At 34.9% G+C, this 119,789-nt stretch overlaps 3 protein-coding genes, 1 long non-coding RNA gene and 1 other non-coding gene across 7 annotated transcripts; 4 read left to right on the plus strand and 1 right to left on the minus strand.

The window, feature by feature from the left end:
• Positions 1-265: 265 nt before the first annotated feature.
• Positions 266-13,266, plus strand: LOC128185533 (protein PIF-like). Its single transcript, XM_052855109.1, has 10 exons — positions 266-284; positions 2,523-3,056; positions 3,178-3,279; positions 3,590-3,784; positions 7,755-7,931; positions 8,167-8,365; positions 8,697-10,419; positions 10,519-10,615; positions 12,073-12,152; positions 12,985-13,266. The coding sequence occupies exons 1-10, from the start codon at positions 266-268 to the stop codon at positions 13,153-13,155; spliced, it is 3,297 nt and encodes a 1,098-aa protein (XP_052711069.1). The 3' UTR covers positions 13,156-13,266.
• Positions 13,267-22,891: 9,625 nt separating this feature from the next.
• LOC128184265 (mucin-16-like) lies at positions 22,892-31,409 on the plus strand. Its single transcript, XM_052853694.1, has 6 exons — positions 22,892-23,146; positions 23,806-23,911; positions 24,250-24,386; positions 26,787-27,213; positions 27,569-27,649; positions 27,737-31,409. The coding sequence occupies exons 2-6, from the start codon at positions 23,815-23,817 to the stop codon at positions 29,824-29,826; spliced, it is 2,832 nt and encodes a 943-aa protein (XP_052709654.1). The 5' UTR covers positions 22,892-23,146; positions 23,806-23,814; the 3' UTR covers positions 29,827-31,409.
• Positions 31,410-42,833: 11,424 nt separating this feature from the next.
• On the minus strand, positions 42,834-42,906 carry Trnak-uuu (transfer RNA lysine (anticodon UUU)). The gene has a single exon. It is a non-coding gene; the product is annotated as a tRNA-Lys (tRNA).
• A 2,807-nt stretch (positions 42,907-45,713) lies between these two features.
• On the plus strand, positions 45,714-51,417 carry LOC128184267 (terminal nucleotidyltransferase 5C-like). The gene is made up of 2 exons (XM_052853697.1): positions 45,714-45,865; positions 46,452-51,417. The coding sequence occupies exon 2, from the start codon at positions 46,693-46,695 to the stop codon at positions 47,920-47,922; it is 1,230 nt and encodes a 409-aa protein (XP_052709657.1). The 5' UTR covers positions 45,714-45,865; positions 46,452-46,692; the 3' UTR covers positions 47,923-51,417.
• A 3,235-nt stretch (positions 51,418-54,652) lies between these two features.
• LOC128184271 (uncharacterized) lies at positions 54,653-116,857 on the plus strand. 3 transcript variants are annotated; one of them, XR_008243714.1, is made up of 5 exons: positions 54,653-55,445; positions 59,947-60,145; positions 71,060-71,477; positions 73,073-73,234; positions 105,371-105,816. It is a non-coding gene; the product is annotated as an uncharacterized LOC128184271 (long non-coding RNA). The 3 variants fall into 3 exon arrangements; XR_008243713.1 differs by lacking the exons at positions 71,060-71,477; positions 105,371-105,816 and adding an exon at positions 116,785-116,857; XR_008243712.1 differs by lacking the exon at positions 71,060-71,477.
• Positions 116,858-119,789: the final 2,932 nt, after the last annotated feature.

Genomic DNA, 119,789 nt, shown 5'->3' on the forward strand with positions numbered 1-119,789 from the left:
TCTTGTTATGAAAATTAGTGATTTTTATTGCAGTTAGATTGTTAAAGATAAGATAGTCGTCTTGTGAGAAGGTTGAGCTCCGAAAACCCGAGGCCGGACCGGAAACATACGTCACAGGTGAAACATACATCACAGGTGAGAGGACTCCTCTAAATCATCTTCAGGTAATGGTTGAATAGAACCTATATATGTAATAAATATAATGATTTGTTGTAATGATATATTAAATTATAAGAAAATAACATTGTTACGGATTTTTAAAACAATGTATAAATACAATGAAGGTAATTGTTATTTCATTTGTCTACAAGAGATGTTTTATTTCTAATGCCTATTTTCCCGATCCTTTATGGAAACTTTGTATCGGTTCGTTTTTAATGTTTTTCTGAATTGCACTCTATATCTGCATACTGTCTAATGGAAATGCATGCATTTAGATTTTGTAATAATTGTATCCTGATTATCAATTAAGCAAGGTGTTTGTGACTGGAATTTTAATTGAATTCCTTTAAAGGTTAACGAGTAGTTCAGAACTTTCCGAAACGCATGTCATACAATGTATATACGAAACGACAGAATTTGTGTATCCTATCCGTGTTTTTAGACTCCGTCTTTTCCATTGCAGTGATGAAGGGACATCTTAGGATCCTCTTGATTTGTATTGTGACTAGCTTTCTTGTAACGTCCTTTTTTTCTGATGTCACGGCAAATACAGGTAATGTAGACTCTAAAATTGAGATAATGAAGTTTAAAATTGAGATAATTAACTAACACCCGACTCAGTTAGTTACTTAGCATTATCACATCCCGCGTCTCTTTGATTGTTATAGCAGTTATAGCAACTTATTCCTTTCATACTTGTTGTTGAATTTTAGCATGCATAAGTCGGAGACGAACCCCAAATTGAAGTAAAATTATAACTTACTTCATATTGTAATAACATTTTTGCAGTTTTTGGTAATCTTTCATTGAATTATCACGCTTTACTTGATTTTGATCTCTTCCATTAATGATACATCGTTGAATGCCTGGTAAAATTAATTTGCTTTTGATGGTGCGTTCCTACTAGATATCATTTTTGGCCAAAGATCCATAACCCCCACCCAATCTTGCAGTTACATACAATTTGAATCATAATCATGATATTGTACAATTAATTAAAAGATAGATAAGCTATTTTTCTTCGTATGACCTTTACCTAAACTAAGTATGCATCGATTTTGCATCAAGCTGGGCGAGTCGCTGTTTACGTTCTAATGTTGTTGCTGAATGTGGACGACATTTTGAGGTAATATACTCAGACACTAGTCTTATCTTATTATATTAAGTGTCATATCTAAATTAAACTGACGGGGTTTGTGCATTTTGGAATACTTATTACTCATTTTAATCAAGCTGCTCATTTGATCTCTATGACTTTTAGCCCAATCTCAACAAATTTTGCATTGATGATGCATTTATGGACGATGCTCTTCGTTATGTGTTTATAAGATTAATAAAACTTGCATAAATAGTGACTCTGAGAATACAAATACCAGATTTGATTCATAAGCCGATGTCACCATATGTTTTCTGCATGTATAAGCGCATAAACCCTTTCGGATCTTCTTGATGGTCGACATAAACCAACTTGTTTGTAAGATTTATGAAAAGAGCCATAAAGAAACAAGAATGCACAATGTATGAACATTTTCTTAGCTATTTCCTTTGCTTTCTTCTTTGACAAGGAGGAGTGACAGGCGAAAATCTCATTGCATTCTTGATAAATAATGAAGTTAATCTGTTCTCACGTTTTCTACAAATTTATTCAAACAAGAGAACAAAAAAACTTGTAAGACCGATTTTTGATAAGATTGTTCTCGCTGTAATGACAGTTCGACAAATCTCAGGATATTATTAATGTTAATACAATAAACAAATGCAGTGTATTTGTATATAGAAACATAAAGGTCACCCAGGTAATATTAAGTTAAAACTTCTAGTACTTAGAATGATGCAAAATCATATACAATGAAGTATGATGATTTGTCTTTAAAAGAGGACCCTATTTTTTTAAATTTGAGAAGAAATATGCATGTTTTGAGTTTTTCTATTAATTTTTCAACATATTGTTATAGACACAAAATATCAAGGGCTTTAGAGTATTGTATTTTTTAAACATGTAGAAATAGTTTTCTAAAAGTATTATTCATTATATAATAGTATCTAAATGTAATAAGATAAAGTATTTTATGTTAGATATATTCCTGCTCGTCCACCTTTAAGATATACTAATCTATCAAACTTCATTCTATTAGCTTTCACTCATTGTACTTTTTTAATGAAAGAAAGATGTAAATTAATTCAATTTTCTTTTTGTTGTTTTTTTTAACAGTTAAACAAAGGTTGCAATCGTTTGTCAACGCCCATAGCCTTTCTTTCCGAATGAAATTCATTTTAATGTTTAATAAAGAAAAAACGAATAAAATTCATATTTTCGTTTTGTAAGATCAAAAATGATTGTTTATATGTTACCTCTACAGATTGTGACCTTGTCGATGTTGTTGTCATCCTTCCTGGGTCTAATGCCGTCACGGACTCTGAGTTCAACGACCTGAAAAGAACTGTGTTGCTCTTGATTCGTGGGATGGCGATATCTGAGTCTAAAACCAGGCTAGCGACAGTCAGCTATGGATCAGTGGTCGGCTCATCGTCGACCTATCTATTGGGAGACCGGATGATTTTGGGTAGTTCTGTGATGAGTATGACAAAGGTTGGCGGATCAAACGATGTCGGGAGGGGCATTGAGATGGGAAGATTACTACTAAACAACAATAAACGTTACGAAGTACCTAGAATTTCTGTTGTAATATATAAAAACGTGAGCATGCCAGCGATGATAGAGGCCCAACAACATGCAGATAAAATGGTCGATGACGGTATTAGAGTTATATCCATCGGGATCGGTTCAAGTGTACTAAGCCATTTAGCCTTGAGTCAAGAGTTGGCCTACAACTTCACTTCAACGAAGAAGTTGCTCAGTTCTTTCCGAGAAATTCCAAAGTATATTTGCAAAGGTACTTCCATGTTTTATGTTTACGTAACTTTGTTTGTTTGTAATAATTACTTTTTCAATAATTGAATCAACAATACAAGAGCACATTAAATTTTGTTTTTCACCAAGTGTTGTTTTTTTAGCCATCCAAACACCAAATCAGCAATCAGAGGTGGCATTATCTTCTACTACCATGTCGTCTATAGATGAAAAGCAAACTACCAAAGATTACAAAGAAATTCCTGGTAAGACAGTAGACAAGGATGCGCTCACATCCTACGAACCCTCGTCATATTGAAACATATATTTTGTCTTTAAGAAAATGAAGATTCAGCATCCTTGCATGTGGAGTGCATCAGAATCAAATTAAGATTTTCATGACGATACAAATCATGGCGTATGTTTAAATTCTCTAAGGATCATGATACCTAAAATAATAGTGTCATTTATCTGAAAGTTAAATAAACATACTATTTGAATTACATTTCCTTAACCATTTGTCATTCCCAAACATTAACGAATAAAAAGGTACTTACAATGGTGTTTTTTCTTTAGAAATATGTAAAAGAGCGAAGTGGGTGAATGGTGTTGGTTACGCTGCAGTAGAAGGGGACTTACGAGCGTTTGCAATGTGCTTCAAAGGGCTTCATAACGTGATGAAGGTGTCATACAAGGAGTGTCCTCAAGGTCAGCACTGGAGCAAAGAAGAAGTTACTTGTGTTCGGATTACTAGAGTAGAAACCCCCCAAGGTATGGACAACACGATGAGTATTAGCAAAAGATATAGAGTTTAAATACTTTGTGAAAAAGTTAAATTGTATGTTGATTAAAAAGCTAAAAAAAATTCTTGAAAATCATTTACTTTTACCAAATGTATAAACTTTGTCAGTCAATTTACATGTGCGAATCTAATGTGTTCGTGTGTTCAACATTAAGGAAGCATGATAATCAACAAATTATCCACCAAATCTACCTTTCAATACTATATTAATCAATAACTGAGCCATACTCTGTAATAAAAAAATCCAAATGTTCGAGCTTTTAAATTTGAATATTTTCCGATATCTTGATACAGTGGGTTTTGTCTCGAGAAGATATATAAAGTCTAAAATTAATCACACCTACATAGCCCTCATAAGTCTTTGTTTAGTCTTTGTTTAGTTTTTAATCCTCTACAATGGATAATACTTTACATTATTAAATTTCATACCATTTGTCAACTCTTCACTATTTTTATAAACTTAAACGCCTGAAGTTTTGATGGGTTTTTAGCTCACCTGAGCTAAAAGCTCAAGTAAGCTATTCTGATCACATTTTGTCCGTCGTCCGTCTGTCCGTCTGTAAACTTTTTACATTTTGAACTTCTTCTCTAAAACCGCTTATCCAATTTCAACCAAATTTGGCACAAAGCATCTTTATGGGAGGGCGAATATAAATTGCAGAAATAAAAGTCCGATCTGTTTTCAAAGCGGAGAAAACCTTGAAATTGTAGAAAAAGGGGGGTGCATTTTAAAAAATCTTCTTCTCAAGAACTACCGAGGCCAATTCAACGTAGTTTAGCATATATTATCCTTATGGGAAGGAAAATATAAATTGTAAAAATTAAGGGGTAATTCTGTTTCAAATCTGACTTATTACGAAAATAATAATAAAGGAAATGCGTGTTTCAATCAGTTTATCAGGTTCGGACTCGGCATCCGGTAAAATGGGTAGGCAAGACTTGGCCAGGGCAAAACAAAAGATTAGCAGTTATTAATCTGCCAATCTCATTAAAATTTCAGGATATTTGATGGACTAGTATATTTGTATTCGCTGTAAATATTGCTGCAAAATAATGCGTATTTGGAATTGACGATTGCCGATCTGCCCCGGCTTTTATTTTGCCACGGCCTGGGTTTGCATACCCATTTTACCTAGACTCGTATTCCATACTTCTAAAACGAGGTTCTTTGTTTAAAGCAGCCATGACATTATACGAAAAAGGGTCGATCTGATTATGATGAATTTGCTTGTTGTGCAACAGTTCGCGTAGGAAGGGAAATTCTGAAACATGCAAAATATATTGGTGCCGATTTTGTGAAGTAAATTGAGGCTAAATATTTCAATGCGTTGACAGTTTTCACACATGACGTTGGTGTTCGCTTGTTCTGATTTTCGTTTCATTTTCATTATTTATGCTTTGTAACCTGGAAACTATCGTCTGTATTTCGTGATTTTTACGTATTAAATCAAATAGAGACTTCGGTAAATCAAACAGTTAACTGTTTACCTGCGAAAATTAAGCAAAATCTGATGTAGGGGTAGGTGCCTACTGAAATACAATTCATTCTATCGGTAATTCGGCATTATCTTTTGCGTAATGATAGATTAATGCAATAGGTTTTGTTGAGATGCTCGGCATTTTCTCGAGTTTATTCAGTTTAAATAGAGTTTGATATCGCTGACGGAAATATGTAGGTATATACATGTATATATATGATTCATTTCGAAAAAATAAATTGTGTTCTTTATTTGTTATACATGTAGTGCATGTTTCTTGTGTTTAACTGTGTACAATTTTTATTTGCTAACCATATTTAAGTGTTAAGCTTCGAATTATAAGCAAGATAAAGAGATTTGCTCACAATTCTATGTTTGTACACAGATCTTAAAAACTAAAGATTAAAAAAGTAAAAAAAATTGTCAATATTTATTAAGAAAATTTTCAAAGTCTGTTCTTCCAGAAACCAACTTTAACAACTAATTGTATTGTAAACTTAACCTTTTTAGCTCACCTGAGGGTGGGGCCAAAATGGGGGGTCGAAGTTTAACGAAGGAATATATAGAGTAAATCTTTAAAAATCTTCTTCTCAGAAACTAATCAGCCAGGAAAGCTAAAACTTGTGTGAAAGCATCATTAGGTAATGTAGATTCAAAGTTTTGAAAATCATGACCCCCAGGGGTAGGGTGGGGCCACAATAGGGGATCAAAGTTTAATATAGGAATATATATAGAGTTAATCTTTAAAAATCTTTTTCTCAGAGACTAATCGGCCAGGAAAGCTGACACTTGTGTGGAAGCATTCTCAGGTAGTGTAAACTCAAAGTTGTGAAAATCATGACCCCCGGGGGTAGGGTGGGGCCACAATGGGGGATCGAAGTTTAACGAAGGAATATATAGAGTAAATCTTTAAAAATCTTCTTCTCAGAAACTAATCGGCCAGAAAAGCTGACACTTGTGTGGATGCATCCTCAGGTAGTGTAAACTCAAAGTTGTGAAAATCATGACCCCCGGGGGTAGGGTGGGGCCACAATGGGGGATCGAAGTTTAACGAAGGAATATATAGAGTAAATCTTTAAAAATCTTCTTCTCAGAAACTAATCAGCCAGGAAAGCTAAAACTTGTGTGAAAGCATCATTAGGTAATGTAGATTCAAAGTTTTGAAAATCATGACCCCCAGGGGTAGGGTGGGGCCACAATAGGGGATCAAAGTTCAATATAGGAATATATATAGAGTTAATCTTTAAAAATCTTTTTCTCAGAGACTAATCGGCCAGGAAAGCTGACACTTGTGTGGATGCATCCTCAGGTAGTGTAAATTCAAAATTGTGAAAATCATGACCCCCGGGGGCAGGGTAGGGCCACAATGGGGGGTCGAAGTTTAACATATGAATATATAAAGTTAATCTTTAAAATCTTCTTCTCAGAAACTAATCGGCCAGAAAAGCTGACACTTGTGTGGATGCATCCTCAGGTAGTGTAAACTCAAAGTTGTGAAAATCATGACCCCCGGGGGTAGGTTTGGGCCACAATGGGGGATCGAAGTTTAACGAAGGAATATAGAGTAAATCTTTAAAAATCTTCTTCTTATAAACTAATAAGCTGGCAAAGCTGAAACTTGTGTGGAAGCATCCTCAGGTAGTGTAGATTCAAAGTTGTTTTAAAGTCGTGAAAATAATAACCCCTGGGTGTAGGGTGGGGCCACAATGGGGGGTCGAAGTTTAACATATGATTATATAGAGTAAATCTTTAAAAATCTTCTTCTCAGAAACTAATCAGCCAGGAAAGCTGAAACTTGTGTGGAAGCATCCTCAGGTAGTGTAGATTAAAATTTGTGAAAATCATAACCCTGGGGGTAGGTTTGGGCCACAATGGGAGGTCGATGTTTTACATAGGAATAAACAGAGTAACTCTTTAAAAATCTTCTTCTCAGAAACTAATCAGTCAGGAAAGCTGAAACTTGTGTGGAAGCATCCTCAGGTAGTGTAGATTCAAAGTCGTGAAAATCATGATCCCCAGAGATAGGGTGGGGCCACAATGGGTTAACAAAGGAATATATAGGGTAAATCTTTAAAAATCTTCTCAGAAACTAATCAGCCAGATGATTCTTAATAATTGTTAAGACTTTGGCCCCAGGACAATTCTTTGGCCTCACGAGAAGGTTTAGAGGTTGATGTACGTTAATATCCCATATATAAACTATTGTTAAGGATCTTTTTGAGAACTGCAATACTCAACATATGATATGACTATAAAATCACCCTGTTAGAAAAGGGACTAATGATTATAAACATAAGAATATCCAGGGGAAAATGGATTTTATTTATACAGGATCTACATGTATTATTGTACATTGTCCAGATAGTTTGTATTATGACTCCATTATAAGCTGATTTTATCATACCTATTGTTCCTCGGGTGAGCGATGCGGCCCATGGGCCTCTTGTTTTATTTTGTATAGAGGTTACCTCTCTCTGTCAGCTGATGCCTGTATATGGTTCACCAAACAAATTTAAACAACGTACAGGGTTTGGCTCGTTGAAAGAGTTTGAGTGTCCGGCTGGAACAGTATTCAATAACGAAACGTGTGGATGTTCCACCTTTAACATCTCTGAATACATGGCAAAGCAGCAGCAAGGTGATCAACTCTTTTTATGTTAACGCAATACAGTGCCCAATTCGCTTATTTTATTCTGTGATGTGCTATATCCCTTAATGTTCCATTTTGTGATGCATTTTACAATTTATTGATAATTTGACAATGCATTTGAAATTACAAAATTTATAATTGATTAATTGTTACGCTGTTTCATTTTCTGATATCAGAAGAATCAGAAACGATTCTTTATTAACCATTGATTACATTATTACAGAGTCCAACACATGTACACCAGAGCTTTACTTGCCATTTTGTGGTGATTTAAACGATTTTTCCGGCAAAAATACATATATACAAGAAATTGGTCACGTTAGACTTCGAGAGGGAAAGGCATATTTTGACGGAAAGTCTTATCTTTTTATTCCAAGATTCACTGGGATAAAATACGGCGATACAGTTGTCATTAAACTTAAGTAAGATTAATTCTTTTTCAAAGCTACATGACATATGAATATGATAAACATCTCGAGTTTTTTAAAACATTTTATTCCTAATCAATGCATATTTCTATGTCTTTTGTATTTCCTCAACCAATTTCTTCAGGATCATATGAAAAAAGTAACACGAAAACTCACAAAGAAAACATTATGTGCAAGATAAATAAAATATTTTAAATTGTTTTAAATCTTTCTTCACTAATATGTAACATCGTTTAAAAAGTGTTCTGTAGCCTGCATGATAATATTGTAAAACTGCAAAGCAACTATGTAAATGAGATTTATGATAACAAACCTATACTTTCAGATATTTAGCTAAAGATGAGGAAAAATACGTAAATATTGAAGATAAATCGCCGTCGCTTACACAATTTTCCCTGATTTCAAATGGCATTTGCCATGGAAAGAGATGTGAGACTCCATCTTCAATATCCATAGGTGGCAAAAAAGGAGCAACGATATTTAATGTCGTTAGTGCTGGCGACACCTCTGCATCTTATTACATTGTATCAGAACACATTAGGCACAAAAGACAGGTTTCGGAAGATGGTGGTATGCAAGTGGAACTGGTTCAAATTCACCAGGAACCAATGGCTGCTAGCGCGATTTACCAAGAAAACAATTTGTCTTCAGATGAACCAATTGGTATAGAAGACAGTGAAGAAATTCGAGACGATGAACCACAGATATATGATATAGAAATTCCAGATCGTATTCCAGTTTCAAATTCTGGTGCAGAACAGCAATTTGAAGCTTTTCAATTTCAGCCAAGTCTTAAAAGCTTTGTGACTGATACAACCGATAATGATTATGATATAATTTTAGAACCTAACGATATAATCAATATTCAAATTCCCACAACAGCGGTCCCAAAACCTTTTACCGAAAAAAGTATCAAATTTGAGAGCAAAATACAGTTGGAAAATACAGAAACTGGCACCAAAAAGGACGAACTTGAGGAAACAGACGAAAGTAAAGTAACAGACAACGAGGATAATACAACCGAGAATTTCGACATCATATTTAATAGTTCAGACACTAACGATATAAGAGAATTGATTCATGAAATTAAAGGATCGATTCTGAAGGAAGAATCTGACTCGAATACAAGCAAGTATGTTGCAGTGGACGACAGTGACATGCAAGATATTCAAGAAAATGTCAACTATGATATACTTATCGGTAATTCTGAAGAAGGTATTGGTGAGTTATTGAGTAATATTTTAAAGGGAAATAATAAGCATAAAGATCAGGATTACATAAAAATAGGAAAATCTTTTTCTTCTGAAATGAACGTAGGTAACAGAGACAATAGCACGGACTCGGAGGAAATCGACACATCAGTTAATGACCTCAATAACAATCCTGAAGATCTTTTTTCAGATGAAATAACCTTTGAAAATGATGCAACCATTGAAACTGATCTCGGACTCGATCTCCCGAGCAAAGTAAGCACGAACAGATTGGAAGTCAGAGATTTTGACTTGATATTAAATGATACTTCATCTTTTAATCTCAAAATGATTGATGCAAGCGAGGAAGAAGAGGATGATGTAAACGAAAATAAAATAACGTCTTTAGAGGTGAATGAATATAATACCTCAACAGAAAACAATAACAATGTGACATCCTTGAAAGTAGATGAGTACGATAATTCAGAGGAGGAGAGATACAATGTAACGTCATTAGGGGTAGATGAATATGATACTTCAACAGAAAAAAGAGATAATGTAACAGCATTAGAGGTAGATGAAGATGATTCATCGACAGAAAAAAATAACGATGCGACATTATTGGACGTAGATGAATACGATGATTCAGAGGAGGAGAATGACAATATAACGTCATTAGTGGTAGATGAATACGATACATCAACAGAAACAACGGACAATGTCACATCCTTGGAAGTAGATGAATATGATACTTCAACGGAAATTAGAGACAGTGTGAAATTGTTAGAAAATGGCAATAATACTGAAACAGCAACTCCAAAAGACGACTCATCTATAAACTCAGAAACTGAGACTAAAGTATGTAACACAAAAATACAGCTTGAAAATTTAAACCGACTGTGTTAGATGTAACAGAAATGGAGAAATATGACACACATATCTACTTATTTGTTTTAGAAAAAAGGTATTTGGAGATCAGTGATTTTAAAAATCAAAGACGGCGTCATTCAAGCTTCAGTTGACGGAAGGAAAGAAGATGAAAGATATTTCTCAGGTTTTTTACTGCATATATCATTAAAACGACGCATCATATATGATATTTTGACAAACTCAAAAACCAACAAATCAATATGATTTCTCATATAACAATCTTTCTTTATAAAAATTTCTTTCTTGGTATTTTTCATTTTGAATTCCTGTTAGAGATATCGGCCAATCACAAGAATTTATAAAAATATTCTAATGATTAGGCTATCGTTTCGAAATACATTCCAAAACAAAGATGCAGTAAAGTCAAAACTTCTGGTATAATCGACGCGATTGTTCTATGTATATGTTCATACGTGTTATGCTTGTAACAAACACAGAACAGATGATTTAAATAGAAGTAACTTTTCAATTATATAAATACTGTATACAAGGAAATATCCCTGCTCTGTTTTATTTTCGCCACTTTCACCCTCGTTGTCAGCGGGCGAAATTAACACTTTGAATTGTCTCAAATTACCACATGGCTGGTTTTTTTATTTTTAGTAGGGATATAGTTTTGGCTTATTTTGGCGCTTTTTAAGTTCATCAAAATTAATATCACCAAATTCAAGTAATTATTTGTAGATTTTAAGGACAAGTTTGGAGTTTTTGGAGATTATTTTTTGGATACATTTCTAAAGTCCGTGATCATAATAAAAAGGGACATTTGTTACATGCATACAATGTAACAGATACAAATCTACATATACTCAAAACCAATAAAAAAAAAAAATAATGTAAATATATTAAAGCTTAACATTACTATAAATTAGAAGTTGATTTTTTAAACACCATACAATCTTTCCCTGTTCATGTGTGTAATTAGCCCCCGTGTCAGGGGTATTAGCTTGTGTTGTTTTAGGAAACATGTAATCCATTACCGACTCAGGTTCAGATAATTGTCTGATGAACGGTTTCTTCAGTAACAATGTTATAAAAAGTTGTTGTTAAAAAGGTTTACTTTTTTCATGCATATATTAGGTACTATTTAGTTATTTCTGTTCATAATATCGAAGTGTGTGAAACCAGGGTCGGACATAAAAGTTTATTACATTGTAATGGTGACAAAAAAGTTTATTACATTGTTATGGTGACATAGAAATTTTACTGAAGTACTTAAACTTCTTAGCTATAAAAAAAAATGACCGTAGATTTTTAATGAAGGATATACGATTCGCTTAAATTATATCCGCCAAAATTAATAGAATACCTTGGATGCCCAAATCCGTCAAATTTGTGTCCTGCCAAACAAACCGGCTATACGGTATATATCTTAAAACACAAGTGTGTCTAAGTAAAATAAAGACAGCGCAAACCTGTTTGCAAATGAAAAAGGAGGAACATTACACGGGGCAAAAATAACCATGTATACAGCCTAGTAACTTTGTTATTCCTAATACATCAAGGGGGTTTTCTGAATTTTAAAAAGAAAAAAATCTGCACTAATTTATCTTTGTTCCTTGCATCTTTGGTTATTTACAGGACAAATAAGGACTACACAAACGGGGTTTTACATAGGAACCGGAACTGGTGGTCAAAACTTCAAAGGTTATATAGACGAGGTACGTTCAATGGGTGGTTTATTAGATAATTATATTGTATCATTCGAATGTACATGACCGGTAAATATAAGTTTTTCGTAGCATTATGAAATAATAAAAACAAAACTGATATGAGAGAAATGACAATTTTTATTTCGCTTCTTAGCAAATAATTCTATCAGGATATATAGTATGTGAATCTGTAGCAAGAAGAAAATTTAAGAATGTAACAACACCAGAACAATTTTACACAAAAAAAGATTATGAATTTTTAAAAAATAATTTCTTACAAAATTATCACCATTTTTTTTTTTGCTTCACAATACACAAGAGTCAAACATGAAAATGCTACCGATATTGGCACTTAAATGACTACATGAAATTTCATTAAAACGTATATGACTTGCAATTTTTGCCAAAATGGTTTCAGTATTACATGAACAGATTAATTCAAGTTAATTTATTTATTCAATACATTCTAATAGGTCAACGCCATGAATGACTAAGGATTAGATTTACGAGAGTATAGCGGTTGCATCCCATAAATATTATTTGCGGTTAATTGTGTCAAACAAATAACTTTATGAATCTTTTTGCAATCGGACTATTTTTTTTACAATAAGCAGATTAACAATAAAGTTTATTCTTTTTAACCCAAAAACACTCCAGTCAGTGGGTTTTTTTTCTTGTATTAAGAGAAACATCTACCGTCAAAAATAACGAAATCTACGAAATTCTGATCATCTGGGTGAATAAGGTGGCCCGTTACAATGGCTTTCCGTCCATCGTCATTTGTTAATAATTGAACATTTTTTACCTTTTCTTGAAATCTATGTGACACTTATTTTTATAGGTGTATATCTACTTTTGTGATCCTGATGAAGAAACACTAGACGAAAAATACCGAAAGTTATTGAAGGAAAGGCGATTTCGTGAATTAACGGACAGGAAACAAAATTCAAGATATTCAGCTTGTGATTTTGTTAATCCTAGAGCACATGAATGGTTACAAACCAGAAAGTAACCTGTATAAGACTCTATTCTAATGACTGGAATATATTTTGTGAATATATTTTGTTGCTTTTAAATAAATCCAAATCCTCTGTTTTACAACAAAAATATACTGGTTTTCCCACATAACAACAAAGAATACATGATTGTCATGGGGTATCAAAGGAAGCATAATGAAAAAAAGTATTGATGAGACTGGTTGGTCAACAAAATATCTATCTGATAAGTTTAAATCGTTTTTACCTTATTCTACTGCTTACTCATTTAAAGGGGCATGGTCACGATTTTGGTCAAATTTTATTTTTCTGCTCTTATTATTTACAATACCTAAGGAACGCATTTCTAATGATCAAATGAAATTTGGGTGCCAGTCGATGAATTCTAAGCAAGATACAGGGCTCAGAATTCTTCGTCATGTAAACAAGGCTCCTTCTCTGTTTTTGTTTACATAGGTACATACCATTAAAACATCTTTTTCAAGCTGATTTGTCTATCTTCTTATTCATTGTAAGCATAAGTAAACAGTTCCTAACGATTAACACATTTATTTGAGGTCTTAGAGTGGAAATTTCACTTCAACATTCAAAATGTAAACAAACGCTTTGTTTACATTGCGAAGAATTGTAAGCTCTGTAACCCGCTTACAACTCAACAAATGACACTCAAATTTTGGTTGCCTATTGAAAATGCCATACTGAAGCAATGTAAACATTAAAAACGAAAAATAAATTTTGACCAAAATCGTGCCCATGCCCCTTTAACAAAGAAATAACATGAGAAAATTAAAACATTTTCCTTAGTTTATTGTAGTGCTTTTCTTTACAAGTGGCCTAGAATAGTCTAAATATTAACATGACCTTCTAGCAGGTTTTATCAAGGGTTACTTGCAAGAGCTTTGGGCCGCAAGTTATTTAGCTCACTATAAAGCCTCTTTTACTCACATTTATCGTATATCGTTGGATTTCAATGTATGGAATATGCAGTTTCCAATGTGGAATTTGCATATATGATCTGTAATAAAGTCACAAAAATTGACCTCTTCGAAATCGATTGATTTCAAAATATCACATAAAACCTATAAACGCTGTGGTGAGTGGCGTCACAGTGAGCGGCTTCGGCTTTTTTAACAAGCAAAAATGGGAAATGGAGTGTCTATGATTGAGCTCCTCTACAACTCTGTTGACAGTTCTGAGCAGTGTTTGCAATGTCAATGTGTTAACTATTTCATTTAAACACGTCAACAGGTGCGTGATGAAAGGAAACCCTTGCTACCAGAATAGAGTCCACATGTCAATCAGAACGTTTTCAATCGGAAAATGACAGACATATAAATCATATTAGCTTGTTTTAATTCTTAAGAAATAATTCAAAGAGCCATCAGATTTAATATCGCTAAACATTGATTAATTGGTTGTCTTTTCTTTCTTTATTATTTTCCTGAATGAACTAGATTTTAAATGGTGAACATTGAGTAGATTCGTCTAGATAATATCGTTATTTTTCTAATATCCGATTTTTTGGAAAATGTATTTTAGAAATCAATCAGATTGTATAAAGCAATTGAGACTAGAAACTACCAAGGATTCAAAAATAAAAAAAAATTATAAGAAAAATGGAGACAACCCATCCTTTCTTCGGGACAAAAAGAATACATTGCATTTACTAAATATAAAAACAAAACTTACAAAACATCCTAAGTTACAAAGTGAATCATTACAAATATTGGTAGTATCGTTCTTTGTCTATCTGGGTTTCATGGTTTATTCTGGAACGCGTAATAGATCACTTGAAGTGTCAAATGAATACCCAATAGAGTTAAGGATGACGTTTACTCAGAATGAAAAAAAAATCCACTGATGATAATGAAAAACCATCTATTGTGTGTTATAGAGCTTTGCTTGTATTGTTATTTTTCACTTTCAGAAAAGTAGGTCAATGACCTACTTTTTGAGTTATTGGCCATTGAATATTTATTGAAAATTTAAGAAAAATCCCATAAAATTTTACACTACGATTGAGATTTTCTTAATTATAAAAATATTACAAATAATTAAACACTTTAAAAAATAAGATACAGTTTACGAATGGTAGTGGCACTAAATAAGTACACAACATTAAGATTTCAGCATCAATTTCTAAAAATAATTCAATCCGAATTTCCTCTATCAGTTTTCAAATCCCTACCCATTTTTGATTCAATTTTACAAAAAATTGAATGATGATTATACAAAAACATTTTTGATATTGAACTACTTATATTGACCTTATTCTGTTGGCATGAAATTTATATGAGGTCAATGATCAAAATTTTGAGATATGATGTCTTTTATCGTTTTTTAAGCATTTTTCAATATTATTATTATTCGTGCCATAAGATTATATTAATGAATAAGTGAGGTAAAACCAACGGAAAATATGCAAAATTACGTAGACTCAAATATAAAATCTTAACTTTTAATATTAGACTACTGCCAAAAAACTTTTAGCAGAAAACAAAATCTGCAAAATTTAGTCCAAATTTCCTCTGTTTGGCTAAAAGTCAATTTTTGTTTGAGCATAATTCCATAATAAAGTAAAACTATTGAATGTTTTGTCAATAATAATTCATTTCATAAATACTTTTTGTGTTTAGAACAAATTTTACTCATTACATCGAACTTTTTAACAATCGGAATTTGAGAACTCAAACCCTGAGTAAATAACACCCTTAATCAAAACAAATAAAAAAAAACCATTGCAGCTGATGTCCGAGGATCAATATGAGTATTGGTTTTTTTACTTTAAAAACGTCGTTAAGTTGGATGGTACGCTAGTTTAAATCAGAAATATAAAGATATAAAGATTAAATACTAGTATTAAATTGATATGACTTAAGACTGACTTTTTAATAACCAACTCTAACTACTATTCTACATGCTAATATAATTTACATTTTGACCATGACAAAACATACAGTATTGAACTCCTTTATTTTGTGTTAATTTTAACATTCCACGTTTATTTTAAATGTACACTATTGAACCTCTTCATTCCACGTTAATGTTAACATTCCACGTTAATTTTAAATGTACACTATTGAACCTCTTCATTCTACGTTAATGTTAACATTCCACGTAAATTTTAAATGAACAATATTGAACCTCTTCATTCTACGTTAATGTTAACATTCCACGTTAATTTTAAAAGTACAATATTGAACCTCTTCTTTCTACGTTAATGTTAACATTCCACGTTAAGGATGACGTTTACTCAGAATGAAAAAAATTTCCACTGATGAAAATGAAAAACCAACTATTGTGTGTTATAGACCTTACATGGTAGTGTTATTCTTCACTTTCAAAAAAGTAGGTCAATGACCTACTTTTTGAGTTAATGGCCATTGAATATTATTTGAAAATTTGAGAAAAATCCATAAAAATTTTAGACTATGATTGAGATTTTCTTAATTGTGAAAATAATACAAATTGCCTAACTCTTTGACAAATGAAATACAGTTTATGAATGGTAGTGACATTAAATTGATACAAAGCATTAAGTTTTCATTCACAATTTTTATAGATATTCTAGTCCGAATTTCCTCTACCAGTTTTCAAATTACTACCCATTTTTGATTCAATATTACAAAAAACTAAATGATGATAATGCTAAAACATTAATAGTATTAAACTAAGTATATTGACTTCTCTCTGCTGGCATAAAATTTATATGAGGTCAATGATCAAAATTTTGAGATATGGTGTCTTTTATCATTTTTAAGCATTTTTCAATATTTTTGAAGTGTGTGCCATGCGATTATCTAAACGAAAAAGTAAGATAAAACCAACAGAAAATATGCAAAAATATGTTGACTAACAAATAAAATTTTAACTTTAAATATTATAGTACTACCAAAAATATTTCAGTGGAAAACAAAATCTGAAAAATTAAGTCCGAATTTCCTCTGTTTCGCTAAAAGTCAAACTTTGTCAGGGCCTAATTCCATAATTTAGTAAAAATATCGATTGTTATGTCAAAAATAATTCAATTCATAAATACTTTTTGTATTGAAAACAAATTTTACTCATGAAATTGAACTTTTTAACGATCCAGATTTGAGAACTCAAACCCTGAGTAAACAACGTCCTTAATTTTAAATATACAATATTGAACCTCTTCATACTACGTTAATGTTAACATTCCACGTTTATTTTAAATATACAATATTGAACCTCTTCATTCTACGTTAATGCTAACATTCCACGTTATTTTAAATATACAATATTGAACCTCTTCATACTACGTTAATGTTAACATTCCACGTTTATTTTAAATATACAATATTGAACCTCTTCATTCTACGTTAATGCTAACATTCCACGTTATTTTAAATATACAATATTGAACCTCTTCATACTACGTTAATGTTAACATTCCACGTTAATTTTAAATGTACAGTATTGGACCTCTTCATTCTATGTTAATGATAGCACTCCACGTTAATTTTAAATGTATGGTATTGAACCTCTTCATTCCACGTTGATGTTAACATTCCACGTTTATTTTAAATATACAATATTGAACCTCTTCATACTACGTTAATGTTAACATTCCACGTTAATTTTAAATGTACAGTATTGGACTTCTTCATACTACGTTAATGTTAACATTCCACGTTATTTTTAAATGTACAATATTGGACCTCTTCATTCCACGTTAATGTTAACATTCCACGTTAATTTTAAATGTACACTATTGAACCTCTTCTTTCTACGTTAATGTTAACATTCCACGTTAATTTTAAACAAGTTCTCAGATAGAGAGCCTTAGGACATTTACAAATTTGGTCTCCGATCAATGAGAGTCTTTGTCATTTAGGGCACGTTTACAAAGAACAACTGAGTAGTTTGATGAGTGAGCAAAGGGTCATGATGGGATGTTTGTTAGGTTAAAAGATTTGAACAAATGATTTGTGAATTGTTATTTTCAATGCATAATTAAGAAATAAGTTTTGTGCTTTTAGTACAACTGAAATATATTAAGAGTGCATTCATTCTCCCTCTCTTTCAAGAATAAAGACAATGGTGAAAATTGTTAAGTTTTTGATCTCTTTTTTAAAAATAAGTTTTCAATTGGAATAGTAAGAGTCTAAAGAAAACTGGTTTAACATGAATCACTTTATGAAAAGGATAAATGTTCTATTTTTATTTACTACACATGCACCTTCACAGCAAGCAAAGTTAATCAGGCATTATACCGAAAAACATTTAAGTGAATTTAATTTTAATATGCTTTCTGATACATGTTTTGAAGGTTATGAGCATTTCACTAAACTATTAACTAAAAAAAATATACTACAATTTTTTTCCTCCTTTATCATGTAAATGACTCTTGTTACAAAAAGCTACATTGAGGCACGTGGCCAGTATACTAATTAAGTGCAGTGACCTCTTACCAGAGAATAAAGATTAGACAGAGACGGTTTGAATTGTGAATAAAGTACACAATTATATGATATATATCATTGTCCTAACCAATATTATGTCAGTCCAAACAAGCCCTTGTTGTAAGCGAAACAGAATCATAACACATGGTTTTGATTGAATTTTCTCAGCGTTGGTTTTTCCTCACTGTTTTGTATATGAATGTTGGTTTTGTTTTCAGGTTTTGAATAAATTATGAATACATTAAAGACACGTCAAGTGATAGAGGTCACATCTAGTTTCATCAGTTGTAAGGAGATACTTTGCCCAGAAGGTGTAATGGATTTAGCCGAGTGAGCCTTACAGCTGTAAAGGTGAGATACATTATTGTATCATAATATATCTTAAAGCATCAATAGCTGTAATTTTCTTATTAAACATAAGTGTAAAATTGTAATTTATTGCTAAAATAACAAAAATAATGTGCTTTATTAAAATAGTGTTGGACATATTTCAATGGGAAAGCTTAATACAAGCTTTTATGTAAGCGAAATACATTTATGACGTCCGTTTATTAATGGTTGCCTAGATATTATTAAGGGCAGGGATAAATATGCAGTTTGTTTTAATCTTTAAACGCATACTTTATAAGCAAGATGAATACAACAGTACATATTTGAACTAAGTTAAATTCTGGAAAAGTTATAAAAACAAATCACATTACTTAAGTGACTTTTTATACAAATATATGCGTTATGTTTCGATTATTATGCTATCCAAGTTGTTAGATGTGTTAAATATAAAAGGATATACTAAAAATTCTGCATATGTCAGCAGAAGGACTTCTCAAAATACCAAAAAGTAAATTTATTTTCAAAATAATTGTTTGTAAATTGTACCTTTAGTTGATATTAAATTATTACATTTGTTATGTCTTTTCCGTTTATGATAAAAAAAAAACCGAATTATATACAAATTTTGCTGTAAACAAAACCAGTTGATTAATAGGAGTTAAGTTTATTTATTACATTTTATCAATAAAATACAATTTGTATCTTTGTTAGCAATAAATCATAATGGTTTCATCAATTTAACAATCTTTGCAAATCAAAACCGTTGGGATTTTTTTACGTTCCATATACAAGTATATGTAAAACATACGTTAAACATACGTGAATCATATGTTGCACATCGCTATGTAATACTCTTTTAAAGGGGCATATTCACGATTTTGGTAAAAATTTATTTTCCCGTTTGTTGTGTTTTCAGTGATCCAGTTAGGCATTTGTAAGAGTCATCCAAAATTTGAGAGCCAGTCATTGAGTTAAAATCAAGATACAGAGCTCTTAACTTTTTGTTATGTAAACAAGGCTCAAGTCATGCTTTTGTTTACAATGTGAATATTGAAAAGAAAATTCAATTTTAGACCTTGAATGAATGTGACAAACTCTAGGAACTACTTTTATTTTCAAAGCGAATAAACAGACATAAAATCAGCTTAAAAAAGAACTTTTACCGGTATATTGAACAATTGTAAACAAAACATGGCACGAACCTTGTTTAGATATTAAAGAATTGTGAGCTCTGTATCCTGCTTATAACTTTACGACTGACACTTTAATGTTGGTTGATCATTAGAAGTGCATTCCCAAGCATTGTAAACAATAGATATAGAACAAATTGACCAAACTCGTGACCATCCCCTTTAAAATAGAAAAGTAAATATAAATTTTGCTTGAAAACATATTCGTAGCTATAACCCCATAAAAAAACAAAGTGTGTACAGAGAATATGTCTTTCAGTTGTCTTTAAGTTGAAAGTTTTACAGTTTTTTGGAAAAAGTTGCTCTTCAATAAATTGTTATGCCATAAATCATCCAAAAACCGAGATTTTTATGAATATATATATATATATTAGCTGTTGTTAATAAAAAACTTTTAAAAAAAAAACCAACAAAAACAAAACAAAACAATTTAACAAAAGATAATAGTATGTAATTTAAGATAGACCCATACATGTATCTCAAGTGGACTATACACTGAGCAAGGTAATTACTTTAAATCAATGAACACCATGTTTCATATAGTCTTACAGAAAAAGATTTTTTAATCAAGATTGTTTTCAATCAAAGATTGTTTCTGTAGAATAAAGCCTTATGAAAACATTTGAATTGAAAAACTGATTTTTAATTTTATTTTTTCACTTTAAAAACAATACCCATTTACAAATGCCAAATATCCCGGTTACTAGGAAAGCTAGCATTCAAAATGATAACGTTGTCCATTGTATCTTTTAGAAAAATAATGTAGTTTTAACTAAAAAAAAATCTGTCTACAACAATTTTCTCGCCACTTGTCTTGATTAAGCAGACATTACTGTGTTAATAAAGAATACCAATGCAACATCTAGAAAAACAAGATAAGGAATATGTATGAAAATGTGAATTCAACCACAACCTGCTTAACAATTTTGTATGCAGCAATCTCTTATTTTTATTTGTCAAAGACTCGAATTAAAAAAACATCCAAGATGTGTCTGTTGTGACCTTTCAAACGAAGATATTTTAAACATCTAATTTTTGATTTGGATAAATTCAAATGTATGTGGCACAATATTAACGCGGCTTTGGTTTTTATTATTGATTGAAAACATGTTGTAATTTATCTTTTTGGATATATGAATTAAAAATGAGACGTACATTTAGAGTGAAAAACGATTTTCAAGATATAAAAATAAGAAAAATTTGTTAGAAAAATCTTTATATATGGACATATATATCATATTATACTTTTCAAAAACGACAATGTTTAATATTACAGTAATACGACTTACAGATCTGTTATAAAATACTTTGGTTTTGGTTGTAGAAAAAGGACTAAATTTTTAACAAAACATACAATCTAGGAAAGTGAACCTCTTCATACGACACCGTTAAGGAATGTTTTGATTTCCTTGAAACAAATTAAAAGCAAAACCGGTATAGATAGATTATAATTTTAAAAGAGGGTTTTTGACATCTGTTCTGAAAACTATTTTCATTATTCGGAAATCAGTTAATGAATATTGATGCCATTATAGCTCTGTAGTGTGTGACTGACGTCTGTAGAGTTAATTAAACACTGTACCTGTATCTTGCTGCCCTTTCGATCTCTTCACGGTGTCGTGTCTCTCTGGTCGCCATGTCTATATTTCTGTATTTGCGTATCAGCCTTAATGTTTCCGTCTGTTTGATAGCTTATTATCTGTTTTTTTAGTAGTTGGTCTTTAATAGGAATCCTGTTCATAAATTGTATCAATAGATATTAAGAAAGGGAAAATCATTTGAAATTGTTTTATTTAATTTTACTTTATGCGTCTTTTGAGCATTAGTAATTGTTGATGAAACTCCGATGAATGGTCCATAAAACACAAACAACAAATAAGATAAATGGATCGTTTATATTCATAAGATATAAGTTTATATTTGTCAATCTGAGTTTAAAGATACAAACATGTGATAAATCATGCAGTCAAGAATACCACCTTGTAATGCGCCGACATTAATAATAGACAAACCTCAACAAATCATACACATTGTTGAAATTGTTATTTTAATGAATTTCCATACCATTTTGCGAATCTCTCTCTCTCTCTCTCTCTCTCTCTCTCTCTCTCTCTCTCTCTCTCTCTCTCTCTTCATTACACACACACACACACACATGAAATTTTGATCATTAATACTTTTTTAGTGTCTCTGTCATATACCAAATCTAAGATAATAGGTATATTTTTATAAGATAATGCTGAAAAAGTTGCAGTCATATACACGAGAATATATCCGTGAACATTAATTCAATGTTTTAATTATCTCACAGAACCGTTTTGTAAAATGTAATAATTTGCAAATGATCACGGATATGTTGCAAAAGCTGCTCCCACCTAAACCACTAAGGACTTCTCACCCCACCGAATCGCATCCATACATCATGTCCTGGCGTCGATGAATGCGGAATTCTTATAATTTTCATTTATAAAACAAAAATTCGTATAACATCTTTTCAAGAATTATATTTTATAAAAGTCACTTATGCTATGAAAACAATTAAAGGAGACATATAATACTTACATGTATTTTAAAAAGATAGTAGTTATCATGAAACATGGTTAAAAGCACATGTAATTTATTTTAGGGTTTGGCAATGATAAAGCGAACCAGTCTGTTATAAACCTACACGATGGTCTAAAATGTGAACAATCCTTTAATGATGTAATTTTAATTTATTATAAATGTTAAACTACATTAATTTCATGTGTCCTCATTTTGATATCATCCCTGAATACAGTCGGGAAATAAATCAAGCGCCATATAAAAGTCGAGTCAGGTCATTAGCTAGCCCCAGTCATTAGTGGTCCTTATTATTTCGTATACACGTGACCTGAGCAGAATTTAATTTGGAGAGTGAATGTAATGTTTGGACCGTAAATAAGCCAGGCTTTCACTTTCTGACAGTCCACATCATGGGAATTCATAGATAAGCATCACCCTAAAGCACCAAATTAAACCGGAATATTAAGTCGTTGTAATTCTGTATTTTATAGTTCTTCTTCTGGAATTACCACTCTAAGGTACGTGGAAGTTTTTTTTTCCTGTTCAAAACCTTGTAGTTTCTCAACAACATGAAAATATGTGGATATTACTACTCACAGCTCATACGTAAGTTCAACATAGTTTAGCTTTTAATTCCCAATGATTATTTTTATTGTCTGGTATAAGTTCCATAAGTTAACTGATGAATTTAGTTCATAAAGAAATCAACAAGTTAGGCATATAAATTATGATGAATACAATTATGACATAATTACAAAAACAGGTGTTTCCTTTGAATTTAAATGAGAATATTTTAAGGTTCCGGATTTCGGTAAAAAAATATTTTTGTGGTACACAATGAATCAGAAGCGCGCGAGGTTTACACGGTTCTTTCCAAAATTAGAAAAATCAATGAATAAAATTAAACAAGTTTTCTTCAAAGGTCGCCAAAGCAAGAATAATTATCACCACTTTTGCAAAATTCAAAACCACTCTTGTAGAAGAACCACATCCGGCAAATTCTTGCCACAGGGTTCAAAATAAAGTAGAAAGACTACAGAAGTAGCTTAATCCTCTCTGTCTGTCTGACTCCACTATTGGCTCTTTACTCCGTGTTGTGTGCAAAGTTTGATGGATCCCCTGTGATTGTGGTTCGTGACTTTTCCCATTAACACGGTGTGTGGTGTGTTCATTCTAGGTATGAAAGATGAACCTGAATAGCAACATCAGATCTCTGTGGCGTACCGTCTTCTTGATCCCAAGTCTGCTGCTTCTATGTGAGACTGCAAGTATTGGAGAGAAATGTAAGTCATTTAATATTGTTCAACATCAATTTCTTTAATTATTCATTTTGAGTAATAAAAAAGAACAGTTATACCAAAATAGCAAGATTTCTTCGAAATAACACAGTTTTTTCTTCTACTTGAAAGACAAACACGTACATTCTCATAATAAAACCTTCTTAATATTCCTTTTTTATTCATATTATTCAAATAGTTATTATATTTTAATACTTAAAAATTTAAGGCTATTACTTTTTATTAAAGAATTAAGCTGTTGCTGCGTAAAGGTGAAAAAATCCTGTCACTGTTCTGTTAACATTTTGCACATATTCTCTAATTTTATTTTATTTTATTTTAAGCGCCTTGTAACCCTACTGTAGACATTGTATTTATGCTGGATGGTCAGTCTAGCGTCAGCTCCAGAGATTTCCAGAAACAGAAGGATTTCATCCGGAATATCTTGGAGAGACATGAATCCCCTGCTAGAGCCGTGCAGGTAAACAGGGGTAGCTAGGATGTGTAGGGGTAAACAAGGGTAGGTAGGATGTGTAGGGGTAAACAAGGGGAGCTAGGATGTGTAGGAGTAAACAAGGGTAGATAGGATGTGAAGGGGTAAATAAGGGTAGCTAGGATGTGTACAGGTGAACAAGGGTAGCTAGGATGTGTAGGGGTAAACAAGGGTAGGTAGGATGTGTACAGGTAAACAAGGGTAGGTAGGATGTGTAGGGGTAAACAAGGGTAGCTAGGATGTGAAGGGGTAAACAAGGGTAGGTAGGATGTGTAGGGGTAAACAAGGGTAGGTAGGATGTGTAGGGGTAAACAAGGGTAGCTAGGATGTGTAGGGGTAAACAAGGGTAGCTAGGATGTGAAGGGCTAAACAAGGGAAGCTAGGATGTGTAGGGGTAAACAAGGGTAGGTAGGATGTGTAGGGGTAAACAAGGGTATGTTGGATGTGTACAGGTAAACAAGGGTAGCTAGGATGTGTACAGGTAAACAGGGGTAGCTAGGATGTGTACAGGTAAACAAGGGTAGGTAGGATGTGTAGGGGTAAACAAGGGTAGGTAGGATGTGTACAGGTAAACAAGGGTAGGTAGGATGTGTAGGGGTAAACAAGGGTAGCTAGGATGTGAAGGGGTAAACAAGGGTAGGTAGGATGTGTAGGGGTAAACAAGGGTAGGTAGGATGTGTAGGGGTAAACAAGGGTAGCTAGGATGTGTAGGGGTAAACAAGGGTAGCTAGGATGTGAAGGGCTAAACAAGGGAAGCTAGGATGTGTAGGGGTAAACAAGGGTAGGTAGGATGCTCATTGATGTATAAAACTTACTGGACACTTTTTTTTTGTGTACTTTGTACGCTGTATTTGTTTGTCTTTTACCTGAGATCATTAGTCACAAATGGCTACCTGTTACAAAAAAGTTTTAACCTGCCCTTTTTGGAATTTTAAAAAATAAAACTAATTGCGTCTTTGTTTTAATCACGAACATATTTATACGTCAACGTTAGACATTTTACTCCTAGTTGTGCAGTCCAATGATGAAACCTTTTCAATAAGGTGTATTTTACCAAAACAAAAATTAAAAGGTAACAAAATAACGAAAACACTTTTTACTTGTTTTTTTGTTTGTTATTGTGACCCAATTAATGAATTTGTAAATAGGAAAGCAGATTTTCTTTATTCAAATGAAGAATTCAATCATTCTTCACAGAATAGTGTACTGAATTTCATTGATGCAGTTAAGATTAAGATATCTCTTTACAAACAGGTATATTTACGCTGTTTGTACACAACTCCCATTAATCAAACTCCATCTGCTGCGACTAAATAAGGCAATCTGTCAAGTAGAAGTGAAACAATGTAATGGGGACCCAGTGAGGCCTGGGACAATACACGGGCTTTACCTCACTAAATAAATAACAGACAACAAGCTTTTTTTTAACTGCTGTCATGGAATACTTGTTGTTGTGACTTATTACAAGTTGTAACTTCTTTCCTGCTTGGCTTGTTTAATGGTCAAGTGTTGAATTTTGTTTCAAGTGGCCATCTTGTTTTATATTTTAGCTAAGTCTCTCTCTCTCTCTCTCATAAAAATTCAGAACACATTTGTGTTCTATGTCAGTTAAATATTAACATTTCTTTCGTTTTGCCAACATTTGATAAACGAAAGTGACCCCTGACCTCACAATATATTACAGACGATCGGAGTGACCCATTAGATGGCGCTGGATAATATTAAGATGGTAACAGACAGATCGTATACATAATGATTAACACTGCATAACGAATTAGTTTCACATAATCTATAGATTCTCATTTCAATCAGTTAATTAGGACGGACGTGAATTAATGTTTAGCCAACTTTGTCATTCCGCTCACGCGGTGTATTGCGGAGGTTCGAACACGTTTAGGAGATAATAGATTTCTTTTGTCTTTGATTCTGAGCTTATTAACATTGATTATTGCTGTACTTTCATATTTTTGGAATACTAAACATGTGTCGATATACTGAAATATTAATAGAGGATGCTATATCGAAATGTCTGCATGTTAAATTATGGAGAGGTCGATCTAGGTGTCATATGAAAAGGATTATTTTTACGAGAATTATTTATGCAAATTCGGGGTAATTGTCTGTAACAAGAACATTACGTGAGATATTTTAAAGTTTAGTTTTTAATTTATGTTTAGAATGCGTATGCATGTCAATGAGGCGGAAAAACAGAGTGAAGTTTGACTTGATTAGACATTCTCCTATTTATGGCCACAGTCTATCTCTGTCTCAAATCTAACAATCAATGACTGCTTTAGATTTGCATTATGAAACATATATACAACTTTTGAACACCTTTTAAAGTTCTCTGTGAAACTAACGTTAAAAATCAAATTTATCTCTTTTTAGATTGGCTTCGTTGTCTGTGGTAACGGTAATGTCAGCACGAGTGGATTCCGGTCCTCTACATTTGACGTGCTTGAAAATGTCAGAAAACTGGAGAAACCCTCTTCTGACAAGACACCTAAACGAACAGACCAATGCATCAGGGCCATTAACACCGTCTTCTCTCTTGGTGGCAGGGAAGGAGTGAAGAAAATCGCTGTCCTATTAATCGGCGAGGACAACTCCTGGAGCGATAAGGCAACCAAGGCCCACGTACAGGAAGCCAAGGATAACCACGTGTCCATACTTGTAATCACCACTGGCAACAAGAACTTTACCAGGCTACACTCTCTCCGAAACATCGCCAGTGACGACGGAAAATTCTTTGTGCTGACTTCCTTCAAAGGACTCCAACCGTTATCAAACGATCTCTCCACGGGGTCGTGTTTGCGTGAGTGATCTCTGCTTTTTGAAAAAAAATGTTGTACAAATGTACAAAAAATAGGAATATTTAAATACCAATCCCTTACTTGTTAAGTGTTTACCAAGAACACAAAAAATTACCTTACCATTAAGAGTACTTTAACATATTTTTAATCCTGTGTTATGATTAAAGAAATAACCCTTTTGAGAATTCCATATTTACTTTATAGCATTCCCTGTCCCTTTTAATATGTTTTCATTGCATTGATTGCATTGATTTGATTAAAAAGGTTATGGTCGAATCTATCTAAGCAAATATGTCATTCCTTTGCTGTAGGTAATAATTTATGATATCAGGTTGATCATATTATTTTTTTTCGTAGCCATTGCTCTTGATTTTTCCGCCAAAAAAGATAAGACAACTGAGGCACCAGCGACATCACCTAGGCAGGTTTCTATTTCAGGTGAGAATCATTCATCGTTGTTTTCAACATTGCGCAAAAAACATTTTAAGACGACAAGTTGTAACACATTTTGTCCTTACTTTTCAGATGTTCGGTGTCGATCTAGTGGAATCTCAGCTTTTGAAAAGCTGATTCCATTTTTTGGTTGGATCAGAGTGAATTGCGCCAACAATGAGCGTGTTGATTTAATTAAATGCGAGTGTGGAACTAGTCAAACAATCCAGACACAAGGCGAGGATATAACTACATCCTCTCCCAGTGTAACCAAACCTTTTAAAGTCCTAAACAACATTCTAAACACAGCGGTAAAATCCGCCCTAAAGACGCATTCAACAGTGCCCCATCAGACTTCCACCACTTCAGAGGCCCCAGTTGATCCTTCCCCCAACAAAATGACAAGTTCTTTCCAAAAGACACATAGTACCACAGCATCTACATCATTTGACACCACTGTTTCAAAAATAAAATCTACCACTTATCCGGACAATTCAGTTATTTACCAACCAAAGGTCAGCCCTAAAATTGATTTGTCTATATTTTTGCCCCCAGATGAGAAACAAAATCACACAGGAGAACCAAAAACAGATTTTCAAACTCTTTTCAATCTTCTTGATTTTAGCAATTCTTCTAATACGGGTTCAAATAACTCTTCAATGCTTACGGATGACAGCAATATAAATGTTAACGATACTCTCGAGGATAAGATATTAAATTCAGCAATCATATCGTTACTTGATAAAGACATGGAAGAGACGAAAAAAACTTTTGAGAAAAATCTTCAGTCGTCTGTCTCAGTGGAAGAAAAGCAGGGTAAATTGCCTTTTAAAAAACATGATGCGAAACAAAAATCGGAACAAACACCATCGGCAGTGTTACCTCTTGCTTTACCTTCCTCGCTAACCATCATTGATACCGCATTAAAAACTATGTCAAACAACACCCTTTTAGATGAAAAGCAAAACACCACCAAAACAAACGAAACTAATGATAGTAATACCATATCCTCACGAAAGAAATTAATTTCATTGCTTCAAGCTGAAAATTCGATACAAACTAATATCATATCTTTTCTGAAGAATACAACTGCCACTAAGTCGGATATTTTAGACAATTACACACAACCGGATCCATCTTCATCAAACGAAACTGTCATTGAGATTTTGCCCACGGAAAGTGAGGTGATAAAAAACTCTTCGAAGTCCGCTCTTCTGATCAAGTTGCTAAATATGGAAAACACACTTCAATCTAAGCTGATTTCGCTTTTGAATAAAGAAAACTTTTTCCTGGGTCATGCGGATTATGATTATCCAGATCTGCCGACGCTTCCTCCTTTGGTTCCAGATTCTACCACCGCAGCAGGACCAACTGGTGAACACGATTCAACCACACCATCTCTAGAAAATATCACAGTTCCGAGTGATGTCATGGATTTATTCAAAAGTGACAGTGAATTAGAATCTGCAATCGCTATTTTAATGCACGCTAAGAGTGCGGAGCGATCTTCTGGTGTTGATACTCATCTTCCTAGTACTACGCCTCAAATGTCTCAAGTTGAAGATGTTAAGACCGAACCAATGGCTTCTTCACCAGCAACAACATCTTCTCCTCCTATAATCACGTCTGTATACCCAGCCGTGTCTTCTACAAGAGCTTCAGTACCCTTAATTACAGCATCTGAAGTGAACTCTTTAAAACCGTCTCCAACGAAAAGTTTACCGGTTGTCACTACAACGTTACAAATTGTCAGACAACAGGTTCAAAAGTTAGCTCTTCCTCCTCTACCGAGAAAACAGAGGCAGAGAATTAGATTTCCTTTGCGCAGAGGCAACGTAAAACATAGACCCCGCTCCTCTGCGTCATCTAACATGATTTCTAAAATGGAAGAAAAATCAAAGACAAACTTGTCGTCTCAATCAAAAGACGCTCTAGATGCAACAAGGTTGAATGTTACACGACAGAAGACGAAAGCAGTGGTGTCATCGGGTGGACAGGATTTAACATCCAAAGTGACACCATTGCCTAAAACTCAATCACCTTCGTCATTATCAAAAGACTTAAAAGGTAGCAAACCGCCTTCACTCACTGTTGTGCTTAGAAAAGTTGTGAAGAAAGACATGCCATTACCGACACCGAAAGTTGATGACAAAATTAAAAATGGGAAGATCACTGTATTTTAATTATTTGGCCTGTGTGTGCCTTCATAGTTATAGACTCGGGATGAATAGACATTGAAGGTTTCGGGCTCTGATGTACACAGTGTATCAGGGTTTGAAACAAATTAGAAACACTTGAGGGATATTCTGTGTTTTTGTGGACCAAACCTCCTGTGTCCGTGCGTATATATGACAACTGTAGTCTTTTCGTACTAGAGATTTCGTTTTCGGTAACGTACGCAGTAACAGTTTTAAGAAAGAATTTTCTTTTTTGTCAACCATATCATTTTTTCAGACTTGAATGGATTCAGTGGAAGCTTGTACCAACTGTGAACAACTGCTATAGTATATTGGATATTCCCTATTTTTACCGTATACGAGTATTCTGGTTATAATGTTGTTCTGTGGAGGTTTTTAGTTTGGTAGTTAACCCATCCTTATGAAATATAACATGATTTATGGCCATTGATGAAACATACGTACATCATTTTATATAACATATGGCCAGCATTCACACAATTCTTTTGAACTTTAAAGCAGGCATATTGACAATAGTTTGTGTTTCTTCAAACATGGAAACTGATTTAGGAAATAGCAGTTTGCGATCTGATTGTTGATCAAGAGATTAGTTCTAGTATGAATTGAATGTTTTACATTGTAGAGGGGAAAACAATCTTGCAAACACTTTAATCATACGACGTGTTTAACTTTGTGCAGCTGTGACGCAATTTATGTCACATTGATCAGATGTTGATCGGAAACGCTATTTAGAATAATCATTTTATTCTATGAGAGTTTTTACTGAATTCGTTCATAAGTTATTGACCTTATCAAGTTTTGATTTCACTGACATTATTCTTGTAAATAAAACTTATTTGTACGCATCATTAACCATATTAAGGGAGACAATCTTGTTTATATAATATATATACGTGTACAACGATGTGAATGTTATTTATTGTTAGATTATATTTGATTACTATAAAAAATAAATCGTTTTAAAACCTACTTTCTTTCTCAGTAAGCTAATTTACGGTAAGCAATTTTTATAATGAAAGCTAGCGAGTCACGACGGCAATTAAATGAAATTAAGCAACCAAATGTCTATTTGCAAAACATTATACATATTTGTCTTTTGGACTACTGTGTTTAATTTTTATGTTGATGTCACATGACTTCGAGAACGTTTGGTTTGTGGTTGTCGTCATGGTGATCGGAAATTACTAATGACGGCTATGTTTGATGGTTTTGTCGGTTAATTAGCATATTTTTCACGTGTTGGTTCATGTGTGCTGTTTCTTTTTAAGATGATTTGTGTTGACTTCTGATACAGATAGATGATGCTACTAGTAATAAGTGTAAACGTCCATTCTATATTGAACCAATGGCAATTAAAGTAACGGAATTTCTATTTGTGGTAACAGTTATGTCATAATTCAAATATTCTCAACCACATTACATGATTTAAAAAATCAGCCGGTAGGTATTTGTTAATGATAGTGACATTGTGCATATATAACATTTGTAATGCAAAATATAAAAAAAACCTAATAACTTGCATCAGGCCCCTTTCTGCGTCGTTCTGCATACATGATTTAGAATAATAGACGTCGACAAATTATATTTCTGATATATCATATTCAAACATATTTACCTTTTAAATATTTTTGTTGAACTGGTAGGCAGAATTGACAAGTCTATTATTTGTAATGGGTAATCGTTGTATAAAAAACAATAAATATTGACTAAAATCAATTTTTTTGGAATTATACATATAGACTGGAATAATTTCTGTCTTAGATTTTTATACATGGAGAAATGTTCTTCATTTTGAATACACTGTTCTGAACAGAAGATACAAAGACGGTCATATATTTGCTTACTTCGGAAACTTCTATTTTAATGTAAATCGGTAGGGTTCCACAAGTCCATTAGTCCTGGGTACATTTGTAAAGCTTGCTTTTAATATTAATTTCTTTAATGTCTACTGGCAGTTTGTTCAGATTTTTTATCACCAAATTGCCAATTTTTCGCTTATTTGACATATGTACAGTTTATTTATCATTATATCTTCCATAATCAAATGATTTACTGTTAATTTAAGTGAATTTTTCCAGGTGTTTATTCAATCTTGCGTGACCATATAGAAATTCCGAAAACTGACGTTTCCTATGCTTTAAGGTATCTCACTACACCTAGACTTATACGTTTTAAGACACAACATCACAAGATAGCGATTTAAATGTTTTGTTAAACTGTTTGTATCAATCGATTTAGGTGTATATCGTCGTAGCTCAGTGATTTAAGTATTGGGCATCTGGACCGTAGATCATGAGTTCGAATCCGCCTGGAGCTTTTGTTCATGTTAACTAAATTTTTGAAAATGTAATTTTCATCAAAAATTGCACATTTCTTGCGTAATAGACTTAAATACTTCTTATCTATTATGATATCTATCATAACCAAGTCCTATAGTACAATCATGTTTGAAGCATGCATTAATAAGCTTTTTGTGACAAAGAAGACCTCCATTTAATCATCTGGTGGTCAGTGGATCACAAAAGGACCATATAATACTCTTCCTAATGATAATATCGATATTACGTTAAATGTTTGTAGTTATTGGTAACTGATCTTAAAAATATAAATATAATGCTATTTATATTTAACAGTTTCTTATCAAACCAACTTTCGCGGTTACCCCCTCCCCCTTTCACTAATCAGGATTTGGAGGATTGGCATTATTGGTTTTTTTCTCTTTTTTCAGTTATGAAAAATCCCCCCCACCGCCTTTTTTTTAAAAAATGTGCTTCCTTTGTGTGTGAGAAGAATCAATTAATGATGTTCATAGCATAAATGAATTTTAGATTGTAGTATTATAGTACAGGGATAATCTAGTACAGAGATTATAGTACATCTAGTACAAAGATGGGTTACACTCTCTTTATCTCAGATTGTAGTACATCTAGTACAGAAAAGAGCTGTACTCTGTTTATCTCAGATTATAGTACATCTAGTACAGAGATGGGTTACACTCTCTTTATCTCAGATTGTAGAACATCTAGTACAGAGATGGGTTGCACTCTGTTTATTTTATTTTGTAGTACATCTAGTACAGAGATGAATTATACTAAGTGTATCTCAGATTGTAGTACATCTAGTACAGAGATGGGTTGCACTCTGTTTATTTTATTTTGTAGTACATCTAGTACAGAGATGAATTATACTAAGTGTATCTCAGATTGTAGTACATCTAGAACAGGGATGGGTTACACTCTGTTTAACTCAGATTGTGGTACATCTAGTACAGAGATGGATTACACTGTGTATCCCAGATTGTAGTACATCTAGTACAGAGATGGATTACACTGTGTATCCCAGATTGTAGTACATCTAGTACAGAGATGGGTTACACTGTGTATCCCAGATTGTAGTACATCTAGTACAGAGATGGGTTACACTGTGTATCCCAGATTGTAGTACATCTAGTACAGAGATGGGTTACACTCTCTTTATCTCAGATTGTAGTACATCTAGGACAGATATGGGTTACACTCTGTTTATCTCAGATTGTGGTACATCTAGTACAGAGATGAGTTACACTCTGTTTATTTCACATTGTTGTACATTTAGTACAGAGATGGGTTACACTCTGTTTATCTCAGATTGTGGTACATCTAGTACAGAGATGAGTTACACTCTGTTTATTTCACATTGTTGTACATTTACTACAGAGATGGGTTACACTCTGTTAAGCTCAGATTGTGGTACATCTAGAACAGAGATGGGTTACACTCTGTTTATCTCAGATTGTAGTACATCTAGTACAGAGTTGAGTTATATTCTGTTTATTTCACATTGTTGTACATTTACTACAGAGATGGGTTACACTCTGTTTATCTCAGATTGTAGTACATCTAGTACAGAGATGGGTTGCACTCTGTTTATTTTATTTTGTAGTACATCTAGTACAGAGATGAATTATACTAAGTGTATCTCAGATTGTAGTACATCTAGAACAGGGATGGGTTACACTCTGTTTAACTCAGATTGTGGTACATCTAGTACAGAGATGGATTACACTGTGTATCCCAGATTGTAGTACATCTAGTACAGAGATGGGTTACACTGTGTGTCCCAGATTGTAGTACATCTAGAACAGAGATGGGTTACACTCTGTTTATCTCAGATTGTAGTACATCTAGTACAGAGGTGAGTTATATTCTGTTTATTTCACATTGTTGTACATTTACTACAGAGATGGGTTACACTCTGTTTATCTCAGATTGTAGTACATCTAGTACAGAGATGGGTTACACTCTGTTTATCTCAGATTGTAGTACATCTAGTACAGAGGTGAGTTATATTCTGTTTATTTCACATTGTTGTACATTTACTACAGAGATGGGTTACACTCTGTTTATCTCAGATTGTAGTACATCTAGTACAGAAATGGGTTGCACTCTGTTTATCTTATTTTGTAGTACATCTAGTACAGGGATGAATTATACTAAGTGTATCTCAGATTGTAGTACATCTAGAACAGGGATGGGTTACACTCTGTTTAACTCAGATTGTGGTACATCTAGTACAGAGATTGATTACACTGTGTATCCCAGATTGTAGTACATCTAGTACAGAGATGGGTTACACTGTGTATCCCAGATTGTAGTACATCTAGTACAGAGATGGGTTACACTCTCTTTATCTCAGATTGTAGTATTATAGTACAGAGATAATCTAGTACAGAGATGGATTACACTGTGTATCTCAGATTGTAGTACATCTAGTACAGAGATGGGTTACACTGTGTATCCCAGATTGTAGTACATCTAGTACAGAGATGGGTTACACTCTCTTTATCTCAGATTGTAGTACATCTAGGACAGATATGGGTTACACTCTGTTTATCTCAGACTGTGGTACATCTAGTACAGAGATGAGTTACACTCTGTTAAGCTCAGATTGTGGTACATCTAGAACAGAGATGGGTTACACTCTGTTTATCTCAGATTGTAGTACATCTAGTACAGAGGTGAGTTATATTCTGTTTATTTCACATTGTTGTACATTTACTACAGAGATGGGTTACACTCTGTTTATCTCAGATTGTAGTACATCTAGTACAGAGATGGGTTGCACTCTGTTTATTTTATTTTGTAGTACATCTAGTACAGAGATGAATTATACTAAGTGTATCTCAGATTGTAGTACATCTAGAACAGGGATGGGTTACACTCTGTTTAACTCAGATTGTGGTACATCTAGTACAGAGATGGATTACACTGTGTATCCCAGATTGTAGTACATCTAGTACAGAGATGGGTTACACTCTGTTTATCTCAGATTGTGGTACATCTAGAACAGAGATGGGTTACACTCTGTTTATCTCAGATTGTAGTACATCTAGTACAGAGGTGAGTTATATTCTGTTTATTTCACATTGTTGTACATTTACTACAGAGATGGGTTACACTCTGTTTATCTCAGATTGTAGTACATCTAGTACAGAGATGGGTTGCACTCTGTTTATTTTATTTTGTAGTACATCTAGTACAGAGATGAATTATACTAAGTGTATCTCAGATTGTAGTACATCTAGAACAGGGATGGGTTACACTCTGTTTAACTCAGATTGTGGTACATCTAGTACAGAGATGGATTACACTGTGTATCCCAGATTGTAGTACATCTAGTACAGAGATGGGTTACACTCTGTTTTTCTCAGATTGTAGAACATCTAGAACAGAGGTGAGTTACATTCTGTTTATCTCAGATTGTGGTACACTAGTACAGAGATGAGTTACACTATGTTTATCTCAGTTTGAAGTACATTTAGTACAGAGATGAGTTACACTCTGTTTATATCAGTTTATAGTACATCTAGAACAGAGATGTGTTACACTCTGTTTATCTACGATTGTAGTACATCTAGTACAGAGATGTGTTACATTCTGTTTATCTCAGATTGTAGTACATCTAGTACAGAGATGTGTTACATTCTGTTTATCTCAGATTGTAGTATTATAGTACAGAGATAATCTAGTACAGAGATCGTAGTACATCTAGTACAGAGATGATTTTAAACATTTTTAAAAAGCAACACATTTTTTAATGTTTAAATATGCCATCCTTACACGTTTCATTTGTGGAGAGAAGACCCAGAGACAACAAAATCATTTAAAAACAGCTGTAAATAAGTAGGATTTTGAATCAATCCCGTCGTTTTGCTTTATTTACACCCATATTATTATTATTATGATAAAACCTTCTGCATTTCAAGCATTTTTCCATCCATTTCACATCCAACAGAAACCAAATAATGGTTATAATTCAAAAAATTTGCAAAATTATCGATAAAATTTTCACTCTCCTTGTGCGCTCAGATTCTTGTCAATTCGACATCTTAAGCGCCTCACTTTCAGTTATCACAACAGAAACTCTGTTTTCATGCAAAGCGGGGCAACTCAAAAGAACGAAATACCTATTTCATAATGATGGTTATGTAAAATATAAAATATCTCTTTTGAAATACATTTCACAAATGACTCTTCATTATATATGATTTTTTGGTGTGTTCTTCATAAAATGTGGAAAAATTGCATGGCTTATAGAACCGTTTTAACAAGAGCTTGGACTTTGGGTATTTGTGTCAAACAACAATATTTGTGACGTAGGCATGTCTATTTCATCGCTGGTTAATCAGCCATGGTTCTGATATCTATGGCACGCCAAATTCACAAAAATGAGATAATCATAGTTTCACAGCAATAGACTATGTTCATCGATTGTAACCTGTAGTGTACAGACAAAAAACTACAGTTTACGACGATTATCTATATTTCACATCTGTAAACCATAGCTATGTTTCAGAAGTGTTAAACTATAATTTACACTAATAAATACCATTTGCTATTGCAAAACATATTATATCTGATTGTCACAGGATTAATTATTTTAGCTACCCCTAGACATGATAAGTGTGAAACTATGATTAACAACTCTTATCCATAGTTAACGAATGCAAATTATAGTTTACAGATTATCAGCAAAATCTATCGTTAACGTTATTCGCAGACAGATAAATTTAGATTATCTTTCGTAAACTATAGCTTTCAACCGTTAAATACATTGCTTTGCAGATGAAAACTATTGTTCACGGATCGTTGATATTAGTTAATGAATCGTAACCTATAGTTAACAATTAACTATTGTTAACTATAGTTAAGCGTCCATAAACTATAGTTAACAGTCGATTAACTTAATTTATCATATGTGAAACTTTATTTAACGTCGTTAATCTCTATTTCACATATGTAAACAATAGTAAACGCGATGATCTATGTTTCAGAATTGTAAAACTATAATTTACACTGAAAACTACCATTTGTGATTGCAAAACATTATTCATCTGATAAATATACATGTAATTCAAGATTTACAAATCTTTACTTTAGTTAAAGAAATTAAAGTATATTTTAGGGATTCGAATGTATATTTATCGATCAGCAAAATCTATTGTTAAAGTTATTTGCAGACAGATAAACTTAGATCATTCGTAAACTATAGTTTACAACCGTTGTATATATTGTTTTATTAATAGCCGATAAACCTAATTTATGAAATGTGAAACTATGGATATGTTTAGCTCATTTTCGTTAATTTGGCGTGTCATTAGCCGGTTTATTTGATGTGCTTATATGGTAATCGTACATGTAATTCTAACTTTTAAGGAGGCGGCGCATCAGGCGGGGATCCAGATATATATCAACAAGATTTGTCTGGATTTTGAACTAAGACTACGCAATCGGTGTATATTTTTGAAAAAAGCGTCATTTCTAACTTGTTTTGATAAAAGAAATATATATAGCTATATATTTACATTTTCCAGTGTCTTTGCCTGTGATAACACTACGTATCGATTTTGTACTATGTAACCCATAATACAAATGACGCCAAATTGAGGCGCCAGCAGGATTTGCTTATTTATATTTAAATATTTAATCGAACGATGGCTAAAAATTATATAAATATAAGTAATAAGGAATCATTCTTTGAATATTATGAGGTGATAATTTCGGTGGGGGCGTGATCAAATCTATCATAAAGCCCTTCGGGCTTTATTGGATTTGATCACGCCCCGACCAAAATTATCACCTCATAATACTCAAGGAATGATTCCTTATTCCTTATAGAGTTTCGTCCTACCGAAAGTCCAAAGTCTTGTTTAAATGGTTCTAAATTTAAAATTTGCATCGTAGGAACTATAATAATCCAGAGCCAAATCGGCCTCCTGCTCTGGAAAAATTCTTACAAATTATCGACTTAATTTTGGGAAATTTGGGTCCGAACATATGAAAGGTCAAATCGTGGGTTTATTATTTGATCCCGGTAATAATGCACTTGTGGGCGCAGCACCACAGGGGCTAGGATGTCGGAGTGCAGTTCTTAGTTATTCCCGAAGACAAAATTATTTAAAATTGATTTAATCTCATGTGCGTTTCTGAAATCGCAACGAATGATTTTTAGGTCAAAAATGTTAACACTGTGTACTTTATAAAAGAGCTTTTTAATGTACATATATTATGAGTTTTTTAACGTGAACAGCTATAACATCAAGGAACCGCACGATCCGACAACCCATCTTCCCTTTGAGTCAAGGGTTTCTGATTCGCTCCGATCTACATAAATGTTTATGTAATGCTATGTACTTGGGAAGATGCCGACAGGTTTGGACATTTGGCATACCTCGGCCGATTGCAATTAGATGAAATACGAATTGGCCGAGGTGTGCCGAGTGGTCGTTTCAAAATAACTATCAGAGCAAACCACAATCTAAACCACAATTCGGCCAATCAGATTCGTCCATTTAGGCCCTATCAGGTTCAAAAAGCATATTCAGTTTTTTAAAGATGCCCTATTAAACGTTAGGTATTTTGATAGACTTTATGCAAAGTACATTTTATATGAAGACATTCTATAATGATCTCAGGTAAGCAGCAAGTTTCATGATACGGGGGGGGGGGGGGGGGGGGGTAGTTTATACTGGTATTCCTACAGTGATGCATAATGATGCAAACGGCTGATCTTTAGAAATAATTTATCAGAGAATTCACACAAAAGGGGGGAGGGGGGCAGGCAGAACCCCGGGGAGTCACCCGGACAAAAACTCGGGCGGAGCGGTCCATAAAGATTTCTTATCCAAAGAACTGCACGATACGATACGAAGATTGTTATAAACTGTAATATTGTATGGTTTATGATTAACTTGAATGTAATTGCATGTTTAATAATTAGATGAACTTATTCCAGCACCAGAGTCGGATAGCCCAGTACTTCCTTCCGGCAGAACGTCGACACTGCCTAAAATCGACCATCAGTGGGTATCTATGGAACGCCATAGCTGCCTTATGTGCCTATTTCATGTGAGGATGGTGCTTTATTATATTATGCTGTGGTTATTTCATGTGAAGATGGTGCCTTATTATATGAAGGTGGTGCTTTATTATATGAAGATGGTGCTTTTTTATATGAAGATGGTGCTTTATTATATGAAGGTGGTGCTTTTGTATATGAAGATGGTGCTTTATTATATGAAGGTGGAGCTTTATTATATGAAGATGGTGCTTTATTATATGAAGATGGTGCTTTATTATATGAAGGTGGTGCTTTTTTATATGAAGATGGTGCTTTATTATATGAAGGTAAAGCTTTATTATATGAAGATGGTGCTTTATTATATGAAGATGGTGCTTTTTTATGTGAAGGAGCTTTTTTATGTGAAGACGGTGTTTTATTATATGATGGTGCTTTTTTATATGATGGTGCTTTTTAATGTGAAGGTGGTCACTCGGAACTCCTCCTATTTTTGAATACTGGGTTAACCATTTATGTATTATCTCGAAATATTGAAAGTAAAACAGAAAATTGATGCGATCAAAATCCATTTGATACACTATTGCTAGTTCCTCTTTTTTCTAGCACAATTATTGGTATATAAGCTATCGAGAAGATCTAGCTGTGTACGACTTTACCCCAACCGAACTTACATCTATTAAGTGACAACTATATAATGACGGAATATTACAAGAATTAAAGCCTAGTAACGTTATCCTGAAAAGCAGAAAATTGAATTTAATAATTATTTGTGTTTAAGCGAAGGTTATGCACTAGCAATCTGATTAAAATAAGATCTTTGATCCGCTCTTAATTGGGAGTTGATTTTAATCAACTCTTCTACGCAGTTACTCAGACAAACCGAAAGTGAAACAGTGTTTGGACCTCATCACAAATCATCGCTGCTGACAAGACTTAGTTCTTGAACACAATTGATAAATTCGATGTAATGTATGCTAAAGCATTGTTTTTCAAGGAAACTTATTTATAAATAGCTTGAAAATAGTCAGATTTTAAATGGTACGAACAATTTAGATATTTTTTGTAGTCGTATGTATTCCTACGCCAGAGTTCAATATAGTCTCGTTCAACTCGACGCTCGGCTGTCTCCGTAAATCTCCGACAAGCAGAGAGTCTCAAAACATTGTAAAAATAACAAATAAAGGAACGGATTGAGGATCTGATTTTAAACAGACTGATGCATGCCCTAGGTAATAGGATTTGACTTGAAGATAAAGTAAGGGAAAGTCACAGGGAAATAAAGGTCTACTATACTACATGTATAATATAGCTCAAAGAAGGCCCTTTTATAAGTGGTAAAGGCAAATGTAAAATGTCAAGAAATACTGACAAAATATTGTATTATTCAATTAATCATATATGTCAATTCAGTTGAGATTAAGTCGTACAGTGCAGCTCGTAACATAAATACTTATTATGCTAAAAAAGAGAAACTAGCAATTGTGTATTAAATGGATTTTAACTGTATCAATTTTGTTCTAGTTTCAAAATTTCGAGATAATAAATGTTTAACTCAGTCTTCAAAAATAAAGTTCCGAGTGACCATCTTCACATTAAAAAGCACCATCACATAAAAAAGCACCATCACATAAAAAAGCACCATCTAAAAAAGCACCATCTTCATATAATAAAGCACCATCTTCATATAACAAAGCACCATCATCACATAATAAAGCACCATCTTCATATAATAAGGCACCACCTTCATATAATAAAGCATCATCTTCATATTATAAAACACCATCTTCATATAATAAAGCATCATCTTCACATAAAAAAGCACCATCTTCATATAATAAAGCACCACCTTCATATAATAAGGCACCATCTTCATATAATAAAGCACCATCTTCATATAATAAAGCACCATCTTCACATGAAATAACCACAGCATAATATAATAAAGCACCATCTACAAATAAAATAGCCACATAAGGCAGCTATGGCGTTCCATAGGTATCGGTCACCTTTTTTTAATCCTGGGACGCGAGGCGCTGATCGAACTGGATTTCGGTCGTGTGGCAAAGCTGTAGTACGATCCACCCCAGCCATGTCTGTCCCGAGCTGTGCTGAACAAGCCGGACAACTACTTTGGGCATCGTTTGTTCCTGTGGATGCCACACCACTTACTCCGTGTCCAGCTACTCTGTCTCCATAGCGGTTGTAGCGGAGCGTCGAAAGCTTGGACTTTGGGTAGTTGGTGTCAAACAACAATGTGACGTATGCCTGTCTATTTCAGTGCTGGTTACTCAGCCATTGCTCTTTAAAATCAACAAGATTTGTCTGGCTTTTGAGCTAAGACTACACCATCTATGTATATTTCACTTGAAACCAGAGTCATTTTCAACTTGTTTTGACGCAAGAAATAGATAGCTACGTCCTACTGAAGGTCCAAGGCCTAAATTCAGGTGTCCATCAGAAAACCAGATGTGCTGTGGATGTAGATTCTGTCTACAATATAGCAGCTGAAGTTCTTGTCTGTTTTACCTGTCCGAGTTAGGAAGTTTAACTTCATTTCAAAATTAGGAATTAATCTTATTTTCAACATTGTAAATAATAGTCAAATTGTTCTAAACAAATGTAAATACCTTTCTTCGAAAAGTTTAATTCTATAATTGCAGAATTCAACATTCTTCAACAGCGTTTTTTACACACCATGTTGACATTCGAAACTCTCGGGATGTTTTATAGTAAATGCACTGTGTTAGAGTTATCTGATGAACAAAAAAAAAATTTCCAATGAAAATTTACACGCGTTTGTTTTATCGTCTCTGATTTTATCCATGCAGATGTGATATTGTGGAAACATAAAATAAAGAGCCTCCCGTGATTTAGCGTGAATGTATTGTGCATGCGAAGCTTGATTGAGAAAAAATAAAAACAAATTGGTATTCTTCAAGTACCAATGATGTATAGAATATATAAACAAAAGACTCTTCCGATTAATCGGTATTAAAGCCCAAAAATTCGAGTCTATTAATTAAGGTAGCTCCATACTCGTAAAATTCTCTGAGGAAAGTTGAAAAACCGAACTGATTTCGACTTAATAGACTTAAATGTCATCAATTGTTAGAAAAAAATATACATGTCATCACACTTTTTGAGATGCCAGATAAACATAAACTAAAGCATATTTTAGCATTAGAAAAATGTATTTTTTTTCTGTTAAAAGTAAAATCTTGTTGGCAGAAATTTGTTTTTCTTGTTTAATTTTAATGTCAACTTTATCAGAAAACTAAAATTACAAAAATATTTTAAAATTAATCGTTGGAATAAGAAAAACTATAGCATTTAGACATACAACTGAGAGAAAAGTCAGAGAAAAAGAGTTATTTCCCCTTTGCATAGATAAAATATATAAAAACTTGGAAATTTAGTATAAAATTAAATGGGAAAATATCTTTAACCTACCAATAATTCTAATTACATCCATGTGATTATATTCACATCAAATAAATAAAACTATCTTGCACAATTTTTAAAGAATTCAAAGTTTTACAAAAAAGTGTGACGTCACAGAACACTGGATCTACTTTAGTATAGATGATCGACTATGTTTCGTTGCAACCATTGACCATTTTATTCATATTTTTTTTAAAAATGAAAAATATATTCGCCCACGTTGGGACTCGAACCCAAGACCCTCAGATTAAAAGTCTGATGCTCTACCGACTGAGCTACGCGGGCTTACAGTTGGAGCCATTAACTTTCTTTATATTCAAAATAAGTTATTTTCTAAGCACAAATTGAAGTAAAAAGATTTTTAGTGTATTTTAAATTATCATTAGGCTCATATCATAAATTTATCTTGCTCTTGCCGCGTAACTTTCTTATTTAAAAAATTATTAAATTATTTGGAATTTTACTTTGTTCGAGTTACTTCTCTTTGTCTATACTTGAATCGAGGTGATACAAATTCTGGTTGTACATAACACGCTTATGATTGGCTAAAAATTCCGATTTTCTATAAATTTTCAGATGTGATATGTTCATTGAATTTTCGATAGTTGTTGGCTTGTTGCTATGAAAGTCTCATTACATGTATATAGCTTACTACATGCACGTAGCATTGAATTTGTTTTCGAAAGTTTGGGGGGGGGGGGCTCATCTTGACAAGGAAAATGTATAACTTTGACGTTAGAAAACCAAGGTATTGAAAAAATGCTTATTGTCTCAATCAAATGAAACTGTAATTTTGTCTTGTTTAAATTTTGTATTTTATTACTGCCACCCGGTAAATTCAAAATTTACAACATGTTTACTGCCACCCGGTAAATTCAAAATTTACAACATGACAATTTAATTACACCAACAAAAGTCAAATCGGTGTTAAAAAATATAAAACTTGCATTATTTTGCGGCATTCACAAGAAATACGTGTAATAGTTAATTAAACATCCTTGCGCAATTTAGGTTATAGTCCGAATTAAAGGTTTTCCTGGCGTTTTGAACGATTTAGTCTTTAGTTTCAAGGCAAATTAAACTTATTAAAATAGTTTTTAAAAATCCTGGAAAACATCAGATATTTCAGACTATATATATTTGGGCTCGTGTCTCTCTTTAACTTAGGAATGCGTAGGTGGACAATTTAAGTGAGAATGATTCTAATCTAGAAATAGAGATCATATACATGTACACCACACATTTAATATCAAAGTTCCATTTAAAAACAATCGACCCCCCCCCCCCCCATCACCACCACCACCACCACCCGCCTTCCCAAACCCTCAATTCCTTAATTGAAACGTTTCGCCTGTGAACAATATATGCTTGTAATTAGTTTAACTTTTGTTAAACTTTATCAACTTTTATTTGTGTTGAATTGTTTGTTTCCTGTTTATTTATTTTGTGTTCATTGCCAGTTTGTTTTTTAGGTTCCATAATGTTTGTTTCTTTGTGAACTGGTGTTTTTTTGTGCATGGTTTTTTATTCATTTATTTTGGGGTGTATTTTTTTTCAATGTTTTATCTTCGATGTGTTCAAAATGCACGTGTTACATCTTGTAATTTTTACTCATATCTAGAACATGTAGAATTAAAGGGGGCTTAGATAAATATCACCCAGCTGATCAACACCTGAGTCACCCGACACAACACCTGACAGAAATCTGAGGATATGCGTATTTATATAAATGTTTTATAGTATCTAGACAAATTACACTATAAATGTGATTAATAGCAATAGCCAGGATTGCTTGAGACTTTAAAATGGACAGCTGTACATCAAATAAATTACGCCATACATAATAATAATTATTTACAGATTGTCGAGAGTTATCTCACTTTGTATTCGTTTAGATAGAGTCAGACACAGACGGACAAAAAGACGGACATTGTATGGTCAGGCAGACAGACAGACAGACAGTGTAGGGTCGTGAAACGTAAAGTAAAGCATAGAACAGTTGCTGGTATTATAAGTACCTAGCGCTGGCCTGTCACATTTTATGATAATTATGAATGAATTTGTACATGTATCATGAATATTTTTAATATAGTAGAAGTCTTCATTATATGGATGGAGTTATATACATGTATATTTTTACTTTGAAGTTTCTATCGATAATTTCAATTTAGGAAAGATAAATCAGCTATGTATTAAATGAAATAGAAGACAGGAGTCATTTTCTGCTGAATTGTACAATGTATTCTGATTTTAGAAGGGAATTATTTAATAATGTCGGATATAATGCAACATAAGTTATGTTAAATGTAGACTGTATTGTTTTTCTTCTGTCAAATTTTCCGAGACAAACCTCTAGATATTTACTTGAAGCTTACCTCCAGGCAATCATTATGTGTATATATATATTTGTATTTGCAGTGACATATAGGCCCGATGGGCCGGGTGTTTCATTATTCATTTTGTATTACATATTTGTAATTTGTTATAACACATGTCGCTATATTAAATTACTTACTTACTTACTTACTTCAATTTAAAGACTTAAATCATAATTTACCTTCGTAGTAACGTTTTCAAAAAAACATTTATGTTCTAACAATATAGCAAACTAGACTGTAAGTCCGTTGCCACTTTACTCTTTGTTTCTTATTTAATTGTTATTAGAATGCTATGTGCAGAGAGCACTATTTGATTATCATATACATCTACATATATCGGATCGTCAGTTAAGGATTGGATTATCATAAATATAATATTGGATAATATTATCAGAAAAAATCTCTCTCTCTCTCTCTCTCTCTCTCTCTCTCTCTCTCTCTCTCTCTCTCAGATTGGTACAGAAGATACGTGATCACTTTCACAGAATTTCCTGTTCATTCATAAAATTCGCCTTATTTGGTCATTGCTCTGACGTGAATGTTGCGATCGATTTCCATTTCCAGCAGCATCTTCAATCAGTCGAGTAATTGGAATTTTACGTCGAGTCCTTATGACGCTCGGCTAGATATTGACTAGCCCAAAAGTCGATATCTAAATAATTTTAGACATTCTGCGTAAATTAAGCTTGGGCCCAATTACTGCGTGGGAGATGTGTAAAATTGAGTTGTTTACAAAATATCCATCACTTTCATCAACATATCCGTAAAGTAAGGATTTACATTTTCCGCAGGAAAGAACAAAGTTTGAGAGCCATATTGCAAAGAAGTTTATCTTAATGTGTAACGTTAACTTCATTGATTTAGAGGTATGTTTTGGTTTTTTTTTCAATTTGTTATAGAAATAATTGTATTACAAATTTACGATATATAATATTGAATAAAATTATATTGAATCATGTTTATTTTTATCTCGGTAAAGTTCATTTCCTTGTGTAATTCCTCGATGTTTATCTCATTGATAAGATCTGAAAGGTAAATCTATAACATTATGTATGCACTATCAAATCGAAAATTATCGATACTTTATAAATAAGTTTGATTTACTGGATTTTAAAATAACCAATAATATTGTAAATCATTCACACTAAGTAAATTTTAGGTAACAAACGGGGATTCGTGTACTGGTTATGTAAGCATTTCGTATCAATTTCACAACCTATCGTAACTTTGTGTATTCCCTCAGCATAAGCCAATCAACGATTATGTCTATTTTTATCCATAATCAGCTGTTTCTACGCACATTCGAGAAATATCCATCCGCAAATAAAAATAGTTCGCAGTAGCGAATTGATATTTAAATAATCATTTCCCTTGGATTATATCTGATAATTTAATTAGACTCACTATATAATCGTTTTATTAAACTTTTATGTTTGTTTTATTCAATTTTAGATATTTAAACCGCATCACAACCAAAGCATCGTTATCGCGTCGTAGTGCGTATAAATACACAGTGAAGTGACAATCAATGTACTTCTGCCAATTCTGCAGATTGACTTGCACAACGAAAGAGAACGGTCAAGGAAAGCGTTGAACGTACCGTGTTTTCAGAAGTGTTGAACCATATTGTACAATTTTCGGAACTTATTGGACAAACTTTAAGTGAAATATACTTGAAAACGGGACTGTCAAGATGGAATGTATGAACCGTTTTCAAGTTTTGTGCTATGAACAAGTTGACCGGCTGAATAAAGTGATGGAAGATGTTATTCCAATACATGGCCGCGGGAATTTTCCCACACTGGATGTCAAGCTCAAGGATTTAGTGCAGGTTGTTAGAGACAAACTGAAGGCAGAAGGGGTATGTGTTCGAGATATTCGCTTGAATGGGGGTGCTGCTAGCTATATTTTCGGAACGGACTCCGTCCGTTCGTACAATGATGTAGATTTGATATTCGGTGTTGATCTGTCCCGTGGTTCAAATCATACTGAGCTCCAGAAAATCAAGAACTGTGTTCTTGGATGCCTTGTTGACTTTCTCCCAGATGGAGTGAACAAAGAGAAAATGAGCAGCTGCAGTTTAAAGGAAGCATATGTTCAGAAAATGGTGAAAGTTTGCAATGAGCATGGCGACAAATGGAGCTTGATCTCTCTTTCGAACAACAAGGGAAAGAACGTGGAATTAAAGTTTGTGGATAAAATGAAAAGACAGTTTGAATTCAGTGTTGATTCTTTCCAGATTATTTTGGATAGCTTGCTTACTTTCTACGAAATTTCTTCAGCTCCCATGAGTGAACGCTTTTATCCCACAGTTGTCGCAGAGAGCATGTATGGAGATTTCTTGGAGGCATGGCACCATTTGGACAACAAGTTGATCGCAACCAGAAATCCGGAAGAAATCCGCGGAGGTGGTCTGTTGAAGTATTGTTTTCTTCTGACTAGAGCTTACAATCCTGCAGAAAAAGTGGACATTCGTGCAATGGAAAGATACATGTGTTCAAGGTTCTTCATCGACTTCAGTGATATAAATCAGCAACGCCAAAAGCTGGAATCGTACCTGAGCAATCATTTCAGTGATGAGGAGGACTTGAAACACGAGTATTTGATGACACTATATCGTGTGGTGGATGAAAGCACTATCTGCCTGATGGGACATGAGAGAAGACAAACTCTTAACCTTATTCACCAGTTAGCTTGCCAGGTCTATATGGAACAAGAGCGCAGGGCCCAAAGCAAAGTGCTGGAGATGCAGCAATTTGACCAATTGAACAATCTGACCATAGACCAAGTGTTTTTCCATGGTCCCTTCTCCGTCTCCAATGGCACACAGTATTACAACATTATGCCCAATGTGTTTCAGATGAATCAGATGAATGCCCCTTGTCCCCATTGCCCACCCCCGCCATTTCTTCAGTGCTCCTAATCAAATAGACGAAAGAAAGCTTAACAAAAAATTCATAAATAATAAACGTGTGCAAGATGAAAGTGCTTTTATGTGAAACTATCCATCTTTGGAAAAGGGGAAAAAAAACTATATTTGTTTATTAAGGAGCCTTGAAAAAGTTAAAAAAAAATTCTGTGATCCTGAAAGTCTTTGGTTTTTTGTATCAGGGATGTATTTTTCCAATGATCTTCAAATGATTGTGCAAATCGTACCCATTGTATGAGCTTGATAAGGATTAAATCTCATATCTTTTATTTCTTGGTTGATCCTCTGCACCACATTTAGTTTTCATATCTGGTAAACTCTTGTGAGTTTATCTGATCATGGCGCATTATAAAGTGACTATGGAGAGTTGTATTAAATGGAGCATTGAATCGATATGTATGTTATGAATGTGTTCACTCTTTTAAATGAAATCCGGGGTTAGATATTGATCCCTGCAGTATGGTTGGAGTGAACAATTCGATATGTTTTTTTTTTTCTTTTGGTGTCATTCTTCACGGTAATTGATCAATTTTTTATAAGGCATGGTCGTTTGTGCTTCACTTAAATTAAAACAAATGTATATATATATATATATAAAAATATATTTTCAACAAAAATTTTTATTTTAAAGAGCATGAGAAAAAGTTTGTATCAATGTAAATGATAATTATGATACATCAGTGTGTGTTAAGTGAGCATTGTCACCATGTTCAGAGATGGAGATTTTTTTTTCTTCAGTGGTTCTTTCATTAATTATTTGGTATGACTGTATGATGTAGTTGATCCTACAGAGTTTGTATAGAGATCATCAGTGTGCCAAGAGACAGCATGTAAAGTGTGTGTGTGCACTGCACACTGGGAAAAATAACAGAAATAGGCAGCAAACAATTTCCAAAGCGTACATGTAGCAATGATACATCTATGTCACCTTGTAAAAACAGTTCATCAGTTACCAAACATTGCCAAACGTGATTTCAGTTAGCTCTCTGTTGTCAACATCAGGTTTTATTTGTGTCATATCATCGAGTTTTTGTGTAGCGGTAGCCAACTAATTTACCGTCTATAGTAAAGAATAAAACGGCAAAAGTGGTGCGCTTTTTTTTCTTTTGTTGCACTGGTTTTGATATCAGACAGCTGTGATGTAGACCTGATGAAGTAGATACTTGTATGTTACCATCAGGTTTTCTTTTTCTCATTGTGATTAATATCGCTACTTTTTGAGAGAAAAAATTGCAATTTTGTTGTACGGTATACTTCTTGTTATTGTTGAATATTCATAAACATGACATATTTTGTTACATGTTCTTCTTTTATATATATATATTGATATTGACAATGTACATATGTTTAAGATTGAAATCTTGTAAAGAGAAAAAGCTGAACCATGGGACCAGACCTAAAGTGTTCAGAAGTTTGGATTATCATTCTAGGGTACAAATCGCGCAAGGGCATTACGCTCATGGACTGGTTCATTTGATAACGTTCCAATATATCTGTTACCTGATTTTAAACTTTTAAGCTGAAAATGTATACAAGTGCATGTATTAGGCCTTCTGTCCACTCGATAATAGTTGACCATAAGTCCTTTGTGAGCTTCAATTCCTTCAATCGGGTATGTTATGGGAAGAGAGGATCAGGTCTGGGACTGTTTAAGTAATACTGGTCATATTAGAGTTTAAATGTTTTGCATTACGGGAATAGTTCTGTGGGCATCAAATTACAACAAGTCTTACCAAAGATGTTTATTGTTTGTCAATTTTATGTTCCTAGATAGAAATTAAACATCAAAATATTACATTTGCCTCATTCGCAGTTGATGCTTGATTAAAACAAGGGAAAAACATTCGTCTCCTCTGAAATGTAGAGTGGGATTTTCACAGTTAATTTATGTTATATATGTACATGTACCAATCTGTCGTCATTTTATTAATTTTCCTCATTTTGTTGTTACTAAAGATTTAAAATAATGAAATGCCTGCATAATTTATAAAATTAGGATGTACAACTGTCATAATTTGTTACCGTATTTATTCTAAAGGAAATAGGCATGAAAATGGTTGACAGTTGTTGACCTACATTTCTTTAGGGATTCTTTCATCACTTCATCTGGCCTTAATACCATGTATTTTTCTTTTTAATTTTTTTTTTCTAGAAAATTAGATCAAATTTTATAAAACTTGTGAAATTCATTTATTTAATGAAAAGAAATGATGTGTAAATGTACGCTATAAATTATTTTAAAACAAATGTTAAAAAAATCGGTGGAGAAGCCGAGAGTTAGTCCCATATACATTTGTATTGTCTTATGATGATTTTTTGTGAAGACTGTGTATTGCAAGCTATTGTCGGGGAAAGAAAGCCATAAATTGTGGCCTTTTATTTCTGTAGGGACGGTTTGACAGTACTAACACTTCAGCAGGCCTCTAGTACATCCATCACCCCTGACAGTATGTGCCCCTGGGGCACCTGCTTTAGACCTGTTATAAGCTCTGCTCTTGTACGTTATTCAACCCTAGTGTAATCCCTTCTCACTGAAGGAATGCAGAAGTACCACTAAGTCTAACTGTCATTAACAGGGCCAAAAATTACCGATTATTTCATCTCATGCAAGAGATCCATGTCAATATTAGGCTTTTATGTAGGGGAATGAAGAGAAAAGGGGAGGGGTGTTTTAGAGAACAATGAAAAGAATTTCCTTTTATTTAGGTCACTTCTGATTAGCAGTTGATCCATCGACCTGTTTGTTTAATCATGGGCAACTTTCCAACCTTCAACGATTAGCTCTTGGTTTATATTTAGATGGCAACTTTTACGGAAAATGAAATGGTGATAATGAATATTTTGATCTTGTTTGCAGTTGTAACTCTTTATTGTTTGACAAGATTACAGAGACCTTTGTTTGCTCATGGTTCTTTGAGGGTTGTTTTTCTGTCTCAGTTATCACCGCTCTGTATTCTAGTCGGTTTTTTTTTTCTTTAGGAATGTTGTTAAAAAACCAAAGTTTTCACTCAGAATGAAATGTCCAGAGTATGTACTTTTGTACACAGATGAACTGAAAGCTTCACGCCTGGGGAAAACTTTCCTCATGAATCCATTAAGTTTTGATTTTTGAATTTGTTATATTTTAGGGTATTCAAAAAATGTAGATAGTCTGAATTTTAAGGAAATTTAAAATGCTAAGATTCGGTGGAAAACTTCTTGGGGCTTGAAGCCAGTAGATGATAATTCATATTATTTTGTTATCTCACCCAATTATTGGTTGCTACAAACTATGTGCTTGTTTGTTTCTAGATCTATGTATACAATATCACCATGCATTATATGTATACACACACGTTTATGTATATGCATATATATCTATATATATTATTTACCTGTTATCGACACTGAGTGTCAATATGTATCATATTATCATGGCTTCTGACACTGGAAATAAATTGTAATTTTTGGCAAATTCCAGTTAAACAAATAAAATATTTTTGAAACTACTTTTTTCTTTACTCTTTCACTTGTGTGCAAGAAGAGGGAGTTTGGGACGGATATTGATATATGCCAGTCCAAAGTATCTACTTGTGAATATGCTTGTAATGAGGAAACATCCTTCCAGGGATCAAGCAGTTTATTCAATGGTCAGTGGTGGGCGGTTCTTTGTTGGATGTAAATTTAATGACAACAAGATGGACATCTTAATTGTAAACTGTCTGTTGGGGCAGGATTAGACTAAGAAAAGAAGAAGTCCATTAATAGAATTGGAAGATGTGTGTGAATCTGCAGTGTATATTTCGCAGCTGAGAGTCCCCCCTCCTCCCCCACCAACTAATTCAAAATGAAATTTTTTTTCTTAAATTGACAAATAGAAAATCACGGCCATTACAGCATAGTGGAGGCAAATGTTTCATATTTGAAATGATGATCAATTTCGTTATATTCGATCAGTGCTTACTATCGATTCAAGGAAAAGTATTTTTTCGCTAACTTTTCCATGAAAGTATAGATTACGGTATTCTTCGGTTGGATTTTTCACTAATGAATAATGCTTGTAAATATATTAACACACAAATTATATCACTTTCATGGTCATTGTTCATTGGTTATTAATCAGTCTCTTTTAATTTATTAATGTGTAAGAGTGGGTGTTTTTCATTTATTTTCTTTTTAATGACAGCTATGGTTATGCACCTACGGCATAATTCTGATCGCACTCACGTTCAGTGTTTAAGCGTGTGTACACTGTGTACCAGTGACGCAAGACTGGTGGGAGTACTTGCTACGAACATGGAAGTTGAAATTTGGTAGGAATTGCTGCCCCGGGGCCCCCTTCCCCTTTTAAAAATCATGTAGAAAGTCTGCCCCCCTTTTCCACGTTCAAAAATGATGTTTCATGCATGTTTCACATGGGTATATATAAAGAAACTGTGATATTACATCATGGTAATTAAAACCAATTAGTTATAGGTTATTGAAAAAGCTTATTGACGTTTGAACTTTCTTTACAAAAGAGAAATTCATGTAATTAAAGAAATTAAGATGGACTTGGGGGGGGGGGGATGGTTAGGAGTAAGCTGTTAGTTTTTAGTCTTCTCACATTCAAAGGGTCCATGGATATGGAGGGGGTCTCAACAGCAGTGCCCCCTAGTGTACCGACTAGTGACCAGTCAGATTCCAAGTGTCTTCCTCCTCTGAGTGACACAGCTGACAGATTTGTTCCTTCTAAATCATTATGGACTTGAAAAATGTGTAGTTAGTATGCAAAAAAGGAATATAATAAATAACTGAATAAATGCTGGATAGACCAAATTCGTTTGTGGTTAAAATTACCTCGAGTGGCATACAGTTATTTCACTTCGAGAAGAAAATAAAGATTAAGACATAAAAGACATAAAAGAAAAATTTCCGAGAGTTTAATTATGGTTTACGCTTTACCAACCAATTTAGCTGCGTAGCATGGTATTTTCAGTTGTGTATGTTATTTCCAAAATAGATATGGAGCAGACTGTGTGAATTGTACAGAGTTTATGATTCAAGCCGAGGTGACAACCACCTCATATTAATTCTCGCCTTCAATTTTTTTTTATGCTTCGAACTTTATTTTAATATGACTCTGACGTAAAAAGTCTGATCTACCAAATACATGACCAGCCCAAATATGGACAAGGCTTTGTATTCCAGAAAACTTATTCTTAGCCTAGATATATTTGAACCGAGGGAAACATTCCCTCTGTCTGGTTTGTTTCATAGTGCCCCGATTAGATCTAGGTTTCCCTCCTATTTAGATCACTACTGTGTCTGATAGGTACACATGCAGAGGGACAGACCAAACCTGAATGAGTGAGGTTCTGTGTCTCTGTAATTACTGGTGTAAGTATGGACAGGATTACACGACAGGCTGTCCCCGGGGAAGATGTTACATCAACAGGAGTGATAGCCATCAGTAGAGAGAAGTCCCAAGTATAACAGAGTCTGATACCATCTGAGGGCAGAAAAGTACAGCCAGCATTCCATACAGTGTGATGCTGTAGTGCAGGTGTATATTTCCTCACCCATGGTGAATATATAGCATTTCAACAAAATCTTCTTCCTATCCAACCCCCCAACCCCCCAACCCCCCAGAATAAAGACATGAATTATCTTCTGCACTAAACAGTCAAGTTGTATATAATAACTTATAATAACTCAATATTAAGATAATAAGATTGAGGTACTGGAGTTAATTAAAACGCTTCACTGAAATGTGAAATACTCGAGTATCATAATAGGATCTAGAGGGGGTTAGGGACAGGTCTGAAATCTCTATCTTTATATCTGAACACGTGTAATGAACATAGGACATATCCCTCAATAAGATTCCTGGACCCCTTTCATAAGCTGTTGAAAGGTATATGTATATGGTAGATCGAAGGTCCCCTACTTCCATGAGGTAATGATGTGTAACGGGATGGGAGAAATAATGACGGACCAGACCGGGTTTCGAACCCAGGCCCCCTGAATCTCTAGTCAGGTGCTCTACCAACTGAGCTATCTGGCGCCGGTATTCGAACCGGTCTGACCGTCACAAATGTTTTCTTTTGCTTTAGACTGAATGTCAATACTCGATCTTTAATTTTTGTTTACTAAAGTTTATTAATTTTTTTTGGGGGGGGGGGGGGGGGGGCTAGAATTAGAGTATCAGAGTTTTAAATTATTAACAAATTAAAATTATTATTTTTTTTTTACCAAGAGGTTTTTAGAATTCTGAGGAGGTAGGCTAGAGAGGATTACGGTTGGACACCCTTGCAATAAAACTTGTTTATGGACTCAAGCCTGAAAATGAGCACCAGGGCTACATCAGTGAAGCTAGGATAGCTGGTAGATTGTTAATAATTGAGAGCTACTATATACAGGATAATGCTTCATGTATTGATTGGGGTGTTTGAGGGGCTTGAGGAACGATTGTTTTTGATTAGTACTGGAGAACAGCTAAGGTATTGGAAGGTTTTATTTCTGAACACTGTCAATATTTATACTGAGAAGAAGGGGGCCATTGAATCCAAAGTGAGAAGAGATCAGCCCTTCTCTGTGATGTTTTGGTGACAGCTAAATACTGGGTATATTGTGTGATAATGAAGTGTTAACTTGTATAGATTACAGCTTATTACTGCTCTAGATCTTAACTTACTGACAATTGTTATGAGAGAGAGAGAGAGAGAGAGAGAGAGAGAGAGATTTAGGGTTTATTCAATCCTTTTCCGACTTTCAATTGTTTTCTCAAACCAAATGAAACAGACGCTTACTTTATTTTAAAGACAGATAGAATACAAATGTCCATCGTTTGATAAATGGCACTTGTAACGAGTATATAATATAACCCTTATTTATATACACAAGGTTCCCAGATTTTGGCTCTATACAAACAATATCATAGTATTGTTCGTCCACACCAATACATGTTGATGTACATACCATTCATACATTCTCCTCAAGAGAAGGTCTACCGTTAGAAGCCTTGATAACTGCTTATATTACGTGTGATTGGGGACCTGTTGATGAATACAAATTAAAAATGCAACAAAGCAAAACTACGCATTATCTGTCAATTTCTGCTGACGAGTTCTGATTAATAAACCATTGGCTGTGGAGGAGGCTGGCGAGACATGAGACTATGAAGTCTCTGACCTTCCGTGATCAGTACTATCCCCACGCCAGGGTGAGAAGCGGAAACATGGACCTCGAAGTCCAAATCTATCAAAAGTCTTTTTTTATTGTGGTCAACCCCCTTAGAGGACTTGAATGAACAGCTGCAACTCAAAGTAGGCCATGTATGTCATTCACGCTCTTTTTCCCGCGACATATCATTTCTCTTTCGGACACCCTCGGCCGTCATTCTCTTTATGGCTGCATGCTTCAAAGCGTTTGATGGATGTGAAAGGTGCCGACTCTGGCCTCGTGCTGCCCAGCTCTGTAGTTAGGTAATACAACGTCTGGTCCGTCACCCCGGGACAAATTCTGTCAGCGGCAATGGCCCTCCTGTCTGACCACAGGTTAGCTTGCTTGTATGGCGTGGGTTGTTCATAACTGCATATAATGGCCTATATTTCTTCGAAGTTTAATCAGGAAATATTTCTATGTGATTTACGGAGTCTGAATGCACGCGCGGAAGTTATGTCGTTTACACGTGCGACGACTGTAATGACTGTTGGTAGCACCAGGGACGTGTATAGTAATATAGTGTGTAGGTCCTTGCTAATACACATTGATGAAGAGCCTTTGAAAAAACTTCAATTCTGTGAAAGATTTTTTAAAAAATGGATTGAAATCTTAAATCTCAGTCCTGAAATTGTCCCGTAATCTGATAATGTAGACACTATATTGCCTATTTTATAAATAAAATAAAAGTATTCAAGGAATATTTTCTATAAATCATTATGACCAGAGACATAATATGTCTCTGTTATGACGTAAGTTTGAGATCGCCCAATCAGCTTTTGTTAAAACGACATTAGGCAGAGAGGATAGATGCTTTCTGTTAATTGATTGATACAAAGGCAATTCAATAATATTAAGAAAGAAATTTTTTATACACCAGGCCTCGGGATCAAGATTCATTCTTAGACTCGCATCTAATTTTCAATCATTTATAAAATTATAACGTATCATCAAACATATTGAGACACATTTTAATTCAATAGCATTTCTTTGATTTAATGTGTTCAATCAAATGACAATAAGACAGTTTCATGATCCTGGGGCCAGCTCAATGGAAGAGAGAGAGAGAGAGAGAGAGAGAGAGAGAGAGAGAGAGGAAAGAGAGAGAGATTTAAGGTTTCAGTAACCTCGCCTCTAACGAAGCATGAAAGTACCCTTGTCAGAAGTAACGATGCCTGGCTGATCCGTACTTTGAAGTTTGAGAAACAGAGAGAGGTAAATTATCAGTAAGTGGTCAGAATAGAAACACATCACCCTGAAAGAGCTAACAGTCTGGCGGGGGTCAGGGGGTCTCCTAGAGAGGAAAGTTGGGTCTCATTCACAAAGCTGTCATGGAGCAGGAACAAAGGTGTCAGGCCCCGTGAGCAACAGCTAAACGTGACAGACTTTAATGTTAATTCCAACTAATTAGCGGACAGACATCTTAATTTGCTAAATTTAAATTTAATTTCATTAGCTGGAGATGGTATGATCTGAATGCTATGGAGATGTGGAACAAAGTGAGCTATTTTGGATGAATTATATTTATAAAGCCAGTGTGCCGTTTTAGATTTGTATGGTTTGAACCTATTAAAATATTAGTTATGCATATTTTAAATGAATAAAACCTTCCTGTGTGAATTTTTTGAAAATTAAAAAAGAAAGAAACAATGTATATATCTACAAATGCAACAGTGCAAACAATTCGTACTAACACTCCAGGGGTCATGATATTTTTTTTTATTTTTTTGGTGTGCATTTTCTCTGCAGATATTTTAAACCAGGGCAGATTCTAATTATAATTCTAAAATTCAGCATTTTTAAAACTCTTTTAAAATTTGGATAAAATAGTTCCTGTGTATTCACAGAACTGGTAATTTTATGCATGATAATGATAAGGCTTAGGTGAATTCACAGTAGATCTGCCAGGGTTAATTTTATTTTCTAGAATAGAAATTTTCAAAACAGTTGACTCCTTATTCATTGAGGTGCATCATCTGCAAAATCATGACTTTTGAAAGTGAACAACATGGGTTTATACATGGCAAAGAAGTCAATTATTTACCGTTAGTAAACACTGTGACTTATCTTGTTTAGCGGTACAGAAGACAGAGCTAATGGCAGCTGTAGATAAGGTCAGCCAAAAGGCATAGAGCCACTTGGAGCTTTCATATAAGGTCGGGGGTCAGGGGTTACCTAAGAGCCTCTGACAGTCAGGAACCCTGATTGAGAGAGAAAGAGAGAGAGAAAGAGAGAGAGAGGAGTGAGAGAGGGGGAGAGAAAGAGAGGAGAGAAAGAGTGATGAGAGAGAGGAGAAAGAGAGGAAGTAGAGAGAGAGAGGAAGGAGAGAGAGAGAGAGAGAGGAGAGAGAGGGTGGGGGTTGTAATTCATGTTTTTATTTTCCAGAGATCTAAAGGGAGAGAGAAGGAGGGAATGAAAGCAGGACAACTTGTAAAAACAGTACAACTAATGAGAAATACTGACACTGAAAAGTGATTTTAAATTGATATGCCCATCTTCTATACTCTTAGTGAAGACATGACTGCTAAAATATTAAGGAAAATGTTTTTGTCTATATGAAGGCAGAAGAAATTGTCTAATGGCCATACATGTATACATAGATGCCAGTAGATGGTTTTTATATTTCTATGTCAATGCCATAAGGAGAAAATTTGAGCTTCGTATTTCTATGTTCTATTGTTAATCGGACTTAATACACACACAGTGTAAATAGACCTTTAATGCTGCGATCAATGCTAAGTTTGATATACTGGACCCCCCCAACCCACAGCGGTGAACTAATTTGTGACCAGTTTTAAACCTTTGCACTGGTCTGCAGGTAGTGGATTGGTTGCAGTGTTCTTAACTTATGTGTACCTGTATGAAAACACTGCATGTAACCGGAACTCTGATCAGGGTAATTCAACCAATCCCAGAATATGTAAACATGTAAGCAGCTGGTTAACGCTGCTAGTTTAGCACTGTACACTTGTACAGGGTGTGCATATGTATTACATAACATCAGTACGTGTGTTCTCCAATTGGTCATAAACATTAATCTTGGGGGGAAATACCTAAATTAAAAACAAAAAATTGATCCAAGCAAGGATATTCTCACAGAAGATTCAAGATCAGAAGATAAAAAAATATAACACCTGTAAACTCCCTAAAAAGTTAAATGTCTGCGGACACAAAGAAGTGTTCCAATTTTCAATCTTCTACTACTACATGTAGTACTGTGTTCATAAAATGTGAAAGAAACTATGTCAGGTTTTCACAGGTTGTTCCCTTCCCTGCAGTGATAAGTGACTGAGTGACGGTCAGATAAACCTGTGACAGTGTTGAGGGCTACTGTGAAGCATGTAATGAAAGGTTCCCCGTTTGTCCTGATTGACGAGGGGATGTCCGAGGAACATTCATCACCAAACTTATTAACAAATAACAAGCATGTCAAAGAGGAATAATTGTACATACCAACTGTATACTGTAGATTAGCAAATAATCACGATGGTTTTAATTTCACTATATTCGCGATTGATCGTTTTTCTGCTAAGATAAACCAATTGTATATATTAACATGAATTTTTAAAAAACGTTTTATTGCTAATACTTTGATCAACTGGTTTTCTAGGAGCGTGAAATTAAAACCATCGTGACTGGTTCTTTTTGAGAATTCGTGAAATTTTAACACTGTGGAATTAAAATGACTTACAGTATGTAAGCTGCATGTTTTGTTGTTTTTTATGAAATGACTTAATAGCTCAAGCCATATCGTGAAATGACTCTATAGATGATGAATACCATGAACAGAGTAATTGTTAGATGGTGTTTTATAGTTGGTTTGGACGTACTTTGCACAGTAATACAACAAGATTCGGAACCTAGTCTGCCCTCTCCCTACACAGCATACTGTAGCTAGTTATATAGACAGTACATGCTGTCATTGCATAGGTATATCTAACAGTGTATGGATCAGTAATGGACAGTTGGTGATTGGGTGTGATTATGATCAAACTACAAGAGCCCGTCTGGCCTGCACAACCTTTAATGAATGTATAAATGCAGCTGTTTATCTGAATCAGAGCACTAGCACTGTGGAGTCATGATCCAAGGAAAAGAGGGACTAAAGGGTCATGGGATGGGGGATGGTATGTGGGATGGGGGGGGGGGGGTGTGGTATGTGGGTTTGGGGGGTATGTGGGGCATGGAGTGGGGGTGGTATGTGGGTTTGGGGGGTATGTGGGGCATGGAGTGGGGGTTAGTGGTTGGGATGGAGTTATTAGTAGACAGCATGGATGGGGGAAATTGTTGTTTATTTACTAATAATTTAATTGTGGTTGTAACGCACTTTCTGATTGGCTAAAATTTTAATTTTATATGGTATAAAGAATGTTGCTTACGTCATAATAAGACTAGCATCAAAAATGTATCAATATGCTTGACGTTAAGTTTGAATTTTGTACAATTTTACGTCATTTTAAAGGTCAAATGACCGTTTTTATCTACAATGAAGAGTTGAAAAATTAAATTAAATGGTTTGAAACAGTTTACACTTTTTTATAAACCGCCTTGCGGTTTATAAAGCGTAAACTGCCTCAAACCATTTTATATCGTATAAAACAAATAAATATTGAATTCATTCCTTAAGAAAGTGGGGCTGTATCTTTCTAGCTCCTCACTACAGTCTATCAGTCCTGCAATATAAAGTAAAGACTATTTATTAACAGATACATAACCCCCCCCCCCCCCCCCCCCCCCCCTCCCCAAATTGTTGCCTTTAAGGCACTGTCTTCATTTAGCTGATTTGATTTACCTGAGCTAGCTACAGATAATTTTTTCTTTTCACCTGTTTTACAGGTAATGTTTTGATGGACCCCGTCAGTGACATGCTGATAAGGACTAGAGATGGGTGACATTGGTTCCCAAAAGTTGTGTGCAGAATGAAGTCAGTTTTGGCAACCCTGCTATGGCATGTTTTAAAACGTTAAAGCAGAAGCAGACAAAGCCAGAAACTCGCCATCGTCCCAAAAATAGAACCAGAAATGACGTCTGCCAGGTAAATTTTGCCAAATGATTCCAAAGTTGAGTTTGGGTGATGGGTGTGATCAGTAGGAAAGCACTGGGTCGGTAATCTATCTGTGTCAAGGTTGTCTTGGTTTTTCCTAAAGTTCATCAATACTTCTACTCTTAATTATATAAAGCCCACATCTTTTGAGTACAGAGATACAGATGTAGCGTAACATGGGACTCACACATACACATGAAGATGATACAATCCCAGAATTTCATTCAAGGTTGTGTCAAAATTATTGTTTTGACTTTCGATGGACTCTGATCAATCTAACAATATACATTTTTACTGTAGACAAACCTAAACAAAAGCTGTGACCTTGAGACAGTGCCAAAAGCAGGAGCTAACCCTAAACTTGTGTAATCCCTGTAGGGCGAGTTTATCTGAAATTGACCACCTATCTCTAGATGTATTGGGATGTCGCCAAATTAAAGACAGCCACTACTGCTATCTCAGTTACTCTTGATCAGAATAACATGAAACGCAAATACACGTATAGAATAAACTGCCAATTTAAAATCAAAGGTCCTGTATCAAGGTCTGTGTTCCAAAATAGAGTCAACTGACCCAAGGAACACCAGTTATGTACATGTATAATATATTTCCCACTTAGTTCAAATATGGAATAAACTCCCAACAAAGCCCTAATATAAAGTAAACATCCATCAAACACATTACTTTAGCAGAAATCTACCTGTAAATGTTTTCTCATACAGAATAAACTCCCAATGATTCCCCCAAATAAAATTATTTCTCAATGAGTTCTCAATAAATTGCAGAAATCTTAAATGATTCCCCCATACGGCATAGAATAAACTTCCAAAAATTTTTCATAATAAAATTGTATTCAAACAATTTCCCCTTTATAAAACTATTCCCACTTACTTCCTTATATATAATATTCACACTAGTATAAAATATGATATTCCAAATAACTTTCCAATACAATTCTATGTAAGAAAGAATTGTAAGAAGGATTTCCTAATATACCGGTATTATGAACATTCTCATATGATTTCCTAATTGCCAATGGTTTCTTCATATAAAATGAATTCCCAATGGTTTCTCAGTATAGAACGAATTCCCAATGTTTCTCAATAAAGAATGAATTCCCAATGGTTTCTCAATATATAATGAATTCCCAACAGTTTCTCAATAAAGAATGAATTCCCAATGGTTTCTCAATATAGAACGAATTCCCAATGGATTCTCAATAAAGAACGAATTCCCAATGGTTTCTCAATATAGAATGAATTCCCAATGGTTTCTTAATATAGAATGAATTCCCAATGGTTTCTTAGTATAAAATGAATTTCCAATGGTTTCTCAGTATAGAACGAATTCCCAATGGTTTCTCAATAAAGAATGAATTCCCAATGGTTTCTCAATATAGAATGAATTCCCAATGGTTTCTTAATATAGAATGAATTCCCAATGGTTTCTTAGTATAAAATGAATTCCCAATGGTTTCTCAGTATAGAACGAATTCCCAATGGTTTCTCAATAAAGAATGAATTCCCAATGGTTTCTTAGTATAAAATGAATTCCCAATGGTTTCTTAGTATAAAATGAATTCCCAATGCTTTCTCAATAAAGAATGAATTCCCAATGGTTTCTTAATATAGAATGAATTCCCAATGGTTTCTTAATATAGAATGAATTCCCAATGGTTTCTTAGTGTAGAATGAATTCCCAATGGTTTCTTAGTATAAAATGAATTCCCAATGGTTTCTTAATATAGAATGAATTCCCAATGGTTTCTTAGTATAAAATGAATTCCCAATGGTTTCTCAGTATAGAACGAATTCCCAATGGTTTCTCAATAAAGACTGAATTCCCAATGGTTTCTCAGTATAGAATGAATTCCCAATGGTTTCTCAATATAGAACGAATTCCCAATGGTTTCTCAGTATAGAATGAATTCCCAATGGTTTCTCAATATAGAACGAATTCCCAATGGTTTCTCAATATAGAATGAATTCCCAATGGTTTCTTAATATAGAATGAATTCCCAATGGTTTCTTAGTATAAAATGAATTCCCAATGGTTTCTTAGTATAAAACGAATTCCCAATGGTTTCTCAATATAGAAGGAATTCCCACTGGTCTCACAATATAGAATGAATTCCCAATGGTTTCTCAATATAGAAGGAATTCCCACTGGTTTCTCAGTATAGAACGAATTCCCAATGGTTTCTTAATATAGAAGGAATTCCCACTGGTCTCACAATAAAGAATGAATTCCCAATGGTTTCTCAATATAGAATGAATTCCCAATGCTTTCAGAGTGAATTCCCAATGGTCTCACAATATAGAATGAATTTCTAATCGTTTCCTTATACATGTAATACTTTATAATGAATATTCTCTATGATTTCCTGATATAGAATGAATTCCCTATTATTTCCAATTATATTAGAATGAAATTCCAAGGATTTCCCTATGATTTTCAAAATATATTAGAATGAAATCTCAATGATTTCCAAATATTTTAGAATGAAATCCCAATGATTTCCAAATATATTAGAATGAATTCCCAATGATTTCCCAATTCAGGAGATTTTCCACTGATTTCCCAGTATAGAATGATTTCCTGGGATCCTCAGGGCTCACCGAGACAGAGATTCATATCATTTAGAAATTAATAATTACACAGTTTGTTGGCTCAGATGATGTTTAATGAATTATCTTGGGGACCTGAGTATATCAAACTAATCTTAGATATACCTACAATGAAGCTGTATTGATGGGAATCAATGGTGATTTGAAAGAAATTGTCATGGAAAGTGGTCATTTGTTTTGAATTAAGACTGTAGTCTAATTGATAATGTTTTGAATTAAGACTGAAGTCTAATTGATACTGTTTTGAATTAAGACTGTAGTCTTATTAATAATGTAGATTCCTTATTTTGTGTGAGTACCTTAGTTTCGCAATTCAATCACTTTGCATATCAATATATAGAATGTTAAAATTGCATAATTATGCCTAAAATTTATCATAGTTTTATTTAGTTTATATACATCTATCCAAAAAAAAAATAAATGTGAGACTTTAAAATCTGTGAGATTTGCTTCATGTTATTTTTCGCAGACATTAATTCCTCGCGTATAATTAGGAATCTACAGCTGAAATATTCACTGTAAAGAAAAACCCCACCGTCATTTTCTGAGAGTATAAATGCTGATGTATTGTATTACTAGAATAACCTATTATTTCAATTTGTTTGTAAATCGGTTATTTTTTTCCCAAGTGAAATACAGAATAACATTTCTGTCATTGATTTCTCCATCCCAGAATATCATTAACGTAAAACCCGTGGTTAACAATAAAAACATAGCATGGAAAAGGTTTCTGAATCCTTCTAAGATAGCTGTTATGACGAATGGTCGCGGAACACATGGTTGACATGTAATATTCAATAGAAGTCGCAGGAACTGATTTCGTCCGCAGCTGCGACCAGGGAATGGTGAAATCAATAAGATTTATATAATGGCTAGACGAAAGGGACAGCAAAGGCGTGTCAGCAAATTGTTTATTGATCACCTAACTCATAGTCTGAGTTAATGAGTAGTAGGAGGGGACCATCCTAATGATCCCAAGTGTATGGGAGTCAATAGTTCTGTAATGGTACCAGGGAGGCTATGGTTTTAGGAGAGCAACTCAGTCTGTTTCAGCTAGTACACTCCAATATCAGAAGGACTTTTTTAGGTTAACGAAAATCTGTACACTAGCTCCTTATTGTCTGTACATTCTCAAGATATTATTGATCTCGGGGAGAATTACCCAGGTGTGGGGAGTTCATACCGATACATGGGTGGCGCTGGGGAGTGAGCGTAATTCTCACAGTTACAGGGAGTGGACTGTAGGTGAAGGATGAATCGGTAATCCAATGGACATGTTCCTGTAGAAGTACCCAGGTGTGGGCAGTTCATACCCATTCTGACACAGGGATGGTGCGAGGGAGTGAGCGTAATTCTCTCGATGTGAAGGAGGAATCGGTAATCCAATGGACAAGTTCCTGGAAGTCGCAGACAAATGAATTCTCTTCTCTTTTTATCCAATCAATTCCTATTTAACAGATTTTTCATTATTTGATTTGAAAGATGATAAGCCTTTATGAAAATGATATTATAAAGAAATTAATAATGCAGAGGCTAATGTTACAACATGCTTCAAGCTCTTTGTCTGCTTTTTTTAATAACTACACCTTGCACTATAACAATTTTATCTTAAAGGTTGGTCTGAAAGTACTTTTAAAAATAAAGAAATAGATCGTAATGAACGAAATCGTGTTATGAATTACATTTTTCAAAATTTGAACCACCAGGAGTATTCATTGTATAATATGAACAAAACATGTCCATTTGTCATTCATCTGATTAAAGAGTCATTAAAGTAGTCCTCAATGATGAAGACTTCCAAGACAGCGATTCCTACAGCTAAGGATTGCACTTTCCCTTTTTTCCCCTAAAATTTTTTGCTTTATTTAATTCATGAAGGATAAAGCCTAAATTCTAGCCCTCTTTGTTGGCTATGAGATATGAGGTGTCAAAATAACTGAATTTAAAGGATGAAATTTTTATCTGTGAAGTCGAATCTCAGCATCAGAGCTCGGATCAGATCAAGGCTCCTCTCCTTTTACTCGGCTAATGCATAACTAATACTCCTGAACCAGTTCTCTGCCTTTGATCCGTCATCAATTAAAGCCTATTATTCCGGAACACCATTTTCCATTCTCCCCTCTGGGTATTATTAAAAAATGCAATGAAATCAATCTGTAGAATTTCTTTTACAAAATGCAGAGTTTTTATTATATAGATGTAAATGACTATATCTGACACTTTGGTATGGTTCTTGATATTTCATAAAACCTTACTATTTAGATGAATATCGGTCACACATTGCATTTTTCAATCTTTCTTTTTTTCTGTCTCAAATTGCAGCATGTGAGATGTAAACCGATGTAAGGAAGCAAGGAAGAACAGCCATTCTCATCGCTGTCGTCGAATTGTAAAACCCTGTGTTTGATTTGTTGAGGAATCAAACACTGTAATTTAGAACCCCCCACCCTAAATTTCTCTCTTTAATGTCCGATTCCACTCTGGGATTTCCTCTGTGGAAATTGAGTGTTAATGCATGACTTAATCCTCGAGTTTACACCAAATTGTCCACAGCTTTAGATTATGTAAGCATATTGAACATTCGCATGTCAGTTTCATCCATCAAAAGCCAATCTGTAAAGTGAAATGCATGTTAATTGTTCTGATATTTCACTTTCCCTCCCACCTCTCTGATGTCAGTGTTAACTTAATTTCTTGGAAGCTTTTCATCCTGTGATGTCAACTTTCTGTCAAAACCAAGGAATGGGTTTTAGGAGTGACGGCTTTTGCTGCCATAGCAACAGGACCATTCCCGACATCATTGTACATGTACCTGTGAACACCTGTGTTATGTGAAGGTGTTTAGGTGGGAGCAACCACAAGATGTAAGGGCTGTAAGAGTACTTCTAATGCTATGTCTATTGATTGCATACCTTAAATTCTACACTGCCACTTCAGTGATTATTTCTATAGTCATCAGAGAAAGGAACAGGCCAATATATACTTGTAGAACTACTGATCATATTTTCTACATGTTATGAATAATGTATCACTTTTTACATTGAAAGCTACAGACATCAGTTACTTGTGTTCTCAAGGGAAAACCCACAGTGAAACATTTCCTGGAGCAAAGCACAAATTAAATCTGTTCATTGATTTATGAAGGGATTGAAATGTTGGGACATTTAGTTGCATCCTTCTATTGGAATATTAGCCTTGATATCTATTTGATATCCACATTGTGGCCCAGTTATCTGTTTGTATTAATAAGGCACATATATCTCTTAAAAGTAGGTTTAAGCCCAGATATCTATTCAAGTACATGTGTACTATTCTATGGTAAAACTTAGATATCTGTTGGTGGAAGTCCAGAAAAACTGTCAAAAAGAGGAAGTCAATATAACTGTCCAAATAAAAAAAGCCCAGATGTCTTCATGAAAAGGAAAGCCAAATATCTGTCCATTCAAAAAATAACAAGCAAGATATTTATAATATAAATGTGAAGCCCATGATGTATCTGATATGTCTTTATGAATGAAGCCCAGATTTCCATCAATTTAAAGGTAACCCAGGTATCTGGTTAATATGAAGAATTGGGGAAATAAGTCCATTGTTTGATCTACAGAAAGGCAAACCAGATATCTGTCCATGAAAGTGTCAATACTAGTGTTTGTCATAAAGGAAAACCAGATATCTGCCCATGAAAGTGTCAATACTAGTGTTTGTCATAAAGGAAAACCAGATATCTGTCCATGAAAGTGTCAATACTAGTGTTTGTCATAAAGGAAAACCAGATATCTGTCCATGAAAGTGTCAATACTAGTGTTTGTCATAAAGGAAAACCAGATATCTGTCCATGAAAGTGTCAATACTAGTGTTTGTCATAAAGGAAAACCAGATATCTGTCCATGAAAGTGTCAATACTAGTGATTGTCATAAAGGAAAACCAGATATTTGTCCATGAAAGTCCAGGTATCTGTTAATGGAAGTCCAGGTATCTGTTAATGGAAGTCCAGGTATCTGTTAATGGAAGTCCAGGTATCTGTTTTAAATGGAAGTCCAGGTATCTGTTAATGGAAGTCCTGGTATCTGTTAATGGAAGTCCAGGTATCTGTTTATATCAAGATAACTCGATTTATGTCCATACTTAAGAGGAACAGATATATGTTCATGTCAAGTAGTCTGTAAAGAAATCAAGATATCTGTCCAGGTAAAGGAAGTGTTAAGTATTTTTTTCATATATGGGATGGTAAGTCCATTGTATCTGTATGAATGGGGCAGGAGGAGGGCTCGAGTAAACATAAGATTTATGTTTATATAAAAAAAAGCTCTGATATCTGTGTATACAGGGGGGGCTAAAGGGGTGCTTTCTTTAGCTTCAATTTATGCTCTACTTCTGTGAAAGACGGGACATATTTTCACACAGTGTAGAAGATAAACATATTTAGTGCCAACCAATTTATTTTGAAGTGTGTACTCGAATCATCAAAATAATATTTCATCATGCACAGATATGATACAGACAGTGGTTAAGGCTTTCACTGCGATAACACTAAATGTCGCACATAATGCTGTCACTTCCAAACCGTGACTGATATTACCGATCATGCTCAGAATTAAATTGATTACGATAAAAATCATCCGTGTCTGGCGATGTTTACACACGATTATAAAAACCAAGTGATGGTTTGTGGAGAACTGAGATTTGGGAGCCTAAAAATTGCCTACACCAATATAGATCATGTTGTATGATAACTGATTAATGTTAGAAATATCTGCTACGAGGAACTGTGCCAAGGCTACTATGAGGATGTGAAATTCTCGGATGTTTTACGAGCTTTTATATAATTATTTCTGCACAATTTCAGCCTCTGGCGAAGACTACGACTTAATGGCTTCTGAATCAAATCATGAAATATTGAAAAATTAATGTTTCAATAAATTTAATACAGTATTGCTGGAGGCTGGACTCTTTGTTTGAAATATGAAAATATAGCAATATTTTTTTCCTATCTTAGTTTAAATCTGCAAACTCCAGAGTTTCAGGATTTGCTTACAAAAAATTGCACAATAAAACAGTTGCGAATGGTTTAGATGAAGTGATGATAGATTACCAATGAAACAAGATTGCAGCATATGCATAACAAGATACAACAAAAAATGAAGCAATAAATAAGCAACTTGGCCAACTGCTAAAGGGGCAATTATACAGATAAACACTTATTTTCATATCATGATAATGCTTTTGCAGAGATGATGGCCTGTCAGACATAATGTTCAGTATATTGAATGCCCATCGTAGCAGTTAGGCAGGGACTATAAGAGGCAACCCCAAGAAATTAGGTAACACAGAAGGAGACGGTTTTATTGCGATCATGGCACAGGGGCTCGTCACGAAGTTTTTTCAACCTTTTATATATACCACCTCTATACTATAAAATACAATGTATTTTATAGTATAGAGGTGGTATATATAAAAGGTAGAAAAAACTTCGTGACGAGCCCCTGTGATCATGGCAGAGATTTGAAATGCCCCTTATGCATTATTTTGTAAGATACAAGGCTCTATGTAGCTGATCCTGTTTCACTCCCGTGAGTTGTCGGAGGACCCATTAATGCTTGGCTCTCGGTTGGAGACTGCTTCATCATGACCAGGCCATTATCGAACGGTATAAAAAACAAACATCAAGTGGTACTCATTACGATTTCTGGTCTTTTGTGTGGTTTTAATGAATACATCACATACTGGAGATCGTGTTGCTGTATGTTTGAGAAAATTGAAGCCACAAACTAACTACAGCTGAGTTTTTAAAGTTTGCTTTCATTTTCTTAACACTGATTTATGAAAAAAAGTCAAACCACATATTTTAAACATTTACGAAATATACTGGTACAATTATGTCTTATTATGATAAAAACATGAAATATCCCCCTGTTTTGCGTGTGAAGTTTTGCGAACTGCATGTGGTTGTTTACAAATATTTTTAAACATAAAATCCGCTTTTTCAGAAAACAAACTTATCACCCCTATGGATATTTTTTTTTAACAGCTGTTTCGTGATCTATCATAAAATGTGGTCATGGTGTGTTGTCAAACCAAATAGTGTCATTATGTGTCCTGATTTCCATGCATTATCTCATGGTTTTATCGAGGAGCAGAAGCATAACAGAAAGAAAAAAAAAAAAATGAAGTTTTCATATTTTTGCTAAAACTTTCTTAGAACTACCTTTTTGGATGGCGGGCAAGTTCATCCAGAAGTGTGTCTCAATCCCAGATGGTGGGTGATTTATTCTGACATTTTGTCATATAAAACTGAGTGTTTTCTCCTCAGTTGAATTATATCAATGGACCTTCATGTATGATTTACTGAACAGAAGTAGAAACTTTGGACAGATCTCAATCAGCACATTGGACATGATCAAACATCTTATTGTAATAAACTACTTTACTTATACTTTATCAACTTTGATACAGGGATCCTTCTGCTAGTGTAAATATTTTTAGCTCCTAATGAAATACTCTCTAAATTAGAATAGATCTATTGAGGCATCATTTGTCTACATTTACGGTCGGGTTGGGGACTAATTGTCCACTCCAAAGTGTTAGAAAGGATTTTTGTTTCAAGATTTTTAGGGTTGAGAGACTTTGTAATATTGAAGCCTTGTAATATAATGTTCCTTTGTTTGTTTTTGGTGTTAGTGGTGTTGTGTTTCTTCTAGATGAACATTCAGAGAAAGGGAAATACAAGTTTTTTTAGTACATTTGTATTTGAAATTTGCTATTGATTTTCTATGTTCAAGGTAATGATTTGGAAGTTTGAAATTTTGAAAGCAAGATTTCAGTTTTTATTTTGAACTTTCATCAATATCTATTAATTTGGGTAATTAAGAAGATTTATGATTAAATGGTCTATTTATTGGTAGCTGATTTGTATTAACACCAGCTATAGTTAACATTGTAGTACGGAAAATTCATGATCATTATTTCAGCAACTATTTTACATGCATCAGTAAATCTAACAGTTGCTGCAGTTGCTCAATACAGCCAGACCAAATGTTATTTGTAAAAATAATTGTAAAAAAAACACTTAACCAAAGAACAGTAATTTCTTCTCAATTTTCTGTCCATTAAACCAAAATACTAAGGGTTAATGGAGAATTCCCAATGGCTTCATAATTCATATCTGCAATTGTAGAGACAGATTTGAAATTGTAAATGGGATGATAGGGGGCTCTATCAGCGATGGACAGAGCCTGAAGCCCACGCTTTACCGCTTGATCACCACGGCGGCGCAGGCTTTTTGTGGATACAATTACTGTGGACATTCTGGTGATTGGGAGATGTAGAGGTCTCCTCAGGACTCGGCCATTGATCCATAAACGTCTCCTAATCTCTTGTTGAATGACGTCTTTTTATTTTGTATCTGTCTGTCAGTGTATCCACTAGAATTAGCTGTTTTAAGCAGCCTATGAAATAAAACCTACGTGTAGGTGTTGCTTGCTGTCTTTCATTTTCTGTTAATTCATTGCTTAATTTTGCATTAAAGGGGCTTAAAATTGATGATATTACAGTATCTATTGGAATTCATTAGCTTTGTTCTAGATTTAAGTAATAAGAGATTGTGTTATAATAAATATGTATGTTGCAGCTTTTGCGAAGTCATGTTAAATGCTGATTTTCCGAATTCAGTGTTAGAGGGGAACCAGTCTACCTGTTGGGCCTTGATCTTTATGAATGACATAGAGATATATTACTGCGTCCCTCCTTTGACACATTATGCATGGAACAGAGTATTAGTTCCTTGTGAAGTTCATGAACCAGTACACCTGTCCGAGAACGGTTTCACTTTTACGATGGCTTCAAAGTGGTGTGCTTCACTTGATCATGACATTAGGGTCCTATAGAACTCTGTTTAAAGAGATTCAATTCTAGCCTGACACTAATATGTCTATATTATGATACTGGTGTGCTAATCCTTCCATAATTATAAAGTATGGGGATGTAGTAGTTTATATTGTATAGAGTAATTGTGTCTTATTCATGCATCAAGTGGCTTTTTTAAAAATGATATTTGCTAATTCTGTCCATATTGTGTCTTTAAAAAATGTTTAAAGCTTTTGATAGAGGTATTTTACATGTAATTTATTATGAACTATTGAACACGGGGGTTATATATTTGATGAATTCAATCTTGCTAGGCCGAATCTTGTCTTGTCTTTCCTCTTGACACCAGGAGGAGCATTGGAATAAAAATGATGTTTTAACATTAGTATTTTCTCCTTTTCCATATGTTTTCAGAATTCTAAAAACTGGTTCAATGGAATAAAAGATTAAGAATTGAGAAAATTAGATATCTATGTCCACAGAGATCTCCTTTGGAAGAAGATTGGTGAATGGAGACAATATGCACATACTGGTAACTATAGCGATAGTAGTGAAGGACACAAGGTCAGATTCTGATAACAAGGTCACTGAACTTTAAACACAGTGTGTTTCCTGTAGGTCAAGATGTTGACTGTTATTAGTGCTACACAGTACTTTAGTAGTACATGTACTTTGTCAATTTAAGGCATATCTTGCGTCACAGAGTGCAGAAAATAGTATTTTGCAACTCGGCAGAAAATACTCATTGACCTTGAGTAGACGGTCCAGCCCTGTTGATAGAGTGAAGGACAGATCCTTGACACCTCTCTACATTTCCCTCCACTAAGTAGAGGTAGGTACTTAAGTTGGAGTGGTTCAACTTGACTTTATAATATAAAAAGCATTAAATCACCTTGACTTTTGCCAACAAGTAAAATATAGTAGGGCATTCAAGATGAATATATTACAAGAATTGTACAGCTGTCTGGTTTCTGGGTAAAAAACCAAAATGAACTAAGCCAGTGGTCATTTTAAACTTCATTTCCATTTCAAGGAGAAAGGAAATGCTGGCCTGATCGGCCTCCCAATGTGTGCAAACAAGAAAAACTGTGTAACCAGGACGTTAATTGGATACAATTATGTAACTTAAAATAGTCGACATGACATCCCAGCATGCCTTGTCTGGGGGTCGTAGGAAGTCGTGGCTGTACATAGGTAGAGGAAGTCCATCAGCGACCAGTTTATTACCTGACTGACAACTTCAGGTGTTACCTGGGGGACTGTTAATTAATTGGAATGACACATACCTGTCATAGGGCTGCTCCTGTAACAGGGCAGCTCAGTGGAGAAGAAGACAGACAACAGAATACTTGAATATGAATTACATTAACATCATATTGTAGATTCCTAATAAATCACAAGGAATTAATATCCACATAAAAACGCGAAAAGCTACTTTTGCAGATTAAAAAATCTCGCATTTATTTTTCAGACAGTTTTGAACTATAGGAAATTATAACAAGAAAATTGGCTCTTAAGATTTTATATTCTCGTGATTAAATGATACAAAACAGCGGAAGTGTGAAATTCAGTACTTGGGTAAAATAAGGAATTTACAGTATTGATGGGATACAAAGAGGGGCAGAAAGAGAGACAGAGTACTTATTATGGTCTGTCAGTCTACCCTTCCCTCCCATTTTTTCGGAAATATATTTAGAATTTGTATGGTAACTTGCCTGAGAAACTATGTATTTTATGAATACATTCAATTTGACAGAAAGAATTTCATGAAATTCTGAGCTTAAGAATCACTGTTTACCAGTCGAGACCAAAGTCTTCATGATAAATGGAAACAATATTTACCAAATGTATCTCAGCTGTCTGAGACAGGGCTGTGTTTGGTAAGGTAAAACAGACTCTCAATATTTCAGAAAAATACATTGTGATATATCATTATTTTAGTCATCCCTTTTAAAAATCTGATTCTAATCATCTTGGTAGATTCTAAGGTTACTCAAATCTAAAAACAGACTTGGCATCAATTTTATTTTTAAAAATATACTGAATATTTAAGATACACTTAATCCACATTATATACCGTGTATCCAGTAATTTTCGCCATTATCTAATTTTTGAATATGCAGAAATTATATCCTGTATCATTTTCTATAACCAATTTTTTAAATCGCAAAAAATGACTGACGCAAATTTAAAAAATGTTACAGATTTTCCCAATTTTCGCAAAAACCTCCAGATAAATACAGTATATGTACTTCAACAAAGTACATGTAGATTTGAAATTAGTACCTGAGGCTACCTTCTTCATTTCGCAATGTACTAAAGTATCACTGCAGTGTTAAGTATACTCCTATCAACAGTTATCTAATTGTCTCTTCAAGTGAGTATATACATGTTATACATTTATTATTTGATACATTTACTTATTAGGGTAAGCCATTGCACTTGGTGTATAAATGGAAATGGAGGAAAGAACGAGGATATAAAATAAACAAATGTGGCCGCAAACAAATGAGGACTTGATCCTGGGACCACTGGCTATATCACACAGGCTCCGCTTGGCTGATGTGATGGGGCACCTGTTAGTATCAGGTATTTAGTTACAACTTTTCTAGGTAAACTTATTAATCAGGTCTGAACTTTGATCAACAGAGGGTCTTTGTCTATGCAGGGGTCGTTAATAGTTTCTGTGGGACATAATACCGAGACCTCATCAATCGGCAGTCATTAAACTGGTCCCCGTTATTGCATTCTGGGCTGTTAATGGACATACAGGGCTGGGACTTTACGATCCTTTGATTGTTTTAGTAGTAGTGTGGCTGCCCAAAGTGGATCTATGTAAGCACTGGCCAACAATGTTTTATTGTTTTCTAATATGTCAAATAATAATATTATTCAGAAAACTCTGTCCTTATAATTGAGCCATTATGTAGTGAAGCATGTGTCTTGGGATATTTTTTTGTAGTTTTCAGCAGCCTCTGTTCTGGATATAAACCTGTTGTTGTGTTGTTTATGCAGTAGAATGGGAGATGAGGGGAGAGAGGAGGGCGGTGACAACTTCTGATGTGTTCTTGTCATCAGTTAACTGGTCCTCCTGTCTGCTCAGGTTCTTATATTGTTAGCATTGAACGTCTTGCCTGGTTCTCGGGTATAAAATATATGCTACCTTTGATATTCACAGTGGGAGTCATTCACTCCGACCTTGACCTTTGACATCTGTTGCAGTACACCAGTTATAGAATATACAAAGGGGAAAATCAAGTTATGTATAATTAATGGTAACTGCAATATATGTGTATGATTTTACAGTAAAACACGGTTATAAGGAAATCCTAGGGACCTATGGATTTATTTTGTTATATCTGAAATTTGTTATATCCATATATATAATGAATTCGTAATACTAACTATAGCAAATTCACCTTGATTCGGAGCTTGAATATACCTTTATGAGTCCTAATAGTAAAAGTAACAGCAGTGAAGCAATATATATGGTCTTTAATCTGTATACACACAGATTCTATATGTAACATTGTTATCAAAACAAATCCTCACACACATATACAAAAAAAGAATTAAAAAAATCAAAAAAACACTATGGCCATAAAACTTCAATTGTGAAGATTACATTGTTGATGAATTAGTGTTAGTGGGGGCCTCTTTAGATTTTCAATTACTGATTTATCAGGGCACCTGGAGTTACAGTGATACCCCTGTGAAAATACACCGACCTTCTCCAAGAGATTAGATTAATGGCAGAGTTTGAGTAGTAGTTTCTAGATGTACTGCAAATTGAAGAACAGCTGTTTTGATGTTTGTTTGTTGATGATGAAGCGGGGAGCCAGGGATTAGAAAGACTGCAGGGTACTCCCCCCTGACTCTGGCGTTATAATGACTTTAAATTAAGATATATTGGATAAGCTCAATTTCTTTCCTGGCTGGTGGTCCTTAGCCCTTATCACTGTGAAATTGTTTATGAAAAAATTTATAATGAAAAGCCTTGCATAGGATGCACAGCTAGGGATGATAGGAGAATTTGAGTGTACACTACTATATGTAGATCTTCTATACTTGAGATCTGGAGAAGTCTGCAGTGTTTGCATTGATAACTATCAATGAATAAATCATGGTTTTTCAATATGTCATTCATCATGGACTCTCAAGGTTTATCTAAAGAAAACATTGACTCATTGTATGTAGGTCATTTGGTACTAGCCCTGCTTTAACATGAAGGGGATCAATGCAAAAATTTTGAACTCGTTCAATGCAAAAAGTTCTAACTTTTATGCAACAGGAATATGGATTCTAATTTAAAAAATTGTAAATGAAACAAGATATCAGATATTTGATTGATTGGATACGTTTGAAGTTTAAAATCAAAGTACTGAAATTAATGACAGGAGACAGCTCATAATATCGTTTGCCGGCTTTTAGTTTTAATAAGTTGTTTCAATATATTTTTTAAAAAATCAGTTAACAAGACTCCTACTAATTTACTTTAGCATTGTAAATTTAATCTCTGCGATAGACTTGGAGAATTTTTCTCCAAAGGGGGGGGGGTTTGTTTCTATAAAGGATATTTGTGTTTCCCAGGATTGGGAGGGGGGTCTGAGGCATATTTTTGGTAAATTTAGAAAATTTTGAATATTCCAGGTTGGAATTCTAATCCCCTGACCCCCCCCCCCCCCCCCCCCCCCCAAGACCGATGCATGAACTGTTATAGTGATCATTGTCCTATTAGTGATAATTCATTGTTTTTCAGAGCTTGCTGTGTGAATTAGTAGGACCATATAATCTCAGTGTTGAAGACATTTGAGATGGATGTTGCACTTATTAAACTCTATTGATTGTGTTTTATATGTTTCCCTCAGAGAATATTGTAACTAGGATCATGATATCACTGAGGTCCCAGAGATGGTGCAGGCAACAAATCTAGACCCTATTGGCATTGTACAAATATAATTGTATTAGAGTTCTCTTGCTGGATTTAATGAACATTTGAAATAAAACAAAATCCATATCAAATACCACATCTTATTGTCTTTAAGGTCAGGCGACACGTTCCTCAATTTTATATTACTTTTTCCAGGAATTTGTTAATGGTTTACTACTACTTTGACAAGCATTCTTGCAAAATATTGGGGTATACCTTACCAGGCATTTCTGCAAAATACTAGAGTATGCAATTTCCTATATAATCTTCTTGAAAATACACTTGAATTGCTGATATAAAAATAAATAAATACACAGCACAGCACAGAATTCACTATATTGGAACTCTATCTTGGCCAGGGCAGGGTTTTGAAATCACGACCTCTAGAACCTATACGCTTCTGGCAGTGAGCGGCCACGGTTCTAACCACTCAGCCATCTAGACATTTAATCATATACGAGTAAATTTTAATCATTTTAAGAATAATTTTAAAATTAATATTTTTTATTGGAACTCTATATTACGAGGAGAGACAAAAAAGATGCTCAAGGAAAGTGATGTCTGACCTTAAAAAAAACCCCAATGATTATTTAAAAAAAGAAAACATTTTGATCGAACATGTAACATGTGTCTCATCTCTATTTACGTTGCCATGATATTCATGCAAATAGAACCTCCATAATCTACGAATCTTAAAAAACCCAAACACACATATTTGTGTAGCAATTATTGATACCAAAAAAGAAACAAAAGCAATACAGCAATGATTGATACAGTTCTTGGTAGTCAAGATGTTTTTACTAGCTAGATTATCTCATGAATAATGAACACAGCAGGATTTGGGCATTGTGGAGCGGTTCTGTCCAGGGTGAGTAGTGAGTGGGTACATTGAGCTGCCTCCTGTCTGCCTCCTTTAGTCAGTAGTTGTAGGTCAGGGCTAGGCACTTGACCAGTAGAAATCTGTTGTGAGTCTAGGAAGTTAAGACACATCAAAATAATTTTTAGATTCTCATCCCCCTGCCCCTCTGAAAGTGGACATTATTTTTATGCACCATAAGTATATTAATATTAATTTAATTACACAACGTTATCTTGTCTGTAAGGAGAGGACAAAAATAGGCCATGCCTGCTGTCCAATCCTATTTCATTTTGAAATAAAATATTGTTGAAACTTGAAAAACTTCTGAAAGTGGTCTGCCCCGATGTACTTTATTTAAAAACAACTAAATACAAAGCTCTGTTAATTCATACACTGTACTTGTGTACTTTTTCTGTTGCAGAATACCCAGATGTTTATATAAATGTTTGGTTTAAGGTTGTCAATAACAGATATCTTGGTGGTTATGTTTCCTTGATTTCTTTAGTTTGGTTTCTTAATTCTGATGTTGCTCCTTCTTGGATATCTTTTGTATAATGACGCAATCCTTAATCTGACCGTTGTACTTTTAGCCCATCATTAATGTTAATTAAAATTCTTTCTTTTGAGTTGAATAAAGAAAGTTGAGTTCTGTGTGAATCTTCAGTGTTGCGGATTATGGCAATAGAAAATGTATACGTCAGAGCCTTTTGTTAATTGATAAAGCAGTAATTCATCTGTAAGTTCTTCAAAATATATCAAGCTTGGAGTGTTTAAGGTATAATTTCTGTAATACGAGACTTTCTGTTGTGCGGTTTTTGAACATTTGCTCTTAATAAATGGACGATGACATCACATTTTATGTGAAATGCTCCAGACGGAGTTTTTTTTTCTTTTCCTCTTTATTCTTTTTCTGAAAATTGGATTCACATGACATTCAGCTGTAAAATGTTCTCTTTTCTTTCTTAGAACAGAAATTTTTGGGTCATGAACGGCAATGATGTATGCCTGAGACAGCAAGGGCTCTCTGGGAAAAAATCTTTGAATTTAAAACAAATTTTGCTTCACATTGGTAAAAGCCTCAAAAAGATAAGATAATATTGATAACACGATAGCAGTTATATATAAAAATCCCCAGTGGTAAATGTCTTCTGACCATTAAATACCCGGTAAATGTTTGTTACTCAAAATTGAAGGGAAAAAATCCATAATATTTATCTTCCTATATTTACATTTTCCAGTGTCTTTCTCTGTGGTAACACTTCAAATCAATTTCGTACGGTAATTTATAGACTAATACAATTCATCAAGGACTTTTTTTATATTTTTAATATGGTACAATTACTGAAAATTATATAAATATAAGTAATAAGGAATCATTCTTTGTATTAATGATGAGATGATCAAATATGGTCAGGCATGATCAAATCTATCATAAAACTCTTGGGCTTTATTGGATTTGATCACCTTTGACCGCATATTTAACCACCTCATTAAGAATACTGAAAGAATGATTCCTAATTCCTGAAAAGAGATCATTTTTTGTATCATATATTGTTCTGAGTATACATCTTTATACCCCCCGCAAACAAAGTTTGGGAGGGTATATAGGAATCACCTTGTCCGTCCGTCCGTCTGTCTGTCTGTCTGTCTGTCTGTCCGTCCGTCTGTGCAATCGTGTCCGGTCCATATCTTTCTTATGGAGAAACATTGGAAGTTCTTACTTCACACAAAGATTGCTTATGACCTAAGGGTGTGTCATGACCTTGACCCAAGGTCATTCAGGCAAGGTCAAGGTCACTGGCAGAAAAAGTGCAAAATTCATGTCCGGTCCATATCTTTCTTATGGAGAAACATTGGAAGTTCTTACTTCACACAAAGATTGCTTATGACCTAAGGGTGTGTCATGACCTTGACCCAAGGTCATTCGGGCAAGGTCAAGGTCACTGGCAGAAAAAGTGCAAAATTCTTGTCCGGTCCGTATCTTTCTTATGGGGAAACATTGGAAGTTCTTACTTCACACAAAGATTGCTTATGACCTTAGGGTGTGTCATGACCTTGACCCAAGGTCATTTGGGCAAGGTCAAGGTCACTGGCAGAAAAAATGCAAAATTCGTGTCCGGTCCATATCTTTCTTATGGGGAAACATTGGAAGTTCTTATTTCACACAAAGATTGCTTATGATGAAAGGGTGTGTCATGACCTTGGCCCAAGGTCAATTGAGAAAGTTCAAGGTCATTGTTTCAAAAAAGCTAAATTCTGTCTGTGTCATGTCTTGTATTAATGGAAATATTAGAAGCTAAAAATTAACAGTTTTCAATAATAAAGCAGTTGTTATTTATAGAAAATGGACAGTGAAATAGATTCATCCAATATTTTCTATAATAGCAAAAATACACGCGTTATGATTTTTTTCTTAGCGGGGGGGGGGGGGGGGGGGGGGGTATCAATTGTGAGCGTGCTCACAGTACCTCTAGTTATGTATTGATGTTTATTTCCATCATAAATTACAAAAGATTAACTTTGCTGATTTTACATTCCTGTGGCTGATCATCAACTTCACAGAATGATTTACAAAACATTAAGAATAAAATCAAAATGCAGGATTGACTGTTTTTTGAAATAGTGTTATGCACTTTAAAAAAGAAGAATTGTACTAAAGCAAAAAAAAAGCATTCAGGTAAAAATGTTGTATTATTCTTAACTAACAAATAGTAATTTAATCATTCTTCAATGGAAAATGAAAGTCTTTTAGAGACCAAAGAGAGTCTCCAAAAACTGCAGAATTGCTTGCATCAAAACAAAGTGCAAATCAAAATATTTTGGAAATCTTGCGGTTTCTGTCAGAAGAGTTCTCATGACCTCATTTCCAAGCAGAGGCCAGACCATGGCAATCGTCTGGAACAGGCTGTGTATTTATGAGTTGATGGGAGTCTTTTTGTATGATGAAGACGGGAGATAAGCAGTTTATGTAATCTTTTTAACAACAGTTGATGGAATCCAGCATCAGAAACTGGGTTATTTATATATCAATCAGATTTGCTGACATCTCTGCACTCACTTAATACTTTTTACCTAATTTTTTGTGTAAACACAAACTTTGGCAGCAGTATCAACAAAAACATAAAATGCTGACTAAACTTTTTCAGATCTTGTATTCTGAGATTTTGAATTGCGGGTTCCTGAAAATTGAGCATACCATTGTTTGGGTTCATGCATATGCCTGCCATATAAATCATGAAATCGCAGACTGTAAAACATAACGGAAGGCATGTAACATCACAATCATGCATTGGGTTCCAGTTATAGACTGGTCCCCAGGAATTGAAGCTATTAGGTCCCATGTACCAGTGTCTGCTATGGTGTACCACATCCTCTGCTGCAATCAGCGTATTACACAGTTTAACAGTTGCCCATTCTCTGCATGCAGTTGCTTAAGCTTGAATTGGCTGTCATTAGGGGATGCTTTAGATCTCTCAGTTGGCTTTTCCTAACCAAGAACAATATTGTTGCACACATTATGTCTCGCACCTGGATGTGGCGCAGTCAAATGGTAATGGTTGTCACTGTAACATCCCCCTACAAAAGGAAACTACATCCATTTGCACTTTTATCCAACATGCTGACATTTTCAGAAAACTAAGAATTTTTCCTAGCTGATGAAGGTCTTAAATATTTTTTTCCTTTTTGCAGTTTTTTTTAATGATTCCATTCATTATTGATTACTATCAGTACTACATGTAATATAATGAATGTGTTAGACATACTTTGCATTTTAAATGAATTAAAATGCAATAAGAAAAGGAGAAAAGGCGTTAAGCCCTGGAGTTTACATTATATAATGTTCTTACAAATTGTTTTCTTGTAAAAAAAATAAATATTGATCCCTTTCTGGCATCTCTCAATTGCATCAAAACATGTTTAATTTCTTTGGAGTTATTAGATCTGTTCAGCCTGTTAAAAATGGTTTACATAGAGCATTTTCAATAATGATTAATATGATATCATGTGTCGGACAATATTAATATTGTTTCATAAGTTGATTGATTAGTTATCAAAGCCTGTACATGTAACATCTTCACAATTTGTTCCCAGTTGACATTTGAATTTTATTATAAGAGCTTTTTTATGATCAATATACCAAAGTGAATTTGATATGACCCGTCTATATTACCTGCATTAACACTTAAAGTGAAACAGCGCTACTTAAGAGAATGCATTGTTTCAGTTCGTGATCATTTTTCGAAAACCTTGCACATAAACTCACTCAGATTAGATTATTGTTTTACAGAAAGTGATTGATAAATGTAATCTACCTATGTCCCAATATGTGACATGGATATCCCACACTAAGCCATGACTGACAGTACTAAATATAGATTATTACATGGCAATTTTTATATCACATCCTTTATAAGCCTGAGGTCCCTGTATATCAGCCTGAGAGCCGTCAGGCCATGTTATGATTTTTATATCATGTAGTTAAAGAAAATATTAAAGAAACAATAAAAAACATCATGTGATGAATGATTGTTGTAAACATATTGCTCTGTGTCTAACCTATTCCATCTTTTACATATCTCCCTAAAAATACATATCTCCCTAAAAAACGTCTTTGAAATTTTTGCGCCAGATGTTGGTATACCAATTTGACGTCGTATTAACTACTTGATGTCATACTCAGAGATCGGAGTTGAACGAAGCATACCGAACTCTACATCATAATAGCCAACGAATAGCCAACGAATAACGAAATGGGGTGTGATATGAGATCCAAAGATTCCCAGACTCTCAGGGGTGTGATGTAAATATGCATTTAAGTATATGATATAAAATATATACCCATGATATCCGACTACCAATGCCTGACCATACAACAGACAGTATTATTACAAGTGTATACCCATGATATCCCACTTTAGCCCATGTCTGACTACCATTACAAGTGTATACCCATGATATCCTACTTTAGCCCATGTCTGACTGTACCAATACATGTGGGTACCCATGATATCCCACTTTAGCCCATGTCTGACTACCATTACAAGTGTATACCCATGATATCCCACTTTAGCCCATGTCTGACTGTACCATTACATGTGTGTACCCATGTTATCCCACTTTAGCCCATGTCTGACTGTACCATTACATGTGTGTACCCATGATATCCCACTTTAGCCCATGTCTGACTACCATTACAAGTGTATACCCATGATATCCCACTTTAGCCCATGTCTGACTGTACCATTACATGTGTGTACCCATGTTATCCCACTTTAGCCCATGTCTGACTGTTCCATTACATGTGTGTACCCATGATATCCCACTTTAGCCCATGTCTGACTGTTCCATTACATGTGTATACCCATGATATCCCACTTTAACCCATGTCTGACTGTACCATTACATGTGTGTACCCATGATATCCCACTTTAGCCCATGTCTGAGTGTACCATTACATGTGTGTACCCATGATATCCCACTTTAGCCCATGTCTGACTGTACCATTACATGTGTGTACCCATGATATCCCACTTTAGCCCATGTCTGACTACCATTACTTAAGTGTACCCATGATATCCCACTTTAGCCCATGTCTGAGTGTACCATTACATGTGTGTACCCATGATATCCCACTTTAGCCCATGTCTGACAGTACCATTATGTGTGTATACCCATGATATCCCACTTTAACCCATGTCTGACAGTACCAATACATGTGTGTACCCATGATATCCCACTTTAGCCCATGTCTGAGTGTACCATTACATGTGTGTACCCATGATATCCCACTTTAGCCCATGTCTGAGTGTACCATTACATGTATGTACCCATGATATCCCACTTTAGCCCATGTCTGACATTACCATTACATGTGTGTACCCATGATATCCCACTTTAACCCATGTCTGAGTGTACCATTACATGTGTATACCCATGATATCCCATTTTAGCCCATGTCTGACTGTACCATTACATGTTTGTACCCATGATATCCCACTTTAACCCATGTCTGACTGTACCATTACATGTGTGTACCCATGATATCCCACTTTAGCCCATGTCTGACTGTACCATTACATGTGTATACCCATGATATCCCATTTTAGCCCATGTCTGACTGTACCATTACATGTTTGTACCCATGATATCCCACTTTAGACCATGTCTGAGTGTACCATTACATGTGTGTACCCATGATATCTCACTTTAGCCCATGACTGACCATACCATTACATGTGTATACCCATGATATCTCAGACATGCACCAGCATGTCAAATTTTTGTCAGTTTAGTTTTCCTTTAAGAATTATATAAAATTTGGGCTAAATCATTTGATTGCTTAAATTGTATCTCAAGAATTAAGTAAGTACATCTGTGCCTGATGCTGAAGTTGAAAGAATGATAATATATGGTTTAATTAAGATACATGTTACACTTGGTACCTCGCCATAAGTGGCCATCCCTTATCAACCCAAGACTGCAGTGATGCTTTCTGTTATGTAAAAGATTATTTTAATTAATCAGGCAGATGGATCAAAGAAAAGAAACATGAACCACAATGCAGTAGGCGCGGTGTTTTCATCTTGTTGTGATGGGAAAAACAGTTCTATATTGGAATTATGCTTTGATCAGTAAGGACCGCCATCAAAACATTAGGCACCACTCACAGAGCTCAGTATTATGTAATGTCTGAAGTCAACACAATGAATCAATAAATGTTAAGTCAGCATTATATCTGTATTAACTGTTTAGTCAGCATTATGGATTAACTGTTTAGTCAGCATTATATATGGATTAACTGTTTAGTCAGCATTATGGATTAACTGTTTAGTCAGCATTATATATGGATTAACTGTTTAGTCAGCATTATATCTGTATTAACTGTTTAGTCAGCATTATATATCATGGATTAACTGTTTGGTCAGCATTATATATGGATTAACTGTTTAGTCAGCATTATATCTGTATTAACTGTTTAGTCAGCATTATGGATTAACTGTTTGGCCAGCATTATATATGGATTAACTGTTTAGTCAGCATTATGGATTAACTGTTTGGTCAGCATTATATCTGGATTAACTGTTTGGCCAGCATTATATCTGGATTAACTGTTTGGTCAGCATTATTTATCTGGATTAACTGTTTGGCCAGCATTATATCTGGATTAACTGTTTGGTCAGCATTATATCTGGATTAACTGTTTGGCCATCATTATATCTGTATTAACTGTTTGGTCAGCATTATATATCTGGATTAAATGTTTGGTCAGCATTATATCTGTATTAACTGTTTGGCCAGCATTATATCTGGATTAAATGTTTGGCCAGCATTATATCTGGATTAACTGTTTGGTCAGCATTATATCTGGATTAACTGTTTGGCCACCATTATATCTGGATTAACTGTTTAGTCAGCATTATGGATTAACTGTTTAGTCAGCATTATATCTGGATTAACTGTTTGGTCAGCATTATATCTGTATTAACTGTTTGGTCAGCATTATATCTGGATTAACTGTTTGGTCAGCATTATATCTGGATTAACTGTTTGGTCAGTATTATATCTGGATTAACTGTTTGGTCAGCATTATATCTGGATTAACTGTTTGGTCAGCATTATATCTGGATTAACTGTTTGGTCAGCATTATATCTGGATTAAATGTTTGGTCAGCATTATATCTGGATTAACTGTTTGGTCACCATTATATCTGTATTAACTGTTTGGTCAGCATTATATCTGGATTAACTGTTTGGTCAGCATTATATCTGGATTAACTGTTTAGTCAGCATTATGGATTAACTGTTTGGTCAGCATTATATATCTGGATTAACTGTTTAGCCAGCATTATATCTGGATTAACTGTTTAGTCAGTATTATATCTGGATTAACTGTTTGGCCAGCATTATATCTGGATTAAATGTTTGGCCAGCATTATATCTGGATTAACTGTTTGGTCACCATTATATCTGGATTAACTGTTTGGTCACAATTATATCTGGATTAAGTTGGCATTACATTAAGATAAATCATAACTGTTTAGTCAGTATTATATCTGTATTAACTGTTTAGTCAGCATTATATATCATGGATTAACTGTTTAGTCAGCATTATATATGGATTAACTGTTTAGTCAGCATTATATCTGTATTAACTGTTTAGTCAGCATTATGGATTAACTGTTTGGCCAGCATTATATCTGGATTAACTGTTTAGTCAGCATTATGGATTAACTGTTTGGTCAGCATTATATCTGGATTAACTGTTTGGCCAGCATTATATCTGGATTAACTGTTTGGTCAGCATTATTTATCTGGATTAACTGTTTGGCCAGCATTATATCTGGATTAACTGTTTGGTCAGCATTATATCTGGATTAACTGTTTGGCCATCATTATATCTGGATTAACTGTTTGGTCAGCATTATATATCTGGATTAAATGTTTGGTCAGCATTATATCTGTATTAACTGTTTGGCCAGCATTATATCTGGATTAAATGTTTGGCCAGCATTATATCTGGATTAACTGTTTGGTCAGCATTATATCTGGATTAACTGTTTGGCCACCATTATATCTGGATTAACTGTTTAGTCAGCATTATGGATTAACTGTTTAGTCAGCATTATATCTGGATTAACTGTTTGGTCAGCATTATATCTGTATTAACTGTTTGGTCAGCATTATATCTGGATTAACTGTTTGGTCAGCATTATATCTGGATTAACTGTTTGGTCACCATTATATCTGGATTAACTGTTTAGTCAGCATTATGGATTAACTGTTTAGTCAGCATTATATCTGGATTAACTGTTTGGTCACCATTATATCTGTATTAACTGTTTGGTCAGCATTATATCTGGATTAACTGTTTGGTCAGCATTATATCTGGATTAACTGTTTGGTTAGCATTATATCTGGATTAACTGTTTGGTCACCATTATATCTGGATTAACTGTTTGGTCAGCATTATATCTGGATTAAATGTTTGGTCAGCATTATATCTGGATTAACTGTTTGGTCACCATTATATCTGTATTAACTGTTTGGTCAGCATTATATCTGTATTAACTGTTTGGTCAGCATTATATCTGGATTAACTGTTTAGTCAGCATTATGGATTAACTGTTTGGTCAGCATTATATATCTGGATTAACTGTTTGGTCACCATTATATCTGGATTAACTGTTTGGTCACCATTATATCTGGATTAAGTTGGCATTACATTAAGATAAATCATAACTGTTTAGTCAGAATTATATTTGGATTAATTGTTTAGTCATTATTTATGACTTGCAAACTGTTAAGTCAGCATTATTTATTTTCAGGTAGTGTTAATTCAACAATATTAACTGAAAAAAAACCTTTTTACACATAGCATTAAATCTGGATTACTGTTAAATCAGCATTTTATCTTGATATATAATAATTGTTAAGTCAACATTATATCTCTAATAACTGTTAATTCAGAATTATATTCTGATTAATTTTATTTGTCAGCATTATATTTGGATAATTGTTATTTGTCAGCATTTTATTTTGATAATTGTGAAGTCAGCATTATATCATGGTAGCTCTTAAGTTGGCATTAGATCTGAATAACTGGATGTTTATTCAGCAACATGTCTGTATATCTGTGAAGTCAGCTTTATGTCTGGATAACAGTTAAGTTGGCACAATGTCTGGATAGTGATTGAGTCAGCTTTATGTCTGGATAACAGTTAAGTTGTCTGGATAGTGATTGAGTCAGCATTATATCTGGGTAACTGTAAAGTAAATAGCATTTATGTCTGAAAAGCTGTTGAGTCAGCATTATATATGGAAACTGTTATGTTAGCATTTATATCCAGATAACTGTGAAGTCAGCTTTATGTCTGGATAACAGTTAAGTTGGCACAATGTCTGGATAGTGATTGAGTCAGCATTATATCTGGGTAACTGTGAAGTAAATAGCATTTATGTCTGAAAAGCTGTTGAGTCAGCATTTTATATGGAAACTGTTAAGTTAGCATTTATATCCTTTAGATAACTGTGAAGTCAGCTTTATGTCTGGATAACAGTTAAGTTGGCACAATGTCTGGATAGTGATTGAGTCAGCATTATGAAGTAAATAGCATTAGTGATATATGGAACCTGTTAACTAGCATTTATATTTGGACAACTTTTCAGTCATCAATATGTCTGGATAAGAGTTAAGAAAGCATTATTATAATCTGGATAGCTGTTTATATTATATATCTGGATAATTGTTGTATTTGAGGCATTTTGATAAGACAGCTGTTCATTCAATCAGATTAGGCATGAAGAAAAGTATGTAGAAATCATCACTCCTGAACGAATGTCTATGCAGTCAGCATCCTTCATAAATATCACAGTTGATTCATTGCCTATTGTTTGTTTGTTTTAAAGCATTCTAATGGCTTATTAGCTGCCGCTCAGAGATCCTTGATCAATACACACCTGATGATATAACACCTGTTGGACTCAGGTGTGTATTTGGGATCTACGGACTGACAGAGATTTCACAGGTAAGGGAGGGGATACAGACTCCCCCTTGCTTGTCACTGGAAAGGCCCCGTATATACTGGATGATATTTATGTTGTACAATAGATTTGAATGGGAATAAATATAGAAGCAGATGACAGCATGCTAGCAATGACAGTGAGAAAACAAACAGAACATTGACAAGTATCTGTCAGCAGGTGCCCCCTTACTCAGACTACTGTGTGAGATTTCACTGTAAGCAATACTAGACTTCACTAGTACTGGGTGTGATACGATATAACTTATTGTGTAATGACTGCAGGGCCATTGCCCTATAGGATAAGGTTAGATATGATGTCTTATATTATAGCATGACTTCATAAGTCCTCGCCGACCCTCCTACTAAGTAGACTTTGACAGGAGAAATTATTTCATCTTATTTTATTATAATTAGTACGTCCATAAGAACAAAGAATAATTATAGACAAAAGTAGTTCTTCATCTAAAAACTCAAGGTATGGAATCTTCATGTTCATCTAAGTTTTTTATGCAATGGCATGTGCAAATCTGCAGTTCCTATTTAAAGATTAATCAACTCTTCATGTATTTCAATCATCAAAGAGGTTTGGCTGTGACTTACATTTTTTGACCTGGTTGTAGATTCCCTGACAATATTTTTCAGAGTGTAGAGAATGAGGTTGATGGATGAGTTCTGTTGGTCCAAGGTCAGCAGGTGAACATTTGAAGGTCAAACTTGTATTTTCTTAGTTCATTTTTTGAAATAGCTGCAAGGGTGTTTTCTGGTGACCGAATTCTGTTAATGTAGTCCTGGACTATGATTCAGGTCTTTGATGGACCGGGAAACAGATGATATAAATTTAGCATCCAATTAACATTAAAAAAAACCTGACTCTTGTATTAAAGATCTACAAAACCTGACTCTTGTATTAAAGATCTACAATTATAATTCTTTTAAGCTGGCCTGTCAAGTCAAATGATACATGTATTTATATAGTTTAATGAATTAAATCTATATAGTGTAGCATTGTTTGTTGTAGTGTCAGTCCTAGTAAGCATTGCAGCTGCTCATAAGTTTAACATAAAACAGCAAACACTATGTACTGTAGAAGAACATATTTTCGTTGGGTCAAATTTTTGTCGTTTTTAAACAAAATAAGGTTTCGTTTGCATTTAATTTCGTCATATCATTATCTCTTGTACTTATCATCAATACTTGGGTTAAAAATTTGCCATGGATATAATTTTGTTGATTTATACGCAGCCAACGAAAATAACGAAAGTAAATCCTCAACGAATATTTCTGCAGTATATTAAATCTGTCAATGTTGTTAGTGTTTTATGAATATTGAATACCGGTATAAAGATCTTATGATTTTCAAATACTGTAAGCTTCCTGCACGATATCTTTTTTAATGAACACTGTCTATGATATTAATAGATAATACTATACAATGTGTAATGAGCACTAAATCTTGAATATATAAGTACATTTGTAAAAACTGGTTATAGAGATTGATGAAATATTGCAAAATAAAAAGTCAGTTATATTACTCCTTCCATACAGAAATGGATCAAGTACTGTAAATTCCTAATTTAACGCGAGGAATTAATATCCGCGTAAAATCACAAGAAGTCCGTCTCGCGAATTTTAAAATCTCGCTTTTAATTTGGGACACATGTAAACAACATGAAACTAAAAAGATAGAATTTCGGCATTCGCGATTTTATGTTCTCGCGATTTGATGGTAAATCGTTGAATCGCGGAATTAAGTACTTGCGTTAAATAAGGAATCTACAGTAGTGATAGGACTTGACAAGGTAACAATGTCAGGTGAAGAAAATTCTTAACAGAGCTAAATTTTGGTTTATATTAATTAACATTCTATTTACATATTATAAATGGTTAAAAGCTTCAGAAAGATGTTTTAAAAAGATATGTAACCTATTAATATTCTACTTAATTCGCAAATGCGGCAAAGACAAAGTAAAGTTAATTACCCTGTATGTGTTGGAATTTACATCATAGCATCATGATACGTATATCATTCCCCCTCCCCCACTCCACCAACCCACAACCCTGAATGTGTCCTCTTAGCCAATCTTGCTATTGATTAAAGATTAAATATCAGGTAAACATCAATTAACAATTGCTTCATGGTGAACAGACATTGTCTTTTATCATCACAATTTCTCTGTTTGTTTGTTATGTTTTGTCATCATGCAGGAGCAAGTCATATTTTATGACATCACTGACATTTATCTATAGAAACAACATGTTCCAGCATCACCCACTGTCTAGGAGCAGATTTCTGATTTTATGTCACCATTTCAAAATGATATTGTCTACATGTGGATGACATTTCTCTAAATGCTATCTGACTTTAATTTAGCCTACAATTTTGTTTTGACAGTCTATCAAAATCCTCTAAAGATGTCACTGATAAATGGATGACGCATTTGATGGCTAGAAAACAAGGTTCTCTAGAAATGTCTGCATGTTTAACAAATTGTAAAACTTTGGCTACTTTTTTTTATTGCGTAAAAGTCGTTCTCATCTGAACAAGAGGGAAAGGGTTCCGTCTTTATATAGTAGCATCTTCCTGAACTCTTTTTATGATTTTCGGATGTTTGAACATGACGGGAAGATGATCACGGGAGCTACATCCTGACAGGGAATGATGGTCGCTATATCCAGTCACACGCTGCTCTAATTAATTGCCAGCAGATAAACAAGATCCCGTATATTTTAATCAAGTCGTCTGCATCCGTTAGCCATCGGAAGTCTTGTACACTGTCGTAGGATCATTATTGACGTAAGCGTCCCAGCTGTCATGTTTAGCAAATTGATTGACCTTGGCGTTTTTCTTCAGAAGGAAGATTTAAAAGAATCTAAGAGAGACAGACAAAAACAGATTGATTATAGAGCTGTCATAGCCAGCTTATCAAGTATTTTCCCTTAGAAGGAAATAAAAAAAAAAAAAACTTGCTATAAAAATTATTTAATATATCATTGTTCTTATGGTCAATCATGACAGGCAAGAGGTCATGGCTTTATTTAGGGCTGATAGTAACGTCAGATTCTTGAAACATTTAGAATTAAAAATCCATGCTCTTTGCTGGTATAGACTATATAGCTGTTCATGCATTGAGGGGCCAGAGATACATTTTCAGCATATATAATCATCTCCAAAATCTCAAAATCTAATAATTATTTTGAAGGAAGTTTACTTGTTAACTTAAACTAAATTCCACCTGTATGTTAGGTTAATATACTCATCTGTGTACTGTTACAATGAAAAATGTCATATTTCAGTTGCTATGGTTTTGTTTTATAACATTTAATTGATCCAATATAGAAAGATTCAACACTAAAATGGGATACAAGGCATGTAAGTTGATACAAGGCATGCATGAACTCATTCCAACACAGTAATGAAGTTCGCAGTTATCTGATTTTATTTCTTTAATCTACGCAATGTATGAAAAACAGCGCATTATCTTCAAGAACTTAAAAATACTCTGAAAATATTGCAAGCTCGCAGAGGATCTGATTACCTGAAGAAATGCTTAAGTCTTAGAGCAATTGTCACTGTGTATTAATTGCTGCACTGTTTGCAGTCCAATATTTTATATTAAAAAAAAAAGTTGAGGGGGGTTGAACATTTAAGAGGCCTGGTGTAACGATCTCTATTTATACATTTATTATCAGGGAGCATGATTATACAGTAGCTGGGATTTATTGAAACAGGTCCTATGTTTCCCTGTATTCACACAGTGGTGGCTCTGGTCCTTTATTGCAGTGCTGCCCATAAAGTCTCTTATTTCAATGCTTAAGAAAAAAAATGACTAAAGTACATCTCAAGGCCATTCAAGGTCGGTGATATGAGTCATGCATGGTGTAGCTTTTCAATTCACTGTTAGAGTGCATACCATTTTTAATACAAATGGTGGAATAGAGTATAAAATTTTTGTGAGCAGTGAAAACTGGAATGGAACAAATGACAATGGTGCCTTGAGATGACTTTTGCACGAACTTCATTTAACATAAAGAATCCATCAGTCACACCCACACCACTGCAGTATACACCACACTCAGTCACACCAACACCACACTCAGTCACACCAACACCACTGCAGTGTACACAGACATAAACACAATCAACACCACACTCAGTCACACCAACACACCACTCAGTCACACCAACACCACACTCAGTCACACCAACACCATTGTAGTATACACAGGCATCAATTTAACCAACACCACACTCAGTCACACCAACACCACACTCAGTCACACCAACACCACACTCAGTCACACCAACACCACACTCAGTCACACCAGCACCACACTCAGTCACACCAACACCATTGTAGTGTACACAGACATCAACACAATCAACACCACACTCAGTCACACCAACACCACACTCAGTCACACCAACACCACACTCAGTCACACCAACACCACACTCAGTCACACCAACACCACACTCAGTCACACCAACACCACACTCAGTCACACCAGCACCACACTCAGTCACACCAACACCACTGCAGTGTACACAGACATCAACACAATCAACACCACACTCAGTCACACCAACACCACACTCAGTCACACCAACACCACACTCAGTCACACCAACACCACACTCAGTCACACCAGCACCACACTCAGTCACACCAACACCATTGTAGTGTACACAGACATCAACACAATCAACACCACACTCAGTCACACCAACACCACACTCAGTCACACCAACACCACACTCAGTCACACCAACACCACTGCAGTGTACACAGACATCAACACAATCAACATCACACTCAGTCACACCAACACCACTGCAGTGTACACAGACATCAACACAATCAACACCACACTCAGTCACACCAACACCACACTCAGTCACACCAACACCACACTCAGTCACACCAACACCACACTCAGTCACACCAGCACCACACTCAGTCACACCAACACCATTGTAGTGTACACAGACATCAACACAATCAACACCACACTCAGTCACACCAACACCACACTCAGTCACACCAACACCACACTCAGTCACACCAACACCACTGCAGTGTACACAGACATCAACACAATCAACACCACACTCAGTCACACCAACACCACTGCAGTGTACACAGACATCAACACAATCAACACCACACTCAGTCACACCAACACCACACTCAGTCACACCAACACCACACTCAGTCACACCAACACAACACTCAGTCACACCAACACCACACTCAGTCACACCAACACCACTGCAGTGTACACAGACATCAACACAATCAACATCACACTCAGTCACACCAACACCACACTCAGTCACACCAGCACCACACTCAGTCACACCAACACCATTGTAGTATACACAGGCATCAATTTAACCAACACCACACTCAGTCACACCAACACCATTGTAGTATACACAGGCATCAATTTAACCAACACCACACTCAGTCACACCAACACCATTGTAGTATACACAGGCATTAATTTAACCAACACCACACTCAGACCCACCAACACCACACTCAGTCACACCATCACCACTGTTGTATACACAGGCATCAACTTAACCAACACCACACTCAGACCCACCAACACCATTGTAGTATACACAGGCATCAACTTAACCAACACCACACTCAGTCACACCAACACCATTGTAGTATACACAGGCATCAACTTAACCAACACCACACTCAGTCACACCAACACCATTGTAGTATACACAGGCATCAGCTTAACCAATGCCACACTCAGTCACACCAACACCACACTCAGTCACACCAATGCCACACTCAGTCACACCAACATCACACTCAGTCACACCAACACCACTCTAGTATACACAGACATCAACACATACAACACCACACTCAGTCACACCAACACCACACTCAGTCACACCAACACCACACTCAGTCACACCAACACCATTGTAGTATACACAGGCATCAATTTAACCAACACCACACTCAGTCACACCAACACCATTGTAGTATACACAGGCATCAATTTAACCAACACCACACTCAGTCACACCATCACCACTGTTGTATACACAGGCATCAATTTAACCAACACCACACTCAGTCACACCAACACCATTGTAGTATACACAGGCATTAACTTAACTAACACCACACTCAGTCACACCAACACCATTGTAGTATACACAGGCATCAATTTAACCAACACCACACTCAGTCACACCATCACCACTGTTGTATACACAGGCATCAATTTAACCAACACCACACTCAGTCACACCAACACCATTGTAGTATACACAGGCATTAACTTAACCAACACCACACTCAGTCACACCAACACCATTGTAGTATACACAGGCATTAACTTAACCAACACCACACTCAGTCACACCAACACCATTGTAGTATACACAGGCATCAATTTAACCAACACCACACTCAGTCACACCAACACCATTGTAGTATACACAGGCATCAGCTTAACAAACACCACACTCAGTCACACAACACCACACTCAGTCACACCAACACCACACTCAGTCACACAACACCACACTCAGTCACACAACACCACACTCAGTCACACCAACACCATTGTAGTATACACAGGCATTAATTTAACCAACACCACACTCAGACCCACCAACACCACACTCAGTCACACCATCACCACTGTTGTATACACAGGCATCAACTTAACCAACACCACACTCAGACCCACCAACACCATTGTAGTATACACAGACATCAACACAATCAACACCACACTCAGTCACACCAACACCACACTCAGTCACACCAACACCACACTCAGTCACACCAACACCACACTCAGTCACACCAGCACCACACTCAGTCACACCAACACCATTGTAGTGTACACAGACATCAACACAATCAACACCACACTCAGTCACACCAACACCACACTCAGTCACACCAACACCACACTCAGTCACACCAACACCACTGCAGTGTACACAGACATCAACACAATCAACACCACACTCAGTCACACCAACACCACTGCAGTGTACACAGACATCAACACAATCAACACCACACTCAGTCACACCAACACCACACTCAGTCACACCAACACCACACTCAGTCACACCAACACAACACTCAGTCACACCAACACCACACTCAGTCACACCAACACCACTGCAGTGTACACAGACATCAACACAATCAACATCACACTCAGTCACACCAACACCACACTCAGTCACACCAGCACCACACTCAGTCACACCAACACCATTGTAGTATACACAGGCATCAATTTAACCAACACCACACTCAGTCACACCAACACCATTGTAGTATACACAGGCATCAATTTAACCAACACCACACTCAGTCACACCAACACCATTGTAGTATACACAGGCATTAATTTAACCAACACCACACTCAGACCCACCAACACCACACTCAGTCACACCATCACCACTGTTGTATACACAGGCATCAACTTAACCAACACCACACTCAGACCCACCAACACCATTGTAGTATACACAGGCATCAACTTAACCAACACCACACTCAGTCACACCAACACCATTGTAGTATACACAGGCATCAACTTAACCAACACCACACTCAGTCACACCAACACCATTGTAGTATACACAGGCATCAGCTTAACCAATGCCACACTCAGTCACACCAACACCACACTCAGTCACACCAATGCCACACTCAGTCACACCAACATCACACTCAGTCACACCAACACCACTCTAGTATACACAGACATCAACACATACAACACCACACTCAGTCACACCAACACCACACTCAGTCACACCAACACCACACTCAGTCACACCAACACCATTGTAGTATACACAGGCATCAATTTAACCAACACCACACTCAGTCACACCAACACCATTGTAGTATACACAGGCATCAATTTAACCAACACCACACTCAGTCACACCATCACCACTGTTGTATACACAGGCATCAATTTAACCAACACCACACTCAGTCACACCAACACCATTGTAGTATACACAGGCATTAACTTAACCAACACCACACTCAGTCACACCAACACCATTGTAGTATACACAGGCATTAACTTAACCAACACCACACTCAGTCACACCAACACCATTGTAGTATACACAGGCATCAATTTAACCAACACCACACTCAGTCACACCAACACCATTGTAGTATACACAGGCATTAACTTAACTAACACCACACTCAGACCCACCAACACCACACTCAGTCACACCAACACCATTGTAGTATACACAGGCATCAATTTAACCAACACCACACTCAGTCACACCAACACCATTGTAGTATACACAGGCATCAGCTTAACAAACACCACACTCAGTCACACAACACCACACTCAGTCACACCAACACCACACTCAGTCACACAACACCACACTCAGTCACACAACACCACACTCAGTCACACCAACGCCACACTCAGTCACACCAACACCATTGTAGTATACACAGGCATCAACTTAACCAACGCCACACTCAGTCACACCAACACCATTGTAGTATATACAGGCATTAACTTAACCAACGCCTCACTCAGTCACACCAACACCATTGTAGTATACACAGGCATCAACTTAACCAACGCCACACTCAGTCACACCAACACCATTGTAGTATACACAGGCATCAACTTAACCAACACCACACTCAGTCACACCAACACCACTGCAGTGTACACAGACATCAACACAACCAACACCACACTCAGTCACACCAACACCACACTCAGTCACACCAACACCACACTCAGTCACACCAACACCATTGTAGTTTACACAGACATCATCACAACCAACACCACACTCAGTCACACCAACAACATCATTGCAAACATAAACCCACCATCACCACCCAATCAACGACCCAGCTGTCACCCTTTACACCACCAACCACCCAACTACCATCACAACAAACAACTATCATCTACAACTTATTGATAGCCGCCACCAAAACCACCATAAACCATCATCAACAACATGAACATCAGTTAAAGACTTGATCACCCTTGGGTATATGACGATGACTAAAACCGTCAATAAGCAAAAACAACCACCACCAACAACCAACACACTGGCACCATCACCAATACCAAAATCATCATCAACCCAAAACCACCACCAACAACCCACTGGCACCACCAAGATCAACATTAACCATCAACAATACTACCTTCACCTTACTAAGAAACCTCCGAGCAGTACCCACCCATTCAAACAGCAAAACAACAGGGAATAACAACCTGTTAAAGCTTTCACAATCTATTTCAGTTAAAAATATTTTAATGCAGTATGCCCACCTAGGCCTGATCATTGGTAATTGTACAACTTGTTTCTTTACATAAGCATTACCATCCATGTTATAATGAAGAGTTAAAAAGAAGAACAACAATGACTGCAGACCTGTGCTTCATGTATTCACATTACTTAAGTAGGCATCAGAGCTGTTTGCATAGATCAGGGAGAGCTGCCATTTAAACCCCTTTAATGTAGTCTTTTCATTTATCCTCCAAAAGCCTTTAAAAATATTTATTTGACTAATTTTATCCAAAGCTTATTAATAGATTGAGTAACAAACAGAAATCTGAAGACTGAGTAGTTGATCAGGGATCAGGGTATGCTGAGTGCCAGGGTTTACCTCGATACTGGGGTGTATTAGAACTAATCATGACTTGTACATGTATCTATAAAACAGGATTAGGTGGAGACTCAATTTGTATCACGCCTGAATTTGATTATTTTTGGTAGTTATGTGTACAGAATTATTATGAAGGATTTTAATGCTTGTTAAATAAAATATGTTTGGTGTCTAGAAGAATGCTTTTCTCAGTAAATACCCTATTCCATTCAATGGGTCTTAGTGAACAGACCTTTGCTGAAATCTGGTGACTCTTTCTAAGGAGTATAAGAGTCTTGATGGGATATAAAACAACATAACCATCAAAAACTCTTCTCTTGTTTGTAATCTAGAAGCAATGGACACTTTATTGAACACAGATTAAGACATACATGTAGTTGTTATCTAGACTATCACATTAGTCACTTCTCACTGATTGTAATGAGTCTCCTAACATTAAAACCTGTCCCAGTTGGTGTATATTCAATTAAGAGGGCTAGATGGTAATGTGGCCATTTCCATACTATATTAATCTCCTTTAGAAGAAGAGCTTTTACTGTAAATTGAAATAGGAATATATTTAAAAAAAAAAAAATTCTTCGCTTTATAACAGTTCATGGCTAAAAGAATCTATTATTTAAGTACTCTTGAAATTTAAGGTAGATCTAATGGTTAGTTTGTTGACCATCCAGCCTCCTTAAGGTAGATCTGATGGTAAGTTTGTTGACCATCCAGCCTCCTTAAGGTAGATCCGATGGTTATTTTGTTGACCATCCAGTCTCCTTAAGGTAGATCTGATGGTTAGTTTGTTGACCACGCAGTCTCCTTAAGGTAGATCTGATGGTTAATTTGTTGACCACGCAGCCTCCTTAAGGTAGATCTGATGGTTATTTTGTTGACCACGCAGCCTCCTTAAGGTAGATCTGATGGTAAGTTTGTTGACCATCCAGCCTCCTTAAGGTAGATCTGATGGTTATTTTGTTGACCATCCAGTCTCCTTAAGGTAGATCTGATGGTTAGTTTGTTGACCACGCAGCCTCCTTAAGGTAGATCTGATGGTTAGTTTGTTGACCATCCAGCCTCCTTAAGGTAGATCCGATAGTTATTTTGTTGACCATCCAGTCTCCTTAAGGTAGATCTGATGGTTAGTTTGTTGACCACGCAGTCTCCTTAAGGTAGATTTGATGGTAAGTTTGTTGACCATCCAGCCTCCTTAAGGTAGATCTGATGGTTATTTTGTTGACCATCCAGTCTCCTTAAGGTAGATCTGATGGTTAGTTTGTTGACCACGCAGCCTCCTTAAGGTAGATCTGATGGTTAGTTTGTTGACCATCCAGCCTCCTTAAGGTAGATCTGATGGTTATTTTGTTGACCACGCAGTCTCCTTAAGGTAGATCTGATGGTTAGTTTGTTGACCACGCAGTCTCCTTAAGGTAGATCTGATGGTTAATTTGTTGACCATCCAGCCTCCTTAAGGTAGATCTGATGGTTAGTTTGTTGTCCATCCAGCCTCCTTAAGGTAGATCTGATGGTTATTTTGTTGACCATCCAGTCTCCTTAAGGTAGATCTGATGGTTAGTTTGTTGACCATCCAGTCTCCTTAAGGTAGATCTGATGGTTAATTTGTTGACCACGCAGCCTCCTTAAGGTAGATCTGATGGTTAGTTTGTTGACCATCCAGCCTCCTTAAGGTAGATCTGATGGTTATTTTGTTGACCATCCGCTGCCTCCTTAAGGTAGAGCTGATGGTTAGTGTGTAGACCACCCAGCCTCCTTAAGGTAGATCTGATGGTTAGTTTGTTGACCATCCAGCCTCCTTTAGGTAGATCTGATGGTTATTTTGTTGACCATCCAGCCTCCTTAAGGTAGATCTGATGGTTAGTGTGTAGACCACCCAGCCTCCTTAAGGTAGATCTGATGGTTAATTTGTTGACCTGTAATCCAGTCTCCTTAAGGTAGATCTGATGGTTAGTTTGTTGACCATCCAGCCTTAATTAAACACCTGTGCTCCAAACCAAGAGAACAGCGCCAGACTGAACAAGTGAACTTTACCTCCGCGCTGTTACTGTTCAGCTCTATACATGCATGATCCAAGTAACAGTACATGTCCACCCCGCTGTATTTTTGCAAATCATACCTACTGATCTGTATAGCATATGATTGAGAGTATTTTCAAAATGAAGTTTAATTTTACAATGAAAACTTTTCATATTTTGGGTTGTTGTCAACTTTTTTTGTCTCATCAATATCCTCTGGTCATATCCCACCCTTCAGAACCATCCTTGTGCAATTTGTGTCAAGCTATATATAGTCATTTTGTTTCATTGATTTTGATTTCATAGTTGAATCGTGGTTAACCCAGAATTTTTACATGAAATGTCTCAAGTATAATATCAATTTGACATAACATCAATTAAACATCAAGCAGTCTTTCAGGAAGACAAGCTAATCTAGTGTGTTGTAGTGGCTTACAGGAGGTGATAAAAGGTGGCTTGTAAGGTGAAGAAGATGTCCATATTTGTAACGCAGGCATAATGGATGACTGGCCATTAGATCCGAAAAATCATAAATAACACATATAACATGGCTGCATGCGATTTGATGTACGAATAGATCAATCTATCTGCGCCTCAGAGAATCTTACTCCGCATTTGCATGGAATGGAAAGAAAGCATATGAGAGGAAATTCTGTCTGCTGCACTGAGAAGATGTGATTTAAATGTCAAAACTGAGCAGGGATCAGTGATCAATAGTCTCGATCAGTGATCAATAGTCTCGATCAGTGATCAATAGTCTCGATCAGTGATCAATAGTCTCGATCAGTCCCAGTACACATGATGCTGATGAGGAAAACATAAAAGGAACAAGGCTCTCAAACAACAGCCAACAAGAGTTCATGTCCTCAAGAGTGGGAGGGGGGATATTACAGCAAGACTATTAATTTGCTGGATTTCTGATAGACATTAGGAAATATTGGTTGGTCGTTATTACTGATTAATGCATACATGGTATGATAGGAATGCTAATTAACTCCTGCAGTCTTATAATGTTGGTCCATTGAGAAAGTTATTATGAAAGATGTGAAACTAAGAAATCCATTCATTGATTTAAGAAAATAGAAGTCGGACGCACATGTAGATAGTACCAGGAGTGGCGTTGAGACATTATTACTACTGTAACTCATTCTAATGTGCTGTAAAATATTGAATTAAATATTTTAGTATTTATAAGATTGATGAGAAAATGACCCTTCTGATTGGTAAGAACATTTTAGTGATACCTATAATGAAAACTCTGGGAACCAAGTCTCTGAACGACTACATATTTATATATATGTATATAACTATCGCATATATAACAAAATGTTTATGTAACAGTCCATAGAATACTATTAAATATTATCAGTTTCCTTTGAACACTATATAAAATATATTAGTATATATCAGAACTGAAGGAAACTTTATTCAGGGGCTGATCCGTGACATTAGGGACTTTATGTAAGTAAGTAAAAGTGAACAGCTGGGCTTCCTTATGTAAAGACTGGCAAGCCTTTATCAGGAGCAAGGTGCTCTAATACACCTGAAGGTACCAGTCGCTGAGGGCTTATTGAACATGTCTCCCAGATAAGTACATTATATTGCATAACTCTCCCATTTAATGCACTAGACAGCAGAATCAGAATGATTAATTATGAATGAATTCAGTTATAATTTTCAGACACAGTGCTTGGAATATTGACAAACTGGGTTGTGACTGGGTTATGTAAGACCTTCACTCGTATAATCTGTAAACAAAGCTTTGATGTTACGAGATCAATTCCCCAGAATTTCTGTCAATTAAATCCACAGAGATTATATTCCTGACATTTCTTCTAATGTAAATGTTGAAGAAAATGTCAATTGCTTCATTCTCAGGGATAATGTAGGTTTCCATGGACTCACTGTGGTATCAAAGTACTGAATTGATTGGTAGGTGGGTGAGAATAAAGACAGAACTTCTTGTTTAAGGATATACATAAGTACCATGTGACTTTTTAAGGAAAGGAAGATAATAGAACTTGACTGACAGATTGAAAAAAATACTGATAAATGGGCTGCTGATTTGCATTGTCATAAATAATATTATATATCAATATGATTCAACTGCATGGATTATCCTCTGAATGCGACCCTAGTGTAGAACCCTCGGGGCCTTGTAGAGAACTTCATGACTGGCATACAGTGAGGTATCACTAATGTATGCCAAAAACTCCAAAAACTGTCATAACACTATTATGGTTGTAGGTTTTTATGGTGTCATCCGGAGTGTCCGTTAATTGGGTCAATCCTGGTTGAGATTCACATTCGGATCTGTAAATAACATGAAAATAGAAACGGAAATAAAAATGGTTGTAGCTTTACCTTAAACAAGATCATTTTGACACATCTCAGATTTTGTTTGTGAACCATAATGGCCAAATGGTTGTTTGAGAAAATTAGAGCAGTGTAATTGAAAACATAACTGTGATATGTTGGCCACAAGTCTATGTGAATGATGACCCGAAATGTAAAACAGGCCTAATTGAATCCCAGAAATTGTTTTTTAAACATTCTTTATGAAAGAATCATTTGTTCCTCTGGGCCATTAAATGTGTAGGCTCTTGGTGGATTGATGTTTCAGCTCCGATTACAACTGTCGTTACACAGTATAGACTGGAACTGCGCTTCTTGTGGTAGTGCGGAATGAGTAACCTGACCCTTGCAATGTCTCTCGGAGTGTTCTTTGTCTCTTCGTCGTCTGACCATCAAGTGTTGGGAATATTGGTCCACTCACATTCCAGAAAACAATTTTTTTTTTCATTCATCATTTTTCAAAAATATTTGATAGCAATTTAACATTGCCAAGGAAATCGATCATAAATTAAAATAAGTGTCACGAGTGAATTAAACTAATTAACTCAAAGACAGCTTTCAGTTGTGAACAGTGGGTTTATTTGGTTCTGATGTTCTAGTCTTATAATATTCAAATCTCAAATTCTCTGATTTGATAACATTATATCAAATGCAACAAATTATCAAAACTGAATCAAGCATTATCAAATGTTTAAACTAAAAAATTTGTTGATATGTGAGTTACTTTTTTCACTAGCCTTCATTTATAATAATTTAAAAAATATATTTTAGCAGAAATTATCGGCAAGTTATTTTATAGGGCCAAGCTCTGAGGCACCCTCTAGTGATCAGTCTGTTTGTCTGTTCATCCATCTGTCTGTCCAACATTATTTGTCTGGAGCATGTTTCTCTTTCTTTAAGCACAATCTGGTTCACACCTAAATTCGAACCTTTAGTGTTGCAGTCTTCTTCACGGAATATTATATGCGCAAGTCATTTTGTGATTTCATTTATAAAACTTTTATTTTTATGTATCTAATTTATATAGAAATAGATAAGTTACAACATCTGGACAGAATAGGGAAATAATTATGTTGACCGAAAAACTGTTGTTCCAGTTTTTATGAGTTTTGTAACCCTCTGGTGACTAAGTATTTACAATTATTACTTTCGAATGAATCATGAGAATAAGGAAATATTTTGATGGATAAGGGACTACTTGCAGAACTAGAAACACTCCTGTAAGATGGCCCTGTAATGGTTGTCCTTTGCTTTGAAACATGGTCTTCAGAGTTGTTTTTTTTTAAAAGACAATCTATGATTGTCCAACATACCACAAGGACAGACATCATAAAAAGCACAATCATATTAATTAACACAGGTCCAGTAAAGGTTAATTGTCATCAATAATGTAATTAGACATCATTTACTATATATATCTTTGTATAGAGAACAAAAATGGCCATAAATTAAGCCGGCTTAATTCAGCTGAGCAGGAGAGGAACTTTTGATGAATGATGAATATGAAGTTCCGCATACCTGCAGGTAAACTGAGAGAGAGTCTATTGATGAGAGCCGGAGTTTCCTGCTGACATTTAAAGATTGTCAGCCATTGTCAGTACGTCAAAGGACCAAAGACGACGTCTTCTCCGTCGCTCCAACCAGCCGGTCATGCTTGATCGATTCATAACCGCAACCTTGGAAGTGTTTTTGAAAGTCTGTCAGCTGTACCAGTCTTGATCCTAATTACCTGTGGTCATTCTTCATTCCATCAGGGGAGTGGACATACAATCTCAGACCCTGCTTGTCCAGTTTTCTATACAGTATAGTTAATACCTTGGATACCATTTGAACTGTTTCTTGGTAACGACTTCATGAAGAAATTTATGTTCTGAAGTTATCCATTTTGTCTTTGAATTCATTTTAATCATGTTCTATATTAAGAATAGGAATTTGAATGTAATTAAATTAAAATTAAGTGACAAACATTTCAAGAATGAAGGTCATGACCTTGACCATACAGATTATGCTATGATTCTTTGTGGGGGGTTTTTTGTCTTCAATAAATTTAGTTCCTTAATTTTTTTGGCTGTCAAATCTAATTCAGAAATGTGCATTCAATCTTAAGTGGCAGGTTTTGATTGATTATGATTGATGGGTCAGATACATCACAACAAGGAAGCAGAAATCAACCAAAACAAGTACAGCTCATTGTTTTCATTATTTTAACTTACTGCTTTATTACCAAATTAACTGCAATTGCAATGCATGGAAACAAAATTCCTTATAATGTTGCATCCTGTGATGTTGCCATAAAACAGTTCAATCAATCAATGTTACCTATGAATGGTCAGATCAAAATACAGGTAATCTCAGTATACATGTATAGTTCACAGTCTACTCTTTATAATGCATCAGACATTTAATAAAAAAGGGGGAAACACTAAAGGGATGCACTTATTGGGGTTCTTCTTTAGCCTGATTTTCATGTAAAGGATATGCCTACACATCTTCAGAGTCTATGGTTCTATAAGGTTGATTCCAAGTGTATGAGTGTCAGAAACCCTTGCATGTTTGTGATGTTTGTGATAATTTTGTATCTAGAAATTATATTAAGTTTCATTGCTAGTGTTGACTTTTATGATTTTAGTTTAGAATTGAATTAAGGAATCTTCTGACCTTTTGGTAGATTAACTCGGCTGCTCTTATTGGATAAAAAGTGAGGTTGATTGTTGGTTTCTGCGAGCTGTCGCTGGGAAATATTCTAAGTTGTTTGCCTAATCTAATGGGTTTGTCATGGCAATGGATTTTGTAAGCATTTTTAAGTGCTTTTCTGTGACTGGATTTGAATTGATTTGAAGTAAGTTTTATTTGGGAGACATGCTTTCTCAGATGGAAGCAGTTTAGATTGTCTGTAAAATTAAAAAAAAAAACAAATGAAAAGTTGCTTCTTTGGAAGAGTCACATAGGAAAGGATTTTGACCAATTTTCAACTGTGCCTTGGCAGTTCATACATCATTTTTAGACAATACGAACAGGAAAGGTAATTAGTACAGTAAAACACAGAAATAGGGCTACGTAAAGCACACAGGAACAAACAATTTGGATTCCTTATAAATGTAAGAGTAAATTTGTTTGCTCAGACCTTGTTTAGCAAACTTGGTTATAATGAAGTCTTAGCAACAAGAAGTCTTACTTTGCTATATCCATAATTTGTTACATCCATGTAAAGAATTTGTTATAAGAAGGAAGGTGAATATCCTATATACATGGTTTTAGGTTTCTTGTACAAGACTACAGTATCTGTAAATTTGTTATATATCTGAATTCATTATAATAACTGAATTTTTGCAAGGTTTTGTGAAAGATTTTGTTGGGGAGTCTACACAACTTCGCTATATGAAAGATTCCACTTTTTTTGTGTTTGTACTAAACATGTTTTACTGTAAGTAAGGGGGAAGAGTGATAAAATTCAGATTTAAAAAAAAGACAGATTATTAAAAAAACATTAATTTTATAGATGGTATTCATCCAAAGTCCTACTTAGTGGGAAAAGATTGAATGTTGCACTGGAATATCACTAAAAATGTTTTCTTATAAAGTCATCACTCAAGCAATTTAAAAAAAATACTATTGCAAAACTTTGAATATAACTAAATTGAATACAAAAAAAGAACAAAAGTTATAAAACTTTCAACATTTCAGTTTGTTCTGCCTCAGCTATAGTGTTAGAAGATGACCTTGTCATATTTGCTGCATGACTCCATCACCTGCATGTATCATAAACAGAATAGCATTATCATTTAACTTCCCTTCAAAAGTTCATGGCTGCCACTCTGTCTGGGGGTTTTTTTCCAGGTGATTCTTTGATATTTATATAAAACCATTCCATATTTGGTCAGTCTCCATTTTGTGATTTACAGACTGTCTGACACATCCCTGATGGGGTGCTGGTTTCTTAGAGCATTTAGTAAAACCTATTTGATGATGATGGTACATTATGACTGGTCAGAGATTTGATCACAAATCCCCCACATAAAACTGCACTATTGAGTGTCCCTCTGATTAAGGGCGGCTACACCAATAGATCAAACAGTACGAATAGCGGAGAACATCATTATCCTCCTATCTTGTTAACGAAAAGACTATGCCGAATGCTGTATACCCCTTGGTTAAAGTTGACTCTTCCTTTAGCTACATCAGCTATTATCATACCTAACTTTGCAAATAGCTATGCCACATTGGAATTGTAGATGTATGCCAGTATCTATTCCATATTCATGTATGTGTTATAACAGCTGACTGTTCATCCCAATTACTATGCAATATAAAGTAATAGTTGAACTTTTCAATATCTATTTCCACATTCAAATAGTTGACCTTTGCCAGTGACCAATGCTATACCAACATTGTAATAGAAGACTATAAAGCTAGCCATAGTGTAATAGAAGACTGCAAAGCTACACCATATTGTAATAGAAGACTGCAAAGCTATGCCATATTGTAATAGAGGACTGCTAAGCTACACCATATTGCATAAGAAGTCTGCAAAGCTATACCATATTGTAATAGAAGACTGCAAAACCACGCCATATTGTAATAGAAGACTGCAAAGCTACATCATATTGTAATAGGAAACTGCAAAGCTACAGCATATGGTAATAGGTGACTGCAAAACTACATCATATGGTAATAGAAGACTGCAAAGCTACACCATATGGTAATAGAAGACTGCAAAGCTACACCATATTGTAATAGCAGACTGCAAAGCTACACCATATGGTAATAAAAGACTGCAAAACTACGTCATATGGTAATAGAAGACTGCAAAGCTACGCCATATTGTAATAGAAGACTGCAAAGCTACACCATATTGTAATAGAAGACTGCAAAGCTACACCATATTGTAATAGAAGACTGCAAAGCTACATCATATTGTAATAGGAAACTGCAAAGCTACAGCAAATGGTAATAGGTGACTGCAAAACTACATCATATGGTAATAGAAGACTGCAAAGCTACACCATATGGTAATAGAAGACTGCAAAGCTACACCATATTGTAATAGAAGACTGCAAAGCTACACCATATTGTAATAAAAGACTGCAAAACTACATCATATGGTAATAGAAGACTGCAAAGCTACGCCATATTGTAATAGAAGACTGCAAAGCTACACCATATTGTAATAGAAGACTGCAAAGCTACACCATATTGTAATAGAAGACTGCAAAGCTACACCATATCGAATAGAAGACTGCAAAGCTACACCATATTGTAATAGAAGACTGCGAAGCTACACCATATTGTAATAGAAGACTGCAAAGCTAAACCATATTGTAAAAGAAGACTGCAAAGCTACAGCATATGGTTATAGAAGACTGCGAAGCTACGCCATATTGTAATAGAAGACTGCAAAGCTACACCATGACTGCAAAGCTACGCCATATTGTAATAGAAGACTGCAAAGCTACACCATATTGTAATAGCAGACTTTGCCAAAACCTTTACCACCTTTCAAATAGTTCTCCCATATTGTATTTAAGTTCTTTCTGCCACTATGGTAACTAAGCTGACTTTGTCAGGACATTGAATGAGTTCATGCTATTGAGAAGAAATGAGTGGTGAGGTAATAAGTTAAGATCAAGTCAGATGAAGCCCTTGCATACCTGGTTCTCCGTTTCCAGACTTTGATTATTCACGCCCACTTGTCTATTTCTTTGTACATTTACAATCATTATTGCTTTAAGTGAGTATTATTATTGGTGTTTGTATCTGGGTTTGATGTGTTTGTTGTTTACATCTTCAGTAGCTAGATCAAAACCTAGCCTTCAACTTGCAGATAACAGATGAAGTTTATAAGCCTGATAAATTGCAGCTGACTGTGAAATCATGGCGACTGATTGATAGATATTTAATTGTCAATTAAAGCCTTAAATGTCATATTTCAGGAGGAGATTCAAAGCTTGATTACATTGTACTTGAATATCATCATTTGGTTTGAAAAAAGCAGTACAAATTTTCATAAACTATTGAATTATGTTGACTGTTTTCTTATAGAATAAATTTCTGTTTTTTACAAGTCCTGTTTCTATTGAGTGGACTTATTGTAACAATGTTGCAAAGTCCAAAGTTGTCGCTGAATTATTTTCAACCAGATCTTGCTAAGATACAGTAGATTCTACTGTCATAATGAAAACCATCTTAATTGTCTAACAATGTAGGACTTTTGTGTTTTAGTGTCACTAGTGATCTCTTCAATTCCCAGTCTGAGTCTGGGAGGGAATTTTACAATTTCTTACTTTATGAGAATTTTTGAGATGCATTTGATAGCCTGGAGACATTGTGCTATGCAATTCTCTTTATCAATATATCTTCTTAAGTTTATGAAGACTATTCATAATTATGTGTTATTGACATCACAAACAAATTTGTTTTTGCTGATGATGTATGTTGACTAACACGAAACTGTCAGATGTGATATTTAACTTGTTTTGAAAGTGGGATTATCAAAATGAGAAAAACATTGCGAAATTCGTATATTTTACCATGTTTCCTCAATTATCTTGAAGTGTCAAAAGCCCTCAGATAAAACGATACAGATTTAAACCCAGTTCTTTTGTTCGTGAAAGAGTACAAGTGTTCTTTTTTTTTTTTTAAATACACGAAAGAAACACGGCAGAATAATACAGGTCAAAATAGGGGGAGTAGGGTTTAGTGAATAGCATAATGGGTCCTTTAAAGACATGGCCATTGTCGCACGCAACCAAGGACAAAAAGCGGGGGAGAAATAATATTTTATTTAGGTTACTCAGCTCTGAATAGATTCTAAGGTTAAAAACAGAAACGCTTATGTATAGAAAATGTTGACAATGGTGATTTAAATTTTTTTCTCAGATCGGAGATCGTGATGTGAATTCAGGGTTCTCCGACTCGATGGTCTATTGTGTACGACTGAGGCTCGGACATGCCAAAACACCGCCTTTGATGATGATGTTTATCACAGGAACTGTTTACTTGCTCCAAGCGATTTCCAAATTCTGCGTATTTTATCCTTTATGTAAATTCATAATTTCAAGGTTATGTGAACACCAATTTAAGCAATTTTATAAAGTTACGTTGCAAAATACGAGTAATTGTGAGTCTGTGATTTGAATTCAATGGCCGTTGTCAACATTGCAGCCAGAAATAGTATAATAAGTATCATTATACAGTGTTTGAAATTTAGGCAATTATAAATTTTATGACAATCTGTTACAAAGAATAGAGAAAAATTAGTGAAATGATGAATACATATGCAAATTATGTTTTAATTATTGCATGCTGTTAATTCCATCATTGGTATTGCAAAATGACTTGAAAGAACATGCACTATAGATACGTCTTAATGATAACAATAATTTGACAGTCATAAGCATGCTAAAAAAAACTTACTAATAATTCTCTTATTTATTTAGTAAAGGTTTCACTCCATTACCAAAATTTTCCATGTATGCATTCTTCTCGTTGTTACAAAATGGTGTGGAAAGCTGCAGTTCAACAAATTGAATTTATACTTATTGGTTACAGATAAGTCTAATGTAATAGTCTGCAGGCCTAAGGTGGGGGATGTGGTTGGTCTAAGGAATAACTCGCTGATGTCAATGAGTGAAATGTCTTATAAATTGTTGAATTTAATGTGACCAATGAAAAGTAGAAAGTACAGTATTGGGGTATTGGGCATGATGGCAGTGTCTGATGGGCAAGAGGAGGGTGACGGTTAACCTCGGAGTGTCTGGGGTGGCTGCACACACTAAAAAAATAACAATACAGCGCTGACAGGCAATGATCCCACTCTCATGGAAGACCACTTTTGTTGACCTGTACTCTTTTATTTGGACTTTTAGCCTTTTAAAGATAACTATATTGTTGTATGAGAAAAAGGGCAAAAGCACAAAGAACTGTTAAGTCAGATATGATTTTCTGAAGGTTACAATTCATGTGTTCCATCCGTGATCAGAACGACAAATTCATCCATAAAACCAATAAAGTCTATTGTTAAAGATCCCACTGAGCTGTGAATCGTGGGCTTTTATCGGATTATTTTTACAGGAGATGGACATTCTCTCTCGGAGAATTGAGACTCGGGGTTTATTCCCTCGTCAATATATTCTTTGTTTTATCAGTCACGACATCTCTAGCCAAAACTACGTAGGTTTATCTGGTTGTCACTGCCCCTCTGACGTAGGAATCATTTAGACACACAGTAAACAGTTCACTCCAGTGACGATCATGTTGTTGTGTTTATTTCTATTAGATTGTCAGTTTCATATTTAGTAAGGCAGTATTGACAAAGAGGCTTTTTAGAATTGTGTATGGTTTTTAAACCTATTACATGGATAAGAAGTTTTGGAAAAAATTTAACAAATATATTTTTTATCTAATTTTACATTGAGGTTATTAACCTTGAGAGAAGAAAGTATACGACTTCAGCACAGTACAATGCAACTGAAACAGGCATCAGAAAAACTGACTGTCAACATCCAAGTGTTGTAGACTGCAGTGGGATGATGAACAAAATAAAACTGGTCAATGACTGTCTGACCTCTCTATCAATAATTTGTACCCAGAGGAAGAAGATATGGGACTATAAGCATGTTTGATGATGCAGTACCTCGGTGTTTTGATGCTTTTGTTATTTGTTGTTATTTAAACAAACATCAGTGAAGCCTGCATGATGCACGGTCCATCGGTCAAACATTAGAGTAAAGTTAAGGTCAGACACAGGTGTTCCCGCGGGGCTTGATTTACACCAGGTGGTGCGTGGGCGGTGAGCCAGGGGGCGCTGGCGTTTTATTGTCACGATCGTGTTCAAATGTCGGGTGAAATTTTCAGAGACATTTAATATTCCTGACCTTTAGGGTCCCCAGTGGTGTTTTTTTGTAGTAAATAAACAAATTTGTAAGAGCCATCCCGGCTATTGATGCTATCACAGAAATTGGTAGATAAATCAGTGACCAAGAGACAATAGGGGTAGCCAAAGAGAAGTGTAAATTGCCACTTAACTCTCATTAGAGAGAGCAGTTTTGCTGAGTTGTTTACTACATGTAAATATGTTTTCCTCACCTTTTTAACCCAGATCAACATGATTTGCGTATTGCTGTGTTTATTGAAGCAGAACCTAACAAATACGGATATCCATTAACATTTCCACTGTCAAGTTCAATGCATTTGGAGTTTCTGCATAAAATTATACATATGTATCTGTGAAATTTATAGCAAAAGAGCTAACTTTAGTTCGGCTAAAGCTGAGGGCAACACAGCATTATTTGAAGTTAAAGGCCAACGTGTTTCCTTCCCATCAATAACTGTACAATATCACATGTAGGTATTGATTACACTAAAATTCTTTCTTTGGTGATAAATATGGAATATGAAGCTTATTAAGGTAGCGACTTTGCAGAAAAAATATATAAACTGTATTAGCAGGTTATTTATTTTTCTGCAATGATTGCTACCTTCATAACCCACATGAATCATCAAAGAGAGCATTTTATTATTTATATTTATTTTACATCTTTCTTTAAACAAATTAATTAACTGATCATAGAGAGTGAGTAAAAGTAACTAAATCATTGTTAATGCACATCAGTATGGTACTTAAAAGAAATACCCCGGTAGCAAAAGTGAATTGTATGGGAATATCTTGATTGTTTTGTGCAGTTTTTCTTCTTTCTCGGTTATTATACCGATGGCCTCGGAACAGTTATACATGTGGACTTCGCATGGTTAGATACCCTGTAGACTCGGCATGGTTAGATACCCTGTAGACTCGGTATGGTTAGGTACTCTGTAGACTCGGCATGGTTAGGTACCCTGTAGACTCGGCATGGTTAGATGCCCTGTAGACTCGGCATGGATAGATACCCTGTAGACTCGGCATGGTTAGATTCCATGTAGACTCGGCATGGTTAGGTACACTGTAGACTCCACATGGTTAGATACCCTGTAGACTCCACATGGTTAGATACCCTGTAGACTAGGCATGGTTAGATACCCTGTAGACTTGGCATGGTTAGGTACCCTGTAGACTCGGCATGGTTAGATACCCTGTAGACTTGGCATGGTTAGATTCCATGTAGACTTGGCATGGTTAGGTACCCTGTAGACTTGGCATGGTTAGATTCCATGTAGACTCGGCATGGTTAGATTCCCTATAGACTAGGAATGTTTAGGTACCTTGTGGACTCGGCATGGTGAGATACCCTGTGGTTTGAGGAAGTCCTGGTCCCATTGGCTGACCTTTTGCATTTTGCTTTCTATCCCTCTCTCTCTTAAATTAATAGCTTTTTTTCTACGCATATTCTCATGTATTGCCACAATTCATCAAATAATGCACCTATGAACAAACAATAGGATGATGAAACAGATTTTCATCTGTTGATGATACATCTCTGAAAGACCCATTCTATTTGCCCAAGGTTATATGATGTTTGCTGTAATAATCGTTTGTGTGCATTTGGTATTAAAAATCAGAGGTGCCATGAACCTTCAGTCAATATGCCAACCTTGCGTGCAGTATTGTAACAAATGCTCGAGTTGATTTCCCTAGACTGACTCTAATGCACAAATGATTAGGAGGCAGATCAATTGTGAATGAAGTGATCTCTGTTAAAGGTAAACATATAGTAAAGGACTCTTGTTTCCATCAGTGGCGCACGATACCAGATCTGACAAACAACCAATGTCTCACGTAACCTGAGACCGGTGTCAGCCCACAGGTCTACTATGAAGAACATGCTATGATCGGAGATTCCGTAAGGATCTGAAGACTATTCAATACAGAAGGATTGGTCCAATCATCTGCCATTATTATCCAGATAGCTTGTCAAACAAGTCTGTATTTAGCTGATAAAGCCGTATTTAGCTATTTCTGTATCATAATGAGAGACTGCTTCATCCCGAGTCTGTATTGATATAGGACCGGTCCGTGACGGACATCACATCCGACAGACGCGGACTCCATGACCCCAGTACAGACCAGTAATCGGTACACGCGGAAATTGTCAAAATAAATTCCCGCGGAACTTTAAGGTAGAGTGTGACTGGGACAGAGCTTTAACTCCTAATCCTTAAACTGGCTCTAGATTTTTGACAAGATTATCCCACAGATTATGATTTCTAACAGGTTTCCTGTTCATAAATTTGTGGACTGAGATTAAAAATTTCTGATATTGGGTTATAAAACATTATAAATTATTGGATCTACTTGTTAGTCCCTGATGAGCAGAGGTTTTTTTTACTTTTTCTGTTAGTTATAAACTCTTTGCTGTGTCATATCTTCATATAGGAAATTAGTTTATTTTAATACAATCAGTTTGTTTTTTGAGTTATTAAAGAATATTATACTCATAAAGGAAATGAAGCTATGAAACATATTAATCTTTTAAAAATGACCCTATGTTTTGTATGAAATCTTTCAATGATGCAGTTAAAAATAACTACCTGCAGACATGCGCTCAATAAAGTTCTGCAAATAGAAATTAGCTTTCGCACCAGAAATTAGTATGAATGTATTGATTTACTTTCTCTGGATGCCTTTCATATCTTTAAAGGGTTAACTCTGTATCTAATCTATTGGAATCTTTGAGACCTGCCGTAATTTATTCTGATTGAAGCTGTGCATTTAAAATTAATTAAAACAATTTATCTAAAGCAACAAACGGTGTCACGATTACTGTATAAATCTGATAGTTCCTGGAACTTTTTCTCCAAATTGATTTCCCCCGTTAGATGAAGGTTTGACGAGTCGATGGCATGTGTACAGAACTTCAATGTTTGGAACTTTTATACAAAAAATCAAAAGCTTGGATTTATTCTCATTCAGTAGATGTCTCTATTCTACCTCACTCTCTGCTACCTAATGAGGTTTTTGTGTTATAAAGCTATTTTTGGATAGTTTAAAAGTCGTAAAAAGTGTTATTTATTCTGTGTTTACAAACAAGGCCCCGGTAAAACGATGGCAACACACGCGATGTAGCACGTCACCGTCTGATCCCAGCCCGTGTTAAGACCTTCAAAGCCAGATATGTCCCTGCAGCATTGCAGGCTTGAATCTTTATCAGTCCATAAATAAAAGGGACTGCATGCAAATATAAAAGTAAAATGCAGTCTTATAGCAGTCGATAGATCTGTCCATGTGTTGACTTTCCCCATGTTTGGATCTTTAATTACTTGTGTTAATTGAGTTGTTTTCCTTTTGGCCAGCAACCTAATAGTTATTGCGATGCCGATTAACATTCAGAGCTGGTAGCTGGTGTGATATGCCAGGTTAAATTTGGAAAAGACAGCTAGGTTCTATCAAAATCAGTATGACATATTAATTATCTCATAGTAACAAAAACCTGACAGCAAGATGATCTAATATGAAAAAAATATGGGGATGCCTAGGAGATCAATCAATTTTGAAGGATTCTGACTGTCTTGATGAGACCAAAACGTTTGTAATTGATAGGAAAACAATTAATGTGTCATTGTATTTTCCAACACACTGTTTATAACACACACAAAAAAAGTAATTCCTCTATGCTACTGATGTATAATATTGTGCAATGGAATGGATAAGTCGTGTTCAGTTTTTTTAAGACGTTATTTAAATCTCCTGGAGTAAAAGAGCTCTGTATCATAAAACATAGAGGAAAAAATTCAGGTTTTAAATAAAAAAAAAAAATATATATATATATATATATATATATATATATATATATATATATATATATATATATATATATATATATATATATATATATATATATATATATATATTTGGATTTTTAAAATTAGTTTATGTCAAAAATATAATTTTTAAGATAGATTTGATGGGATATTTGTAGACTATTACCCTCCCAATGAACAGGCATTTATTTACCGTATGTTCCGAAACAGACTATTTTATGTAGAGGAGGTTGACAATGCCTCTCAAACAGGCACTTGTTTTATTACACTCAATGTCTTAATTTTATAGAAAACTTTACTGCTATTATTATAATTATCGATTCCCATTATTTCAAACTAACCGACTTTTTTAGGAATGATGTGAATTCTACAGGGAACCGACGTGCGCATAATTTATGTGCATTTAACAAATTATTTTGTTTGACTTTCATGTTAGATACTGAAATCTGATTGGTTTACACGCAGTTGATAATCTGTTCTATTACCCTCAGCGTTAGCAACACACTTAGCAACAGGTAACATTACGAGGATTATAAACTGCATCTATACCAATCAGATTTCAGTATTTCACATGAAAAATTATAAAACATTTTCTCAACACAGTGTCGGAATATCCGTCAGCTGTGGTGTGATTGTCATGAGTTTCGTGGCGAGTGACTGCACCCTGTACTAGCTGCCTATTTTTGCAATCATCTCATCAATACGATCAGCCTGCACTGACTATAGAAGAAGTTGTTATGACATACAAGTTGTTTACATCGATCGGCGACAGGCAAAATCTGACCTGAGTGTTATCACAAGCATTAGTGAAATGATTTGATAATTCTGTTCTTGTTTTGATTTCGGAAGACTACAATGGGTCATTCCAATAACACAGAGTTGGGGTGGTGGGGGGGGGGGGGGGGTGTGTGTTTCTTACTTAACTGTCTACCTAGTATATTTGAAGCTCTCAATGTGTCAGTCAGTACATCATTCTGACTGTATATTCTGACATGGGCGATTTCGCCTGAGCATATGTCCAGATCAAAGCATGTTGACTTTTACCCTGTGCTCAAAATTCTAGCTATATAGTCAAACCACCTTGGACAGAGATGAATTGGACATCCAGAGACTAAGTGCTTATGTAACGGTCGGTAGGTGTGGTTTACTAGCAGCAAGGAAGTCCAAACAATCCCCTTATAGACACACACATTTCAGGAATAAGCATTTTTAAGCAAGTTACAGATTTAATTAATATATTGATTTAGAGATGATTAAAGAAAGAAGTTAAAATTTTCTAGATACCAGGTATATTAATTTATGTTATGATAGATTATGGTCCTGCAAAAGTGAAGAAAAAAAAATGTCTGAAAAATTGACAGGGGAATGGTTCATGAGCAGTTTGACTTTCGTAAGATTCCAAATAAAGTGAGAGTGCGATGCAAGTTGTGTAATCGTGATCCTGGGTTCGCAGTCAGGAGGAAATCACCTGAGCCTCTTATCAGCTGTGTTTACCTGGCTGTTTCATTACGTGACCCCTCGTACCTGTAGGGACCCCGTAAATTCAATACACTCTGACACCTCGAGATCATGCTTCTCACCGACTTCTTTCTCTTTTTTACCTTCAATGATCAAATCCATGCTGTATTATTCAATGCTTTTGTTAGACCTGAGATTATCGGCCAATTGCTTTGAACTGACTTGATTTTGAAATTTCAAGATTTGGGCTTTTTTTGTTGGTTGTATTAGGTTAATATAGAGGAACACAATTTAAAGCATATTTCATGGTAAATTTGAATATAATTGGTCTTAAACTACTTATGCATAAAATATGATATTTAAAAAAATCAGGACAGATAAAAACACTGTGTATCGGTGATGGATTTTTTGAAAACAACTTATGGTTGAGACTCTAAAGGTGTGCATAATTTCTTTAAATCCAAAACGTCTTGTAAATCAGATTTTTTTAACAATAATTGGAGTTAGATAAGCAACAATTTCATTGTACTCTCCTCCAATAATAGCAGCCCCTGCTGTGCTGTGCCAGGATGTAGCTGTCATATTTTAGATTTTGAAGTCAATCATGTACTCCCTAACGATAACTTACAAGTGAAAGGGTTAATTATTATGATTAAAAGTTCATTGATGACTTCAAAAAACTTATTAATAATTCATTGCGTAGCATGCATTGGATTGAATTCAATTTGATGTGCAGTTCATTATGTCACAACTGACAATAAAGGATAAAAAGTTGATCTATTGCCTGCAAATAAAAACTTGTCAGGACCAGTGAAAGGGAGCTAACTCAATTTTATCCACAGGGATTTGATTTAAAATATGTTCGCTTTTGTTTAACATTAAAGCTCCTAAAATGTTAAAAATTTAAAAACAATATTACTGAAACATAATGATTAAATAGGAGTTATTCTAGACTTATAATTGGGTTAAGCCAGTACATTTTGTAGGGAGATATACTTAGTCTAGATTATTGGCCGGTTAAGACAGTACATTAAAATTTTGTAGGGAGTTTTTGCTGACAATGCACTGCAAGTTTGATAGTAGCTCCAGCTGTCGCCGCCAGTAGGCGTTTATTTAACAGGATCTGTAATTTGTGGGATTTTATTTTGACAGCTGTTTGTATTGTTTGACGGAATACACAGAGAGTTATTTAAACCTTATGAAAAACTTCCTTTTTTAAAATTGATCAACATTTTCAGATGCATACTTGTAGTGGCTTTATTAGTAATATGTTGTATTCAATGTTTATCATCAATATTTTGTTTTGTTTTGAGGAAGTGGCCGTTAAAGGCACAATTTTCATGTTTTTTCTATAAGGTACATATAATTAGATGACCTGTTTTGAATGACAGAAAGCATTTTTAGAGTAATATATGTCAAGTTGATCTTTTTGCTTGAAAAACAAATTAATTACCACTGATGAATACCAAAAAAGTTAATGTTTATTTTAATACATTAAGGGCTAATTGGCATATGATCAGCAGTAAAAGTTTAACATGCTATAATTAAACCTGGTGAATTGTGCCCAATTCTGTGTGTCATTGCTTACATCGAATAGATGATTAATGATTGTTTTAGTATTCAATGTGGCGAGTCATCATGTTCGTCAACAACCTGCCCTGTACTATTGATGAATCATGACCCATAGAGGACTGGAACAGAGTTAATGGCACCAAGGAACTGGTCCCAGACTTTTAGCGCATAGGTAAGCAAAATCTTGGGGATTTTATTGGTCAGATATCTTATTTGAAAAAAAAAAATTAAAAAAGGCAAAACAAAGGTTTCTGTGTACACATAAAATCAACAAACTAAAAAAAAAATAATGCGGTGAACCCCTGATTAAAACATGTCTCACCACAAGAAGGTGCAGGCCGGGAAAATTGAAATGTACATGCCAAGGGCTGTATAAATTCTTGAGAATTTCAAGAAATGTTGCAGAACTTCTAAACACTTGGCCTTCCAATATTTTTTTATCCTGATTTAGAAGCCAATTCAGGAAGTTTTTGAATTTTGCTGCATAAGTTGATATTTTAGATCTGTAGGTTTGGGGAGTGACTCTTGTCTATCCTCAGAGGGCACAGAACTCTTGCTTGTGTTTTCTTCTGTTTTTGTTTCAGCAAAATATTAAACATTGAAACACATCTAAATTCTGTTTTTAAGTGGAACATTTTTCTGCAGTCATCATAGTTGACTTGCTCTCTCTCTCTCTCTCTCTCTCTCTCTCTCTCTCTCTCTCTGATCCGAGTTTCTGTTACATCACATAGTAAGAATCTTGATAAATTTATGGCATTGCATGGAGATTTCAAATACAGTCTCGTAAACAATCTTATTTTTTGTTGAAGGAAAATATGCATGAGGTTGTCAATGAGATGGCTGCAGAAAACAGAAATTTTAAGCAAACTCCAGCCCCTTCTACTTTTTTTAGACAGTGTGTAAAAGATTGTTTAGGAATTGGAATTGATGGTTGCTGAAGTTGTAGTGTATTTTTTTGTATTGTTGCTTGGCAAAATATTTGGTAGATCTACCCCCCTCCCTCTTTTTTTACGAAAACAATGCTCACATGCCTGTTATTAGTAAAGAAATCTATATTAAAGTTACTACCATGGTACAATGTGTAATTAGGTTGGAGGTATTTACATGTAGATTAAGTTCAACATGTGTTTTAAGGCGGCTCGTTTAACACTGAAATAGTTTCTCAAATCAGCAGAAAATAACTGATTATGTTGGATAACATGTTGCATAAGAAGCATATAAGTTGAATGGGAGAAATTAAAATATGCAATTGTCGTTTTCAAGAAATGAAATATATGCCCCTGGCAGATTTGAAATTTTGAACAGTGGGTCACAAGCCTCATACTTTAACCACTGAGTTATGATGATATTCAACTAAATCAATATTGATATAAACAATTTAATAAAGCGCTTAAATTTTCATCTTGTGATGACGATAACAAACTGTCAACCATCTTAAAAATCCATAAAATGAAATACAAATTCAAAGCAGAGCAACACGGACCTCTAAAAAGATAGAGGTAGGATCAGGTGCCATGGAGGAGTGAGCATCCTCTGCTGACCGGTCACACCCGCCATGATGTACCGGTAGTGTCTTTAAAAAATATACTGTAGAAGCAGAAATATTCTTTTAGGTTTTAATTTCGTTATTTTTGTTGGCAGAATAAAACTAAATTAAATCCATAGTGAATTTTTAACCCAAGTAATAATGAATACAGAGTTGATAAGTAATGCATTTTAAAGATTATGATATGACAAAATTAAATGCCAACAAAATTTTATTTTGTTTTAAAAGAACAACGAAATTTTGACCCATCGAAAATATGTGCAGTAAGTCTTGATGAAGTGAAGTACCTTAATACTCATTTTCTTGAGTTTTGCTCCAATGGATCCCTTAGCTATGTTAATATAATTATGCTTTTGTAATCCTGAGTAAGATTTTTTCACACACAGTCGGCCAAGCTTTTTTATCATAGGATTTGTTTACATGTGTTGTATCAGTTTCAAAGGAGCTTAAGCTAAGGGAGAGAACTCCTGTACAACTGCTTGAGGCTGAATTTGAAATCTCTTATCAGATTTAAACTAAGCAGAACAAATGTTGACAGAACTCATTATTTAAAGCCATCTAAAAGTACACATGGGAAAGGAGAGAAGATTGGAAGTTCGTTACCGTCATGAGTTTGCCTCTGTTGAGGCACATTGAGTATCATCCCTGTAGTTACTGCTGATACTGTCAGACTAATTAGTGTTTTAATACGGGGAGAATCACAGGAAAATTTAGAGGGTGGATCACAAGTTCTCAGAGATTAAGGATTAAACAAACCGTAACGTTAATCCCGGAGTTGGACAAACTTGTTGTCTGTATAGGAATAGACACAAATCAAAGAAGGACTAGCTACCTTAATCAGCTCATTAATGAATAGAAAGGGTTGCATGATCAGCTTGTCAATGAATGGGAGCTCTGTATCAGCATGCATGAATGCACATTGACTACCAGAGCTTTGCTTTTGTTGATAATAACTGTAGATAACTATTCTTTTAAATAACCCCCCCCCTTCAAAAAATAAAAAATAAACAAAAAATGTGCAAATTATTATTTATGTATTAGATGCAGATGCTTAAAAAAAAATTAAAATTTTTCAATCTCATTTTTTTTTTAACCAAAATTTGATTTTGTATAAAATATCAAATGAGAAAAAGTTGTATTCTTCTGTATTGAGAGGTTTTACTTTAAATTCCTTTTTCATGTACAATGATGAAAATTGAACATTTCATGGAAGTTGTGATCGTGCAAGTTATGAAAACAAGAGTGGAAAAACAAACGGAAGGAAAGAAACTCATTAATTAAGTGATGGTAATTTTTCCCCTCATTAATTTCAATTGTTTAGCATTCTGTAATAGATTAACCTTTCTCCTCACATTTTTATTTGATCTTTGACACTTTATTGCTTTGTCTTGAAGTAAATGACAATTTCATCATGATAATGATTATTTGGGTTCTAAAAAAAGCATAGGGCCTAGAGACTTTGCTGATTTTAGCTCACCAAAACTACATGTAGCCTACATGATCC

The sequence above is a fragment of the Crassostrea angulata genome, chromosome 5 (assembly GCF_025612915.1).
Source record: "Crassostrea angulata isolate pt1a10 chromosome 5, ASM2561291v2, whole genome shotgun sequence".
Lineage (NCBI taxonomy): Eukaryota > Metazoa > Mollusca > Bivalvia > Ostreida > Ostreidae > Magallana > Magallana angulata.

What these genes read in the sequence shown, in the direction of transcription:
- LOC128185533 (XM_052855109.1), top strand. An exon ending in AGATTACAAAGAAATTCCTG is followed by an intron (nt 3,280 to 3,589) that starts GTAAGACAGTAG and finishes TTTTTTCTTTAG; the next exon opens with AAATATGTAAAAGAGCGAAG. An exon ending in CATGGCAAAGCAGCAGCAAG is followed by an intron (nt 7,932 to 8,166) that starts GTGATCAACTCT and finishes ACATTATTACAG; the next exon opens with AGTCCAACACATGTACACCA.
- LOC128184265 (XM_052853694.1), top strand. Translation starts at nt 23,815, where the DNA reads ATGAACCTGAATAGCAACATCAGATCTCTGTGGCGTACCGTCTTCTTG. An exon ending in CTCCACGGGGTCGTGTTTGC is followed by an intron (nt 27,214 to 27,568) that starts GTGAGTGATCTC and finishes TTTTTTTCGTAG; the next exon opens with CCATTGCTCTTGATTTTTCC. An exon ending in TAGGCAGGTTTCTATTTCAG is followed by an intron (nt 27,650 to 27,736) that starts GTGAGAATCATT and finishes CTTACTTTTCAG; the next exon opens with ATGTTCGGTGTCGATCTAGT.
- LOC128184267 (XM_052853697.1), top strand. Translation starts at nt 46,693, where the DNA reads ATGGAATGTATGAACCGTTTTCAAGTTTTGTGCTATGAACAAGTTGAC.